Genomic DNA, 119,899 nt, shown 5'->3' with positions numbered 1-119,899 from the left:
GCGTTCCTGGAATCTGGAGTGTCTTTTCAATACTTTTTTGCACAGATTATCTGAGGATGTAAAGGATGAGCTAGCTGCTCAGGAATTTACGATGGATCTCGACTCCCTTGTCGCCCTTACCATTAAAATTGATGGATGCCTAAGGGAACGGAAGAGTGAGAGGAGGTCTGGTCTCGGGCACACTCGTGCACCCGCTATGGCGTGTTCACCTCCAAGGTCATCCGGAAGTTTCCGAAGGCAGCTCTTCCGAGAGGATTTAAAGTCACCCAATCCCTCTCGAGAATCTACAACGGGTGAGTTGGATACTCAAATATATATATATATATAAAAAATACTCCTGAGCCCATGCAGTTGGGAAGAACTAGGCTATCAGTTTGGGAGCGCTCTCGGAGGATGTATAACAACTGTTGTCAGAGCGCTCCACTGTGGAGGGGCAGGACATTTTATAGCTACCTGCCCTATTAGGGAACCCTTGTCTCTAGTGGGTACCAGTACTATGGTGAGTCAGAATGGGAGTTCCCTAATTCCCATCACCCACACACCCCTAATTCCCATCACCCACACACCCACACACCCCTTTTTGCTTTTGTGCTGTGGGGAGACCAATCTATGTCTCTCCGAGTGCTCATTGACTCTGGGGCTGATGAAAGTTTTGTGGATGCCACGATAGCTTCGAAGCTTGGTATTCCCATTCAGCCTCTCTCTGTGCCCATGGATGCTAGGGCACTGGATGGCCGCTTTATAGGGGAAGTCACCCATAGTGCCCGTTCAATTACGGGTTTCTGGCAACCACAGTGAGACAATAGAGTTCCTCCTCATTGCATCTCCCCATGTTCCGGTTGTTTTGAGATTTTCTTGGCTTCAGAAGCACAATCCAATGATAGATTGGACCACAAGCTCCATCCTGGATTGGAGCCCATTTTGCCATTCCCACTGCCTTCAAGCAGCCCAGGCTTCCTCAGGTCATCTTTCTCTGGATGTTAGCAAGCCTGTGGATGTCTCTGCTATCTCCAAAGAATACCATGACCTCATGGAAGTGTTCAGTAAGGCAGGTGTTACTTCCCTTCACCCGCACCATCCTTATGATTGTGCCATTAATCTTCTCCCAGGCATTACAACACCTCGGGGTCAATAGTATTCTCTGTCTGGACCAGAGACCACAGCTATGGAGGAGTACATAGAGGAGTCTCTGGTCACTGGGGCCGTCCGTCCATCTGCATCTCCTGCCGACACAGAGTTTTTCTTTGTGGAGAAGAAGGACAAGACCCTGCATCCATGCATTGACTTCCGGGGACTTAATGACGTTACTGTCAAGAATCGTTACCCCCTCTCTTCGGCGTTTGAACCTCTCCTGGGGGACACCATATTTTCAAAGTTGGACCTTCAAAATGCCTACCACCTGGTTCGGATACCCGAGGGGGATGAGTGGAAGACAGCCTTCAACACAGCCAGTGGAAATTATGAGTACCAGGTCATGCCATTTGGACTCACCAACACCCCCGCTGTTTTCCAGGTTTTGGTCAATAATGTGGGGACATGCATGTGTTCTTACATGTGTTCATGTACCTTGACGACATCCTGTTTTTCCCCCGATCTGCACAAGAACAGGTTCTTCATGTCAGACAGGTCCTTCAACTCCTCCTGGAGAACCAACTGTTCGAGAAGTGTGAGTTCCACTGCTCTACAATCACCTTTCTGGGGTATGTCATTGCTGAGGGCAATGTTCAGATGGATCCAGAAAAGTTGAAAGCAGTGGTGGATTGGCCTCAACCAACATCCAGGGTGTGGTTTCTTGGTTTTTCAAACTTCTACCGTCGTTTCATTCGGGACTACAGCACCCTGTCAGGCCCCCTCTCGGCACTCACCTCTCCCAAGGTACCGTTCAAATGGTCTCCAGCTGTTGACAAAGCCTTTGTGGACATGAATCATCGGTTTACAACAGCACCCATCCTCATCCATCCGGACCCCTCGTGTCAATTTGTGGTGGAAGTGGATTCTTCGGATGTTGGAGTGGGGGCCATCCTGTCCCAGCGATAAGCCCAGGACCAGACGCTTCATCCCTGTGCCTTCCTGTCCCATCGTCTCAATCCTTGTGAAAGGAACTACGATGTTGGCAACCGAGAACTCCTGGTGGCGAAGATGGCGTTGGAAGAGTGGAGGCACTGGCTGGAAGGAGCAGAATAGCCAATCCTGGTCTGGTCCGACTCTAAAAACCTGGAATATCTCCGTACAACCAAGCGCCTTAACTCCAGGCAGGCCTGGTGGGCCCTTCTGTTCACCAGATTTAAAACCTCTTAGGGATGCTGCGTAATTTAGTTCCTTTGCAGGAACCTAAATCCATGCAATTAAAGAGCGCCACCTGTAGTACTCGATAAAACTCAAACTTTCATTAAAACACACATGCAAGGTACTGAATTAAAGGTACACTCGTTGTGAATCTAGCCACCAAGTCAGATTTGTAAAATGCTTTTCGGTGAAAGAATGAGAAGCTATTATCTGATAGCATGCACCCCCCAAAATACCAGACCGTCACCTAAACAACAGATTTTGCGGTAGCCGGCGCTACACAAAACGCAGAAATAAAATATAAAACATTCATTACCTTTGATGAGCTTCTCTGTTGGCACTCCTATATGTCCCATAAACATCACAATTGGGTCTTTTTCCATCATTGTATACCCAAAATGTCATTTCATGAAGGCCTGTCTGATCCAGGAAAATTCCGCTTTACAAGACGAAACGTCACTTTTTAAAATTACAAAAGTTGCCTATAAACTTTTACAAATCACTCCAAACTACTTTTCTAAACCAACTTTAGGTATTAATAAACGTTAATAATCTATCAAATTGATCACGGGGCGATCTGTATTCGATAGCAGCAAGTCTTGAAATCATCGTCCATGTTTTCAATTTCACAACATCCTGTGGTGAGCCCCAAGAAAGGAAGTGCCTATACGTCATCTAACCAAGGATAAAGCAGCCAAAAAATGCCAGTACTGGCGACATCATGTGGAAGCTGTAGGCATTGTAATGGGGGCCTCGTTTTTTGCTTGTCGCCTTAGACAATACATTGACTGGCGGATGAATATCTTTTTGTGTTTTTGGAGAACAGTTTTCCCTGGGATTTTTACTCCTAAACACGTTCTGTTATAGCCACAGACACGATTTAACCAGTTTTAGAGACTTCAGAGTGTTTTCTATACACACATACTTATCATATGCATATACTATATTCCTGGCATGAGTAGCAGGACGTTGAAATTTTGCGCAATGTTTTACAAAAAGCTGCGAAAATTCGCATCATCCCTAACTTAACCATCTCCTACCGCTGAGGGTCAAAGACTGTGAAGCCTGATGCCCTCTCCCACCTATACAGTTCCTCTGCCACACCCTCAACCTCTGAAACCATTCTCCCTACCTCATGCCTTGCTGCCACTGTGGATTGGGTTATTGAGAACCTGGTCCGTGAGGCACAATGCTCTCAGCCTGGACCTGAAGGGGGCATGACAAAATGGCTGTTTGTCCCTAATCCAGTCCGGTCCCGGGTCCTGGAATGCGCTCATTCCTCCAGACCGACCTGTCATCCAGGGTCTCGTCGTACACTAGGCTTCCTCCAACAACATTTCTGGTGGCCCACAAAGGTCCCTGACGTCTCTGCCTTCGTTGTCGCATGCACAGTGTGTGCTCAGAATCAAGACTCCACGGCAAGCTCCTTCAGGCCTCCTTCAGTCACTACCGGTGCCTCATCGTCCCTGGTCTCATATATCTCTTTGTCACTGGGCTCCCTCTGTCTGATGGCAACAAGGTCATTCTGACGGTAGTCGATCGTTTCTCCAAGGCCTCCCATTTCATCCCTCTCCCCAAACTACCTTCTGCCAAGGAGACGGCCCAGCATGTCTTCCGGATACATGGACTCCCAGTAGACATGGACTCCAGTAGATATGGTCTCCGATCGGGGTTCTCATCTCAGTTCTGGAAGCCATTCTGAAAACTTATTGGGTCGTCGGCCAGTCGGTTATCCGGATTCCATCCCAAAACTAACGGTCAGTCGGAGCGAGCCAACCAAGACCTGGAGACCACGTTAAGGTGCCTGGTCTCAACCAACCCAACTACCTGGAGCCGTCAACTGGTCTGGGTGGAGTATGCCCGGAACACCCTTCCCAGTTCTGCCACGGGACTCTCCGCTTTCGAGTGCTCCATGGGGTATCAGCCTCCACTCTTCCCGGAACAAGAGCAGGAGGTCAGCGTACCCTTGGCCCAGATGTTTGTCTGCCGCTGTCGACGTACCTGTAAAAGATCCAGGGCTGCCATTCTCAAGACCAACTACAGGTATCGTCGACACGCGAACCATCGCCGGACCCCAGGTCCCTGCTACCTCATTGGGCAGAGGGTATGGCTTTCCACTCAGGATCTGCCCCTTCGGGTAGAGTCTTGCAAGCTGTCTCCCCGGTTCATTGGTCCTTTTCCCATCTCCAAAGTCCTGAGTTCCACTGCTGTCCGTCTTGTGTTACCCCCGTACAATCTGATTCACTCTACCTTCCATGTGTCTAGGATTAAGCCCATGTCTCACAGTCCTTTGTTTGAGGGGATTATCATAATTATTAGGTTTTGTTTTTGTAGTAAACGTTTGGGTTAAGGGGATTTCCATGTTCCCAGAGACATGATATCTTAAAGGGGTACACTCACATATTGAATATTAGGAGTTTTATTTTCTGAGTTTTAATTACACAAGTGAATTTTTTAAAGATAAAGGGTTCTTTAATATGTCTAATACGGTATGGAACACGAATGTATGGGGATGGTGTAACCTGCTTTCATGGCTCTCTCGGGTGGTCTGATCAGCCACAAGGGTCATGGGTAATACTGTTTTTAAAAAAAAAGTTTTTTAATTTAATTTATTTTTTAAGGTAAATTAATTATAGTGGAGTTTAATTAACCTATATAAGGACTTTAGAATTTGCCACCATAGACATGTTTTTCAAAAAAAAAAATCCATGAGTTTAGCCAAACAGTGAGACATTTAGTTCAAATTTGGAAACATGAGAAAAAGAGCTACAGACAGATAGGGGGAAAAGGCAGACAGAAGAGCCCTCCCCCCTGCACTGCAGAGACCTTAAAGGTTGGAGAGCAGAGAGGAGAAGTTTTAGAAGGGGAGCCAGGATGAGCAAAGAGAACAGAATGTGTAGATAACAGTTACTGAGTAGAGACAAAAGGGAGAATTGGACATGTGGAAAATAAAAGGGGCACTCATACATGATAATGTCAGAACAGAAGGATAATATACTAATCTTACCTAAGTCATTATTTAGAGTAGGTAAGGTTGTTACCTGGGCAGAGCCAGGTATCAAAAGGGGGATGGGTAAATTGTGGTCTAGGATAGGATGGGGTCTATTGGATAAGAAACTAATAATAAAAAGTAAAAACATTTTTAGCTAACAAATAGGCCTAGAAGTTAAAGGTATAATCAGATAAAACATATGATAAACTGTTTATAATATAATAATAATAATATATGCCATTTAGCAGACGCTTTTATCCAAAGCGACTTACAGTCATGTGTGCATACATTCTACGTATGGGTGGTCCCGGGAATCGAACCCACTACCCTGGCGTTACAAGTGCCATGCTCTACCAACTGAGCTAACCAAGCCTGTATGTCCAGGATTTTATGCATTACAGGTGAACTACAGGTGAAGTCACTCAATCCAGTCCCAGAGGCTTGTTGGGGGGACCATACCAAGGACTCCTGGTGACAGCTAGCTGAAAGAGCTACCCGGATTCATATCGCACGGCGGGAGGGTAAGACACCTATAACTCCGTCGAACAATAAACAGTGTTCGAGAGGAGAACTGGAATTAACAGAATTCCGGGGGCCATCTCTCGAATGAAGTAATCCTCCCTGTCCTATCACCCCTGTTTTTGTTCATAGAAGTGAAGGTGTGTCTGGCTCTTGCTAGTGATGTGTTCTCTGGGAGAGGGTGGGGCTTTACAGGAGTGTCAGTGTACCTGTGTAATGGGGGAGGGTGTCCGTATGGGGATTACATGATAACCAACTTGGGACAGTTCTAGGATTGGAGAAGAGGGTATCCTTATAGTATAGGGGATCCCACAAAGGTGGATAGGTTTTCCATCATATGGGAGAAACCTGGGAGCACTGTTGAACTTTGTAAAGGTGATGAAATCCTACTAACCATCAAAACTATTAAGCTCTCTGATGCAGGGACTTACACCCTCGGACTACAAAGGACCAGGACAGACACGATGGGTGTGTTTTCTATTAAGGTGCTGCCAAAACCATAGGTCCCAGACGAACCAGAGCCAGAGACACTCCTCTACCACCCCTGGACCGAACCTGCCACCTACCACCACTGTGTTAAAAATCCCATTCAGGTAATTAATGTTAGAGACTATTCAGCTTTTGATCAATTAGGCACTGAGACTGGTTTTGATGGTAGTGACAATTTGTGGCTGTCCTATATGAGGTATACAGCTAAAACCCTGAAAAGAAAGGACTGCATGAGTTACATGAAACATTGGTCATGCTAGACCTGTTCTGGCTACACCCATTTACTATAGGAGAAGGAGAGGGGTAGTTGTGTATTCTGAGAGGTTTTTACCAGGTTCAGCCCAACTCAACTCTCTGTTCCTCTTTGAGCCTTGTGTTTCCTACAGTACCTCCTCATCGGGCCCCTTGGGGTGTTAAGGCATATGGGGGCAATTACAGTTGTATCACGGGTACAGGTAATGGCATTGATTATGGGAGATTGCCTGAAGCTGATTGCAGTAGTAACATAACCATTAATTCCACTTGGCCAGTTACAGGCCTAAACCAAACTAGTGGTCTGGCTGATGTGTGGTGGATCTGTGGACCCAAAAGAGTGCTGAGAACCCATTCTTAGAGGAGACTGGCAAGGTATGTGTGCTTTGACCAGTTTGATAATTCCACTGACCATTGTTGATGTTACTGCTGAACAGCTGTTGGGTTCTGTATCCAGGGGACCTGAAAACATTCCAGAGGATGTAATTGACATACACACTAACCTGTTGGGAGTGCCAGTGGGGGTTCCTCATGAGTTTCAGGCCTTGGGTAGGAATGATGGACTCTGGCACTTACTACCTATTATAGGTCCAGCCATAGTGGATGCTAGACAGACTGCATGGATTAATTATATCTACTATAATCAACAGCGTTTTGTGAATTACTCCCGTGATGCACTCACTGGTCTGTCTGAACAGCTTGAGGCCACATCTAGGGTTGCCAGACAGAATAGACTTGCTTTGGATATGCTTCTTGCCAGTCAGGGGAGTGTCTGCAAGATGTTTGGTGAACATCTTAGTGGGCTTGATGCACTATCTGCTGAGATGAGGACCATGGCGGGGGTGGAGGAGTCTGGACTGTTCTCTTGGTTGGGAGCCTGGTTTGCTAAGTACACTGGTATGGTGGTTACAGGATTTCTGACCCTAATTCTTGTATTTTTGTTATTGGTGTGTTTTGCTGCTTACATCATAACGTGTTTTAAGAAGTCTGTTACAGATGTGGTGAAGGCTTCAGGCATGATGCCTTTGCTTGATGCTCCAGTTGGAGATGCTGATACTGAAGCATGCTTTCAGGGGAGGATGAGACTGACTGAGGATGACCCAGTATGTTTGTTCTCCCTGTTGTGAAGGTTTCGAGTCCCTGGGTGACATGGTGCCCACCTGGTTCAGGATAGGAGTAGCTGAGAGGACCAGATGGTTTATAATAATGCTTTGCTCTGCTTTAACCTGTTTTCCATGACCAAAGTTTTATCCTACATCTTACATGTCAATAAACAATAAAGTCTTATCCTGTTTTTGTCAAAAGGGGGAGATTTTCTTGGATGATTTTTCGTTGTTGTTGTTTCTAAAAAACAACAATAATAATAATAATAATAATAATGTTTTATTAATAATAAACGTTTTATTATTTTCATGAAATGCTATTAACATATTACTATGTTGGGACCGCTGAAATAAAGGATAATGAGTGACACCCTAGCGGGTGTCAAAAGGGGGATTGTTGGATCCTGTATTTTACATTATAGCCATTAGATATATATGATTAAATATTATCTGATGTTGGTTGTGTGAGGTGTCTGCATTTGTGCACTGGAGCATCATTATGAGATTAAACAACTGCTTGCTACTTGCCTGTTTGTGTGTGTCAAGAACTGAGTAACATGGTGTGACCTGCTTGTTGCAAAACTGTAGATAACAGCCCAGCAGATGCTTTGTCCTTGTGTTTGTATGTAACAATATTGAGCACATGGTGTGACTTGCTGTATCTTACAAAATTGTGATAGGGAGGGGTGGTCATCACGAGGTTTAACTGAGATGGAAAAATACTGAACAACAACAATAGCAGGAACTGAGCAACTGTTCTAACTAGGCTGCGATACCAGAACAGTAAGGATCTATACATCGACGGAGGGAGAACTCCAAGAAGCGCCAAGAGGCGGGGACCCTCCTGAGCGCCTGCAATAGGCGGGGCAAGTTTAAACCACGCCCAGCCTCTACTGTGATAGGCCAACAGACGGGTTGGAACTATGTCTATCACAGTATAAAGAATACTGTTTTACATACATCTTGTCAGTTCTCTGTTCTGCCCTGCGTGGTATTACAGTGAGCCTGTATATACGAAAGTTGCATTTGCCATTTATTACTTAGCTAATAAAAAATACATAGTATAATATCGGTGACTCATTGTTATATTTATCCTGATACCAGATTTTAATTTACGCAACTCTACCATTATATATGCAAAGTCACTTTAACTATACATTCATGTACATACTACCTCAATTGGCCCGACCAACCAGTGCTCCCTCATGTTGTCTAACCGGATTATTTTTCACTGTCTTTTTACTGTTGCTTTTATTTCTTTACTTACCTATGACCTTTTTTGCACTATTGGTTAGAGCCTGTAAGTAAGCATTTCACAAAGCAAACGTTGATTTGTTGACGATGCGCACTGATGATACTTTCAAGAGAACTGGGAACTCAGAAAAAAAGTCAAATCATGACATCAGTGATCTTCAGGTCAGAAAGTCGGAGCTCTTGAAAGATGCCACAGTTTCCAACTTCGAATTCCGAGTTGGATAACCGTTCAAACAGATTTTTCCCATTTGGAGCTTGTTTTTTACAGAGTTCAGAGTTTCGTTGAAAGCACTGGAGTCGGAGATTTCCGAGTTCCGAGTTCCAAGTGGTTTTGAATGCGGCATGACCTTCTAGACCCATTTGTCGTTATTTCAGATGCGTAGATCTTGACATAATGACTTAATTCTTGGTATAAATAAATAATTGCACCAATGTGTCCCATCCAAAAGTGAAAATGTTCCTCAACAGTGAAACCCTTGCAAGGTTACAAGATGAAATAAAAGTTGTCTTATGAACATTTTAAGAGCATTTACAAACCATTATTCAGCCAACCTTAATATGCTTTCAATTTGTCAAGCACGAATGACTATCTCACAATTTTAACCATAACTGTTTATTCATGTGTCTAAAAATGTTTGGTTAAAATAATTTACCGATTGTCAAATACACCATTAATTGACTTCACAATTGAAAGTAATGTGAACTTGTTTTATTCATTGGGCCTAAAGACTGCAGAGCCATTTATTGTGTCAGAGTTTTGTCAGTCAATGAAGTGGTTGATTTTAAATTAGCTAACTTATCACATGGTTTGTGCAGGCTGAAATATAGTGCTTTGGGATATTTGATTGGGATGCTATCGGAAACGTTAAGATTTGTAACAAGCATGGTAACAAGCGTTCATTGTTACACCTCTGTAATTACAGACAGTTTCACCTCCAGTTATATGTTGTTATTACAGTTTAACTATGTATTATTACAGTTAATGACAATACTTGTTACATACTTGTTACAAGGAAGTGTTACCAAATATAAATTCTAGAAGGGCCGAAGCCCCTCAGACCCCAACAATTTGACTGCAACTCTCATGTGTGCGTTTAATATGACTAACATGGTAGTGTGATGCGTCTGACCTCTGTTCACACAGATGAATCCCCATGCTGTTATAGTTTACTTACAGTGATTTCAGTTTGCTTTGTGCTTAATTTCTTCATTCGGAACTTCACCGCTTCTCTTTGCCTCTTCAGACATTCCTGGTGCTTCAACAGCATCTCCTGGAGAGAGAAGGTTTCAGAATAACAAAAAAAAAGAGCCAAGATGGATCCCACCAAATTCCCTCTTTTGTAGCAAAGTAGCACACACCTGAGCCTGGGTATTCATCTCCATGGTCTTACTCTAAGGGAGATGATCAGTTATACCAATGACGAAGAGCTCGGCTAATGATGCTGCCAAGTGAAGTTGTAATAAGCCAAAGACTTTTAGTCCTGTGTCAGTTAGTCTTAAATCAGTAGAGACTACTCTCATTCACGTCCAGCTCTTGTGTCTGTCTGCATGTGTCTCTCTTCCTCTGTTTATAGAATGGCCGGTCTCATACATACCATACCTCTGGAGCAGCAGAGTGATTTAAGACACAGGCACCTGGCCCTATTTAACAATCCCATGCCTCCCTAGTGTCACAAGGTTAGGTGCCAGAGCATAGTGGATAGTGTTGTGTCCGTATAAATAGAATCACTAGAACAGACATGGCCCATTCATTGAGCCAGATTGGGTGTATCCATGAGGGTGCTGTCAAATTGCTGTGGGGATGAGGGGATTATCCATTCTAGTCATTCTATTTCTATGGTTATGTCAGTGGGTCCCTTTTTCTCTGCCTTGGAAAGTATTCACCTTGAGCTGTCTGTCCAACTCACTCAAACACGCTATACTGTAAATTACTCCAGACAGACCATGCAGGTCATCAGGCATCTGTCTTCTAAGTTCCAGTGTCATTGTTGTAACCCTTTTCCATTATTCTAGTTTTGGATTGGTCAACCTTTGCCAATGGAAATCCCTAGATGACAATGTGACATCCATCCTGATGTCCCAGCTCTCCATTGACCATGCTATTTAGTCCAGGATTAGGGTTAATCTGTGTCCGGGAAACCAACCCTATACGTACTGTATAACATCGAATGTACTTGTGTAAATTGATCCCTGGCAAATGACTGTAAATAATATGTTTACATTCATGGTATGAGATGCTGTAAGCAGGCTATAAGCTAACAGAGATGTTCTATCCAGTTTGATACACAGATCATCTTTAGCAACACTGTGTTTTCTCCATTCATACTTTGATTCATACCATACTTCAAAACTATAGGCCTTCTATGAGCCTGGGTGTGTGTGTATCTGTATGTGTGTGTTTGAGAGAGAGACAGACAGACAGCTCCATGGGTGTCTGCCTCTTTATTGCCTCTTTAAGTCCAGCAAGTCCCCCGAGTACACTATGCCTGATTGGTCCCATAAAACTTGACAGGAGAGTCCTCATACTACCTCACACACTGTGTTTATTGTAGTTTAATAGCTGAGAGGAGATAAACTAATACAGGTGATACCTTTGGTGTATCATACACAGGGATTTAAAGCTTTATTTTTGCTTATATTTCAATACAACAAATGGCAGTGTGGGTTTCATTTATAAAACAGTCATTTTAAATACAGTTGTTATTTTTGTACATTTAATGTTGTCTTTTTTGGGATTGTGTTTGTTGAATATTTGTGAGTAAAATAGGAATTTCTTCTCCAATTTAACCAACGTAAAACTTAAATTGGGTCGTTTTCATGGGAGCCTGATAGGATAAACTGTTTTGTTGAAGAGGCTACCTGGGTCATATTTAATAGGCATCAAATGGAAGAAAACAAACTGAAATAGGAAGGGACTACTTGGACTTGTCCACGCTCATTTCAGTTTTCCATTACAGAACATTTTAAAATGTTGCATGCCCTGATGAATATAACCCGGATCTATATGAAAACCACATTATATTGTTTTGATTGATGGCTTTTCCAGACTGATGCCAGTGAGAGTAACATGGCGAGGTGCTCAGGCAAGCTGAGCAGTGTTTGAAGATTTGGACTCATATTATGTACTAGAGCCATAAAGAAATGGCAAGACCCAATATGTCCATGATGAAGACTGTGAGCCATTTGATTTGACATCAACACTGGTCTAAAATGTTTCAGCCAAAATGAGGGCAAGCTGACCATTGACTTATGAAGCTGACAGACAGACATTCCAGTTTCGCATGTGAAGAACATGTTCCATTTGGTGCCATGAGATTAAAGAAACGGGAAAGAAAGTAAAAGCAGCTCCATTCAAAGCAAAGCGAAAAACAAAACAAAAAAACAAGCGCAGCAGTAAAAAAAACAAAAAAACATGACCTAATTTATCATTCTTTCTTATTCTTTTTCATTTTTGAACACTCAAGAAATGGGTTTATTCTATTTCCTTGTAGCATCTATCGGTTCGTTAATTATGTATTCAGTCCGTAGAGGAAGCATAGAGTAAAAAGAGTCCATTTCGTTGCTTCCTTGAACATGTCAAAAAAGAGGGAAAGGGGGGAAACCAAAACAAATCCTACATCTATGTTACAGTGGTAGAGTAGATTGCTATCTTATGGGATGGGATGAGTGCATGCTGCTCTGACTGCTAGAAGAGCTTGGCCTTCTTTTTCATGTTGTTGCGTTTCCACAGTGGAAGCCTGTCAAATTCCTGGATCTCCATCCCAAAGATGTCAAAGAACGTTTCTGGGGCTAAGTGGCGCTAGAGTGAGAAGAGAGGTTGAGAAAAGAAGGAAGGGGGAGGGGTATGTTGTGGTTAGCATTTACGCTCCTATAAAGTCATTGAAAAACTCTCAAGAATCTACATGGAGCTATGGAGTCTGTACTTTCCTCACTAGGTTTTTGTGTAGCATTCATGCACACAAAGTAGACAATCGAGTATCTATCATCACATGCAGAAATCAAATGATACCTCCAGTCTTGTTCTGTCCACCTCCCTGGGCAGTTTAGCTCGCCCTCTACTGGTTATCGTGAGCATTTCATATGGTACGACCTTCAAAGGGAGACACTTGTCAGTAATGGAAAGGGTCTGTGCTATCTTGGCTCCTTGGAACGTCCCTACCCTATCCCCTTACCTTAGCCCCTACCCATAACCCTTATTTAACCTTAACCCTAACCCTTAACCTTTAAAAATGTCAACTTCAAAGGGGTAGGGAAGTCCCAAGGATCCCGGATAGCAAAGTTCGTAAAGGAAGGCAATACTGAATCAAGCTTCAAAAGGAAACTGTTGAAAGATCGACCAAGGGGCCATCACAACTGACTGAGGACCCCATTCAATCGAACGTGGGTACTAGGTTTTTGAGATAAAACCAAAATGTAAAATAAAGCATTTTATGCTGTAATTATTTTATTGAGTACATGATTCCACACATTAATTCCTGCAGACAGACATAGAGGTACCACAGAAACCGGGTATCCATGTTTGATTAGATAGGGCATCATTTTTACAGTTATAGCATGTTCAACACTGATAGTCTTGTCTGAGAAAGCGCTGAGTAGGGACAACAACTGTGACAGAAGATTGTGAGTGAGGGCTTTAAGAGGGCAGATGGGGCTGACTCAACTATATGGGTATCAGTTGATAGGAAGGTGCATGATGCCTGTATCGTTGTGTAGGTACATGCATTTGTGCTCTTATTATTAACAAAACATGAATACCACTGGTCATTCAAGGGTTTTCTTTACTTTTACTATTTTCTATATTTTTTAGAAAAATAGGGAAGACATCAAAACTATGAAATAACATTATGAATTATGTAGTAACCAAAAAAGTGTTAAACAAATCAAAATATATTTTATATTTGAGATTCTTCAAATAGCCACCCTTTGCCTTGATGACACCTTTGCACACTCTTGGCATTCTCTCTAACAGCTTCATGAGGTACTCACCTGGAATGCATTTCCATTAACAGGTGTGCCTTCTTAAAAGTACATTTGTGGAATTTCTTTCCTTCTTAAAGCGTTTGAGCCAATCAGTTGTGTTGTGACAAGACAGGGGTGGTATACAGAAGATAGCCCTATTTGATAAAAGACCAAGTCCATATAATGGCAAGAACAGCTCAAATAAGCAAAGAGAAATGACAGGCCATCATTACTTTACGACATGAAGGTCAGTCAATCAGGATCATTTCAAGAACTTTGAAAGTTTCCTCAAGTGCATTCGCAAAAACCATCAAGCGCTATGATTAAACTGGCTCTCATGAGGACCGTCACAGGAATGGAAGACCCAGAGTTACCAGCCTCAGAAATTGTAACCCAAATAAATGCTTCACAGAGTTCAAGTAACAGACACATCTCAACATCAGCTATGCAGAGGAGACTGTGTGAATCAGTCCTTCATGGTCAAATTGCTGTAAAGAAACCACTACTAAAGGACACCAATAATAAGAAGAGACTTGCTTGGGCCAAGGAACATGAGCAATGGATATTAGACCGGTGGAAATTTGTCCTTTGGTCTGGAGTCCAAATTGGAGATTTTTGGTTCCAACTGCAATGTCTTTGTGAGATGTGGTGTGGGTGAACGGATGATCTCTGCATGTGCATTTCCCACCGTAAAGCATGGAGGAGAAGGTGTTATGGTGTGGGGGTGCTTTGCTGGTGACACAGTCTGTGATTTATTTAGAATTAAAGGCACACTTAAAAAGCATGGCCACAGCATTCTGCAGCGATACGCCATCCCATCTAGTTTGGGCTTAGTGGGACTATCATTTGTATTTCAACAGGACAATGACCCAACACACCTTCAAGAAGGAGAGTGATGGAGTGCTGCATCAGATGACCTGGCCTCCACAATCCCCCGACCTCAACCAAATTGAGATGGTTTGGGGTGAGTTGGACCGCAGAGTAAAGGAAAAGCAGCCAAGAAGTATTCAGCATATGTGGGAACTCCTTCAAGACCTTTTGTGACGGCCCTGAATTTTTCTGAACCGTCTCAGTGCTTCTCCTTCCAATAGGGTGCTTTCCCTTAAATTCCCAATTAAATAGCCAGCATCAGCTGCGCAAAAGTGGGGTGGTGATGGAGACGTGAATGAGGATGTGTTCAACCCTCAGTTCCGAAGCTTCTCTATTCCGTTTGTTTTGTTGCCGTTAAACGTGTGTTTTGTAGGCTAATAGGGTTTACCCAGGATCGGATCCACTCTTTGCGTCCGTGGACTACACCTCTCCGTTCTTGGTGGCCTTACGGTATTTCATTTGTTTTGATGTGATGTATACGGTGATGATTTATGTAGTTAGTTGTAGTTGAGGACTTAGTAAGAGTTGATACGCTTTAAAGTTCTGTGATAAAATAATTCTTATATTGATTGTATGATTAATACTGGGTTTACGCTACACTTGAATGAATGGACAAACATTGCGTGACAAAGGTCACCTGAGTTCTCTGAACTCCTTTACCGGGCTGGACTCTTTTTAGGCCCGAGGTACAGGACATTGCTCGAAGAACCAGAACTCATTGTGATATTATTATATGTGTGTGTAATCATTGATGTTGCTAATACAACCCACGCAAAATAATATAGTTGTTTTTGAAGTTCTTTCCAATGTTTTAAGGGTTTATGAAAAGTTTATTTCCATCCTGACTTTTACATAAGTCCTTTGTATTGGTGTAGACTTGACGGACCAGATGGGACTCATTCCCTCCCAAACCAAAAGGAGAAACCAATGTTTTCTCTGGTAGGCACAACCTACCTGGTACCCCTATAAATAATAACCTCAAGTCAAAACCGTTACACTTTGGAAAAGCATTCCAGGTGAAGCTGGTTGAGAGAATGCCAAGAGTGTGCAAACCTGTCATCAATGCAAGGGTGGCTATTTGAAGAATCTCAAATATAAAATATGTTTCGATTTGTTTCACACTTTTTTGGTTACTACATGATTCCATATGTGTTATTTCATAGTTTTGATGTCTTCACTATTATTCTACAATGTAGAAAATAGTAAAAATGAAGAAAAACCCTTGAATGAGTAGGTGTTCTAAAACTTTTGACCGGTACTGCATATCAGTTAAAATGTGAATATGTTGGAATATCTGACTAGATAAATGGACAAGATTAGGCTACAAATTCACATTTTCAGAGAACTAACTGTGACCCTAACATTTTGTAAGTAAGTAACAAAATTGTACTGTAAGCTTTAAACAATTTTGTTCAATAAAATTCAAGACATAGATATCGAGTCCTGGAAAGCAGCTATACAGTGGGCTTTACAGCGAACTTATGCTAAGGTCTAGTACACAAACAGACATGGATGAGATCCATTTCAATTTAGAGTGAGAGTTTTGCAAGATCTTACTGAAATACTCTAATAAGCAACGAGAGGGGTGATTTGTTTTCTAATTTTTCCATCTGACAAACTCATAATAGCCACACCAATCATGAAAATCCAACAATGAAGCTGTCTCTTCTTCATAAAGTATACAGTGATCAGAGTCATTTCAAATATACATTTGGTGTTGGATTTTCCACTGTATGCTACATACAGTCTATATTGAAGCAATGTGTGAATGAACATGGAGAAGCTGGCATGCTAAAGCGAGAGGTGACTCATTTCACTAGCTCCTGTCTGGACTTCAGCACAGCCACAGCCTCATGGGAGATGTAGTACTGTCGAGGGGCTGCATTTGGTTCCAGGAACCCATGATGGAACTGACTACCAGCTGCATACTGTAGGTAAGTTAGTGGTGATATTATGAGACACGCCACCAGGCATATACCTCTGAGCTCACTCTCCACTGACTCAGTATTCCTTTCTGTTGCATACAGCATATTCATTTTTTTGTAGTGAAGTCTATTTTAAAAACGTGTCATGTCAGTGAAATATACAAAAACGCATAGGGCACATACAGCTCTAGCTCTACATACAGCTCAGAGATCATCAGGTAAATAAAAAAAAAATGATCAAGAAATAAGATACTTGCTTTTGGTTCCAACATATTAGGCATAGATACTCCCCTGTCCATTCTTGTTACTGCGGCACAGCCATCCCTTATGTGCTACAGGATAGAACATACACACACATGTAATATAGTGGTATGGAACTGAGATGTCTCTAGCATAGCTATCTACTATAGCTACCACTAGCCCAGCAACTGTATCGTATTACTATTATATAGAGCAATATACTTGTAACATATGGTCACTGCAGTACATTTGTCTGTCTCTTTGGGTAATGGGTTTCGGCTTTCAAAGATTGGCATTCTTTTAATACAATTCATCTCAATGGCCTCTACGCTTGTGACCCCTGCACCTCTCACAGTCTAGAGGACTGTTACGGTTTGCAATTGAATATGTAACTAAAGCAGTGTTGTTTGCGTTCCAAGGCAGGAGCATGCAGGATCACTGCAATGCAATCACTACAGTTTGGAATAGCAAACAGTGATGCAGGCATTTAGCAGGACTGGGTTGACATTCAGGACAACATTAGGTTTGCAATCTTAGGAATAATGAGTGAGCAAACACATGCAAAATTAAAGGTATAATGAAAGGCAGTTGTGGATAAGCAAATGAGAGACATACCTGAAACTCTGCAGGACAAAATGGGACAGACAATTAGACTCACAGTTAATGTTTTTTCTCTTCCATTTATCATTCATATCTGAATGAAGTACTACATTATTTCCAAATAATTGGGTGCCTTATTATAAAACATATTGATGAATTATTTATGTGTGTAATCGGTTAAAGGTACAATCTGGGATCTGGTAGGGGTTACATTTCCCAAGCCCCATTTCTCAGCTGTATACCAAAACAAGTGCGGGCCTGTCATTTTGCTGAACTGCTAATCCCAGATTGTAGCTTTAAGAGTATTTAAATTGTGCAAGTAGTTGTGAATATAACCAGAGCTTTATTTGGTGAGCAACACTCACCTCTTCCTCCCCCACACATGTCCCCATGGCTGTTGTACTGAGTGAAATCTGTGGACTGAGGCTGTAGAGGCAGAAACAGTATTTTAATAACAACAGTCACATATTTCTATGAACAATTTGAATAAAAACAGAACGTTTTACAGGAGCAATTGGGGTTAAGTGCCTTGTTCAAGGGCACATCAATAGGTTTTCACCTAGTCGGCTCAGAGATTCAAACCAGTGACCTTTTGATTACTGTCAAAACACTCTTAAGCTCCAGGCTATCTGCTGCTGTCATAGCGGAAAACATGGTGGTGGAAAACATCCACATTAAATCAAATATTGATTTGATTTATTTTGTTGGATTTAATCAAGTTGTGATATCTGATAGGTGTTTGATCTTACCCGGTGTAATCCATTCCGTCCATAACCAGGCAGCGAGGAAGTTTTGGAATCATCTGAAAAGTTGAAACTATGGTAAGTATCATCATTTCGCTGAAACATCTAAACTCAATTTGGCTGCCCTTTAGTTTGAATTGTTCAAGGACAGGACATTTGCAAGTGTTAAAAATCTCGGCGTTGAGGTAAAAAGTTTATAGTTTGTTTTAATATCTATGTTTCTACATGCACATTGATTGATTCATTGATTTTATACTATACACAGATAAGTAATTTCTGCTTTTCTAAACTAATCCAATCTGTAAGGGGTTGGATTTATTGCACCCGTTAATGAGATGGTTGTTCCAGTTTAAATGGTTTAGGCAGTCTTGTCTTTCAACATAGCAGTCATTCCTATAACAGATTGTGAGTCATAAAATGTTCTCATTTTTGGCCATCCTACCTCCGGCTGGAATTCATAATGACTTCACAAACCAACATATTGTGATTTGCAGGTCTGATATAACCCTGGCTTATCAGACCACAATGTCAAGGTAATTTATGCAATTATATATGGTAATAAAGGATTTCGTTTTAATTTAGACACTTAGGCAGTCATTTGGTGAAGGTTTCAGAACTAGAAGTTAATGAATGCAACAACCATGTGTCTGTAACTAACAGGCACAGTCATGGGTGGGTATCTCTCACATTCACAAGGCATGCTGTGAAAAATGTCAATAAGACTTTACACCCTACAGTGTTAAAACAAAACGGCCCAAAATACTGTAAAACTACACGTGTTATTCCTTAACACGAAAAAAAGTGTAACAGCAGAACAGCAGAATTTGCAGCACCCCCATAGTGTTTGGGAACCAACACTAGATTTGGTAGTTTGTCAACACTGAAAAGTGTACGTTTTCCATTAATTTGGATGATATTTGGATGAAACCAGATCAAAGTTGCTTCTACATTGATCAAGTTTGATCATAAAGTTACTTGTCCCCAACCTCGTGTTAAACAGTTGGATTCAGGAGGCTGGATTATTAAGAACTTTTGCGATATCACAAAAAGCCTCATTTGATTACACAGATGGTAACTTCTTATTCTCTTACACAATTGAAATAAGTACCACCTTGTATTCAATCAAAATGCAAATATATATATAAAAAAATATTTACATCAGACTCTTTACTCAGTACTTTGTTGTGAAGCACCTTTGGCAGCGATTACACCCTTGAGTCTTCTAGGGTATGATGACGCGACAAGCTTGGCACACCTGTATATGGGGTGTTTCTCCCATTCTAATCTGCAGATCCTCTCAAGCTCTGTCATGTTGGATGGGGAGCATCGATACACAGCTATTTGGCCAGCAGCATACCACTCTGCATACCACTGCTGGCTTGCTTCTGAAGCTAAGCAGGGTTGGTCCTGGTCAGTTCTTGGATGGGAGACTAGATGCTGCTGGAAGGGGTGTTGGAGGGCGAGTACGAAGCAATCTTTCCTCTGGTCTAAAAAAATATATATAACAATGCCCCAGGGCAGTGATTGGGGACACTGCCCTATGTAGGGTGCTGTCTTTTTCGGATGGGACATTAAATGGGTGTCCTGACTCTCTTAGGTCATTAAAGATCCCATGGCACTTATCGTAAGAGTATGGGTGTTAACCCTGGTGTCCTGGCTAAATTCCCAATCTGGCTCTCAAACCAATTCGGTCACCTAATAATCCCCAGTTTACAATTGGCTCATTAATCCCCCTCCTCTCCCCTGTAACTATTCCCCAGGTTGTTGCTGCAAATGAGAATGTGTTCTCAGTCAACTTACCTGGTAAAATAATAGATAAATAAATAAATATTTTCAGGTCTCTCCAGAGATGTTTGATCAGGTTCAAGTCCGGGCTCTGCCTAGGCCACTCAAGGACATTCAGAGACTTGTCCCGAAAGCCACTCCTGCACTGTATTTGTGTGTGCTTAGGGTTGTTGTCTTGTTGGAAGGTGAACCTTCACCCTAGACTTGAGTGGTCCTGATTGCTCTGGAGTAGGTTTCATTCAAGAATCGCTCTGTACCTTGCTCTGTTCATCTTTCCCTTGATCCTGACTAGTCTCCCAGTCCCTGAAATCATCCCCACAGCATGATGCTGCCACCACCATGCTTCCCCGTAGGGATGGTGCCAGGTTTCCTCCAGACGTGACGCTTGCCATTCAGGCCAACGAGTTCAATCTTGGTTTCATCAGACCAGAGAATCTTGTGTCTCATGATCTGAAAGTCCTTTAGGTGCCTTTTGGCAAACTGCAAGAAGGCTGTCATGTGAATATTACTATGGAGTGGCATCCGTCTGTTCACTCTACAATAAAGGCCTGATTGGTGGAGTGCTGCAGAGATGGTTGTCCTTTTGGAAGGTTCTCCCCCCTCCACAGAGGAACTCTGGAGCTCTGTCAGAGTGACCATAGGGTTCTTGGTCACTTCCCTAACCGAGGCTCTTCTCCCCCGATTGCTCAGTTTGGCCGTGCAGCTAACTCTAGAAAGGTCCTTGGTGGCCACTGTGTTCTTGAGGACCTTCAATTCTGCAGAAATGTTTTGGTACCCTTCCCCAGACATGTGCCTCAACACAATCCTGTCTCGGCGCTCTACGGACAATTCCTTTGACCTCATTGGCTGTTTTTTGCTCTGACATGCACTGTCAACTGTGGGACCTTATATAGACAGATGTGTGCCTTTCCAAATACTGCCCGATCAATTAATTTACCACAGGTGGACTCCAATCAAGTTGTAGAAACATCTCAACATCTCAAAAAGAATAGACCTGAGCTAAATTTCCAGTCTCATAGCAAAATTCCTAAATTAAATAAGGTATTTCTGTTTTTATTTTATTATGAAGAGACGGGCACATCGTGCACCACTCCCTAGCATTCTTCTCGCCAATGTCCAGTCTATTGACAACAAGGTTGATTAAATCCGAGCAAGGGTAGCATTCCAGAGGGACATCAGAGACTGTAACGTTCTTTGCTTCACGGAAACATGGCTCACTGGAGAGACGCTATCGGAGGCGGTGCAGCCAGCGGGTTTCTCCACGCATCGCGCCGACAGAAACAAACATCTTTCTGGTAAGAAGAGGGGCGGGGGTGTATGCCTTATGGCTAACGAGACGTGGTGTGATCAAAGAAACATACAGAAACTCAAATCCTTCTGTTCACCTGATTTAGAATTCCTCACAATCAAATGTCGACGGCATTATCTACAAAGAGAATTCTCTTCGATTATAATCACAGCCGTGTATACCCTCCCCAAGCAGACACATCGATGGCTCTGAACAAACTTTATTTGACTCTTTGCAAACTGGAATCCATACATCCTGAGGCTGCATTCATTGTAGCTGGGGATTTTAACAAGGCTAACCTGAAAACAAGACTCCCTAAATTGTATCAGCATATCGATTGCGCAACCAGGGCCAGAAAAACCTTGGATCATTGTTACTCTAACTTCCGCGACGCATATAAGGCCCTGCCCCGCCCTCCTTTCGGAAAAGCTGACCACGACTCCATTTTGTTGATCCCTGCCTACAGACAGAAACTAAAACGGGAGGCTCCCACACTGAGGTCTGTCCAACGCTGGTCCGACCAAGCTGATTCCACACTCCAAGACTGCTTCCATCATGTGGACTGGGATATGTTTCGTATTGAGTCAGATAACAACATTGACGAATACGCTGATTCGGTGTGCGAGTTCATTAGAACGTGCGTTGAAGATGTCGTTCCCATAGCAACGATTAAAACATTCCCTAACCAGAAACCGTGGATTGATGGCAGCATCTGCGTGAAACTGAAAGCGCGAACCACTGCTTTTAATCAGGTCAAGGTGACTGGTAACATAACCGAATACAAACAGTGCAGCTATTCCCTCCGCAAGGCTATCAAACAAGCTAAGTGTCAGTATAGAGACAAAGTAGAATCTCAATTCAACGGCTCAGACACAAGAGGTATGTGGCAGGGTCTACAGTCAATCACGGACTACAAGAAGAAAACCAGCCCAGTCACGGACCAGGATGTCTTGCTCCCAGGCAGACTAAATACCTTTTTTGCCCGCTTTAAGGACAATACAGTGCCACTGACACGGCCTGCAACGGAAACATGCGGACTCTCCTTCACTTCAGCCGAGGTGAGTAAAACATTTAAACGTGTTAACCCTCGCAAGGCTGCAGGCCCAGACGGCATCCCCAGCCGCGCCCTCAGAGCATGCGCAGACCAGCTGGCCGGTGTGTTTACGGACATATTCAATCAATCCCTATACCAGTCTGCTGTTCCCACATGCTTCAAGAGGGCCACCATTGTTCCTGTTCCCAAGAAAGCTAAGGTAACTGAGCTTAACGACTACCGCCCCGTAGCACTGACTTCCGTCATCGTGAAGTGCTGTGAGAGACTAGTCAAGGACCATATCACCTCCACCCTACCTGACACCCTAGACCCACTCCAATTTGCTTACCGCCCAAATAGGTCCACAGACGATGCAATCTCAACCACACTGCACACTGCCCTAACCCATCTGGACAAGAGGAATACCTATGTGAGAATACTCCACGATCCGGAGTCCCTGGCGAAGATCCAAGGTCCGGAGTCCCCGGCAATGATCCACGGTACGGAGTCTCCGGCAACGATCCACGGCCCGGAGTCTCCGGCGAGGATCCACAGATCTGAGGCCCCGGGGACATCCACGGTCCGGAGCTTCTGGTGATGATCCACGGTTCGGTCACTGTCACGCCCCAACCAACACAGAGAATAAACAGCTCTCTATGGTCAGGACGTGACAGTACCCCCAAAGGTGCGGACTCCGACCACAAAACCTGACTAGGGGAGAGTCCGGGTGGGCATCTACCGTCGGGGGTGGCTCCAGTGATAATCCATGGCCAGGAGCCTCCAGTGATGATCCATGGTCCGGAGCCTCCTGTAAGGGTACCCAGTTCGGAGCCTCCTGCGAGGGTTCACAGTCCGGAGACTCCTGCGAGGGTTTCCCATCCGGAGTCCCACGGTCCGGAGTCCCCGGCGACGATCCACGGTCTGGAGTCCCCGGTGACGATCCACGGTCCGGAGCCTCCGGAGGTGGTCCAGAGTCCCCAGCAACGATTCACGGTCCGGATTCCCCTGGTGACAATCCACGGTCCCTCCGGCGACAATCCACGGTCCGGTTCCTCCAGCGACGATCCACTGTCCGGGGTCCCCGGCGACGATCCACGGTCTGATTCCTCCGGAGACGATCCACAGTCCAGAGTCTCCGGCGACGATCCACGGTCTGGAGCTTCCGATGACGATCCACGGTCCTGTTCCTCCTGCAACGATCCATGGTCCGGAGCCTCCAGCGACGACCCACGGTCCGGTTCCACAGAAGCGGAGGGATGTACTGACCTCATGCACTGACCTTAGAGAGCCTTTTTATTCTCTATTTTGGTTTGGTCAGTGTGTGACTAGGGTGGGTACTCTAGTTTTTTTATTTCTATGTTGGCCTGATATGGTTCCCAATCAGAGGCAGCTCTCTATTGTTGTCTCTGATTGGGGATCATATTTAGGCAGCCTTTTCCCACCTGTTGTTTGTGGGATCTTGATTCTGTATTGTTGCTTTTGAGCCCTACAAAGCTGGACGTTTCATTTTGTTACTCTTTCTTGTTTTGTGCCGGTTATCATTAATAAACATTTATTACCCTATACCACGCTGCATCTTTGTCCAACCATCCTTCAAACAACGAGCGTTACAACAAAAAATGGTGTTTGTTGTATTGGACAAGTACAGATAGTAATTCTGTGTTTCAATCCATTTTGAATCGCTTTCTACAGTTTGGTACCTCATGAACCTGACCCTGATTTAGAGTTAATTTGATGTGGGTCTTCTAAATAATGTGCTTGTTACTATATGGTGAAGTTAGTCAGAACATACCTCCATCATAGTTATTCTGCTGAGGTTCATAGCGCTGAGCTGATTGGCTGCGTGCATGACCTTCCCTGATCTGCTCCTTTTCATTCTCCTCTTTCATTATCAGCTTCCCCAAACCAGACTGGATCTGGGGACACACAGAACATATGGTAAAATACTTAACTGAAAGCCTGCAGGTATAATGCATTGTAACACTTGTCATGAGCATGTATAATATCCTATAATGAATCTTATAATGATCCTGACTAAATACCAGCTATTCAGCTCCTGATTAAATACCAGTCAGTTGAAAAGTTGATACATACAGAGACAAAACATAGTGTAAACCTTATTATAATACAGTATAAAGGCTTGTACATGCTTATAACAAATTATAAGAGCTGCCTACGTGTGTGTGTTTGTGGGTGTGATTGTGGGGGTGAGTGTATGAATGTGGCTTCTCTAACCTTGTTGATTTGCTCCTCCTGGATCTGCTTTCTCTTCATAGCCTCCTCTTCCTCCTCTTCCCTAGACCGTCTCCTTCCTCCTTCTGAACCTTTGAGTGGCATAAACAACCCGCGAATAAGCCAACACACACACATGCACACACACACGCACACACAGGCACGCATGCACACACCCTTATAACTGTGTGTGTGAATTACAGGCGTCTTGACCGAGAAGTAGTGCTAAATACAGTCAAACAAGACTGTCAAAAACTATAACAGAAGGCATAATAGAATGCTCCCATCTGTGGACATCATGTTCACAAAAGTACTGTACAGGATTTTTAAAAGGATTGACAAAAGTACTGTAGGATTTATCTTTCCAGCAACAGGGGTGTGGGAGAACACAAATGTGAGAAAGAGTTCACTGGACATAAACACAGACAACACAAAAACAGTGAAACTACTCAGCTGCACAGAATGTTAACAAGGAGAGTACAAGTCTTCACAAGATGAGATATTTACTATGAGTTTGATACACAGAACAACACAGTGTAGGAAGACAGATCAGTTTGAAGCCAGTCTCAGTTAGCTCTGTCCAAGTCATTTGTGAACGGTCGATTGATTGATTTTATAGGTAGCTGTAAAGCAAGCTGTAAAGGAAGGTGCAACTGAAGCTGTAGCAAGCAAAAAGTGACATGATGCCAACAACAACAGTCTTTCAAGGATACGTTGTTCATCAGCATTGCACAAAATTCAGCAAAATAATTGTAAAATCTGTGTTCTAGAGAGTCAAATTGTGGTGAGAGCAGGGATGCAATAAAACCTAGTGGTGATGTTAAGCTTCAAGTGCATAAGAGTGAGATTATGACCGATCCATAAAGAACCCAAACCCTACATCCTAGACACTTGTGAAAATATGAGAGGTTCGGAAAAGCCATATGGCTGAAATTCCACCTAGCCTATCAGAGTTCACGGTGGTGCTATTGACATATTGCTGAAACCTATCAAATTCTCTCAGATCTCCATAAATGTCTAGAGGGTAGGGACTAGTGGTTGTTTCTGGACAGGGACAAGTTCAGGGTTTGGTTAGGGGTAGTGAGCCTCTAAGGTGAAGGAGGTGGGGCAGTGCAAGCATGCTCATAAGGAGCCTACTGTACCTAAGGCAGGCAGGGTCAGGGAGGGAGAGCAGGGGGGCCAGTGGTCATTTTCAGTCGGTGATGTGTCATCCAGAGGGGGGACATGGGCGGCAGGAAACGTGGCGGATCTGATGATGTCATCAGCAGACTTTCTTTTTGGTGCGGGTGAATCTAAATTGGTAACCAGAGGAACTGGACTATCAGTGTCTGAGTGAGTACCCTTAATCCCCTTAAACACAGCTGAACATTTCAACATGATCTGTCTGAAATGTTGTGTGATAATCTTTACACAGCAAATTTACAAGTGTTGAGGTGAAAAGTGTTGTGAGTGTTGATTCGAGTTGGGTTAACAAATTGACAGAGAATGAAGTGTTATTTAAATCACAGTGGAATCAACACTGCGTGGTGTTGTTGTTACTTGATTGTGTTGAGTTAATTTCTGTGATCTCTCTCAGATTAGAAAATATGTGGGAGGGGCCTCATTATCACATTTCCCAGCACAATTTGTTGAAGGTTGATTTTTAGAATAGTTTGTTTTTAATAACTATGCTTCTGCATGCACATTGATTGATTGATTGATCTTATGCTATACAAAGATAAATGACATACATTTTTCTAAACTAATCCAATCTAGTGTACCCATCACTGAGATGGTTGTTCCAGTTTAAATGATATGATCTCACTATTAAATCCTTCTCAATAACAGTTTTTGGCTGTTATTGGCTGGATTCTGATAGGAATTGCAGTACAAATAATAACTTCATAAACCAGAATATTGTGATTCGCAGGTCTGATGTGGCCAAGAACCAAGATTTTCAGACTGAAATGTCAAGAATAATTAGGCAATAACTAAATACATAACAAATGTGTTTTATATGGCTATAAATTCAAACACATTCACCTTTGCAGTTACTTGGTGAAGGCTTCAGGACTGAGCTGTTATGAATTCAACAAACATACCTCCGTCACTAACAAACACAGTCATGGGTGGGTATCTCTCATGCTCACTTGAAAGGCATGCTGGGAAATATGTAGATAAGGCTTTACATCTATAGTGTTATAACATCACCCCCCACCCAAAAAGACTAAAATACTGAAACACTACATGTGATTACTTAACAAAAATAAATTGTAACACCATCATCTCTAATAAGTGTTCTTTTAAGTTGGAATTTAACACTATTTCAGTGGGTCATATACAGTATACACACTAAGAAAGGGTTACATTTAACGCAGTGGATGTTAAAATTCTGATCTCAAATTTGCTGTGTACATGGTAAAGATAATACCCCACCCAACCTTACACTTACACTTAATTATTCAAAATTGTTCACAGATTATGTAAATAGTTGTAGTGTGATGGCGCTCTAATCAATATGTGTAATATTGTCTGCACCGCTGAAGGGGTGCTCAGTCCTAGGAATGTACAAATGTCATTTTAAAAGACGGTTCCAGATGGCAACTTATTTGCCTTCAATAGTATTTATTGATGTCAATAAGGCCACTAGGTCATTTGACAGAAAGAAAGGGCGACAGAACCATTAGTAGGAGAAGGACCACACTCCAAAACAGCGATAAATCATATTTAAGGGAATTAAGGTGACATCCCAAACCTTCTCTTTAGATTACGGGGGTACTGTAGGCTCGCATGCCTTGATCTTTTGCTTAGGTTTATAAATTCTCAGAAAGTGTTCAGAAAGTATTTGGTCAGAGAGAGAGACTTCAAACAATATTGACACATTGACATTGGAGGTGGACACAGTAAATGGTGTACAATTAGAGGTCAATGTGGTGATTACACAATTTCAATCCAAACGGAAAAAAAACATAATTGAAAGGACCCAGATATTGCTCATTGACATCTAGTCCACCAACCCTATACCATTACTAAAAGGTTAGGTGGTGCTTTGTATAGTTAAGCTTATCGGTCTTGTTTATAGCGAATGAGTTTCAAGACACTTTCTTTCTATAATCACGTTGTTTTACAGTAAACCAACTCCATATTACCTAGTCATGCTCTTGGAAAGCTCTGTCTCTATTTGCAATCCCTATAATTATTGCCGGGGCGGCAGGGTAGCCTCGTGGTTAGAGCGTTGGACTCGTAAACGAAAGGTTGCAAGTGTGTCATCCCTGAGCTGACAAGGTACAAATCTGCCGTTCTGCCACTGAACAAGGCAGTTACCCCACTGTTCCTAGGGCCGTCATTGAAAATAAGAATTTGTTCTTAACTGACTTGCCTAGTTAAAGGTAAAACACAACAAAAAAAACAAATGCTGTTGAAACCAGGTCGGGGAGAGTGAATTATACCGTGTTGTTTGTAGATGGGTGGTTTCCTGTAAATGTTGATCCCCTGATCTGATAGGGCAGAAGGAGAAAGACATAGTCAAAACCACTGGGCACACCATGTCATTTCAACGTGGATAATTGGGGAATATTTGGTTGAGATGTTGATCAATGGGATTACAAGATATATTCACCCACTCAAAAAGACAAACAAAAGTTAGTTGAATTTCCAATGTGTTATCACTATTGCTTTCAATGATCTTATAGCACAACCAAATTCCAAATGGAAAAACAACGTCTGATTGTTGGTTTAGTTGTCACCCAAATGTCTATCTCCGTGCTTTCAATCATTTAAAAGCAAAGCATTGTTCAAACGGGAATACAATGTCAGATATTTTGTTTATCTATACAACAGATTCATGTGTTATCGCTGTACTTCATCTAAAGGCTGAACCGAAATAACTGGTTTGCAGTAGAGATTACATTAAAAGCACATGGCGCAATTGATCAATGTTGTTCGAGATTGTGCACAGATTATTATAGCATAGCTATCTTGAATTAGAACACTTTATGTGAATACATAAGAAGAAATGTATAGTTACCATCACCTCAAAATGTGGCCATGGATGTGTTACCGATTTTAAAGTCGAATTTTACATTAGTTTGTAAGATAACATTATGTTTGTAAGATAAGCAATATGTCACTTTTTAGGCGACCCAACCAAATTCACATAGTTATAGATCTGTCATTCTCATTGAAAGCAAGTCTAAGAAGCGGTAGATCTGTTCTATGTGCGGTATGTCTATGCTTCCTGTCCTTTACTTTCAGTTTTGTACACCAGCTTCAAACAGCTGAAAATACAATATTTTGGGTTATTGAAAATATATTTCACAGCGGTTTAAATGGTATAATGTTTTCTTTACACATTATGTCGCCTGTTTTGTCACATAAACTGAAAGTCAGCGAACTATTAGAATTTTAGCAACCAGGAAACTTAACTTTAGGCTATTTACTGTATCACAAAAGTGATAGTGAATTGTTTTGGGTTGTCCACGCAACCAAATATCAACATTTGAAGGAGATCTATCTTCTGCTTGAATAGTTCCATCTGTGCCACTGACGAAAGCAAAAAAGTTACTAGAAGCGGGTGGGCGGAGCAAACAGACCGAAGAGGGTGGAAAGGATGGGACAGGCAGAACAGTGACTGTATGCTAGCAGGATAGTCCATATCTCCAATCATCTTTGCTGATAGCGGTGGGTGAATTGGTCTAATTTAGCATATATGGTAAAAATATATATATTTAGCTACTTCTTCCAATTCAAATGAGTAAAAAAAAAAAAGTGAATAATGACAACAAGAAATGTTTTGTGTGACTACAGTGGCAGCAATAAATCACAAAACTCGTGACAGGTTTTAAATGAGCGAGGCGTCATGGAGGACAACCTGCCCACCTGGCTTCGGGTTGGGTTATTATAATTCAAAACAATGCTTTTAAAAAGAAAATCATGCATGCCTCGCCTTTGGTGAATTTAGGCCACAAGTCTGGCTTTAATTCCAGTTTGTCTACAAATGAATCATTGGTACGTTGGATTCACGTCTCCATCTCAATCAAACATCAAAGTTAAAGGATAGGATTAAATCAAATCAAATCCAACGTTAAATGCACTTTAAATCATTTGATCTGATTGAGTCTTATTATTTAACTTAGATTTTTAGTTGAGATGGAGTTGAATCCAACATATCAATTATTATTTTGTAGACAAACTGAAATGAAAGCCAGACTAAGTCAGTGGCACAGATGCAACTATCCAATCAGAATATAGAGGCTTCATCTCCTTCAAATGTTGATATTTTGTTGTGTTGACAACCAAACAGTTTTCAATCACTAAAATCATTCAATTTGAAAATCAGCCAAAGCTTAAAACCCTAGGCCTATTGTATTGTCTATTTTATGTTGAATTCTGGGTTGAAATGAAACAATAGCTTTTGATGACTTTGCAAATGCAATATAAGCCTAAATTGTGTCATTCAAAAATCAAATCAAATTGTATTAGTCACATGGGCCGAATACAACACTGAAATGTTACTTTCAAGCCCCTTACCAACAATGTAGTTTAAAAAACATGAATAAGAATAAGACATAAAAGTATAAAATAAGTAAATAAATCAGTTACAAACAACGAACATAAAAATACAATTGATTAGGAGCACGTAAAATGTCAACCATCCACAGTCTTGATGTCTTGATGATATCATATATGATATATGAGCTCTGTTAAACCTACCCCTTGGAATGACTTTGATAGCAATAGTAAATCTATTTTGTTTATTCCTATATTTTTAAAATACTTTTACCCCTTTTTCATGATATCCAATTGGTAATTAGTCTTGTCCCTACAGACTAGGGAGAGGCAAAGGTTGAGAGCAATGCATCCTCTGAAACACAACCCTGCCAAGCCACACTGCTCACGTAACCCAGAAGCCAGCTGCACCAATGTGACTGAAGTCAGCTTGCGACTGAAGTCAGCTTGCGACTGAAGTCAGCTTGCAACCGAAGTCAGCTTGCAACCGAAGTCAGCTTGCAGGCACCCAACCCACCACCCATCCCGTCCGGCCAAATCCTCCCCCAACGCGGACAATTGTGCGCCAGCGCATGGGTCTCCTGGGTATGGCCAGTTGTGACACAGCCTAGGATCGAATCCGGGGCTGTAGTGAAGCCTCAAGCACTGCAATGAGGTGCCTTAGACCACTGCACCAGTCGGGAGGCCCTATCTATTTAGTTTTTAAGTGGGGATCTATCATCAATCATTCTCACAATAGCACATTGGTAATAGTCAATGACAAATATCATAGCTGGGCTTGGTTAAAACCTTGAATGGGAGACCAAAGACTATGTGTAGACTATGCCCAGCTTATTGTTTGTTTTTCTGATAGTGGATATAACGCTGAAGATCTGTGGTCCTTCTGTAGCTCAGTTGGTAGAGCATGGCGCTTGTAACGCCAGGGTAGTGGGTTCGATTCCCGGGACCACCCATACGTAGAATGTATGCACACATGACTGTAAGTCGCTTTGGATAAAAGCGTCTGCTAAATGGCATATATTATTATTATTATTATTATTATTATTATTATTATCTGGCATCATCTTAAAGGTACAAATTCAACATATTTTACACAACGTTTGTCTATGTCAACATTTTTCAAATGTATTTTCCATGTAGAGTCCGTGCCACAATACGTCGACAAATTACGTTGAAACAACGTTGATTCAATCAGTTTGTGCTCAGTGTTTTGCTTTTCATGTATACGTATCAAACACTTTTCCAGCGACACATGAGCCAAAAGCATTATTGAAATGGAAAAAGTGGTAGAGAGAAGTTGCGTGAGAGCAATAAAAAGTCTCAGGTGACCAGTAGCAGTAACAGTGACAGGGTGCGCTCCGTGTATCTCCTACCTGGGAGGTGGAAATGTTTAGGGGTCAGAGAGAGAGGCGGAGTGACCGGCCGGCTCTCTGGCCGTTGGGGTATAGGGGAGCTCCGCCCGCTGGGTGGATCAGTGCCTCCGATGAGAAGAACCAAGAACAAAATGTAAGCAGGGCAACCATAAGGAAATCATAAATTTGGAGGAAGCTAATCTTGCAGAGCCAGACGAGCGTGTCTCTGAGTATTGGATATAGCTGTAAGGTCTGGCATGTGAGATTAGGGTCAAGCATAAAAATGGACGCAAGTGGATGTTACTTTACTCTGAAAGAGTGACCCAGTTTTGAGAACTATTGAAGGATCCTGTATTACCAAATCAATGGATGGGAAAATCATGCAGAGTTAGTTAAAGCATAGTTAAAGCATACAGCAGACAAGAAGCATACCAGAGCATACGGTATGAACCATATGCAACTCTGAGTTTGGAACAGCTACAGATTCACTCTGTTTGTCCCTATCATAACACAGTAGATGAGGATGAGGACACATTTTAGCATACAACCAAACAGCATCAAAACACAAAAGACCGTAAGACTGATATCATATCTAATATCTAGTTTATCATTTAAAAAAACACGTTTTATCCAAAACAATTGGCAGATTAATGCTAACTAGATGGATGCTGAAAAATGTTTCTCATCAAACCCTAACCTGTCCCTAATCCTACTAATCTCAACCAACAATGTTAGTAACATACTGTAGCCATGAGGTAATATGAGACCTAACCAAAGGATGCAGGCCAACCTGGTCTCAGAGCATTTCGTATTATTCTGTATGAAATTCCATAAACTCCATTTAGTATGATATGTTACGTTTAGTATGGTATGTGTTAATTTGTGGATGGCGTAACGTAAGATAAATTGCGAATTACAATTTGTATTATACATTATAAATTCACTAAACATACAATATGTTAGGAATTTGCTAAATGTATGATATGTTACAAATTCTAGCTAGGTGGCTAGGTTGCTAACGTTAGCTCGGCTAGGGGTTAGGAGTTGAGTTAGGTTAAAGGGTTAGAGTTAGCTAATAGGGTTAAGGTTAGGGGAAGGGTTAGTTAACATGCTTAGTTGCAAAATAGCTAAAATGTAGTAAGTAAAAGTTGAAAAGTTGCTAATTTGCTAAAATGCTGAAGTTCTCCATGATGAGAGTTGAATTCGCAACCTCCGGGTTGCTAGATGTTCGCATTATACTCCCACCCATCCACCCTACTTTCATTTGTGCCTTAAGTAACCATATGTCTTATGTAACCATACCAAACGTAACATCTCATACTAATTTGAATGTCCAGGATTTATATTTACTATGTTACGTCTAGTCTAGGAGACCAGGCTGTGCAGGTAGACATAATGGACATGTATCATTAAACAGGCAAATTGTCAGTAATGTGACTTGGGTGGAACATTTCAAAGTTTCCCAATGCTGGAAGGGGAGCCTGAGTGAAAAAGTTTGGGAACCTCTGGTCTAAGTGAACTAGGCTGCATGTCTATATCATGACAGCAGAAGAGACGTCTCTAGCCTGGTCCCAGATCTGTTTGCCAGTCAGTTGGTAAAAAAAGGCACAAACAGATTTGGGACCAGGCTAGTCAGCTTCTGACATTCACTTCACATAAAATGTGCATGGCAACAGTATACAGTGCCTAGTGGAAGTCTTCATACCCCAAGTCAAATAAAAAAATATATAAATGTTTATTAACTAATTAATAAATTAACTAAAAGACAAAGATTTATTGATCGCATATGTCTTTACACCCCTGAGTTAATAGTTGGTGGAAATACCTTTGTCAGCAGTGAACCATTTTTAGTAAGATTCTACCAACTCTGCACAACTCTTATGGCAATATATATCCATTGTTTTTGTCTAAATTGCTAAATGCTCAGTAAATTTGGTTGGCAATCATTGATGGACAGAAATATAAAAACGTAGTCTGAATGTCAAGCAGGAAAAGTCAGGAAAACTCAACACTTTTTGGAAATCCATTCTGGTGTGTCTTTGGCATTACAATTTTGACAAAAACAATGGATGTACAGTATGTTGCCATAAGCGTTGTGCAGAGTTGGTAGAATCAAATTCAAAATCACTCACAGCTGTTAATTGCTGCCAAAGGTGTTTTCAGCAAGTTTTAACGCTGGGGTGTGAAGATATGTTTGTTATATATTTTAAATTAATTTAGAAAATGTTCTATAATGTTTCTTTCACTTTGAATGTAATCCCTGGGGTGTGTAGACTTTCACTAAGCAATGTATAGGGGCTGAAGAATGTGGTAGGGACATGAGTAGTTTAGCGATAGCGTATGAGGCATTAAGACTTGAATGAGGTGACACAGCTTGCCTTGGTAGTGGGGAGAGTGGAGGGACCATGGGGACTAGGGCCCTGTCTTACCTTGGCTATGGGGTAGGAAGTGGTGTCTGAAAGGGGAGGTGGGGCGGGAGTCACTATGGCTGTTACTGCACAGGTCAGAGCAGAGCTTCTGCATGCCTGTCAGAGTTTCTGCAGGGGAGGGGAGGTGAGAGAGGGGAGGGGGGACAGAGCCGGTGGGGAGACACCGCCACAGGTAGGGAGGGGAGAGAGATGTGGAGGGGAGATGTGAGAGAGACGTGGAGGGGAGGTGGAAAAGGAGGAGGGAGGTGTGGAGTCGAGGAAGAAGTAATACAGTCAGTAGACATACCATCACAGATAAAGACAGGGAGGGAGGCAGGGAGAGAGGAAAGATGTGGAAGAAAGGTGAGAGAGGAAACAGACCCAGTGGACACCACCACCACAGTTAGGAAGGGAGAGAGGGGGAGGTGAGAGAGGGTGAACGAAAAGAAGGGGGAGATAATCGAAATCATGTAAAAACTAGAAAACAACAAACTTGGAGGGGAAACTATTTGAAGGAGATGGGGATAAGGAATAAGGAAAAAGTGTATTACGAGATACACCTTCAAATGAAAAAACGGTGTGTATATGAATTGCATTAATAAACTATAAAATATATATACAGAGGCTTGCAAAAGTATTCTTCCCCCTTGGCATTTTTCCTATTTTGTTGCATTAATGGACATACACAAAAATAGTCCAAATTGGTGAAGTGAAATGAAAAAAATAAGTTGTTTAAAAAAATTCAAAGAAATAAAAAATGGAAAAGTGGTGCGCGTATATGTATTCACCCCCTTTGCTATGAAGCCCCTAAATAAGATCTGGTGCAACTAATTACCTTCAGAAGTCACATAATTAGTTCAAAATAGTCCACCTGTGTGCAATCTAAGTGTCATATGATCTCAGTATATTTTCATCTGTTCCGAAAGGCCCCAGAGTCAGCAACACCACTATGCTAGGGGCACCACCAAGCAAGTGGCACCATGAAGACCAAGGAGCTCTCCAAATAGGTCAGGGACAAAGTTGTGGAGAAGTACAGATCAGGAATGGGTAATAAAAAAATATCAGAAACTTTGAACGTCCCACTGAGCACCATTAAATCCATTGTAAAAATATTGAAAGAATATGGCACCACAGGAAACGTGCCAAGAGAGGGCCGCCCACCAAATCTCACGGACCAGGCAAGGAGGGCATTAATCAGAGAGGCAGCAAAGAGACCAAAGATAACCCTAAAGGAGCTGCAAACCACCACAGCAGAGATTGGAGTGGCCAGAAAAAGCCATTGTTTAAATAAATAAATAACCTGTTTTCAGTTTTTTTGTGTTATTTCTTGTTTGTTTGTCCATAGGACCACTTTAAGCCGTACACTCCACAGAGCTGGTCTTTACAGAAAAAGCCATTGTTTAAATAAATAAATCCACAAGATGGGGGGGGTAGAATACCAGTTTTTGTGTTATTTCTTGTTTGTTTGACAATAAAAAATTTTGCATCTTCCACTGTACATTTTAATAATAGGAAAAAATAAATATTTCATTAATAATAAATAAATATTTCATTATTCAATTATTTTACATTTAAAGTATTTATAAGGAATATTCATTCAAGTTTGTAGTGTTACCAGGGTGGTCAGTGAAGATGTGAAGAGTAAAGATAAAAGAGGACAGCAACAGAGGAGCTGCAGTGGGGAGTTCAGATTACGGTGGGGTTAAGAAAGAGTGACAGGCATGAATGTTACTCCTGTGAGTTGTGAACAAGTGGTATTGTGTTGTCAAAATCGCAAGGGAATAGTGGAGAGAGTCAGTGCCTACTGTATTTATCAGACTATTTTCAATTCTTTCTCCTGTGCAACCTGTAAAGAGTAACAATACAAAATCACACATGCTCGCACACACGCACACATACATACACACAACTACACAGACAAACACACACACACACACACACGCACACTCACCTGGTCTGTGAAAATGCTGCGGTGAGCGTGACAACGGGGTGTAACTATTGCGATTGTAGACGTGTGATCCGATAGAACCCTGACTGGTGGACCTCTGGAGGATGCGTTCCCTCATGTCATAGCAGCCCTAACAGGGACAACACAGTGACCTCACCTGCCAAACTATCAATCCAAGGAGCTTCTCTTCATTATCAGCCACAGAAGCTGTCTCTCTGCAACACAATTAAGTTATTCTATTCTATTCCTCCTGAACGCTAAACAAGAGTATTATGGTGTAATGCGGTACTGAGATACAGTGTTCTCTTTTTTACTTTCAAGTTTTGTTTTTGAAGCAGATGGAATTATATCGTAGCCACTGTCCCACTGTCAAGTAAAGATGAATATAAATCAAACCACTGACTGTCTTGACACAGGCACTCACCTCAGCAGACGGTGTAGGTGACATGTGTCTTGAGGACTGAAAAAGAAAAAATGTATTAATATCAACATCCAACATTACCACACTGTAAGAACAGACACACCAAAACCATGTACCACCAATGATAATAATTGGGTGCCTTACCTTGTCGTCTGGCATGGAGGAACGCTCCCTTCTCGCAGTATGGAGCTGTGGACACAGAAGGTGACTCAGCAAACTGAATGTGAAAGGATTTACACTAGACTAAACATGACATGCACTAAAAGTGTCAGCCTTCCACCCTGCAACAACAGACATACTTTCCAGGGTGGAAAGATGGAAGAAAGATGACTTAAGATTGCATGATTTATGCATCACAGACGTTTTCTTTCAAACAAATACTTACCCAGCACCGATTGTAACTTCAGAATGCAGGCTCATTAATTTTTACATGATACGTCACACACACACACACACGCATGCAAACACACACAGACGTTCATGCATGGTTGGATTCTAATTACCTCTCCCACACTCTCCCTCCTCTCCTCCCTCTCATCCAGGGACATGGTGTACAAAGGCTCATAGGTAATCAGATCAGGGTGCTCTATGTCATAAATGGCTTTGACTTTGGGAATGGCGGCTAGGTCCCTGTAATCAAGGATCTCATTGTCTACTTTTGCCTAGGGAGACAGACAGACAGACAGACAGACAGACAGACAGACAGACAGACAGACAGACAGACAGACAGACAGACAGACAGACAGACAGACAGACAGACAGACAGACAGACAGACAGACAGACAGACAGACAGACAGACAGACAGACAGACAGACAGATACATAGAGACAGATACATAGAGACAGAGCGAGAGAGGTTATACACAACTAAAAGCCCACATCTACTGAGACAGGTTACCACTAATTCCCCAAATTCTCAGGTTTTCCAGTAATCCCATTTGGAGGATTTACAGATTTGCTACCTATTCCCTCTTGACTGGATATTCCAACCAGGATTTGTGGAATACCTGGGAGTTTTGGGAAAGTTACAATCAATTTGCAACGGTCTATAGAATAACTATTAGGGAGTCTGATAAGTCTAGGGCCCCTTCTGTTTTACATGAAGTAAGGATTGGCAGTAAGGGTACAGAAACATGAACAATGTAAGGGGAAACAGAAAATCTATGTACCGGTATGAAAAAGGAGTAAGACAAAGTTTACACAGGGAGTCACAATTTATTTTAAGCTTCGTTAGGGGAGAAGTGGCCTAAATTCTAAAAATAGAAGCAGCACATCCAGCCCAGTACGTGTGTGAAGGTAGATGTATGTTTTCCTGGCTCCCCAGACTCCCTGCTCCGGCCAAACGCTATGCCACGCCCATAAACGTTAGTTTATTCTCCGCAATGAGTCTGGATTTTAGTACCTCCCCGAACCTTCACCGAATGCGAAGCACACTCTGGTGTAAAGGGACCCATTTTAAAATTCATCATTTGCTTTAATACTCTGATTGGTTAGAGACTATCCAATCGCGGATTACTTTGTTTTGTAAAACACCCCTCGTGCCCCTCCTCACCACAAACTACTTCAATGATAGTAGTCTCATACTAAAGATTGCAGCAGAGCAGTGGAAAAATTTAATGTGAGTCGCCAGGCAAGATATACGGTAGATAGAACTCACATATATGGTATGACCCGGTGAGCCAGGTATGCTTGAACCAGGTCTGGAACAGATACTCTCGGACGACGACCTCGAAGGCTGCAAGAGGAGAACTGTTGGTTACATTATTGAACAGAAATGGTATATGTCAAGACAACATCTCTCGGTGCAAGTTTAAGGGCATCTCTGGGCTAGCTTTTAGTTATCTTTCAGTTGGCTCATGTCATCTCATCCTTTTTCAATCGGCATTGCAGGAAATTCAAGGGACAGCCCCAACCAGGACTCAAACACGGGTCCAGTGACACCTGTTTGTATCTCTTACTGTTACACCAAGAGATCCTAACCTCTTGACGAGGTTGCTAGGTGTTGGGTTCAAGTTGCTACAGCATTATGTTTGCCCCCATTGCAAATGATGAGTGAAATACACTACATGACCAATAGTATGTGGACACCTGCTGGTCGAACATCTCATTCCAAAATCATGGGCGTTAAGATGGAGTCGGTCCCCGCTTTGGTGCTATAACAGCCTCCACTCTTCTGAGAAGGCTTTCCACTAGATGTTGGAACATTGAGGCGTGGACTTGCTTCCAATCAGTGATAAGAGCATTAGTGAGATAGGTCACTGAAGTTGGGCGATTAGGCCTAGCTCGCAGTCAGCGTTCCAATTCATCCCAAAGTTGTTAGATGGGGTTGAGGTCAGGGCTCTGTGCAGACCAGTCAAGTTCTTCCACATCAATCTCGACAAATAATTTATGTATGGACCTCGCTTGTGCATGGGGGCATTGTTGTGCTGAAACAGGAAAGGGCCTTCCCCAAACTGATGCCACAAAGTTGGAAGCACAGAATTGTCTAGAATGTCATTGGATGCTGTAACGTTCAGATTTCCCTTCACCGGAATTAAGGGGCCTAGCTCGAACCATGAAAAACAGCCCCAGACTATTCCTCCTCCATCAAACTTTACAGTTGGCACTATGCATTCGGGCAGGTGACGTTTTCCTGGCATCCGCCAAACCCAGGTTCTTCCATCAGACTGCCAGATGGTGTAGCGGGATTCATCACTCCAGAGAATGCATTTCCACTGCTCCAAAGTCCAGTGGTGGCGAGCTTCACACCAGTCCAGCCGTTGTTTGGCATTGTGATCTTACTCTTGTGTGCAGCTGCTCGGCCATGGAAACCCATTTCATGAAGCTCCCGAAAAACAGTTCTTACATTGCTTCCAGAGGACGTTTGGAACTCGGTAGTGAGTGTTGCAACTGAGGAGAGACGATTTTTACACACTACACGCTTCAGCAATCGCCGGTCACGTTCTGTGAGCTTGTCTGGCCTACCAGTCACTGAGCTCTTCAGTAAGGCCATTCTACTGCCAATGTTTGTCTATGGAGAGGCAGGGCTGTTTGCTTGATTTTGTGGTCCTTCTGTAGCTCAGTTGGTAGAGCACGGCGCTTGTAACGCCAGGGTAGTGGGTTCGATTCCTGGGACCACCCATACGTAGAATGTATGCACACATGACTGTAAGTCGCTTTGGATAAAAGCGTCTGCTAAATGGCATATATATTATACCTGTCAACAACTGGTGTGGCTGAAATAGCCGAATCCACTAATTGGAATGGGTGTCCACATATTTTTGTATATATAGTGTATGTCAACTCAATCACTGCGTCATCAACAGGAGGGGAAAAGACACCTAGTTCAACACCTAACTTTGTTTTAGAAATTCCATGAGAAGATGCTTTATTGTCACATACAATAGATACTACGTGCAGTGAAATGTGTTGTTTTACAGGGTCAGCCATAGTAGTACGGCACTCCTGTAGCGAATTAGGATTAAGTATCTTGCTCAAGTGCACATTGACAGATTGTTTACCTTGTTGGCTTGGGAATTCGAACCAATGACCTTTCTGGTACTGGCCCAGCGTTATATATGCCCCACATTGTCACACCTCATATGACAAGTAGATTAAATCTTTAAATAAGATACAAACACATAATCTCGCAATGTCATCAATAATTTGCCTCTTGCAAAGTGAATGAGAGCATTAGTAATGGCCTTAATACTGTAAATACCACATGCCTTCTAATGGGAAATGCAGAATTCAGATGGAAACAACAGTCCTGAATTCATGTATTGATTGAATGCAGCCATTGACATGAATCATGTTTTCACAACCACATGGTTACTATAAATGGGGTCTTTTTACCCCTTTTTCTCCCCAATTGGTAGTTACAGTCTTGTCCCATCGCTGCAACTCCCATACGGACTTGGGAGAGGAGAAGGTCGAGAGCCATTACGTCCTCCGAAACACGACCCCACTGCTTCTTGACACACTGCTCGCTTAACCCATAAGCTAGCTGCACCAATGTGTCGGAGGAAACACTTTGTCGGCGTGCATGCGCCCGGCCCGCCACAGGAGTCGCTAGAGCATGATGGGACAAGGACATCCTGGCCGGTGAAACCCTCCCTTAACCCAGACGATGCCTGGCCAATTGTGCGCCGCCTCATGCAGTGCATTAGGCCGTTGCGCCACTCGGGAGGCCTTAAATGGGGTATTTTTAAAGAGTAGTTTGGGTGAAAACAACCATTAATTTATTGTTTGATATTTATTTGCATGGTCCGAATTACAAGTGGACTGGGCACCCCCACAACAAATTGGATGCCCGCAAGAGCCATTGGGTATCCACAAGAGTCAATGTATAATTTGAACACTGTTCATGTCTACTCCTCAAATATGTCTGTGTCTTTAGCCCATGCTCCTTCTACATGAGGGCGATACAGGTGTATGAGATGTAATGTGCAAATGTGTGTAGCATTTTAACACTGCAGGCTGGCTCCAGCAGGGGGCAGCACACAGTGCATCATGTCCTATGACCTATGCAACATCGTGGTGAAAGGAACACAGGATGATGCCATCGCATAGTCAATAGCGAATACAGTACCTGCCTTTCTGTTTTGTGGAGGAGTAATAGTGACGGAGGCAACAGCTGTGGAGGAAGAGGGAAGGGAGAGGGGGGATTCACAGGAAGTCACACACACATGGGCTCTCCAACCTGACTTAGATGGAGCCCATTCAGCTGGCCAGATCACAGTTCACCAAGGTTGGGGTCAATCCCATTTCAATTCAGTAAATTCTGGAAGTAAACTGTACATTTTTTCTCAATGCTTTCCAATGAGAACATGTATGTTTTTTTTATCAACTCTTTCCAATGAGAAAATGTCTGCTTACTTTCTGAATTGACTGAATTGAAGTGGAATTGACCCAAAACCTGCAGGTCACACGCACACAACCACCACAGAGCAAAGGACACTCACACACTACATACACCGGTAGACATAGGATTAAAGGGGGCATACCGTAGGTGTCTGTGTGATCACTGAATGATCACTCCCTATCCCTTCTCTTTGGCTCTAACCCTTTGATGTTTTCAGATCTGTGGTGTCTGGGTAGGTATAAGCAGTGTAGTGGTGGATTTTACACCTTATTATTTACACCTTACAAATCTGCAAACAGGTTTAGGGCCAAGGGGACAGGATATAGGGGGCAAATTAGGAGTGGCTGACAGAAGAGACACTTGCACAGTGCAAAAAAGGTCAAGGTACAAGAGGTAGTTAATGGGTTAATGGGCAGATGTATTTCCTACCCGTTCCCTATGTCTTTCCTCTGTTCTGGTTGTGTTCTTACAGCCAGGGTGCCACACTGTTGATCCTGTGGAAGAGAACAGAGACAGATGGTATTAGAGAACAAAGACGACCAAACGTAACCTGGTTCCAGATCTGTTTGTGCTCTCTTGCCAACATTTATGATCAAACCTAAGAGTTGGCAATACAGCAGATCAGGGACCATGCTAAACCAACCCAGCTATACCGTAATAACCCGTAAAATGCTCCACGTATAACTTCAGCCCATCTAGCTCACCTTGCAGGTACATCTCTTCTCCTTCTGTGAACATCTGGTTGCACCTGCTGCATCGTGCACAGCTGGGGTGGTAGTGTTTGTCCCCTGCCTGGAAACACACAGAGATGTAATTGACATTTTAGTCCTTTAGCAGACACTATTATCCAGAGCTACTGACAGAAGAAATTAGAGTTAAGTGCCTTATTCAAGGGCACATCAGCAGATGTTTCACCAAGTCGACCCGGCGATTCAAACTAGTGACCTTGCTAGCCCAACTCTCTTAACCGCTAGGCTACCTTCCGCCTTCAGGAGAATCCAGTTGAGTTTAACACAATATGCTTTCTTACATAACGAGTAGCATGCCACGGCTCAAATCAAATCAAATGTTATTGGTCACATACACATGGTAGCAGATGTTAATGCGAGTGAAGCCAAATGCTTGTTCTTATATGTATGAGCGATGGCCGAGTTGGCCGAGTTGCAATAGATGGTATAAAATACAATACATATGAGATGAGTAATGTAAGATATGTAAACATTATTAAAGTGGCATTATTTAAAGTGACTAGTGATCTATTTATTAAAGTGGCCAATGATTTGAGTCTGTAAGTAGGCAGCAGCCTCTCTTTGTTAGTGGTGGCTGTTTAACAGTGATGGCCTTGAGATAGAAGCTGTTTTTCAGTTTCTCGGTCACAGCTTTGATGCACCTGTACTGACCTCGCCTTCGGGATGGTAGCGGTGTGAACAGGCAGCGGCTCAGGTCGTTTTATTTGATGTTTTAAATGTATTTCAGCTTTATTTAACCAGGTAGGCCAGTTAAGAACAAGTTCTCATTTACAACTGCGACCTGGCCAAGATAAAGCAACAAACAACAACACAGAGTTACCCATAAACAAACGTACAGTCAAAAACATAACAGAAAAATCAAAGTACAGTGTGTGTAAATGCAGAAGATTAGGGAGGTAAAGCAATAAATAGACCATAGACGCAAAATAATTACAATTTAAATCAAATCAAAAATCAAATCAAATCAAATGTTATTTGTCACATACACATGGTTAGCAGATGTTAGTGCGAGCGTAGCGAAATGCTTGTGCTTCTAGTCCCGACAATGCAGTAATAACCAACAAGTAATCTAGCTAACAGTTCAAAAACTACTACCTTATAGACACAAGTGTAAGGGGATAAAGAATATGTACATAAAGATATGTGAATGAGTGATGGTACAGAGCGGCATAGGCAAGATACAGTAGATGGTATTGAGTGCAGTATATACATATGAGATGAGTATGTAAACAAAGTGGCATAGTTAAAGTGGCTAGTGATACATGTATTACATAAGGATGCAGTAGATTATATAGAGTACAGTATATACGTATACATATGAGATAAATAATGTAGGGTATGTAAACATTATATTGGGTAGCATTGTTTAAAGTGGCTAGTGATATATTTGACATCATTTCCCATCAATTCCCATTATTAAAGTGGCTGGAGTTGAGTCAGTGTGTTGGCAGCAGCCACTCAATGTTAGTGGTGAATGTTTAACAGTCTGATGGCCTTGAGATAGAAGCTGTTTTTCAGTCTCTCGGTCCCAACTTTGATGCACCTGTACTGACCTCGCCTTCTGGATGCTAGCGGGGTGAACAGGCAGTGGCTTGGGTGGTTGTTGTCCTTGATGATCTTTATGGCCTTCCTGTGACATCGGGTGGTGTAGGTGTCCTGGAGGGCAGGTAGTTTGCCCCCGGTGATGCGTTGTGCAGACCTCACTACCCTCTGGAGAGCCTTACGGTTGTGGGAGGAGCAGTTGCCGTACCAGGCGGTGATACAGCCCGCCAGGATGCTCTCGATTGTGCATCTGTAGAAGTTTGTGAGCGCTTTTGGTGACAAGCCAAATTTCTTCAGCCTCCTGAGGTTGAAGACGCGCTGCTGCGCCTTCTTCACGATGCTGTCTGTGTGGGTGGACCAATTCAGTTTGTCTGTGATGTGTATGCCGAGGAACTTAAAACTTACTACCCTCTCCACTACTGTTCCATCGATGTGGATAGGGGGGTGTTCCCTCTGCTGTTTCCTGAAGTCCACAATCATCTCCTTAGTTTTGTTGACGTTGAGTGTGAGGTTATTTTCCTGACACCACACTCCGAGGGCCCTCACCTCCTCCCTGTAGGCTGTCTCGTCGATGTTGGTAATCAAGCGTACCACTGTTGTGTCGTCCGCAAACTTGATGATAGAGTTGGAGGCTTGCGTGGCCACGCAGTCCTGGGTGAACAGGGAGTACAGGAGAGGGCTCAGAACGCACCCTTGTGGGGCCCCAGTGTTGAGGATCAGCGGGGTGGAGATGTTGTTGCCTACCCTCACCACCTAGGGGCGGCCCGTCAGGAAGTCCAGTACCCAGTTGCACAGGGCGGGGTCGAGACCCAGGGTCTCGAGCTTGATGACGAGTTTGGAGGGTACTATGGTTGTTGAATGCCGAGCTGTAGTCGATGAACAGCATTCTCACATAGGTATTCCTCTTGTCCAGATGGGTTAGGGCAGTGTGCAGTGTGGTTGAGATTGCATCGTCTATGGACCTATTTGGGCGGTAAGAAAATTGGAGTGGGTCTAGGGTGTCAGGTAGGGTGGAGGTGATATGGTCCTTGACCAGTCTCTCAAAGCACTTCATGATGACGGAAGTGAGTGCTACGGGGCGGTAGTCGTTTAGCTCAGTTACCTTAGCTTTCTTGGGAACAGGAACAATGGTGGCCCTCTTGAAGCATGTGGGAACAACAGACTGGGATAGGGATTGATTGAATATGTCCGTAAACACACCAGCCAGCTGGTCTGCGCATGCTCTGAGGGCACGGCTGGGGATGCCGTTTGGGCCAGCAGCCCTGCGAGGGTTAACACGTTTAGATGTCTTACACATGTTGACCACGGAGAAGGAGTCCTTGGTCGCGGGTCGCGTTGGTAGCACTGTATTATCCTCAAAGCAGGCAAAGAAGGTGTTTAGTTTGTCTGGAAGCAAGATGTCGGTGTCTGTGAGGTGGCTCGTTTTCTCTTTGTATTCCGTAATTGCCTGTAGACCCTGTCACACATGTCTGGTGTCTGAGCCGTTGAATTGCGGTTCCATTTAGTCCTTATACCAACATTTCGCTTGTTTGATAGCCTTGCAGAGGGAATAACTACACGGTTTAAATTCAGTGATATTTCCCGACATCTTTCCATTGTTTAATGCGGTGGCTCACTCTTTCAGTTATCCATCTATCCACGGTTTCTGGTTAGGGTCGGTTTTATTGGTCACATTGGGTACAACATCTCCAAGGGACTTCCTTATAAACTCATTCTCTGGGTCAGCGCATAAATCCATGTTATTCTCTGAGGCTTCCTGGAACATTTCCCAGACCGCGTGATCAAAACAATCTTGAAGCGTGGATTCCGATTGGTCAGACCAGTGTTGAATAGTTCTCGTCACAGGTGCATCCTGTTTGAGTTTCTACCTATAGGACGGTAGGCGCAAAATGGAGTCGTGGTTGGATTTGCCGAAGGGAGGGCAGGGGAGTGCTTTGCATGCATCTCGGAAGTTAGAGTAGCAGTGGTCCAGTGTATTGCCAGTATCTACCAGTCAATGTGCTGGTAGAATTTAGGGAGCCTGGTTCTCAAATTAGCTTTGTTTAAAATCCCCAGCTGCAATAAAGGCAGCCTCAGGATATATGTTTTCCAGTTTACATATAGTCTAGTGAAGTTCCTTGATGGCCATCGAGGTATCTCCTTAGGGGTGGATCTACACGGTTGTGACTATAATTGAAGATAATTATCTTTGGAGATAATGTGGTCGGCATTTGATTGTAAGGAATTCCAGTTCAGGTGAACAAAATGACTTGAGTTCCTGTATGTTGTTATGATTACACCATGAATCGTTAATCATGAAGCATACACCCCCACCCCTTTTTCTTACCAGAGAGATGTTTGTTTCTGTCGGTGCGACGCAGGAAGAAACCCGGTGGCTGTACCGACTCCAACAACATATCCCGAGAGAGCCATGTTTCCATGAAACAGAGAATGTTACAATCTCTGATGTCTCTCTGGAAGGCAACCCTTGCCCTAATTTTATCAAACTTGTTGTCTAGAGACTGGACATTGGTGAGTAATATGCTCTGAAGCGATGGGTTGTGTGCACACCTTCGAAGTCTGACCAGGAGGTCGCTCCGTCTACCTCTCCTGCGGCAACGTTGTTTTGGCTCGGCCTCTGGGAGTAGATCCAATGTCCTGGGTGGTGGTCCGAACGAAGGAAAGTCGTATTCCTGGTCGTAATGTTGGTAAGTTGATGTCGCTCTTATATCTGTACGTAATAACATTGTTAGAAACAATACATAAAAAAAAATACTGCATAGTTTCCTAAGGACTCGAAGTGAGGCGACCATCTCTGTCAGCGCCATGTTACACATAGGCTAGAACCCTGTTTCAGAGCACTCAGTGTGTGGTTGGTGTGGTTTGGTGTGGTGTGGTGTGGTGTGGTGTGTGTGTGTGTGTAGCTCTCTCGTGTCTCTCATTCCCATGTCGTTCCTTCACACCGACACTGCTCCACTGATGGCCGTCTTTACTTGTTCATCACGTCAACAACAACAGCCCAACAGAGAGAAGGAACATAGTCATGTTATGTCATCATTTGATGTGCACTAAGTAATCAACCCACATGCAGTTTTCTTAAGAACTGGAACATGCTGTTTAGTGTAATCTCCAGTGTATGTGCATTTCTTCACAGGAGCAGTTAATTAAGAGGCATTTACATGACATTAATCTTGTCCACCAGACACCTCTCTCTCTGTCGAACTGTCTGGTTTCACAGCGTCTCAGAATGGATCTTGAATGGTAGACTATGGGAGGAGTGGCAAAAACAGCCACCGGTTTGAATTGGCTGATCTCTCAGTCCATCGCCATCTAGCACAACCCATACCATCTAGCGCCACCATCCCCTACATTGTGGACTTCAAAGCACAAGTAGCACAAATAGTTTTCACGTATACACTTTTTTAATTTGTGCTTCCCCAATATAATATTTATTTTGATTGACGATCTAATATAACTGTCACAGGCTAGCTCATCCTCGGTTTCCACTAGCTTCCATTGCCACAAAGTCAGATTCAAAGTCAAAATTGGCTACAAAAATTTGCTTTTTGGTCTTAATTTAAGGTTACGGTTAGGCATAAGGTTAGCAGTGTGGTTAAGGTTAGGGTTAAGGTTAAGGTTAGATTTAAAACAGATTTTAAGAAGATACATTTTAGTAGGTTTTAATATGCAGTTGTGTGATTCGGTCAGAATTTGAATTGAGTAGCATGTCACTCATTAAATCCACACCCCCTAAGTTCCAAACATTCCCACACTATTGAAAGGCTCTATGCGCCAACAATTTGAGCCTGGAGACGAGGTTAAAATGATATACATATACAGTCAACTGATTAAATCTACCTTTGATTTACCCATTCATCCAGGCATACCACAAAGGGTTCACTGTCAGTCAACATGCCTTCAAATATAGGAGCTATCCTCCCTTTGTGGAAAAGTAAAGTTAACAGTATCCTCCCCTGATATTGCATAGGGGGCTACAGTACTTTGAAACTGTATAATGAGGTGCTTAGCATGCACAGCAACATGTCACACAAAAGCTATTAGGAACAGGACACTGAACAGAAGAACGGAGAAGCAAACAGCCCCTGACCAACCACCCTTCCCACTCACCAGTAAGCTAATAGACAAGTGCCAATTCACAGATATGTGGCTGTGGCCTTGAAAATGTGGATTTTCATAGTTCATTTTCAGGCTTGGCTATAGCTGTAAGGGTTGGCTGGATCACACGCACATCTGAATAAGCTACAGTATAAAAAAATGTCATTAGATACAATGCCGGTGACTTTAACCATCCCTGTTGGTCCAGAACCACCCTCCAGTCCAGACACACACACAAACTGCGCTAAAGAAAACCATAGTGTCGATATGTGTCTACACAAAAACGATCTTTAGCAGAACTGTGAAATGCTCTTAGGTAATCCATTGCTACATCTTCTGAATACAGGACTGCGCCAAATAGTCACTAACACAAATTTGTTATGCTAAAGGTTAATTATTTTTGTGAACACACACTCACAGACATTGGCCACAGGCAATGGCCAAATCCATTGGGAATGAAACAGAGTAGCGATGGCTAGATGACTGTCAGTGCATCCAGAGTAGAACAAAGCAGCAAATCTGTCTGCCTCATTGTGTGACACAACTCATTCTGTTTGCCCCTCTCCTATCTGCTTCTGTCATTCCACCCTGCATTTCTCTGATGTTCTCTCTCCCCAGCTATATGTCCTTTCTCTCTCCCTGCCATAGTAGTGGCCAGCCTGTCTGCAGACAGAGATGCAATCGGACTATGAGTTATGGCAGGGGTTCGCACATTTTTTCACTCAGGCCCCCCTTCCAGCATTGGGAAACATCCCGCGCCCCCCATCTATGCGCACCGGCCACGCCTATTTCTATAGGCACAAGCACTGTACATGACACAAACTGTTCACACCCCTCTTGTTGGGGGAGTGAACATTTTGCAATTTTAAAGCGTATTTCCTGGAATTCTACACATTTTATCATGGGGTGCAGAGAAAATGTTGAAGTTTTAAAGCTAATTTGTGACTCAAATATTACAACAAAATCGATGGGATAAAAAAAACCTAACTCAAAAACATTAGCTGACATGGGCTAGTTGATCTGGACATTTCTGACAAGCTATAAATAGCTCTCTAAGGTATGCAATGACTGACATGACAAGATGAAAACTGATGATGCACTACCCGATGCACTACCCACCTTGTGCATTCTACTATTACAACTTTCAAGAGTAAGTTGAACGCCGGACAGAGTTCGGCTCTCCCTATGTGTTAAACCAATCAGCCAATTGGTGACAGTCAGGGGGAGGAATGAAAGTTAGGTGATTGGCTTACCTCCAGCACTTTGCCTGTGATAAACTGCTGGCAGGCTTCGCATTGGACCCCAAAATGGACCTGGTAGTCCTTCTCACAATAGGGTGTGCCATCCCTGTGCAGAGAGAGAGGATAACACAGACTTCATTAGAATAGGATAGAATAGAATTGTCTCTTTCACTGTGTCTGCAAGTATACTGTGTGTTTCACTATGTGTGTAATAGAACAGAATAGAATCGAACAATGTCTTTCACTGTGTCTGCAAGTTTACTGTGTGTATGTTGTGTGCATTAGAATAGATTAGTTTAAAAATAAATAGAGTAGAATAGAATAGTGTGTTTTCCTTTGTCTGCAAGTATAATATGTGTGTATTTCACTATGTGTGTAAGCATGTCATGTGTATAATAGTTGTTTTTTTAGACTTACTTGCTGATGTACTCCCCAGTGAGGACTTTTTGACATGCCTTACACTTGAAGCAGCCCAGGTGCCACTGTCTCTCCAGAGCTAATAGAGCCTGACCATTCTTAATGTCTCTACCACAGCCCGCACAGCCTGTAAAACACACACACACACACACAGTAATGGGGTGCGTGCTGGTGGCAGGGAAGTCCGACGCAAGAGAACGAAATTGGTATAAACAGAGATATTTAATAAATGCTTACAAACTCCGAAATCCAACATACAAAATAAAGAAAGTGGGTAAAAACCCATCACACACCATAACATACTTGGCCCCATTACATACAACAAACAATTCCCGACGAGGACATGGGTGAAAACAGAGGGAAAATATACAACATGTAATTTAGAGAATTGAAACCGGGTGAGTGTGAAAACAAGACAAAACAAATGGAACATGAAAATGGATCGGCGATGGCTAGAAGACCGGTGACGTCGACCGTCGAACACCGCCCGAACAAGGAGAGGAACCGACTTCGGGAGAAGTCGTGACAGTACCCCCCCTTGACCAGCGGGTCCAGCAGTGCGCTGACACTGGCCTCGGGGACGCCCCGGAGCGCGAGGCTCAAGGCGATCCGGGCGGAGACGGTGGAAATCCCTTCAGCATAGAAGGGTCCAACACGTCCTCCTCCGAAACCCAGCATCTCTCCCCCGGACCGTACCCCTCCCAGTCCATGAGGTACTGAAGGCCCCTCGCCCGACGTCTCGAATCCAGGATGGATTGAACGGAGTACGCCGGGGCCCCCTCGATGTCCAGAGGAGGTGGAGGAACCTCCCGCACCTCAGCTTCCTGGAGCGGACCAGCCACCACCGGCCTGAGGAGAGACACATGGAACGAGGGGTTAATGCGGTAATCGGGGGGAAGCTGTAACCTATAACATACCTCGTTCACTCTCCTCAGGACTTTAAATGGCCCCACAAACTGCGGACCCAGCTTCCGACAGGGCATGCAGAGGGGCAGGTTCGGGGTCGAGAGCCAGACCCAGTGCGAACACCGGGCCTCACTGCGGTGATGGTCTGCGCCAACTTTCTGGCGCAGCACGGCGCGCTGAAGATGGACATGGGCGGCATCCCGTGTCTCCTCCTCGCGAACGGAACCAGTCATCCACCGCAGGAGCTTCGGTCTGGCCAAGGAGTCAGCACTGGCTGATACCCAAACATACACTGGAAGGGAGAGAGGTTAGTGGAGGAGTGGCGGAGCGAGTTCTGGGCCATCTCTGCTCACTTCCACGGCCGGTTCTGGCAATACGACCTCAGAAATCTACCCACATCCTGGTTAACTCTCTCCACCTGCCTGTTACTCTCTGGGTGAAGGCTGACTGAGACCCCCAAAAGTTCCATGAACACCCTCCAGACCCTCGAAGTGAACTGGGGACCCCGATCAGACACTATATCCTCAGGTACCCCATAGTGCCGGAAGACGTGAGTAAACAGGGCCTCCACAGTCTGTAGGGCCGTAGGGAGACCGGGCAAAGGGAGGAGACGAGGATTGTGGTTTTTCCCTGTGAAGGTGGAAGATCGGTTATTAAATCCACCGACAGGTGCGACCACGGCCGTTGTGGAACGGGCAGGTGTTGTAACTTACCTTTGGGCAGGTGCCTAGGAGCCTTACACTGGGCGCACACCAAGCAGGAGGGAACATAAACCCTCACATCCTTAGCCTAAGTGGGCCACCAGTACTTCCCACTAAGACAGCTCACTGTCCGACCGATCCCAGGACGACATGTGGGCCCTAAAGATCAGCCGGTTGCGGACAGCAGACGGAAGGTACAGACACCTAGCTGGACACCAAGGGGGAGGGGGCTCTGCACGTAATGCCCGCTCAATCTCCGCATTCAGCTCCCACACTACCGGTTCCACCAAGCAAGAGGTGGGGAGTATGGGAGTGGGATCCATGGAACGCTCCTCTGTGTCATACTGCCGGGACAGTGCGTCTGACTTAACGTTTTGGGAACCTGGTCTGTACGAAAGGGTGAAAACAAAACGGTTGAAAAACATGGCCCACCTTGCCTGGTGAGGGTTGTCTCCTCGCTGCCCGGATGTACTCCAGATTGCTGTGGTCAGTCCAAATGAGAAAAGGGTGTTTATCCCCCTCAAGCCAATGTCTCCACGCCTTCAAGGCCTTGACTACAGCCAACAGCTCCCAGTCCCCCACGTCATAGTTTTGCTCCGCCCGGCTGAGCTTCTTCGAGAAGAAGGCACAGGGGCGGGGCTTCGGTGGCGTATTTGAGCGTTGAGAGAGCACTGCTCCTATCCCAGCCTCGGACGCGTCCACCTCCACTGTGAATGCCAAAGAGGGATCCGGATGGGCCAGCACGGGTGCCGAGGTAAACAGAGCCCTTAGTTGCCCAAAAGCCCTGCCCACCTCAACTGACCACTGCAGTACAGGACCCCCCTTCAGCAGTGAGGTAATGGGAGCAGCCACCTGACCAAAACCCTGGATAAATCTCCAGGAGTAATTGGCAAATCCTAAAAATCGCTACACCTCCTTTACCGTGGAGGGAGTCGGCCAATTACTTACGGCTGAAATGCGGTCGCTCTCCGTCTCCACACTTGATGTGGAAATGTGATACCCTAGGAAGGAGATGGCTTGATGAAAGAACAGGCATTTATCAGCCTTGACATACAGGTCATGCTCCAACAGGCGACCAAGTACTCTGCGACCAAGTCCCCCCCTTGGGTTGTGCCGTGGCGGAGATCTTTGTGGGCTATACTCAGCCTTTTCTCAGGTTGGTAAGTTGGTGGTTGAAGATATCCCTCTAGTGGTGTGGGGGCTGTGCTTTGGCAAAGTGGGTGGGGTTATATCCTTCCTGTTTGGCCCTGTCCGGGGGTGTCCTTGGATGGCTCCACAGTGTCTCCTGACCCCTCCTGTCTCAGCCTCCAGTATTTATGCTGCAGTAGTTTATGTGTCGGGGAGCTAGGGTCAGTTTGTTATATCTGGAGTACTTCTCCTGTCATATTCGGTGTCCTGTGTGAATTTAAGTGTGCTCTCTCTAATTCTCCCTTTCTCTCTTTCTTTCTCTCTCTCGGAGGACCTGGGACCATGCCTCAGGATGACTCCTTGCTGTCCCCAGTCCACCTGGTCGTGCTGCTGCTCCATTTTCAACTGTTCTGCCTTATTATTATTGGACCATGCTGGTCATTTATGAACATTTGAACATCTTGGCCATGTTCTGTTATAATCTCCACCCGGCACAGCCAGAAGAGGACTGGCCACCCCACATAGCCGGGTTCCTCTCTAGGTTTCTTCCTAGGTTTTGGCCTTTCTAGTGAGTTTTTCCTAGCCACCTTGCTTCTACACCTGCATTGCTTGCTGTTTGGGGTTTTAGGCTGGGTTTCTGTACAGCACTTTGAGATATCAGCTGATGTATGAAGTATGAATATATCAGCTGATGTATGAATATACATTTAATTTGATTTGATTTGTCTTCCACTCATCTCCCTCTCAGATACGTACCAGGTTGTAAGAGATCTAGTTTGGTGAAGAAGCGCGCCCCGTGCATTGGTAGCGGGTAACTTTACCTCACTATACCTACCTCATCTGATTCAGACCCAGATAGTCAATGCACGGGTGCAGATCCCCATCCTTCTTCTTCACAAAAAAGGAACTCGAAGGGTGGGTGAAGTGGAGGACCGAATGTACCCCTGACGCAGGGATTCTGAAACATATGTTTCCATAGCCTCCGTCTCCGCCTGTGAGAGGGGATACACGTGACTCCTGGGAAGTGCAGAATCTACCAGGCGGTCTTTCGCACAATCGCCCCATCGATGAGGTGGTAATTGAGAGAGCCAAATCGGCATATTCAGGGAGAATGCGCACGGTGGAGACCTGGTCTGGACTCTCCACCGTTATAGCACCAACACCTACCTGAGCACTCTCGCGACCACCCCATGAGAGCCCTCTGTTGCCAAGAAACAGTGGGGTTATGAAAAGCTAACCAGGGTAGGCCCAGCACCACGGGAAACACAGGAGAGTCAATGAGGAAGAGACTAATTCTCTCTGTATCACCCCCCTGCATCACCATACCCAACGGCGTGGTGACCTCCCTAATTATCCCTGACCCTAATGGTGAACGGGGAAGAGCACATCCACAGGAAAAATGGGGGTCCCTAAACTATGAGCTAATGCTCTATCAATGAAATTCCCAGCCGCGCCTGAATCGACGAGCGCCTTATGCTGGGAATATGGAGAAAACTCAGGAAAAGTAATAGACACAAACATATGTGCAACAGAGGGCTCAGAGAGAATTGTGCCAGCTCACCTGGTGTGATGCCCGAGTGCCCTGCCTGCTGCCTCGATTCCCAGAGGAACCAATCCGGCACCGACCGGCAGTGTGACCTCTGAGGCCACAGATGCTGCACAAGCGGGAACCCCCTCCGGTCTCCATAGGTATCGGAGAGGGGGTGCGTGGGGATTGAACCACCAGTTCCTGATCTAGACATCCACGAGTAGCCAGCAGGTTGTCCAGCCGGATAGACAGGTCCACCAGCTGGTCGAACGTGAGGGTGGTGTCTCTTCAGGCCAGCTCCCGATGGACGTCCTCGCGCAGACTGCAACGATAATGGTCGATCAGGGCCCTGTCGCTCCATCACGTGCCGGCAGCCGGGGTCCTAAACTCCAGGGTGAACTCCTGGGTGCTCCTCGTCTCCTGCCTCAGATGGTAGAGGCGCTCAACCGCCGCTCTACCCTCGGGCAGATGGTCGAAGACTGCCCGGAAACGGCGGGAGAACTCCTCAAACTTGTCCAACGCCGCATCTTCCTCTCTCCATATGGCGTTGGCCCACTCCAGGGCTCTCCCGGTGAGGCACGAGACGAGGGAGGACCCTCTCACGATCCAATGGAGCCAGGTGGACAGTGGCCACATAAAGGTTTAATTGCAGTAAAAACCCCTGGTAGTTCGAAGCCCTCCCGTCATACTCCTGGGTCAAGGAGAGACGGATCCCACTGGGTTCAGGCGGGAAAGATGCGCACAAAAGAGAACCTGGTTGTGCTGGTGGAGGCGCTGGAAGAACTCCCTGTCTCTCCCAGCGGTCCATCGTCTGGACAACGCGATCCATGGCAACGCCAGGATGGTGAAGCATAACTGCATGCTCCTGGATGCGCTCCTCCACCTCAATGGCCGGGGTACCCTCTCCTGCTGACTCCATAGCAAGGTCGAAGATTCTGTAATGTGGTGCGTGCTGATGGCAGGGAAGTCAGGCGCAGGAGAATGAACTTGGTAAATCAGAGCTGTTTAATAAACATCAAAACTTCCGAAAACCAAAGTATACAAAATAACAAATAGAGGGTGCAAAACCCGTCGCTCAACAGAAATAACAATAAACACCTACATACAACAAACAATCTCCGACAAGGACATGAGGGGAAACAGAGGGTTAAATACACAACATGTAATTGAAGGGATTGGAACCAGGTGTGTAGGAAGACAAAACCAATGGAAAAAGTAAAAATGGATCAATGATGGCTAGAAGGTCGGTGACGTCGACCGCCGAACACCGCCCGAACAAGAGGGGACCTAGAGAGGGACCTACTTCGACGGAAGTCGTGACAGTAGTTTACAGAGTTCTGGTGTTTATCACTAACAATGGGTTACACACATATGAACTCAAATACATTTGTTAGACATTTTTGTTTGAGTGTTAGTTCAATGTAACTAAGCTATTCACAGTACTGTAAGGATAGTGGAGACAGGCTACTCACAGTTGGAGTCAATGATGTCTTTGCCGGGTCCTGGGGATGTGGGCTGGACACAGTACTGACACAGACAGTCTTTGCCATTGAAGGTGACCCTATCCCCAGCAGGAAACGGTCGTCTGTGGGAGAGACAGACAGATACATGGACTAATGGTCAGACACCAAACAGATACAGATGGATAATGTAGCACAGGTCACATTAGGGTATGTCTGGCTGAGAATATCCCATGTATTGAGTAACAGTGTATAATTGTATTTGTTTAACTAGGCAAGTCAGTTAGGAACAAATTCTAATTTTCAATGATGGCTTAGGAATAGTGGGTTAACTGCCTTGTTCAGGGACAGAATGACAGATTTTTACCTTATCATCTCGGGGATTCGATCTATCAGCCTTTCGGTTACTAGTCCAACGCTCTAACCACTAGGTTACCTACCACCCCGTATGATGACGTGAACGTGTTTCAGCATTGTTGGAGTGACCCTTTTCAAGACCAAAGAAATCGATGTAGATAAGAAGATGCAGTCAGGTTGATAAGAAGAGTACAATAAGGTGAACAATAAGAGTAATGAGATAGATAATGAGTAATGCTTCTAGCTCTTGACCAGGGCTCCTTTGAAAAATAGATTCTCAATAGTACTCTCCTGAATAACTAACATGCTGACTAGACCGAGTATGCACGTGCGTCCTCGTGCGCCATCGCACGCATGTTGATTTTGTCCATCCATACCAGACGATACCAACGAACTCTGAACCAACTTTATTAATTTGGGGACAGTTCGAGACGCATGAAACAATCATGGCCATTTAGCTAGCTAGTTTGCTGTTGCTAGCTAGTTTGTCCTGCTATATAAACATTGGGTTGTTATTTTACCTGAAATGCACAAGGTCCTCTACTCCGACAATTAATCCACAGATAAATGGGTAAACCTAGTTTCCAAGTAATCTCTCCTCCTTCATTCTTCCGCTTCTTCTTCTTCTTCTTTGGACTTTAAGGTGCATTACCACCACCAACTGGACTGGAGTGTGAACCTCAGTTCATCTTTCAATCACCCACATGGGAATATGCTCCTAAAAACCAATGAGGAGATGGGGGAGGCGGGACTTGCAGCTCTTCAAGCGTCAAAAATATTACAAAGTTCTGTTTTAGCGCCTGGCTACGCAGGCGCTCGTTGACGCACTTTAGCAGTTTGGATTAAATGATTGAATAACATGTGTAAATTTATTCTGCAACGCTCACACACATAACGCAAGCAGTATGGTCAGCATGTAAGGGATACATACAGTTCCAAAATAGGAGTATGCACTTCAAAATAAGTGTCTGTAGGTTTCGGGTGAGGGTTCTTACTTGCAGATGGTGCAGACGAAGCAGGCAGGGTGGTAGGTCTTGCCCAGAGCAGTGACGACCTCTCCCTCCACAAAGTCCCCACAGCCATTGCAGCGCGTCCCGTGCATTCGCTGGTAGTCCAGGGTACACAGGTAGTCTCCATTCTTCATGAAGAAGCCTCCCTGAGCCAGGTCACAGCCACACACTGCAGGGACACAAAAGCAGTCAGTAAGTCATGCTATTCTCTACCCTCCTTCCATGCATCCATCCATCCAACCATCCATCCATCAACCTATCCATTCATCGACCCATCCATCCATGTGTGGATTTTCCATGTGGATGTGTAGAAATGTGTGTATGTATGTCCATTAGGCTACTGAATGTCACTCTGACAAAAAGTACAATAAAATAAAGTCAAATGCCAATGCCTCTGTGGATATGTAAGGTGAATTATTTATTGTGTTTCCAGAGACAAGAACAATATCTTCCACCTTCAATTATAGAGATATGGAATATAAATAAATGATAAAGAAGGCCGCTCCTTGGGTCTTCCCATATGGGATTGCTACCAATGCTGTATTTTGCACTTGTAAATAATGAACAGCGAGCTACAAATGTATTGGGAAAGTGACAAATGTGTTGTTGTATTGGCTCTGTACTCCAACACTTTGGATTTAAAAGGATAAAATGACTACGAGGTTAAAGTGCAGACTGTCAGCTTTAATTTAGGGGTATTTTTATCAATATAGGGTGAACTGTTAGGAAATTACAGCACCTTTTGTTCGTCGTCCCCCCATTTTCGGGGACCAAAAGTATTGGGACAAATTCACTTACAGTGGCAAGAAAAAGTATGTGAACCCTTTGGAATTACCTGGACGTCTGCATAACTTGGTCATACAGTTTGATCTGATCTTCATCTAAGTCACAACAATAGACAAACAGAGTCTGATTAAACTAATAACACACAACAATTATACGTTTTCATGTCTTTATCGTACACACCACAACATTCACAGTGCGGGGTGGGAAAAGTATGTAAACCTTTGGTATGAATAACTGGTTGACCCTACTTTGGCAGCAATAACCTTAACCAAACATTTTCTGTAGATGCGGATCAGACCTGCACAATGGTCAAGAGGAGTTTTCCTCTTTACAAAACTGTTTCAGTTCAGAAATATTCTTGGGATGCCTGGTGTGAATCGTCTCTCTTAAGGTCATGCCACAGCATCTCAATCGGGACTTTCTGGGCCATTCCAGAAGGCATATTTTCAGCACCTTTTGCGCGCAATGATTACATCAAGCTTGATTACATTAACAAGCTACAAACTTGTTGGATGCTTTTGATGTTTGTTTTGGTTGTTTGGTGTTTCAGATTATTTTTTGCCCATTAGAAATGAATTGTATATAATGTACTGGGACATTATGGAGCCACTTTAATTGTAAATAATAATATAATATGTTTCTTAACACTTCTACATTAAGGTGGACGCTACGATGATTATGGACAGTCCTGAATGAATCTTGAATAGTGATGAGTGAGAAATATTATACCCTCCAAAAATGCTAACCTCCCCTGTTATTGTAATGGTGAGAGGTTAGCATGTCTTGGGGGTATGATGTGTGTGTCTGTGACTTTCTCACTCATCATTATTCACGATCAGGCGTACCGTGTCTGCATAGGTTTGATTCCAGCCCATGCCAATCTGGCACAAATTACTTGATTGACTTGATTTAGTTACACATTTCTAATATGGTCAGTCTAGGGATTTTTACCCTCGACCTTTACAAGAAATTACCAAATTAGACACTTTTGCATTACATAAATAGGGGTAAAAATAACAGTAGGCTGCACCAAAATTTGTTTCCATTCACACAAAATGTTGGGTAAATTGCCACAGTAGATTTGCCATGATAAACTAGGAAATACTTTATTTCTATTGTACAGATGTCAAGTAGATAAATTGCTCTTAGTCTGTTCAAAAAGGACTAAGTTGTTCCAATGACAATACCAACCAGAGGGTGAAACTACAGTGCATTTAGAAATAATTCAGACCCCTTGACTTTAGACATTTTGTTACGTTACAGCCCTATTCCAAAATTGATTAAATAAACAATGTCTCATCATTCTACACACAATACCCCATAATGACAAAACAACAAGGTTTTTTAAATGTATTGCAAATTTATATAGAGAAATCAAAAGCGTATTTACATTTACAAGTATTCAGACCTTTTGCTTTGAGACTTGAAATTGAGCTCAGGTGCATCCTGTTTCCATTGATCATCCTTGAGATGTTTTACACCTTTATTGGAGTCCACCTGTGGTAATTTCAGTTGATTGGACATGATTTGGAAAAGCACACACCTGTCTATATAAGGTCCTACAGTTAACAGTGCATGTCAGAGCAAAAAAATCAAGCAATGAGGTCGAAGGAATTGTCCGTAAAGCTCAGAGACAGGATTGTGTCAAAGCACATATCTGGGGAAGGGTCCAAAACATTTCTGCAGCAGGGAAGGTCCCCAAGACCACAGTGGAAGAAGTTAGGAAACACCAAGACTTAGAGCTGGCCTCCCTGGCCAAACTGAGCAATCAGGAGAAGTGCCTTGGTCAGGGAGGTGACCAAGAACCCGATGGTCACTCTGACAGAGATCTAGTTTGCCAAAATGTACCTATAGACTCTCAGACTATGAGAAACAATATTCTCTGGTCTGATGAAACCAAGATTGAACACTTTTACTTGAATGCCACTCGTCATGTCTGGTGGAAACCTGGCACCATCCCTATGGTGAAGCTGTGGGGATGTTTTTCAGCAGCAGTGACTGGGAGACTAGTCAGGATTGAAGGAAAGATGAAAGAAGCAAAGTACAGAGAAATCTTTGATGAAAACCTGCTCCAGTGCTCAGGACCACAGATTGGGGCGAAGGTTCACCTTCCAACAGTACAACGACCTGAAGCACACAGCCAAGACGACACTTTCAGACAATTCTCTGAATGTCCTTGAGTGGCCCAGCCAGAGCCCGGACTTGAACCCGATCAAACATCTCAGGAGACTTGAAAATAGCTGCACAGCGACGCTCCCCATCCAACCTGACATAACTGCAGAGCAGAATGGGAGAAACTCCCCAAATTCAGGTGTGCCAAGCTTGTAGGGTCATACCAAGAAGACTTGAGGCTGTAATCGCTGCCAAAGGTGCTTCAATAAAGTACTGTGTAAAGGGTCTGAATACTTACGTATGTAAATGTGATATTTCGGCTCTCTTTTTCAATACATTTGCAAACAGTTCTAAAAAACTATTTTTGCTTTGTCATTACTGGTTATTGTGTGTAGTTTGAGGGAATATAAACTATGTAATACATTTTAGAATTAGCCTGTAACGCAACAAAATTCTGTATCAGAAACCGTTCACTCCAAAGAGAAAATGCAAATAAGAGTTTCCATGGGAAACAGGTAGGTACCTCCAGCAAAAACGGGTCTGGGACTTGCGTGTCAGGACCGTGAGATGCGCTGCCACCGCATCAAAGTTGCGTATTAAACCCCCCCCCCAAAAAAAATTGGCAAACCTGAGGAACCACTGGACTTGCTTGAGTGAGGTGGGACGGGGCCAGTCGGTGACCTCCTCAACCTTTACGGGGTCCATTTGGATGCCTGCGGTGGAGATAATGTGACCCAGGAAGGAAACTTGGTATACGCGATACTCACACTTATCTATCTTGACATTGTTGACTCTGCAGGAGGCCTCTCAGGACATCCGCAGTAGACCGCAGTAGAGGCAGCAACCTTTGCGCATTGGCCTTTCACGCACCTGTGGGCTCCGACGTGTGCGTCCCAGCTGCATGGGAACCTGAATGCTGGGTTCGGGGGGCTTGGGGTGCTCAGAAAACCGGGATACTGGGGTGGTGTCAAAAATGCGCTGTCTCACGCGTTCTTGGAGACGGTTGTCGATCCTGATTGCCAGCGTTATCAGGGACTTGAGGTCCTCTCCCAGTTCCCTTTGAGGCCAGTTCATCATTGATTGAGGTAGACAAACCCTGGTGGAAAGCGATGACCAGGGCCTCGGTATTCCACCCACTCTCGGCGGCGAGGGTGCGGAACTCAATGGCGAAGTCAACAACTGGTCTGGCCCCTTGGTGGATATTGAACAGTCGACTGTCCTCTTCTTGTCCGCCGTCAGGGTGGTCAAAGACTCATCGCTGCTCGGCAATGAAGGCTAATATGGAACTGCAGGATGGTGACTGCAGTTCCCACATCGCCGTTGCCCACGCCAGGGCCTTGCCCGAGAGTAGAGAGATGATGTAGGTGATCATGGCCCGATCGGTGTGGAACGAGAAGGACTGTAGCTCGAACACCAGAGAACACTCAGTGAGGAACCCTTGCATCTTTCCAGGTGGCCAGCACACCACTTGGGGGCTGGGATCTTGGGTTCCTGGTTCAAGTTTCTTTGAGGAACTACGGCGATGCCTGTAGCGCTGAGCGATAAGACTTGGACATTGGCTCCTCCTGGGTTGAGGCTGAACTGTGGTTGGAGGGAGTCGATAAGTGTCCGCAGGGTTTCTGATATTTGGGAGAGTTATTGCTTCTGCCCCAGCAGTGCTCCTTGTTGGGTTACAACATTATTTATCTGGGTGAAGCTTGCTGTGACATGGTAAGGTTGGACCCAGGTGCAGAGAAGAAACCAGATGAGGAATCAGTGGTTAAGGATAAACATAATACTTTACTGAGCAAATTGGACACACTTGAGTGCACACTTGAGTGCCGTTAATGTCTCGAGGATGGTCTCTGCTGTCCTCTGGTTACAGGTGGAACCATGACATACTGTATGCAACAAGCCGCATTCACTCCCAAGGATGAATTGACCCAGAGAGAGAGAGAGAGAGAATAACATTTATTTGGATTAAGGCTCAGAGATGAGTTAGATTAGATTAGTTCTTAAACTAATCGAATTGAGCGAGAACCATCAGTCAGAGGTAATGTCTAGCAGTGTCCCAAATGCACCCTATTCTCTAGTGCACTACTTTTGATCAGGACCCATAGGTCTCTGGTCTAAAGTAGTGCACTACATACAGTATGTTGGGAATATGGTGCCATTTGGGAAACAGTCCATTTGATTGGTTCTCAGCCAATCAGCCCACCTTGTCTAAAGCAGGTTTAGGCCACACAAGTCAGGCTGGTTTGCATGCAAGGTAACAGTGTTCTCTGTTGTAAAGGGCTTGTGTATGTCTCCCTGTGTGAGTGGCGAGCTATAACAAAGCAATTTGTAATTGAAAGTGAAATGCATGGACAGTGCTAAAATGAGTTTTTCTCTAAGCGTAGCATGCAGTGGGTTCCTCTAGACACACACATATACCACCTTGTGTGTGTGTGTGTGTGTGTGTGTGTGTGTGTGTGTGTGTGTGTGTGTGTGTGTGTGTGTGTGTGTGTGTGTGTGTGTTTGTACATGTGCATGTGTACAGTATTTGTGTATGTGGAGGATATGGACTGTGGGAGTATGTTTCAAACAAACTGACTAAAGACCTGGTATTAAACAAGTCATGTGTGTTGATGATTCAACCATATACGCATCAACAACCACAGATAATGAAGTCACTGAAACCCTTAAAAAAAAGAGTTGTTTGGAATGGGTCGCCAGTAATAAACTGGTCCTGAACATCTCTAAAACTAAGAGCATTGTATTTAGTACAAATCATTCCTTAATTTCTAGACCTCAGCTGAATCTGGTAATGAATAGGTGTGGCTGTTGAACAAGTTGAGGAGACTAAATTACTTGGCGTTACCTTGGATTGTAACTGTCATGGTCAAAACATATAGATTCAATGGTTGTAATGATGGGGAGAGGTATGTCCTTTAAAGAGATGCTCTGCTTTTTTGACACCACACTGCAAAAAGCAAGTTCTGCAGCCTCTAGTTTTGTCTAATCTTGATTATTGTCCAGTCGTGTGGTCCAGTGCTGCAAGGAAATATCTAAGATGCAGCTGGCCCAGAACATAGCTGCACGTTTTTCATTGTAATCAGAGGCCTAATATTAATACTATGCATGCCAGTCTCTCTTGGATAAGAGTTGAGGACTGACTGCATCACTTCTTCTTTTTATATAAGAAAGATTCATGTGTTGAAAATCCCAAATAGTTTCACAGTCCACTTACACAGAGTTCTGACACACACTCTTACCCCAACAGACGTGCCACCAGGGGTCTTTTCACAGTCCCCAAATCCAGAACAATTTCAAGAAAGTATTATATAGAGCCCTTATTGCATGGAACTTCCTTCCATCTCATATTGCTCAAATTAACAGCAAACCTGGTTTCAAAAAACAGATGAAGCAACACCTCACGAACAACGGCTCTCCCCTATCTGACCTAGATACAGTAGTTTATGTGCATTCATTGATGTGTAGGTTACGTGTGCTTTTTAAAAAATGTATGTATTTCTGTCCTTGAGTTGTTCTTGTCTATTAATGTTCTGTATTATGTCATGTTTCAGGTTTCGTGTGGACCCCAGGAAGAGTAGCTGCTGCTTTTGCAACAGCTAAATGGGGATCCTAGTAAAATACCAAATACCACATACCAAAACACAGGGAATATCACAGAGGATACAGTAAAACCACGCACACATTTTTAGCATAATACATTTTTCTGACTAATGTACATGTAGGAGCAAGCATGTTGCAATAACAATGCAGAGCATAGGGCTCTGATCAACAGTAGTGCACTGTATAGGGAATACGGTACCATTTGGGATGCAGCTAAAGACAACAGAATCAACAATTTGACAGTTGCTTTTACACTTTTTAAGAGGATAGCTCTAATGTATGCTTTGACAACTGCCAGCCACACACACACCACACACACACACACACACACACACACACACACACACACACACACACACACACACACACACACACACACACACACACACACACACAACACAGTGCCTGTAAGGACAGCGGCACCAACAACACTTGACATAGACAGATTTAGGGCTTTATCTCGGTGTGTGAGGCAACTGTACTTTGATTTGAGGAGGGGGTGAGCAACGCCAAATCACAAACACTCACCCCGTCAGAGATTAGCTATAACATCCTCAACATTTGAGGTTCAGCCAACACAGAATATCTGAAATAAGATACACTATATATACAAAATATGTTGACACCCCTTCAAATTAGTCGTTTCGGCTATTTCAGCCACACCTGACAGATGTATAAAATTGAGCACACAGCCATGTACATTTCACTGGCCTGCACAGATTCCTGACCTTAGCCTAATCGAACACTTTTGGGATGAATTGGAACGCCGACTGCCAGCTAGGCCTAATTGCCCAACATCAGTGCCCAACCTCACTAATGCTCTCGTGGCTTAGTGGAAGCAAGACGACGCAGCAAAGTTTTTGTCTACCACGAAAGTGGAGAGGTGGGCATTTCTCTCTGTATTTCTCTTTTTATTATAGAAGAGTGTCATTTCCGGTAACAACTTGCAGACTTGTTTACGTGCTGCTGTGCGTTTTTTTGCTAACCTTACTTTGCTACCTGACAACTTTACGTTTTTTACTTTTAATTACCGTTTATATTTTTTAGTTTTTCCCCTCACTCAACTTTTTTCCATTCAACTTTTTCACTCCGGGCGCTTTATCTGGACGTGGTTCGTCAGGACCTCCACCAGCCGAAGCTAAGTAGTAACATTAAAATGATGCCTTCTAATTGCAGTCGCTGTACTCGTAATATAAAGGAGAACGATCGCCTTGCGGCGAGGATAGCTGTGCTACAAGCCCAGCTTCAGATGCAATCGTTAGGCAAGGGTAATTTCAGTGTAGGAAAGGATGAAACAGCGTCTGTGCCACTAGTAAGTACAGATAGTAGTATAAATCCCCATCGCACGGTCTCTGCAGCCAGACAACTTTCTCATGACTTCTTGAGGGAAATGCTGTAGGAATGCTCAACCGATGTCGCTCATTCAGCCGACAAAAACTTTCAACCGGTTCTCCCCATTAAGCAGCGAGTCGGAGTCAGAGGCCGAGCCTTCTCTGGTCTCTACTCCTCCCGTTATGGGGTCTGAAATGCCGAAACCTCCCACCATTAGCTCTGACAAATTGAAAACCCTGGTCATTGGCGACTCCATTACCCACAGTATTAGACTTAAAACGAATCATCCAGCGATCACACACTGTTTACCAGGGGGCAGGGCTGCTGACGTTAAGGCTAATCTGAAGATGGTGCTGGCTAAAGCTATAACTGGTGAGTGTAGAGAGTATAGAGATATTGTTATCCACGTCGGCACCAACAATGTTAGGATCAAAGAAGAGGTCACCAAGCGCAACATAGCTTCAGCGTGTAAATCAGCTAGAAAGATGTGTCGGCATCGAGTAATTGTCTCTGGCCCCTTCCCAGTTAGGGGGAGTGATGAGCTCTACAGCAGAGTCTCACAACTCAATCGCTGGTTGAAAACTGTTTACTGCCCCTCCCAAAAGATAGAATTTGTAGATCATTGGTGGGACTGAGGAACTCACCTTTCGCACAAACAGGACCAAGCATGGCCTGTTGAGCTTACAGTGAACGGACTCCATCTTAGCTGCAGATCGAAGAGCCCTCACTGTGCTCTCATCTTATCTACAAACATAGACAAGAGAGGATGGGTAATAAATTCATGAACTTCTTTGAGGAAAAGATCATGATCTAGAAAGCAAATTACCCTAAAGCTCCAAACAAGTCTGAACTAGGGGTGTAAAGTGTTTTAATACTATATCTTGACACCGTGATGAAAATAATCATTGCCTCTAAAGCTTCAGCTGCATGCTGACCCTATTCCAACTAAACTAATGAAATAAGCCTGCAGTCAGTACCAAACTCACTCAGTAATAAAGCCTTTCTATCCCCATTGAGACCAAAAGTTTTAGAAAAAGGTGTCTGTGCCTCTGAAGACCTAGGTCTGTTTTAGGCAAAACTAAACATGGCGGTCCTCCTGCTTAGACCTTAGTGCTGCATTTGATATCAGATCACCATATTCTTTTGAGAGATTGGAAACCCAAATCTCACTAGAATAAAGATGGTTTGTCCTCCTCCATTCAAGGTTCTGTTTTAGGACCATTATTGAAATGGGGAGATTTGAAAACATAATGATACCTGCACATCTCAAAACAGTGAAGCTACTTTAAGCCTTTGTTAGATCTCTCTACTTTTAAACTCAGAGGCAGTTATATGGTTGTCAGTCTCTCGAATAAAACTGTGAAGGACCTAGGCATTACTCTGGATGCTGGATCTCTCTTTTGACGAACATATCAAGACTGTTTCAAGGACAGCTTTTTTTTCAATTAACTATTCACTGATAAGGCAAAAAGGTTTTACTGCTAACCTACAAAAAATGCTTGCTCCTATAATCTTGATGTGATTGGCCTGACTGAAGCTTGGCTTAAGCCTGATGAATTTACTAGGAATAAAGGACTAAATAACCTTTAGTTAGTGTGTTAAATGAGGCCTCACCTCCTGGTTACACTAGTGACCATATACACCCCAGTCACAAGGGGATCCTTCCAAACAGCTCTTCCACACTCTCTGCCTACCCAAGGACATCAGAGGACTGGAAAAACCAGTTCCAATTTTCTGCCCTAACCCTATTAAGGGGCTGAGGAACTCAATTCAACTGTTCTGCCTGTGCCTGATCTTTTCACTCGGCTTTGTCTCAGGATGGTACGTTGTTGGTTGAAGATATCCCTCTCGTGGTGTGGGGGCTGTGCTTGGGCAAAGTGGGTGGGGTTATATCCTGCCTGTTTGTCCTTTCCAGGGGTATCAGAGGGGCCCAGTGTCTCCTGAACCCTCCTGTCTCAGCCACCTGCTCTGGAGACAGCAGGAGTATTTCTCCTGTCTTATCAGAGATACGTCTCTCTTTCTCTCTTTCTTTCTTTCTCTCTCTCAATGATCAGGACTACCTGAAAAGCCAACTGACATTTACCTGTTCACCCTGAGGTGCTGACCTGTTGCATGATCCTGAAAAGCCAACTGACAACTAATGTGATTATTATTATTTGACCATGCTGGTTATTTATGAACATTTGAACATCTTGGCCATGTTCTGTTATAATCTCCACCCGGCACAGCCAGAAGAGGACTGGTCACCCCTCATAGCCTGGTCCCTCTCTAGGTTTCTTCCTAAGTTTTTCCTAGCCACTGTGCTTCTAGACCTGCATTGCTTGCTGTTTGGGGTTTTAGGCTGGGTTTCTGTACAGCACTTTGTGATATCAGCTGATGTAAGAAGTGCTATATAAATACATTTGATTTGATTAGATTCCAACATCTAGTGGAAAGCCTTCACACAAGAGTGGAGTCTGTTATATTTGAGTGACCAACTATTGGGGGACCAACTCCATGTTATTGCCCATGATTTTGGAATGAGATGTACAAGCAGGTGTCCAAATACTTTGGTAATGTAGTGTAACTCCAAATGAGTGGATTTACTGTAACCACTGCCTGTTCATACTGTTGAAATGATATTATGGCTATGTGACTCTCAATGCCACAGTACTTGCCTTAAGTAGGATTTGATGACCTGGCTAGCTAACGAGCTAACTGACTAATTTGTTGTTCTCGCTTGCTGGACTCAGTGTACAGCAGCTGTGGGAAAATATTAACTAATTGGCTGTTCAATCTGTTTATTTTAATATTGACAAGGCACTTGTAACTTTGACACAACAGGAGATAAACAGGCCACACATTGTAGTCCTCTGGGCCTTGGGTGAATAAACAAGCAGAGACTGTGATTCATTGGGACCAGGCTTTACTTGATGTGCATTAGTTTGGCTCAAACTTGGGGCTATAATCAGTGACCTAGTTACCAGCGACAAGCCATTTTCAATGGAAGGAGGAAACATGAGGAAACAGCAACTTAAGTTGGTGATGAGAGAGCTAGCAATAAGAATTGAAAATCAAAGCAAATCAAAGCAAATTCTATTGGTCACATGCTCTCAATTGTGCATCTGTCAAAGTTTGAGAGTGTTTTCGGTGACAAGCCAAATATCTTCAGCCTCCTGAAGTTGAAGAGGCGCTGTTGCGCCTTCTTCACCATGCTGTCTGTGTGGGGGGATCATTTCAGTTTGTCCGTGATGGAACTTAAAAATGTCCCACTTTACATGCGTGGGTGCTCCCTCTGCTGTTTTCAGTTGCACAGGGTGGGGTCGAGACCCTGGGTCTCGAGCTAAGTGACGAGTTTGGAATGTACTATGGTGTTAATTGCTGAGATGTAATCAATGAAATGTACATACACTTTGGTTGTAGTAATTAAAACTCATTTTTCAACCACTCCACAACCACTCTTTTTAACAAACTATAGCTTACGGGCCTCCTGGGTGGCGCAGTGGTTAAGGGCGCTGTACTGCAGCCCCAGATGTGCCACCAGAGACTCTGGGTTCGCGCCCAGGCTCTGTCGCGACCGGGAGGTCCATTGGGCGACACACAATTGGCCTAGCGTCGTCTGGGTTAGGGAGGGTTTGGCCGGTAGGGAAATCCTTGTCTAATCGCGCACCAGCGACTCCTGTGGCGGGCCGGGCGCAGTGCGAGCTAACCAAGGTTGCCAGGTGCACTGTGTTTCCTCTGACACATTGGTGCGGCTGGCTTCCGGGTTGGATGGCGCTGTGTTAAGAAGCAGTGCGGCTTGGTTGGGTTGTGTATCGGAGGACGCATGACTTTCAACCTTCGTTTCTCCCGAGCCCGTACAGAAGTTGTAGCGATGAGACAAGATAGTAGCTACTAAAACAATTGGATACCATGAAATTGGGGAGAAAAAGGGGTCAAATTCAAAAAGACAAAAAATAAACTGTAGCTTTGGCAAGTCAGTCTACTTTGCGCTTGACACAAATAATTTTTCCAACAATTGTTTGCAGACAGATTATTTCATTGTATCACAATTGTATCATAATTCCAGTGTGTCAGAAGTGCCTTTAAACGGTGCCTTTAAAATTCCAGAAAATTATGTCATGGCTTTAGAAGCTTCTGATAGGCTAAATTACATAATTTGAGTCAATTGGAGGTGTACCTGTGGATGTATTTCAAGGCCTACCTTCAAACTCACTGCCTCTTTGCTTGACATTATTGGAAAATCAAAAGAAATCAGCCAAGACCTCAGAAAAAAATGGTAGACCTCCACATATAGAGTCCAATGAAGTTCTTTCAGGGCCGTCGAGGTGTCTGCTTGTGGGGGTATACACGGCTGTGATTATAATCAAAGAGAATTCTCTTGGTATATAATGCGGTCGGCATTTTATTGTAAGGAATTCTAGGTCAGGTGAATAAAAGGACTTGAGTTCCTGTATGTTGTTATGATTACACCATGAATCGTTAATCATGAAGCATACACCCCCACCCTTCTTCTTACCAGAGAGCTGTTTGTTTCTGTCAGCGCAGAAACAAGAAACCGGGTGGCTGTACCGACTCTGATAAGGTATTCTGAGTGAGCCATTTCCGTAAAACCGAGAATATTACAATCTGTGTTGTCTCTCTGGAAGGCAACCCTTGCTCGAATTTCATCTACCTTGTTGTCAAGAGACTGGACATTGGTGAGTAGTATTCTCGGGAGCGGTGCGCGATGTGCCCGTCTACGGAGCCTGACCAGAAGTCCGCTCCATCTGCCCCTTCTGCGGTGCCATTGTTTTGGGTCGCCTACTGGGATAAGATCCATTGTCCTGGGTGGTGGTCCAAACAGAGGACCCACTTCGGGAAAGTCGACGTTGCCCTTATGTCCAATAGTTCTTCCCGGCTGAATGTAATAATACTTCAGATTTCCTGGGGTAACAGTGTAAGAAGTAATACATAAAAAAAACGAAATACTGCGTAGTTTCATAAGAACGCGAAGCAAGGCGACCATCTCTGTCGGCGCCATCCTAATGCTCTCATATTATGCAACTTTCAGCGACATGCCACGCAATAGCTAATCGGGAGATGGAAGCTTGTGCTAGCTAGCTTTGACATTGGTTAACAACAAAACAGCCGTCAAGCATGCTGCTTGAATGCTATACCCACCATGGGAGAGTTCAACAATTTGATTGCTGATTATTAGTCTGAATCCTCCGTTACAGTACAACATTTTACTTTGAAAACTACAAATTATGTTAACTTATAGCCAAATAATGTTGTTGTGTTGTCCTGTACTCGTATTGGTTGCCAATACATATGAGAGAGAAAACAACAACTCCACCTCAAACAGACGGTCTGAAATGCTTGCTATTTCCTCAAATAACATGACGTCACTGACCAATCAGCTGTTTATTTGTCATTCACATATTTTTTATGACCATTTTTTTTTTTACGACCCATACCATTCAAACACAGAAAAGCTCCTTTTCAATATACTTTATTAACATTTTTGGAAGGAAAACTACTTTAATCACATTGTCATATCATAGGACATATTTACAGGACAACCTGTATATTAACTGGACAGTTGCTTTAAACCCTTTTACCTCACGAGGAGCATACCACCATCAACAAATGATCTTCAGGGTTTGGTACTGTACTTACCTTTACAGGTGAAGCACTTCAGGTGGAAGTGCTTGGACTGGACCCTCAGCACCTCACCCTTACATGGCTCCCCGCACTTGTAGCACTGGATCAGAGGCTTCTCATTGGAATTGTGTGCGTCCTGAGCATGTGCCACTAGAATAGAACAGAACAGAACACAAATAGACATGAGTATGAAACACTGTAATCACATGCACTACACTGTTAAAATAGAAAGACTCAAAACACCATAATTGTGTTCTGAAACCATGAAAAGTATATCATGTAAATATTGATTGATGATGATTTTCAGACCAGACTTGAATTAACATTTTAAATAAGACACTGAGAATTTAATATTTTTCCTATGGTAGAACATTTGACTAATTATATGCTTCAGTTGCTATTGTGAGATTATAAATTATGTTAAAATCAAAATGTTTAAGGGTATGTAAGTTATAGCGCAATTAACATGTATAGAGTGGGCCTTCATCACTGGTCTGTTTGTGAAAACTGCCTTAGTCCATTCAGCCAGTCTTCAGGAATAAACTGTTGTGCTGAACCACCCTTGTTACACTGAGAACATGGGACCTGATTCAGACATGTCGACTTACCATATACTCAAGTCAAAAAGTCCATGTTAAATCAATTTATCTCACATCTGAATAGGAATTATAATTTTTTTGTCTGCTTTGTTTAGACAGATTAGAAGCAGGAGGAGATGGAGAAGGAGTGAAAGTAGAACAGGCAGAAGTGGGAATAGAACCCCCGACTTTTGGGGCAGTAAAATGGCACATTTAATTAGAATTTTACCCACTAAACCACACAGACACATACCATGTGAAATCAAATCAAATCATATATAGCCCTTCATACATCAGCTGATATCTCAAAGTGCTGTACAGAAACCCAGCCTAAAACCCCAAACAGCAAGCAATGCAGGTGTAGAAGCACGGTGGCTAGGAAAAACTCGCTAGAAAGGCCAAAACCTAGGAAGAAACCTAGAGAGGAACCAGGCTATGTGGGGTGGCCAGTCCTCTTCTGGCTGTGCCGGGTGGAGAACTTGGGCCCCCATATCAGAATACAAATGATAGATTAAAGACAAATTGTGAACTTCAAACATTGTGCTGCCGTACTGTTCAGAATTCCCCTAATTTCTGGGGCATGGAGGTGGTTAGAGAGCATTCGTGTTTGGTGTGTCCTCTAGCAAACTCTGTGGTCTTGTATTAAAACAGGCATGTTTGTGTGCGCCCCTGCTGTATTCAGGCCCTTCACAAACTCAGACAGGAAAGCTATATCTCGCTATACACCAAGTCACTTGGCTCTGTCATAACCTCACATGGTCTCTCCTATCATTGCTATGCAGACGACACACAATTAATCTTCTCCTTTCCCCCTTCTGATGACCAGGTGGCGAATCGCATCTCTGCATGTCTGGCAGACATATCAGTGTGGATGACGGATCACCACCTCAAGCTGAACCTCGGCAAGACGGAGCTGCTCTTCCTCCCGGGGAAGGACTGCCCGTTCCATGATCTCGCCATCACGGTTGACAACTCCATTGTGTCCTCCTCCCAGAGCGCTAAGAACCTTGGCGTGATCCTGGACAACACCCTGTCGTTCTCAACTAACATCAAGGCGGTGTCCCGTTCCTGTAGGTTCATGCTCTACAACATCCGCAGAGTACGACCCTGCCTCACACAGGAAGCGGCGCAGGTCCTAATCCAGGCACTTGTCATCTCCCGTCTGGATTACTGCAACTCGCTGTTGGCTGGGCTCCCTGCCTGTGCCATTAAACCCCTACAACTCATCCAGAACGCCGCAGCCCGTCTGGTGTTCAACCTTCCCAAGTTCTCTCACGTCACCCCGCTCCTCCGCTCTCTCCACTGGCTTCCAGTTGAAGCTTGCATCCACTACAAGACCATGGTGCTTGCCTACGGAGCTGTGAGGGGAACGGCACCTCAGTACCTCCAGGCTCTGATCAGGCCCTACACCCAAACAATGGCACTGCGTTCATCCACCTCTGGCCTGCTCGCCTCCCTACCACTGAGGAAGTACAGTTCCCGCTCAGCCCAGTCAAAACTGTTCGCTGCTCTGGCCCCCCAATGGTGGAACAAACTCCCTCACGACGCCAGGACAGCGGAGTCAATCACCACCTTCCGGAGGCACCTGAAACCCCACCTCTTTAAGGAATACCTAGGATAGGATAAGTAATCCTTCTCACCCCCCTAAAAGATTTAGATGCACTATTGTAAAGTGGCTGTTCCACTGGATGTCATAAGGTGAATGCACCAATTTGTAAGTCGCTCTGGATAAGAGCGTCTGCTAAATGACTTAAATGTAAATGTAAATGAAAGAGCACACCAAACGCTCTGGTGAAAATCTCCAAAACAATCCAAGAAAGTATGCGTTTAGTAAAACTAAATAGATATAATAGGTTATACAGCGCATTCGGAAAGTATTCAGACACCTTGACTTTTTCCAGAATTTGTTTACGTTACAGTCTTATTCTAAAATGGATTCATTTGTTTTTTTTCCCCTCACCAATCTACAAACAATACACCATAATGACAAAGCAAAAACAGGTTTAAAAAAAAAAAGCTGAAATATAACATTTACATAAGTTTTCAGACCCTTTACTCAGTACTTTGTTGAAGCACCTTGATGGAGACCACTGTTTTCTTGGGTACCTTAAAAGCTGCAGACATTGTTTTGGTATCCTTCCCCAGATCTGTGACTTGACACAATCCTATCTCAGAGCGTTACGGACAATTCCTTCGACCTCATGGCTTGGATTTTGCTCTGACATGTACTGTCAACTGTGGGACCTTATATAGACAGGTGTGTGCCTTTCCAAATCATGTCCAATCAATTGAATTTAATACAGGAGGAATCCAATCAAGTTGTAGAAACATCTCAAGGATGATCAATGGAAACAGGATGCACCTGACCTCAATTTAGAGTCTAATAGCAAAGGTTCTGAAAACGAATGTAAGTAAATAATTATATTTTCTATTTTTAATACATTTGCAAAAATGTCTAAAAACCTGTTTTCGCTTTGTCGTTATGAGGTATTGTGTGTAGATTGATGAGGGGGAAAACAATATTTAATCAATTTTAGAATAAGGCTGTAACGTAACAAAATGTGGGATCTTAGACTTGTGTGTGGCTGCTTGCCCATAAAAACCCATGTCATGTCATGAAGCCCCCAAAGAACAGTTCTGGTGCTGAGGTTGCCTCCAGAGGCAGTTTGGAACTCAGTAGTGAGTGTTGCAACCGAGGACAGACAATTTTTACAAGCTACACACTTCAGCATTCAGCGGTCCAGTACTGTGAGCTTGTGTGGCCTAACACTTCGCGGCTGAGCCGTTGTTGTTCCTCCAGTTCACAATAACAGGACTTACAGTCGACCGGGGCAGCTCCAGCATAGCAGAAATGTGATGAACTGACTTGTTGGAAAGGTGGCATCCTATGACGATGTCACGTTGAAAGTCACTGAGCGGTTCAGTAAGGCCATTCTACTGCCCATATTTGTCTATAGAGATTGTATGGCTGTCTGCTCAATTTTATACACGTCAGCAACAGTTGTGGATGAAATAGCCAAATCCACACATTTGAAGAGGTGTCCACATACTTTTGTATAGTATATGTAATAGTCGACATAGGTTATCCAAGGATACATTTTTTTTTTTAACAAACCCGCTTTAGTAGGACCAATTTTGGTTAGTAAGTCTCGAGATGGGAAGACAACATTTTGGAAAACAGTTTAAAATCTGTGTCCATCAAAGACAGGGGTCAATAGTGAGAACACTGCGTTCCTTATCTTTTTTTAGTAAAAGCATAATCAGTGCTGAATGCACATCTCCCCCACATTGACCCTTTGTGAACGTGTGTTACTCATTTTGATAGCGGATATAATTGCTTCCCACATTGGGTACTTTTCCCACCACTGACACCATGATAGTATTTTCAACTTTTTCCGGGTTCGTTTCGTCACCTTAACGTTGGTGGCAGCACTAATTTGTGTGTGTTATAAAACACTTCATTTGAACAGTGTATAGGTCTAGTTTCCCATTTCACAGGCTAAGCCTAGTCATAGATTTAGACTAGGGTAATCTAGGATTGGCACCTCCATGTTTGCACTTTTAAATATATCCTTTATACCCATTTGTTATTGATGGATTTCATTTAAAAATGCCTCGTGAGCTTAGTTCAGCTTTTGAACCTCGTCAGAACCCTAAATTTGGCTGGATTTACGCCATTGTTTGTAAACAGTGAAATTGTAAACAAAAACTGTATTGCCTCGAAACATGGTTAAAACTATAGTCCTTCCTATAGTCCGAGTATCGCAGTGTTAGCTGTGCCACTAGAGATCCTGGTTCGAGTCCAGGCTCTGTCACAGCCGGCTGCGACCGGAAGACCCATGGGGCGACACACAATTGGACCAGCGTCATCCAGGTTAGGGGAGGGTTTGGCCGACCGGAATGTCCTTGTCCCATTGCGCTCTAGCGACTCCTGTGGCGGGCAGGGCGTACGCAAGCTGACGCGGTCACCAGGTGTACAGTGTTTCCTCTGACACGTTGGTGCAGCTGGCTTCCGGGTTAAGCGGGCAATGTGTCAAGAAGCTGTGCAGCTTGGCTGGGTTGTGTCTCGGAGGACACACGGCTCTTGACCTTCGCCCTCTGCCGAGTCCGTACAGGAGGTGCAGCGATGGGACAAGACTGTAACTACCAACTTGGGAGAAACATTTAAATAAAACTATCGTCCTTGGATCCATAGCCCTGTTTATGCACAGCTGTTTAGGATAACAGTGGCAGGGTGAGCACTTTGTTGTTGTTTGGCCCCTTTTATCAATGTCCAAGAAACATACCCTATAAAATATAATATACAGTAGGTTATACATTAGTAAACTGTAGCTTTGCCCTCCAATGGCTATTGATGCGGGTATATGGGCAGGCAGAGGCTCTGTATCTGTGTTCCCACATGGAGCAGTGTATAAGGACCAACTGCTCAGAAACCATGACAGTGAAAGAACAACACACACACACATTCACACCACTATACTGTATACACATACTGTTCCATTGCGGCAATGCAGCTTATTTTGAAACTGCAGATTATTTCACTTTCAAGAGCATCAACTCAGAAACACACACCCTAGAAATAGCATTCGTGACCTCGTGGGGACAAACAAAATGTCCCCAGTTGGTCAAATTTCTGTTTGTTTACTCTTCTTGTGGAGACTTCTGGTCCCCACAAGAAGAGTTAAACATGTCCACACAAACACACACACACACACACACACACACACACACACACACACACACACACACACACACACACACACACACACACACACACACACACACACACACACACACACACACACACACACACACACACACACACACACACACACACACATACAATTCTGCTCAGATTAAAGTTGTTTTAACATGAACAACATACCTTTTACCAAAACATTCAGTCACACTTTACAGCATGCAGGTTTAATGTACTATGATGCCGTTATAATGCATTGTAACACCAGTCCTAAGTATGTACACCCCCCCCCCACATAGAGGGGCATAACATATTATAACCCTTATTATCAGATATTGTAAAGGTTCATACATGCTTATACCCAGTTAAAAAGTGTTATACCTGAGGATAAAGTACCAGGCATTTTCTCTGTGTAATAAGCCAGGGGACGACCACAACAGATAGTAGTAGTTATAAAAACAGATCGCACTTCCACCCTTCACATTCAATTGTTTCTGACAAGGGAACACCTTCAGAAAACATTCAGCAAACATATTCACTTCACATTTTTCCATTTTAGTCAGACACTCTTATCCATTCATCTTTCCGTCATTGTATGATTTTTTTTGATGTGCAAATGAACTCAAACTTACCGACAATGTCAAATGTGATATAGCGAAGCACCTGAGTGAGTTGGGTCTGCAATTACGCAGGCACTTTCCCGAAACTGATGACACTAACAACTGGATTCGTTATCCCTTTCATGCCCTGCCTCCAGTCCACTTACCGATATCTGAACAACAGAGCCTCATCGACATTGCAACAAGCTGTTCTGTGATAATTTGATTTAATCAGAAGCCACTGCCAGATTTCTGGATTGTGCCCTAGTCCTATAAGAGCTCTTTGCCACTTCCCACGACCCGGGTTGTGACAAAAACTCACACTCATTCTTATGTTTAATAAATGTATCGAATAATATGTGTGTGGCAGGCTTACAATGATGGGGAAAACAACATTTGAGAGTGCGCTGACCCTGGTGCTAGATGGGGGTAAGCAGCTGGAGGTTGAATGTTTGAAGGGGTACGGGACTATAAAAAGTTTGGGAACCACTGTTGTAGAGCATGAACCAGCAGGAGAGAATCACTGCTTTGATGTTTGCAGAGAGCGACAGGGTGTTGTATAGGGTCACACCAAGGTTCTTTGCACTCTGGGAGGGAGACACCGTGGAGTTGTCACCATGATGGAGAGTTCTTTCCCCTTAGTTTTTGATGAAGGAACACTTTCAGAAAACTTTGTCGGATCCATCCCCAAGGCCTGGTCACAAAGCCACTGTAAGCCTTCGTTTCGTTTGATACTGTACACAAGGTTGGTCCAGATCTGAATTGAAAGTGGTGGGGAAGACATTGCAAGAGCACACCCACTCATGGTATAGGGCAGGGGTCCCCAATAATATTCAGCCGTGGGACGGTTTTTCCTTGATCGGATGGTCGGGGGGCGTGAACATAGTTATAAATAACCCTGTACACGGCCTCCCGGGTGGCGCCGTGGTTAAGGGGGCTGTACTGCAGCGCCAGCTAGTGCCAGCTATGCCACCAGAGACTCTGGGTCCGCGACCGGGAGGTTGCGACCGGGAGGTCGTCAGGGTTAGGGAGGGTTTGGCACAGTGCACAAGCGACTCCTGTGGCGGGCCGAGCGCCAGGTTGCCAGGTGCATGGTGTTTCCTCCGACACATTGGTGCGGCTGGCTTCCGGGTTGGATGCGCGCTGTGTTAAGAAGCAGTGCGGCTTGGTTGGGTTGTGTATCGGAGGACACATGACTTTCAACCTTCATCTCTCATGAGCCCTTATGGGAGTTGTATCGATGAGACAAGATAGTAGCGACTAAACATTTGGATACCACGAAATTGGGGAGAAAAAGGGGTCAAATTTAAATAAATAAATAAATAAAATAAATAATAATAATAATTTGTACACCGCAATTTGACCGCAAGAATCCCAAAAATATATAATATTTGACAAAAAAAAGAATAAATTCCAACCTCGATGACATTGGGATCCGATCACATATGCCTCTCTCTTTATGCATGGGAGTACTTGGGAACAGATTTCCTCAATTAAAATAACTTTGAGCTAATTTCCACGTAATTTATTTCATGTCCCAAAATGAAAATGATTTATACAAGAAATTGTTATTATTTATATTTTTGCCCAGAAAGTTTAAGGGGTTGCAAATGAAATCACCTGAGGGAGGAATTTGGCTCACGGGCCGCCTATTGGGGAACCCTGGTTTATAGGATGAGATGGACGGATGGAGGGAGTTAAAAGAGAGAAAAAGAGGGGTGAGAGCAAGAGAGAGAGCAAGAGAGAGAGAGAGAGTAAGGAGGGAGGGAGTCTGTCTCCCTCGTGTGCTCAATGTGATTTTCCACAGAGCTGTGAGTCATTCTTCAATAACAAAGGTCTTAGACCAGAGTGGCAGTGAACTTAGACAGCAGTGGTGAGGGCTCAGTACTCAGCACTCACAATGTGATATGGCGCCTCGGCACTGGTATGTAACTATACAGCAACTTACTGGAACTAAAGAGTTATGAATACTCCAAACCAACTGTAGTTTCTTGCAAGATTTGGTTCTGGGTTCCGAGAATAAACCAACTGTGACAATATTACCTCAGTAATAGGGAATACACAGGGCTAGCCCAGTACGGTGACTGTGCTATCACCATAGCTGTAAGTAAGTAGAACTGTTTATCCCCAGAGAGATCACTTGATCACAGGTCGCCAGGACGTTGGGAGACCCTGTCGAAACCATCCACCGTGGGAGAAAATGTAATACTCAAAACAAGTGCCCGGATCTAGCATTAAGCCCAAAGTCTATGGAGCAGGAGGTCACTGCTTAGACCACTGCACCATCCATCCACAATGAGTTAGCAAGGCCAATCTTAATTAATGGCTAAACTTAACCGTGTTTTTCAGTTTTTACCCTATTCCAAACCTTAATCCTTAATTTACACGATCGGAATTAATGCCTGAATTGAATTAACTCTATCACAAACCTTAATCTTTAACTTGACCAATCAGTATGAATTCCTGAACTGTTAACCAATTGGAATGAATGTTTGAACTTAAACCTAAAGTTGTTTCTGTGTATTTTTTATTTCACCTTTATTTAACTAGACAAGTCAGTTAAGAGCTAATTCTTATTTTTACAATGAAGGTCGTACCCCGGCCAAACCTGGACAACGCTGGGCCAATTGTGCACCCCCCTATGGGACTCCCAATCATGTCCGGATGTGATACAAACCTTAACTCTTAACTTAAGCCAGTCGGAATTAATGTCTTAACCGTAATTGTTTCTGTGTGCCTAAATCGTCTGGATCTCATGCAGTTTACTAGTAGAAAATATACGTTTGTACAAGGATGTCAAAAAACTACGTGAGACTGTGATATCTTCGCTATACCATGCTCTTACCGAGTGATTAATCAGTAACTATGGTCACACAATGTCAGATTCCACCTTCGACTATACTACTGCATTGATGTCTCAGTCTACAGAGGATGAGGATGGAACTGTAATATCTGCTGACAGAGAGATCTATACTGCCTCTGCCTCATCACTGGAAGATCACAGGCAAAACCATGTACACTGGGATACATTCAACAGGGTACAACATTGTGAAATGTTCAGATAGAAATATGTTATGTAGAAAAAGGAGTAGTGTCCACTGTATTTATGACATTTCTGTGTGAAAATTTCCACAACGTTTGTCCTACCGAACATGGCCCTAATCATCACCCAGGCCTCCTCTCACTCACACTTACAGCCCATAGCCTGCATTGCTTTAGGACTGATACAAGGCAACAGACAGACAGGCGTAGCCCCCAAATCCATGGATGTAGGTGTAAAGTTACCAAAAGAGCTTCCCCAGGCTCAGCACACTTCAACGGGTGGTGCTTTCAACCCATCTACTACAACCCCAACCCCCATCTCATTAAAGGAAGCCTCTGCTTAAGCAATAATAAAGATTTCCGATGAAACTGGAGAAGGACAGATTGAATCCCCCATGGACATATTTTCCTGTTACGCATGCACAGGCCTTGCTGGTAAATAACCATAGATTGTGTGTAATTTATGGATGGAGAGGGGAAATAACTGATGAAGCCTCCTCTCTCATCTTCACTCTCAGGCTCAAGCTTTAACTTCCTATTTTCTAGACTACCTAGAACCATTAAAGGGTTCTTCAGCTGTCCTTCAGATAACCCTTTTTCTGGGTCTCCCATTTTCGTCCTAGACTATTCTATCTAAAATGCACAAAACAGTAGTAGTGTTTTGAAAATGGATTGGGAATAAAAAAATCAAAGGAAAAGTTCTAATAGCGTATTTTCACACCACTATTTGTTTTCTGTAAGTCATTTAAGTATGAGACTGAAATGACTGCTTCCTGTGGAGCCGAGCAGAAAAACAGGACCCCTGTGGCGTGTCTGGGACACTCCACTGATAAGATATAGAAGATACAGAACACACAAGCCAGATGCAATGAGTGTCACACACACTACTCTATTTACACACACACACACCAACTCCCCACCAAACCATGCCCCTCCCACACACACACACACACACACACACACACACACACACACACACACCAAACCATGCCCCTCCCACACACACATGTGTATGGCTCTGGGTCTCCCATCCAACCAACCCCTCTGGGATGAGCAGTTCTGGAGTGGCATGGCCTACAACGAATATCAAATTCTAAATATCCCCACTGTGGTAAAAGTGTGTGTGTGTGAGTGCCTGTGTGCGTGCGTGCGTGCGTGCTTGCATGTGTGTGTGCATGTGTGTTTTGGTGAGGGCGTGCGGTACTCTTTATCACACAGACATAATAAGGCATCCTATAACCTCCCTCCTATGAATATGTATGATTTGATTCACAACCCCTACCCCCCGACCAACCGCCAGCCCCTGCACCAGTGTCCCAGACAAAGCACTTCAAACATGGGCACAAATTGGGGGGAACGTATCTCCCTCTACCAGCCCCCCAGCCCTGAATAACTAATCCCTGGGGACCTAACACAGAATAATCATTGTTTCTAAATGGCTGGCTGTCATAGACCAGAGGGTTGTTGTTGTTGGGATGTTCTAACTAACACAGTTACCTGTAATGTATGAACGGAGAAGGACTTTCAATTCACCCGCCCAGCTCTTGGTACATACTGTGTGTGTAGAGACATGTGTATGTACTTTTGTGTATCTGTCAAGTGTGTAATATATAGTGTTTATTTTTATACAGGATTACTGTGTATCTAAGACTCTTTGCCCCCTCTTATCCTTTCCTAAACAATAAAAACCCTATCAAAAAACCCTACCCTATCAAAATAATTGTTACCTCCCTGTGAAAGATAGTACATTTAAATACATTACAGGATCCAAAATCAGGCCCAAATCTAGACTCTATCTTCTCTGTTTAGCATCATGTGTCAAATTTCCTATGACAATCCGATGAGGGGTTCAGTTGTAGCACAGAGCAAATGGCAAAGGGATGTTTGTCACATATAATGAGTATTTCTAAGGTTTGTCATACACAACCTGGATGTCCCCCTCTATTTCCTTCTCTAAACTAATTATATCTCAAGGGGGGTGCAGGTTTCAGAGCTCTGTGTATTGATTTTAGGCCGCAACACTGGTGCTCGCTGTGTCTAACTCACGATCTGCGTCCCAAAGTGGACCATATAGGCCTTGGTCAAAAGTAGTGCACTATGTAGGGAATACGGTGCCATTTGGGATGTATCCACTCCGCTTTACCTCTATAAGTGCTGATCCTTTGCTACAATTGTATTACAGTTTTTCTCAATTGCTAAAAGACTAAAACCCATTGGCTGAACAAGGTTCTCAGTTGCCTGGACTCATTTAGCTAGTTATGCAGTCTGTTGTCAATACCTTAAACTATTTCACATGGAAAAACACAATTTGCAGATCTCACTTAGACTTTTCAGCTAAACTCTAAACACATTCTCATTCTCAAAACACATTCTGCACTCAAATGCACATGTCATCCATACTGGTAAACACAAGTGGCAACAATCAAATACAAATAGAGAAAACATGTCATTGATTGAACACAACCACTCGAAATGGATTTAACCTGTTTCAAATGATGCGACACAACCAATATAAACCAGTTCAGAGAGCAAATAGGTTGTTGAAGGTGGAAAGGAGAAAGTGTGAGAATGGATAGAAGAAACAGTGTGAGAGGACGAGTGCGTATGCGAGGTGGGCGACGAGGAGGAAGAGGAGGACGAAGAGGAAGAGGAAGACAAAGAGTGGAAATATCTGATGAAATACGAGCAACAGTTATAGACCATGTTCTTGTCCATGGACTGACAATGAGGGAAGCAGGACTTAGAGTGCAACCCAATTTGAGACGATTTTCTGTGTCCACCATAGTAAGGACATTCAGAGAAGAGAACAGGTACAGGATACTACTGTATTTTTGTAATTGCAAATTTACTGTACTACACTATATACAGCTGTTTCAATATACATTTGTAAAGTTAATCTCTGTATGTATTGTACTGCATGAATATGTTTTGTAACTGCACAGCTACTTTTTGTAGAATTGCAAGGCTGCCACATGCAGGTGGAAGGACAGCTATATTCACTCGGGAGCAAGAGGCCGTTGTAGTTGGCATGGTCCTTCAAGATAATGCAATACGACTCAGAGAAATCCAAAAACGAGTGATTCAAGACAACACACACTTCCAGGGAATCGACAGTGTGAGCATTTCCACAATTGACTGTGTCCTCCATCGTAACAGGATGCGAATGAAACAAGTATACAGAGTACCTTTTGAGCGCAACTCACCAAGGGGGAAAGAACAGCGAGCTCAGTATGTGCAAGTGTACATTCAGAAACATTACCTGTAATCCAGATTGTCTACAGTACTAACACATACTATGTGAATGACATTACTCTTCAGCACATACAATGTATGTGAATCAGAAGCCTAATTGTACTCTACAGTATAGCACTGTCTCTGTACAACATACAAAATCCTACATACAGTATATTGTATTTCTACTCAGACAATATTTGACTTGGAATCCTTGGACAGACCCCATGAGTTCATCTTTGTCGATGAAGCAGGCTTCAATCTAACAAAGAGGAGACGGAGAGGCCGACACATGATTGGACAGCGGGCCATTGTTGAAGTCCCTGGTCAACGAGGTGGCAATGTCACAATCTGTGCTGCTATCAGCAACCATGGTGTTCTACATTACCATGTTACACTCAGGCCATATAACACCCAGCACCTTCTAAGTTGTATTGCCAATCTAAGATATATTTTATTTGGGCAGCAGGTTCAAGAGCAGCAGGGTCAAGAGCTAAATGAGAATCCCATTCCTACCTATGTGATAGTGTGGGACAATGTCAGTTTCCACCGAGCTGATCAGGTATGGGAATGGTTTAACATCAATGGGCAGTTTATGAACTTGTACCTCCCTCCATACTCGCCTTTCCTGAATCCGATTGAGGAGTTTTTCTCCTCTTGGAGATGAAAAGTGTATGATAGACAACCCTACACCAGAGTAAATCTGCTGCAAGCCATGGATTTAGCCTGTGTTGATATAGGTGAGGAATCATGTCAGGGCTGGATACGGCACACAAGAGGCTTCTTCCCCCGTTGCCTCAGGAGGGACAATATTGCTTGTGATGTCGACGAAGTGCTCTGGCCTGACCCAGCCCAAAGACAAGAAGAAGCACATTGATCACGTTTACTCCTTTGATTTTTGTCCCTTTTAGTATTGTATACTGTAGTACAGTGCATTGTAGGCTGTATACTGTACAATGGACAAATTGTATGGCCCTGAACATTGTGCTTTACATTTATTAACAGTACTGACTGCTCAATAGATTTTGACTGGTTGCAAGTTCATATAAACAAAGAACAAGAATTTCAGTATCACAGAGACAAAGGACGAGTTTGTGAGATGCAGGGTACAGCACTGTAAAAATAAGGGTACAAGGAGGAGGAAGGACAAAAAACTCAATTGCAAAGAGCAAAGCAGAATAGTAATTTCTGATCAATTTTGAACTACTATGATAGAACATGTTTTCGTTCATCAAAAGAAAATGGCGGCAAAATGTGAATTTTTTTTAGATTAAAAATGTACTTCTCCCTGAGAATTGTATGTTTTGAACAATGTGTTTTCTATTTTTCGGTGTATTGTTTGCTGACTGCTTGTGAGTGTATATCATGTTGATCGCTTTGTTTATGATTTGAGAGCAGCGTTTGATTTTGAACACAGGTAAAACTGTTTTGAGGCGAATGTTTCATTTTGCGAGAGGAGTCAAAGGTTATGTAAATAGTGCCTGAAGATGAGGTTTTGTGTTTAATGTTTTCAGGAAATGGAGCAAGGTTTCAGAAATTGTGTTTTAGCAATTGAGAACAACTGTAACAGAGAGGATGTTCTGCTACTCTTTCAGGGAGGAGAGAGAGAGAGAGAGAGAGAGCGAGAGAGCCACGCTTCAAAGAGGAGGCACTACTGCAGTGTCTGCAGTACTCTGCAAAACCTGGGTGAGTCACAAAAATATAAAAGTGATTGTGATGATAAATTAGGGGATTCTGTGTATCGTTGTTTCTGTGGCATGAGGTAGAAATGCTCTTGATGATTATCTGTGTTTACAGGCGGGCTGGAGTCAGCATAGGATTAGACAAAGAGAATGTACAAGTACACACCCAACACACACACTCACACCCAACACACACACACACACACACACACACACACACACACACACACACACACACACACACACACACACACACACACACACACACACACACACACACACACACACACACACACACACACACACACACTGTAATGAGAAACACAACTGAAGCAAATACTAAAGATGTGATGGCGTAAAGAGCACATGTAACTCAAGGTAAGTAGGTCTGTCTCCTCGGGTGTACTTCGCAGACCCTGTAAATTGCCAAGTGCGCCTAGAGTATTATTAGCTTAATAGGGAAATCCACCCACAAGCACAATCTCTCTGAGTGTAGTCATTGTTTAGTTCAGTTTTCCATGTGTCACACATTCAGCTTAGATGCCAAAGCTCAGTGGGTCTCAGATAGGCCATATCATGTGATCTGTCTGTCTGCCTTTCTGCCTGCCTGCCTGTCTGACACACACACAAGCGTGCACACACACACACACACACACACACACACACACACACACACACACACACACACACACACACACACACACACACACACACACACACACACACACACACACACACACACACACACACACACACAGTCACCCTCTACATTTAGACACACACACACACAGATATTTCACACTCGAACCATATTATGGTAGGACATGGACTGATTTCAGTAAGAAAAACCTCACTATGAATGAGGCCACGGCAGACAATAATGGAGTGTACCTTTTAGTCGGTTACCATGGTTATGGCTGCAGACTGAGTATGTGTGCGTGTCTGACTGGGGCGGCTGTGCGCCGTGTGGATCCCTACACTAGTGCTCCACTTTCCCTCTGTACACAAATGTACATTACCTTACCTCAAACTCACCACTGTAACGAGCCATCAAGCCATATTCGTATATTTACATGTAGTGAAACGCAGTCAGTTCCAAATGTCAACGTAATATTTCAGCATAAGGAACTGTATGTTTGCATGTGTGTCTTTATCAGCGGAGCGATACACTGCAGATATCTCCTTGACAGCAAAAAGGGATCTTCTATCCTGTGTGAATTGGTTATGCTTTAGTATGCTCCCTCAAAGAACAATCCTCACAAAAATGTGTTCGCTTGATCACTAATACTGGTCTGCAGCTTACATCAGCATACAGGACAGATCCACAAAAACACACACTGCACATCAGACTGCGGGCAAATCAAAACAAATCTCACAGACACACACACAATTCAGTTACCTTTTTCCTTGACCATGACCATTGGTATTGAGGTAAAACTGACCAGAAAATGAGGGTTGATATGTATAAAATACGTCCAGGCAGATGGTGTATCCTTAGAGTGAAAAAACGAGCTATGCAAGCCAGAGAGTGAGAGATGCAGGAGAAAAGCTCTTCTCCCGAAACCAATACGGCAGCATGGGGTATGCCTCCTGCCAGGCTATTTTCTTCCACTCCCTCTCCTCTCCACCTCCCCTCCCCCTCACACTCCATTTTCCCCACCTCCCCTTGGTCATCCCCTCTGCTGTCAGCCCTCACCTCATTGCAGTGCCTAGGAGATGGCAGCTGCTACCGTGTTACAAACATATCTAGACCCCCGAAACATCCCCCAATATGTTAAATTATACACACACACACACACACACACACACACACACACACACACACACACACACACACACACACACACACACACACACACACACACACACACACACACACACACACACACACACACACACACGCACACAGAGCTGTTATGCACATACAGAAACCCAACGTGTACACAAATACAAAAATACAGACACACACACACACACTCTACTGTGTCTGTTTTCAAGTCCCAGTACCTCTATCGTGCTGCCATACTGTCTCTCAAATAATCTCTTGGCCTGTCTCTTTTTTATCTCTCTTGTTGTGTTCTAAGCTTTACGTAGACAACAATAGTAAAACCACAAGCTATTGATTTCAGTCTCAAACTAGACAACATAGGACTAAGGACTCCTGGGGGAGACATGAGTCTTGTTTGGTTGTCAGCCTATGAAAGACAGCCAACACCCTAACCAGTTGACATAACACACAATTCCCCATGCAGTTGTGCTGTACTTCTAGCGACACCCATGTTCAGATGTGAGATGTTAATTTGATCCACTCTTTTGTTGCTGAAAATGTTCTTGAAGGGTATTCAAGTTTTTAAAAGGCTTCTAAAGTTCGTAATTTCCACTTGGTCATTTCAAACTTGATTTGCCCTAATGAAAAATGTATCAACCCCTACAAAAAAGTCCATTAATTATAATTCACAAAAAATGCACAGTTTCTGTTGTTGCCCCGTTATTTTACTGCTGTAGAAAACTGGCTGAAATTAAGATCCTTCATCTGTATTACTGCTAGGGAACACAAAAGGACTGATGTTTGTCTGAAGGGGGACAGAGACCGACAGCGAAGAGTAATACACAAGAGGTTATAGTCAATGAATAATATATTGTACAAAAACATGATGCATGGAAAAGAATGATGAGAGTTTCTGAGCAGTGAGTATATATATTTTCACATATACAGTAAATCCCTCTTACGTAACCACTCAACAATGTAACAAAGAAATATCAAGCTCTGGGGCTGTATGTATCAAGCATCTCAGAATAGGAGTGCTGATCTACACTGTAACGGAAAACTGTCAATAACATGGTAATTTGGGGTATTATCAACAGTAAAATAGTCTAAAACAGTTTACTTCAGCCTAATGTAAATGATGATGCATTTTGGGAAAATGTTCAAAATCAATAGGGGACAGATTTTATGCTGCGAAAAGTCTTCAACTTTTAATGTATGGCACTGTGTTTCATTACACAGTACTTGCCTTGATACCGTGTTTACATTACAATAGGTGTAATGTAATATGAAATACAGAAATTTACTTGCCACCAAGCTGCCTGTAAATTACTGTCAAATTCACAGTAGCCGCTTTACAGTGTGTACACAGTCCATAAAACCTTATTCATTGGAATCTAAAAGGCAAAACTGATCCTGAATCAGCACTCGTACTTTGAGACGCTTGATCGATACACCCCTTCCAGCCGCAGGTTAATTAAGGTTTAGTGTCATGAATCTTGCCCTGGAGGCAGAATTGTGCAATTTCCACTATTTGGGCCAGCTGCGAAGTCAAAATTGGCTATATTGTGAAAATTCCTGAAAACCAAAATGTGCTTTTTCATCTTCCATTCATGATGAAAAACACTAACCTGAGTCCTGTCCAGATGATTCATTTGTACCCCATCACAATTGTGTTACCCAGTCACAGATTATGCTTTCACACAACCAACAGGAAGTTGATTTGTGGTTCTCAGATTTATTCCCGAAGCCTCACGGAGTGATAAATCTCAGAGATGCCGACGGGTTGAGTCGACAAGTCCGTGAGGCAAAATAATCGTTCACCATGAAACAAGAGTTAGACATTACTTTGAAGAGCAGTGAGGATGAAGGAGATGATCTGGTCCAGATAGTTTTCCTATTATGGTGAAATTATATTTGTCACATGCTTTGTAAACAACAGGTGTAGACTAACAGTGAAATGCTTGCTTATGGGTCCTTTCCCAAAAACGCAGAGTTAAAGTTAAATATTTTTTTAAACTAAATATATATATATAGAAATAGTGACACAAGTAATAAATACACAGTGAATAATGAATAACAATAACGACTAAAAAATAACATGGCTATATACAGGGAGTACCAGTACCGAGTCAATGTGCAGGGGTACAAGGTAATTGAGGTAGCTACAGTGGCTTGCAAAAGTATTCACCCCCCTTGGCATTTTTCCTATTTTGTTGCCTTACAACCTGGAATTAAAAATAGAATTTTGGGGGGTTTGTATCATTTGATTTACACAACATGCCTACCACTTTGAATATGCAACATTGTTTTTATTGGTAGATATACAAGAAATAAGACCAAAAAAAAATAACTTGAGCGTGCATAACTATTCACCCGACAAAGTCAATACTTTGTAGAGCCACCTTTTTCAGCAATTACAGCTGCAAGTCTCTTGGGGTATGTCACTATAAGCTTGGCACATCGCGCCACTGGGATCTTTGCCCATTATTCAAGGCAAAACTGCTCCAGCTCCTTCAAGTTGGATGGGTTCCGCTGGTGTACAACAATCTTTAAGTCATACCACAGATTCTCAATTGAATTGAGGCTTTGATTAGGCCATTCCAAGACATTTAAATGTTTCCCCTTACACCACTCAAGTGTTACTTTATCAGTATGCTTAGGTTCATGGTCCTGTTGGAAGGTGAACCTCTGTCCTAGTCTCAAATCTCTGGAAGACTAAAACAGGTTTCCCTCAAGAATTTCCCTGTATTTAGCGCCATCCATCATTCCTTCAATTCTGACCAGTTTCCCAGTCCCTGCCGATGAAAAACATCCTCAGAGCATGATGGTGCCACCCCCATGCTTCACTATGGGGATAGGGTTCTCGGGGTGACGAGGGTGTTGGGATTGCGACCAGACATGGCGTTTTTCTTTATGGCCAAAAAGCTACATTTTAGTCTCATCTGACAAGGATAGCTTCTTCCATGTGTTTGGGGAGTCTCCCACTTGCCTTTTGGTGAACACCAAGTGTTCGCTTGTTTTTTTCTTTTCTGGACACTCTTCTGTAAAGGCCAGCTCTGTGGAGCATTCGGCTTAAAGTGGTCCTATGGACAGATACTCCAATCTCCGCTGTGGAGGTTTGCAGCTCCTTCAGAGTTATCTTTAGTCTCTTTGTTGCCTCTCTGATTAATGCACTCCTTGCCTGGTCTGTGAGTTTTGGTGGTCGGCCCTGTCTTTGCAGGTTTGTTGTGGTGCCATGGATTTAATGTTGCACCGTGGGATGTTTTTCCTGATCTGTACTAATTTGGCGAGCTCCTTGGTCTTTATGGTGCTGCTTGCTTGGTGGTGCCCCTTGCATAGGGTTGTTCCAGACTCTGGGGCCTTTCAGAACAGGTGTATATATACTGAGATCATGTGACACTTAAATAAAGTCCACCTGTGTGCAATCTAACTAATTATGTGACTTCTGAAGGTAATTGGTTGCACAATATATTTTTTTATGGTCTTCATAGCAAAGAGGGTGAATACATATGAATGCACCACTTTTGCATATATCTATATATATTTTTTGAAACAAGTTATTTCTTTCATTTCACTTCGACAATTTGGACTATTTTGTGTATATCCATTACATGAAATCCAAATAAAAATCTATTTAAATTACAGTTTGTAATGCAACAAAATACAAAAAATACCAAGGGTGATGAATACTTTTGTAAGGCACTGTATGTACATATACAGTATGTAGGGGTAAAGTGACTAGGCAAATGGACTGATAATAGTCGGTAGCAGCAGCGTATATGGTGAGCGTGAAAGGGTGTGAATGTGTGTGTGTGACGTCAGTATGCATGTGTGAGCATGTTGTGTGTGTGGGCATATGTAGTGTGAGTTGAGATGTCAGTGTAAGTATGTGTGAGTGTGTGGGTAGAGTCCAATGTGTGTGCATAGTGTGAGTGTTAGTGCAAAAAAAGTTAGTGCAAAAAAATGGGTAAATGCAAGTAGTCCGGAGTTAGTGCAAAAAAATGGGTAAATGCAAGTAGTCCGGGTAGCCATTTGATGAGCTATTTAGCATTCTTGTTTAGCAGTCTAATGGCTTGGGGGTAGAAGCTGTTCAGGGTCCTTTTGGTTCCAGACTTGGTGCACTGGTACCGTTACTATGGCTTGGGTGTCTGGAACCTTTGAAACATTTTGGGGTTTTTCTCTGACACCGCCTGGTATACAGATCCTGGATGGCTGGTAGTTCATTCCCAGTGATGTACTAGGCCGTACTCACCACCCTCTGTAGCACCTTGCGGTCTGGTGCCTTGTGTTTGCTGTGCCAAGCAGTTAAGCAGCCAATCAAGATTCTTTCAATTGTGCAGCTGTAGAACTTTTTGAGGATCTAAGGGCCCATGCCAAATCTTTTCAGCCTCCTTAGGGGGACGAGGCATTGTCTTACCCTTTATCACAACTGTGTGGGTGTGTGTCGATAATGTTCATTCTTTAGTGATGTGGATAATTAGGAACTTGACCCGTTCCACTACAGCCTATATATATATATAGCCCCATCGACGTGGATGGGGACAAGCTCGCCCCTCCATTTCCTGTAATCCACAATCAGTTATTTTGTCTTGCTATAATTGACAGAGAGGTTTTTGTCTTGCCACCACACTGGCTGGTATCTGACCTCCTCCCTATAGACTGCGTGATCAGTCCTACCACCGCTGTGTCATCAGCAAACTTGATGATGCAGCCACGCAGTTGTGGGTGAACAGGGAGTATGGGAAGGGACTAAACACATACCCCAGAGGGGCCCCCTTGTTGATGGTCAGCGTAGCGGATGTGTTTTTCCCAACCCTAACCAACTGGGGGCGGGCTGTCAGGAAGTACAGTATCCAGTTGCAGAGGGAGGTATTCAGTCCCAGGGTCCTGAGCTTGGAGGGGACTATAGTGTTGAATGCTGAGCTGTAATCAATGAACAGCATTATTTTATAGGTATTACTTTTATCCAGGTGGGTGAGGGCAGTGTGAAGTGCAATAGAGATTGCGTCATCTGTGGATCTGTTGGGGCAGTATGGGAATTAGAGTGGGTCCAGGGTGTCTGGGATGAAGGTGTTGATTCGAGCCATGACCAGCTTTTCAAAGCACTTCATGGCTATAGATGTGAGTGCTAAGGGGCGATAGTCATTTAGGCAGGTTACCTTGTCGTTCTTGGGCACAAGAACTATGGTGGTCTGCTTGAAACAAGTTTGTATTTCAGACCGGGTCAGGGATAGGTTGAAAATGTCAGTGAAGACACTTGCCAGCTGGCCAGCACATCCTCTGATTATGCATCCAATCTTAGTCCTGTATTGACAATTTCTCTGTTTGATGGCTTGCCTGAGGTCGTAGGGCGATTTCTTATGAGCGTTTGGATTAGTGGCAGGTCTTTATCTCAATGCAGATGTTGCCTTTACTCCATGGCTTCTAGTTGGGATATGTATGTACGTGCGGTCACAAAGTCACCAATGCACTTAATGAAGCCGGTGACTGATTTGGTATACTCCTCAATGTTATCGGATGAATCCCAGAACATGTTCAAGTCTGTGCTAGCGAAAGAGTCCTGTAGTTCGGACTACTACCATATTTAGCGTGTCACTGGTACTTTCTGTTAGAATTTTTGCTTGTTAACAGAAAGCGGGAGGATAGAGTTATGGTCTGTTTTGCCGAAGAGAGTGCGAGGGAGAGCCTTGCGTTTCCATGTGAGGAATGAAGGTGATCTAGAGTTTTGCTGCCTCTAGTTGCAAAAAAAAAGTTTTCTGCATTAAAATCACCGGCCACAAAGAAACACTTTCCCTGAATGTGCATTTTCTTGTTTGTTTTTGGGCCTATACAGTTCATTGAGCGCGGTCTTAGTGTCAGCTATGGTTTGTGGTGGTAAATAAACAGATGAGAAAAATACAGATGAAAACACTCTTGGTAAAACTCAGGTGAGCAAAAACTCAAGACTTCCTTCATTCTACTGCAGTGGGCTAAATCAGGGTCACATCGAGTGATTCTTGGTAGTCTTAAACAAATCTACTTTGAAACAAAAGTATACGCATCACACACATGGTTACAGTGCATTCTGAATGTATTCAGACCCCTTGACTTTTTCCACATTTTGTTACGTTACAGCTTTATTCTTTAATCGATCAATTTTTCCCCCTCATCAAACTCATCAAACTACACAAAAACATGTTTTTTGAAAAATGTACCAATGTATTAAGAATTTTAAAAAGAAATATCAAATTTTCATAAGTATTCAGACAATTTACATGGTTGAAGCACCTTTGACAGCGATTACAGCCTAGAGTCTTCTTGGGTATAATGCTACAAGCTTGGCACACCTGTATTTGGGGAGTTTATCCCATTCTTCTCAAGCGCTGTCATGTTGGATGGGGAGCATCGCTGCATAGCCATTTTCAGGTCTCTCTAGAGATGTTTGATGAAGTTCAAGTCCGGGCTCTGGCTGGGACACTCGAGGACATTCAAAGACTTGTCCCGAAGCCACATCTGCATTGTCTTGGCTGTGTGCTTAGGGTCATAGTCCTGTTGGAAGGTGAACCTTTGCCTCAGTCTGCGGTCTTGAGTGCTCTGGAGACGGTTTTCATCAATAATCTCTCTGTACTTTGCTCTGTTCATCTTTGCCTCAATCCTGACTAGTCTCCCAGTCCCTGCAGCTGAAAAACACCCCCACAGCATGATGCTGCCACCACCATGCTTCACCATAGGGATGGTGCCAGAGGTACTCCAGATGTGACACTTTGCATTTAGGCCAAATAGTTAAACCATGGACTCATCACACCAGAGAATCGTGTTTCTCATGGTCTGAGACTCTTTAGGTGACTTATGGCAAAATCCAAGCGGGCTGTCATGTGCCTTTTACTGAGGGATGGCTTCCATCTGACCACTCTACCACAAAGGCCTGATTGGTGAAGTGCTACAGAGATGGTTGTCCTTCTGCAAGAGAAACAGAGAAACACTAGAACTCTGTCAGGGGGACCATTGGGTTCTTGGTCACCTCTCTGACCAAGGCCCTTCTCCCCCCGATTGCTCATTTTGGCAGTTCCAAACTTCATCCATTTAAGAAAGATGGGGGCCACTGTGTTTTTGGGGACCTTCAATGCTGCAGAAATGTTTTGGTACCTTTCCCCAGATCTGTGCTTCAACACAATCCTGTCTTGGGAACTCTACGGACAATTCCTTCGATCTCATGGCTTGGTTTTTGCTCTGACATGTACTGTCAACTGTGGGACCTTATTTAGACAGGTGTGTACCTTCCAAATCATATCCAATCAATTGAATTTCCCACAAGTTGATTCTAATCAAGTTGTAGAAACATCTCAAGGATGATCAATGGAAACTGGATGCACCTGAGTTCAATTTTGTGTCTCATAGCAAAGGGTCTGAATACTTATGTAAATAAAGCATTTCTGTTTTACATTTTTTAAATGAGCAAAACTGTCTAAAAATCTGTTTTTGATTTGTCATTACGGGGTATTGTGTGTAGATTGCCAAGGATTATACATTTTTCCATCTATTTTACAATAAGGCTGTAACGTAAAAATGTTGGGAAAAAGTCAAGGGGTCTGAATACTTTCCGAAAGTACTGTTAGTGCCTTGTTGTAAAAAGGACGCATGTTTAGGAATATTTTTATGCTCAACACAATTCCTTCTTTTCATTATTCTGTACACGTTTCCATCTTTTCACTCTGTCATTTAGGATAGCATTGTGGAGTAACTACAATGTTGTTGTACCATCCTGCGTTTTCTCATATCACAACCATTAAACCCTGTTACTGTTTTAAAGTCACCATTGCCCTCATGGTGAAATCCCTGAGCGGATTCCTTCCTCTACGACTGTGATCACCAAACGGTTGATCATGATCGACTGGTAAATCTCCAAGACATTTCTAGTCGATCACCAAAAATGTCTGTTAAAAACCCAACGATAAAGGCTTGCGTTCCTATTTTGTATTTATTTCGCGCTCTTGACGGTAAGTAAGTGCACTTGATTCATCAGCCCTAGAGCCAGGAAGGCAAAGTATTCCCATTTTGAACCATTTCCTGTGTCTGAAGGTACGTGGCATATCAAGAAGCTGATTAAACAGCATTGTCATTACACAGGTGCACCTTGTACTGGGGAAAATAAAAAGCCACTCTAAAATGTGCAATTTTGTCACACGACACAATGTCACAGATGTCTCACGTTTTGAGGGAGCGTTCAATTGTTATGCTGACTGCAGGAACGTCCACCAGAACTGTTGCCAGATAATTGAATGTTCATTTCTCAACCATAAGCCGTATTCAACGTCGTTTTAGAGAATTTGTCCAACAGGCCTCACAACCGCAGACCACGTGTATGACATGGTGTGGGCGAGCGGTTTACTGATGTCAATGTTTTGAACATTTGTGGCGGTAGGTTTATGGTATGGGCAGGCATAAGCTACTGACAACAAACACAATTGCATTTTGTCGATGGCAATTTAATTGCACAAAATTACCATGAGGAGATCCTGAGGTCCATTTGTTTACGGTACAGTATATGTGACCAACAGATGCATGTCTGTATTCCCAGTCATGTGAAATCCAAAGATTAGGGTCTGATAAACTTATTTAAATTGTCTGATTTCCTCTTATGAACTGTGTCATGACGTGAATATCATGTGATGATGATTATTCTATCAAATCAATTAAATACTTTGAATTGATTATGTGATTAAATTAATCTCGTAACAATTGTTGTTGCAATTAGTATCTAACCCATCACCGGCCTTGACGAGGCTCATATTGGGTCTGGGCTAGTATTCCCCCCCTTTGTGTCTTGGACACAATGAATGGGGTGGGGAAAGAAAGAGCGGGAGAAGGAGAGACAAAGTAATTAAACAATCGTACATACAGTTCAATAATACGCTCATCGTAAATATGGATATTTTGCACCCTAACAACCGCTCATTCGGATTTAGAAACGCAACACATATTTACGCTTGTACGTCTTTGTCGTATCTCTGTTGAAATCGCCTGGTCCGTCTATGGGGAGTATTCCACAGAAAGTCTCTGGTTGTCCATTTGACTGGATCCTTCTGACGTTCTAATGGTCATTTGAAGGGATCTCCCTCGTGTCTTTGGTTAAAGTTCTAGACGAGTTTACATTACAGCTGCAGACTGTGAATGTCTAGTCTTCACCTTCACACTGTTAGTCATGCTGGTCTTCACGTTCTCTGGTCTGATAGAGTCTAACCATTTCCACGTGTATCCACCGCTCCACGCTTTCTGGTCTAGTGGTTGATTGTTCAGGGTACAGCTAAGACCCCTTTCCACACTGGCAGCAACCCGTCATGTTTTGGTCTGTATTTAAATTGCAACCATTTCAATGTGTAGCCATAGCGCCACGTTTTCTGGTCTCATGTACATTTCGTTCGGAGTCCTTTTATAAGCACTCTGGAAAAAGGGGCGTTCCTTTTGGCATAATGTCTGTGCTCACGTGGGCGTGGTTACTGACTGGGTAAAGCTTTACATGAAAAACAATTTATCTCATTTAGAAGGCTAAAATCACAAATAGTTTTGTATTTAATCATATACGTTTTACAACTCTGACATACATTGTGAAAGCTCTTAAAGTTACAATGTTTCTGATTTAACGTCTTTAATGATATCACCAAATAATAAATGATCTGACATGATTGTTCTTTAACCTTTTGTGACTAGGGGGCAGTATTTTCATTTTTGGAAGAAAAAAAAACGTTCCCGTAGTAAACTGGACAAGATGCTAGAATATGCATATAATTGACAGCTTAGGATAGAAAACACTCTAAAATTTCCAAAACTGTAAAAATATTGTCTGTGAGTATAACAGAACTGATGTTGAAGGCGAAAGCCTGAGAAAAAATCCAATCCTGAGGTGCCTCATGTTTTGAAATCGTTGCGTTCCAATGTGTCCCTATTGAGCAGTGAATGGGCTATCAACCAGATTCTTTCTCCGTATTCCCAAAGGTGTCTACATTGCGCAAGTGGTCACCTGATGCTCCCAGAGAGATTCTCGCGTAAAATACAGAGGTAGCCATTACTCCAATCGGTCCTACTGAAAAACCAATTGTCCCCATGGATATATTATCGAATAGACCATTGAAAAACACCTTGAGGATTGTTTATAAACAATGTGCCATGTTTCTGTCGATATTATGGAGCTAATTTTGAATATTTTTCGCCGTTTTTGTGACTGCAATTTCCGGGCGATTTCTCAGCCAAACGTGAAGAACAAGCGGAGCTATTTTTGCCTACAAAAAAAATATTTGGGGAAAAAGGACCATTTGCTATCTAACTGGGAGACTCGTGAGTGAAAACATCCGAAGCTCACCAAAGGTAAACAATTTAATTTGATTGCTTTTCTGATTTCCATGACCAAGTTACCTGCTGCTAGCTGGACAAAATGCTATGCTAGTCTATCGATAAACTTACACAAATGCTTGTCTAGCTTTGGCTGTAAAGCATATTTTGAAAATCTGAGATGACAGGGTGATTAACAAAAGGCTAAGCTGTCTCAATATATTTCAATTGTGATTTTCATGAATAGGAATATTTTCTAGTAATATTTTGTCCGTTGCGTTATGCTAATTAGTGTCAGATGATGACAACGGTCCCGTTCACAGGATGGGGTGTCACTAGAGGTTAAGTCCCTCCTGACCATTTCCCACATTCTTTGTGTTAGGAATATTGTTTCATTATCCACGTTTGGATGTTATAGTTTCGGCGGGAAGAATCTCCTTGTAACAAAATGGTTCTTTCCCCTCAATAGTGCCTGGCGAGGGAGAGACAGTACCTGCAAGGTATTTACGGGGGTCTTGAAACCTTTGGTTAGGCGATACCTTTGATCTTCATGCAGGAGGGCAAGTCATGACAACTATAATTCAGTAATTTCAATGAAATTGTTGCATGTTGCGTTTATATTTTTGTTCAGTATAATACAATAAATAAATTACCAGTGTGATCATATACCTCAAATTTTGAAATATAATTTCCAAATGGTCTGAGAAGAAAACTGGCAAGGCAATTCAAGCATAGCCAATATGCAATGTATTGGGCCAAAACCTACTGCACAAACCTCAGTGCTGTAAAACTGTTTTTAATTGGTTAAAAAAACGATAGCTTATACAGCATTAAGTCATGTTTTAAAAAGAAATCTGAGCGGCCGATCTCGGCTTGCATTTTAATTTAGAAAGTGATCTTGACTCAGAAAAAGTTGGTGACCACCGCTCTACGGCAAATTAGTTAAAACCTCTCTAGGGTACGTGGGACGGTATAGCATCCCACCTGGCCAACATCCGGTGAAATTGCACAGCGCCCAATTCAAAATACAGTATTATAAATCTTTAACTTTCATAAAATCCAAAGTGCAATACATCAAAATAAAGCTTAACTTCTTGTTAATCCAGCCAAGGTTTCAGCTTTCAAAAAGGCTTTATGGCCAAAGCAAAAATATAAAGTCCTTCTTTATATCCATAAAAACTCAGTTTAGCTGGCGCGCTTCAGTCAATAATCCACCGATTTCCCTCCTTAAAAATGCACACAAAATGAATCCCAAACGTTACTAATAAACCAAACAAGTCAATCAACGTTTATAATAAAACCTTAGGTACCCTAATACGCAAATAAACGATCAAATTTAAGATGGAGAATCGTTGCTGTCTTTAAATAAATCACCAAGAACGCGCTTTCATCCACGCGCTTGGAAACACTACAGCCAAAAGGGGAGCCACTTAGAAAAACTACAACTTTTCCCAAATTTTTCAAGAAACCAGCCTGAAACTCTTTCTCAAGACTGTTGACATCTGGTGGAAGCCTTTGGAACTGCAATCAGGGAGGATTTCGTCGTATAATAAAAGTGCCAGCCATTGAAATCAGTGTGATGCTGTGGTTTGTCCTCGGGGTTTCGCCTGCCATTTCAGTTCTGTTATACTCACAGACATTATTTTAACAGTTTTAGAAACTTTAGAATGTTTTCTATCCAATACTACATATTATATGCATATCCTAGCTTCTGGGCTTTTTATCCGGACGTCAAAATACCGCCCCCTAGCCCAAAGAGGTTTTAAGAAGGACGCCTGTATTTTTGTAGCCTAATTAATAACTTCACTATGCTCAAATTAATATCCAGTGTCTGTTTCCTTTCACAGTTGGTGACCTTCTTGTGGTTGAACTCTGCGCTTGAAATTTAATTGAGGGACCTTACAGATAATTGTTTTTTGGGGTACAGCGATGGGGTAGTCATTGAAAATCATGTTAAAACCTCTTGCAGCTCCCCCCCTACTTTGTGCAATTTCTGCCGGAAGACATACCCAAATCTAACAGCCTGTAGCTCAGGCACAGAACCAAGGATATGCATATTCTTGGTACCATTTGAAAGAAAACACTCTGAAGTTTGTGTAAATGTGAATTGAATGTAGGAGAATAACACACAATAGATCTGGTTTAAATAAAACAATGAAAAAAAACATACGTTTTTTATTTTTATATCATCATCTTTAAAATTAACAAGATAAACATTCAGATAGGATGATGGGGACAATTTCAGTGGAAGATATAAGAGGGCAACAGTACTTGTGCAAAGTTTCAGAATGATAACTTCCAAAATGAGTGTGCTTACATGACATTTATCATGAAGTCACCCAGGTGGCCCACACAAGTCGCCCAAATGTACCCAAGTGGCCAAATTGGTGAAGGTATACATTTTGAAACAAATAACTATATACAAAATACCAAAATGGTATTCTAACACCCCCCCAAAAAAAAAAAAATTGAGAAAAATAAAATAATTAATTAGAGGGAGCATACTTAAATTCACACAGGACACCGGATAAGACTCCCATTCGGAGGCAGTGTCACTGTGAAAGAAAATATTCAGTTAGAATAGTTTCACATGTGAGCCCTGTATCAACAGGTATAATAAACAGATATATATAGAGAGTTGAAGGTTGAATATATTATTATATTATTATTACCTGCTAGATCTACTGTCTCTTTTATATTATGACATTTCAGCAAGATATACTGTCTTTATTATATTACAACAGACCAGCTGTATCTACTGTCTCCATTTCACTTTGGCCATTGATGTGGTCCTGCCCTCTCCTCAACAGCCTCAAATGGGCTATTTCATGTGGGTTGGGGTGGGGCGGCAGACACACGCATCTCACATTTCATGACATTAAATGTTTATATATTGCTTATAAAATAAATAAAAAATCACAAATAATATTTTATATTATTAATTTCAAACAAGGGCATTAGCATGATAAGAACTTACCAGTCCAAAACGATGTCCTCTCCCGTTCAAAAAATATTCCTCCACAATCGCTAAATGAAGCGTCCTACAACAATCTCTGTCTAACCTTCCCAATCAATTTATTCTAAAATTGTTTGTACATCTGTATATCTAGACTTGACTTAGTCGCCATAATGATTGATATATAAACAGGTGAATCTGCGCGTTTACCAAACAATGCAATGCGTAATGTGTTTCTCCTTCCGGTATGAAAATTCAATAGCGCATGACTCTCTTTACACTGGAGCTCAGCTCATTGGCTATCTACCCAGCTAGATTTCAAGACGATCAGTGGTCATTGGGTTAAAAGACAGTCAATCAACAAAACAGCGGGCAAATCATTGGTGCACAATGATGTCATTACTTGTTGTCTTCAAATCGGTTTCTTTCAGTCAATACGTCTAGCGAAATGGCCCATCAGGTTTGATTGTGTTACAAACAAACCAGTTGATTGCAGTGAAACCAAACTTGACTGGAAAAGTCACATTCTGTGTGGGTGATTTACCTGGAATGTGTCGTCGAAAATGGAATGAGACGGAATTCACTACACAAGCGGTTCACAAAATGTTTCGTGTATAAAAACAGATTTTATCAAACAAAAGATCATTCATTGTGTAACAATGAGCATTGGAATTGCAAACAGAAGAAGATCGTCAAAGGTAAACGATTTATATTATTGCAGTTTGTGATTTTGTTGCGTCTGTGCTGGTTGAAAGTTGTTTTTTATGGGGCTCTGTGCTCAGGTAATCGCAATGTATTCTTTCGCAGTAAATCCTTTTTTGAATCTGACAACGCAGTTAGATTAGCAAGATTCTAGGCTTCCAATACATGTGAGACACTTGTATTTTCATGAATGTTTAATATGACTATTTATGTAGCGATCACCTTATGTTGTGGAATTTCAGCCCGCTACCGGGTTCCGTGCGCAGAGAGGTTAACGACTATTATGGAACACAGAATGAATCCATGCAACTTATATGATTTGTTAAGCACATTTCTACCCCTAAACGATTTAGGTTTTCCATAACAAAGGGGTTGATTACTTTTTGACTCAAAACATTTAAACTTATCACTTTCAATTAATTTGTTTAAAAACTTCTCAAAACTAAATTCCACTTTGACATTAGGGGCAGATCAGTGACACAACTTATCAATCCAATTTAAATTCAGGCTGTAACAAGACAACATGTGGAAAAGGGGTGTGAATACTTTCTGAAGTAAACAGTATGTAAAGATCATAAAACGTGACCAGTGTTCAATGACTCTATGTACTCTATGTAACATGATTTTCAATGACTAACCCATCTATGTACATAGAGTCATTGAACACTGGTCACGTTTTATGATCTCTACATACTGTTTACTTCAGAAAGTATTCACACCCCATCTCTAAGGTGCAGGGCAGAGCACCGGGTGGTATCCGGCTACTAACAGTGACTAAAGCTAGTGGTGACTATTCATCAGTCTGATGGCCTGGAGATACAGTATAAGTTGTTTCTCAGTCTCTCGGTCCCAGCTTTGATGCACCTTTACTGTCTCCTCCCTCTAGATGGTAGTGGGGTGAACAGGCTGTGGCTTAGCTGGCTGAGGTCCTTGATGATCTTCTTGGCCTTCCTGTGACACTGGGTGCTATAGATGTTCTGGAGGGAAGGCATTGTGCACCCGGGGATGCATTGGGCTGACTGCACTACCCTCTGGACAGGCCTGCGGTTGCGTATGGTGCAATTGCCATACCAGGTGGAGATACAGCCATACAGGATGTTCTTAATGGTGCATCTGTAGAAGTTCTTTGGGGCCAAGAGGAATTTCTTCAGCCTCCTGACATTGAAGAGACGCTGTTGCGCCGGTCTTCACTACACTATCTGTGTAAAGGGACCATTTCAGGTTGTTAGTGATGTGCATCACGAGGACCATGAAGCTTTTGACCCTCTCCACTCTGGCCCTGTCGAGGTGAATGGGGCGATGCTCTCTCTGCTCTCCTCTGCCCCTTTGGTTTGTTGATGTTGAGGGGGAGGTTATTTTCCTGGCACCACTCCGACAGGGCCTCCCTTTAGGCTGTCTCATCATTGTTGGTAATCAGGCCTACCGCTGAGCTTGTAGGATACTATGGTGTTGAATGCTTAGCTGTTGTTGATGAAAAGCATTCTTACATAGGTATTCTAGGTGGGAGAGGGCAGTGTGCAGTGGAGGAGTGATCTGATTTGCTGAAGGGAGGGTGGGGGAGGGCCTTGTTGTCACCCCAGGCTAGTAGCAATGATCCAGGGTTCATGTTGCAAGTGTAGCACAGGAGATGTGTTGATAGAATAGCGGTAGCATTTTCCTTAGATTTCCTTTATTAAAGTAACCAGCTACAATAAATGCAGCCTCAGGGTATGCAGTTTCCAGTTTGCAAATAGTGTAGTTCCTTGAAAGCAGTTGTGGTGTCTGCTTGTGGGGGGAATCTATGGCAGTGACGATGACCGAAGAACATTTTCTCATGAGGTAATGTAGTCGGCATTTGATGGTAAGGTACTCCAGATTGGTAGAACAAAAGGCAGTTGATAATCATGAAACAAACCCCTCCATCTTTCTTTTTCCCATAGAGTTCTTTCTTCCAGTCCACGCGACAGACATAGAACCCCGCTGGCTGAATGGAGGGGGACAATGTATCCGGAGAGAGCCATGATTCCGTAAAACAGAGTATGTTACAATCCCTGATTTCTCTCTGGAAGGAGATCCTCGCTCTGAGCTTGTGTTTTTCATTGTCTAGGGACTGAACATTTGTAAGAAATTGTATGCAAGCCACCTGAGTCTGTCTAGGGCCCCACTCCTGCTACATATTCTCCTGTGTATGCATTTTGGTGCATCCCCCGGGATGAATAGAGCTGCCTCTGGAAGATCAGACAAAGGATCCAGGCCAAGGAAGTCAAATTTCTGCTTGAATGTCTGGAGATTTACTGTCCATCCAATTCCCAAAAGGTATTTCTGGTTGTAGGTAATAATACATGAAACGTTCTGAGCAAATAATGATAAGAAATAACACAAAAAAAAAATATATTTTTTTTTTTTAAATTTTACCTTCATTTAACCAGGCAAGTCAGTTAAGAACACATTCTTATTTTCAATGACAGCCTGGGAACAGTGGGTTAACTGCCTGTTCAGGGGCAGAATGACAGATTTGTACCTTGTCAGCTCGGGGGTTTGAACTCGCAACCTTCCGGTTGCTCGTCCAACGCTCTTACCACTAGGCTACGCTACTGCAAAGCTGGCTAGGATGTAGAAACAAGGTGGCCGTGTCTGTAGACACCATCTTGTTCAGTCTACAGTGACTGCACGTTTGCCAATAGAATAGAAAGCAATGGCGATCTATTTGCTCACCGGCATATTCTTGTAAGGATGCTGCCTTGCCTGCCTCTCTTTGGCCCCTGCTTCTTCTTTCTCCGGGATTAAGGCCTGGTCCGCAGTAAGGAGAACGTCCAAAGCTGCCAACTCGTAGAGGTAGAAATGGTCATCCAAATTGAGGTTAGTGAATGATGTTCTGATGTCCAGAAGCTGTTTCCGGTCACAGGAAATGATGGCGCCGACATTATGTACAAAAAAAAGTTAAGATCAGGGTAACCCCCCTACATCATGACCCGCTACAGCACAGAACATAAAAATGTAGTCTAGTAGGCTTACTGTATGATACATTTTCACAGCGCAGAACTTCACCCAACCACCTACCACACTCCAACAAAACAATAGCACCTATAACCTTCTCCCCCTTCGCACCTCCACCTCCACTGAGCTAAATGTGGAAGGATAGTTCATTTTGTGAAAGAAATAGTATGAATGTTGGTATTTAAGGATCTTCTGCTTTTCAAACGTGGCAACAAAAAAAAGACTATGTACAACTAAATCCTAATTTATATTTTTTATTTAAGTCAAGAAGATACGATGAGCCAGACCAACCAACCAACTCACTGAGGTGGATCAGAGATGGTAACCTCCTCTTTACCATGTGGATGGACACTACAGTACTACTCTGTGCACCACAAGACTAAGAGATGGTACAGGACCCTGTTTTTCCATTTCATTGACATTGCTGTGACCAACTGCTACATCACATGAAGGCCAGTAGATGGAGATCTAATCCCACTAATGAGTGTGGGGTCAAGGGTGACCTCTTCACCTGTGGCATAACGTGAGGGACAGACACGGCAATTCTGTCTGATTGGGCTTTTTGTTCTGTTGAAAAACAGACGTGGAGAGTAGTCCAAAAAATGTATATAGCTATTTGTTTGATTAATATTTTTGCCCCCTAAAATGTATAGAGGTACCCAAGACCGATGGGAAAATCTGATTCTATTGGTCAAAACCTACTTCCTCAGTGTGTGCAATGCTTTATCTTACAAAATTAAGCAATGAGTTTTTTGCTTTTTTGCCTTTATCACACATAATCACTCATAAGTGTCTCAAAAGTCTGTTTTGATAGTCTATTATTTGTAGCTGAGAGTGTGTTGAATCCAAAGCCATAAAGCACTTGATTCTCCTATACAGGAGGAGCACTGTAGAAGCCAATGTGTCACGGTAGTGAAAAACGGCCCAAAATGCCTTAGACTTTTGGGGGGAAAGCAACCACCATTGTCAGATCCAGCAGATGAGCATTAGAAATCCAATCCAATGTCTTTAGACCTATAAATACATTGGCTCGAGAAGAGGGGATTGGAGAGGTGATCTACCACTGGCCCACTAATCCCAATTAACAATCACATGATCACTGAACTTCTCAGTGCTTCTTATGGCAGGCAGGCAGGAAGAGATAGGCCTAGGCCATATTTCTCCTTTCCACGGAAATGTTTTTATTGCAATATACAGGGTCTCTGTCTGACTGATAGAGCCCTGCACAGGGATGAATTTTAAGCATGAGTCATACCCATGCCTGCGACTTAAAGACCCTACACTACCCAGGCTGATTGCTTCTGACAGATTTCAGGCCCGGCCCTACCCGAAATCAGAAATAACTTCCTCCATTAGTAAATCCATTAGCTGCTTTTCTCTGTCTATTACTCGCTTCCTGCATGCAGCTCGCTCTGCATACACTCTGCTCATGGCATCGCTGAGTCTGTGAGTATCCATAGCAACAGCTCCCCTTGGGCTGCACTGCTCAATGAAGAGACATAAGAGAACTGTTAGCTGTTAGCTACTTTTCGTCACTCTAAACTCCGACAAAACTCAAAAAACATCATTATTTTCCGTGGAATAATCTCTGCTGTTGTATATTTGATGAGGTTGAAGCACTCCTGACACCAGATATGACTGTACTGCACAGCAGAGCACAAGCAAATGTCTCAGCTTCAACATGTTAGTGCTCAATTTAGTGATACACGAGCCCTGCCCATACTTATTGATGAAAAAACAGGCCCTACCTGGCCCTAACCAAATGTATAATATCGGTGCCCGTCGGGCTCAGGTCGGGTACCAGAGCTCTACTGACTGAATGTGTTTTCACATTAAATGTAGTGTCAACTGTGTCATCTGCTGGATGACAAAACCTACAGTTATGACACATTTCATATTTATTTGCTCTGTATTCTGAAGGGAAAAAATGCTTCATCATTTTATTTTGCTAGCAGCTTAGGTGAACAGAGGTGGATCCTGCCTCTAAAGCAGATTTTTGTCAGGAATTGTTATGTCATTTTAACATAGCAGCTTCCTTGCACCCCTTCCAAATGCTTGTCAATAGCTTTCTATGTGCGTTGGATGGAAAAGACAGATGACAGATCTTAATATTAACCCTTTCATCGCAGAAGGTAAATAATCCTGCAGCAGAAGGATTTGAATATATATTGAACTATATTGACAAATTACACATAGCCTTACAGTGGCGATTTTATCATGTAAATCTCGGTGGGGCAAAAACTTCAACATGTTTTTTTTAAGAGGCATGCCAGCAAAGCCACAGTACAACTCAACACTAAACAATACATTAATTGCAAAATAAGAGTGACAAACAGGGCCCAAAAACTGTTAAGGCCTAAATACATCTGTCCCAACAGCAGAGCTTTCTTTGCAGCACCATGGAGTGAATCCTTACTACTGCTACACCTGACTATCAGCGGAGCCTTGTCTGGCAGCGAAACAGTTAATTCAGCCTAAATTTACTGCAATTTTAACAAACCTAGCTGATATGGTTGACTTGCTTCAATAAATGTGGTTTCGACTGACAATTGAGATGTACATCCGTGGCCAAAAGTTTTGAGAATGACAAATATTAATTTTCACAATGTCTGCTGCCTCACATTGTATGATGGCAATTTGCATATACTCCAGAATGTTATGAAGAGTTTGCAGATGAATTTTAATTATTTGCAAAGTCCCTCTTTGCCATGCAAATGAACTGAATCCCCCAAAAACATTTCCACTACATTTCAGCCCTGCCACAAAAGGACCACCTGACATTCAAGGAGAGCGGTTCAATTGTTGTGAAGAATGCTTCAGGGCACCAAAGAAAGTCCAGCAAGCGCCAGGACCGTCTCCTAAAGTTGATTCAGCTGCGGGATTGGGGCACCACCAGTAGAGAGCTTGCTCAGGAATGGTAGCAGGCAGGTGTGAGTGCATCTGCACGCACAGTGAAGCGAAGAATTTTGGAGGATGACCTGGTGTCAAGAAGGGCAGCAAAGATGCCACTTCTCTCCAGGAAAAACATCAGGGACAGACTGGTATTCTGCAAAGGGTACTGGGATTGGACTGCTGAGGACTGGGGTAAAGTAATTTTCTCTGATGAATCCCCTTTCCCGATTGTTTGGGGCATCTGGAAAAAAGCTTGTCCGGAGAAGACACGGTGAGTGCTACCATCAGTCCTGTGTCATGCCAACAGTAAAGCATCCTGAGACCATTCATGTGTGGGGTTGCTTCTCAGCCAATGGAGTGGGCTCACTCACAATTTTGCCTAAGAACACAGTCATTAATAAAGAATGGTACCAACACATCCTCAGAGAGCAACTTCTCCCAACCATCCAGGAACAGGTTGGTGGCGAACAATGCCTTTTCCAGCATGCATGATGGAGCACCTTGCCATAAGGCAACAGTGATAACTAAGTGGCTCAGGAACAAAACATTTATATTTTGGGTCCATGGCCAGGAAACTCCCCAGACCTTAATCCCATTGAGAACTTGTGGTCAATCCTCAAGAGGCGGGTGGACAAACAAAACCCCACAAATTCTGACAAACTCCAAGCATTTATTATGCAAGAATGGGCTGCCATCAGTCAGGCTTTGGCCCAGATGTCAATTGACAGCATGCCAGGGCGGATTGCAGAGGTCTTGAAAAAGAAGGGTCAACACTGCAAATATTGACTCTTTGCATCAACTTCATGTAATTGTCAATGAAATCCTTTGAAATGCTTGTAATTATACTTCAGTATTCCATAGTAACATCTGACAGAAAATATCTAGACACTGAAGCAGCAAACTTTGAAAATTTATATTTGTGTCATTCTCAAAACTTTTGGCCATGACTGTACTATGGCATAAGGGAATGATGAGTGGATAAGAGGCACTCTTTAATTTCAATTAAGCGAGCTAAGACGTACGTAGTCAATAACTATTTGTTCAGCACTTTCCAAATGTACAGCGGTGGAATTCAGAACATGGGCCGTTCTTACATTATTCTCCCTGTACACCAAGTCAGAACGTTACATCCTTATTCTAAAACATATTAAATATTTTTTCCCCATAATAACAAAGCAAAACAAGTTTTTAGAACTTTCTGTGAATTTATTACAAATTAAAAGTTTTTAGACCCTTTAATCAGTACTTTGTTGAAGCACATTTGGCAGCGATTACAAGCTTCAAGTCTTCTTGGGTATGTTTCTACAAGCTTGGAAAACATGTATTTGGGGAGTTTCTCCCATTCATCTTAAGCTCTGTCAGGTTGGATGGGGAGTTTCGCTGCACAGCATTTTAAGGTATTTTCAGAGATGTTCAATCCAATTTCAAGCCGAACTCTGGCTGGGCGACTCTAGGACATTCAGAGACTTGTCCCGAAGCCACTCCTGCGTTGTCTTGGCTGTGTGCTTAGGGTCGTTGTCCTGTTGAAAGGTGAACATTTACCCCCAGTCTGAGATCCTGAGTGCTCTGGAGCAGGTTTTCATTAAAGATCTCTCTATACTTTGCTCCATTCATCTTTCCCTCAAACTTGACTAGTCTCCCAGTCCCTGCCGCTGAAAAACATCCCCACAGTATGATTCTGCCACGACCATGCTTCACTGTAGGGATGGTATTGGCCAGGTGATGAGCGGTGCCTGGTTTCCACCAGACATGACGCTTGGCATTCAGGCCAAAGAGTTCAAACTTTGTTATATCAGACCAGATAATCTTGTTTTTCATGATCTGAGAGTCCTATAGGTGCCTTTTGGCGAACTCCAGGTGGGCTGTAATGTGCCTTTTACTGAGGAGTGGCTCCCGTCTGGCCACTCCAACATAAAGGCCTGACTTGTGGAGGACTGCAGAGATCATTGTCCTTCTGGAAGGTCCTCCCATCTCCAAATAGGAACTCTGATGCTCTGTCAGGGTGGCCAGATCGGGGAAGAGAGTTGGAACGGAACATGGTGCCGACAGAGACTGTCACCTCACTTCGCGTTCTTAGGAAACTATGCAGTATTTTGTTTTTTATATATTATTTCTTACACTGTTGCCCCAGGAAATCTTAAGTCTTATTACATACAGCAGGGAAGAACTATTGGCTATAAGAGCATCGTCAAATTACCAACATTATGACCAGGATCGCGACTTTCCCGAAACAACTTTCTGTTTGGACCACCACCCAGGACAATGGATAGATCCCTATAGGCAACGCAAAACAACGGTGGGGCGCTCTTCTGGTCAGGCTCCATAGAGGGGCACATCGCTCACCGCTCCCGAGAATACTACTCGCCAATGTCCAGTCTCTTGACAACAAGGTAGACAAAATTCGAGCAAGGATTGCCTTCCAGAGAGACATCAGAGATTGTAACATGCTCTGTTTTACGGAAACATGGCTCACTCGGGATACCTTATCAGAGTCGGTACAGCCAAACATCTCTCTAGTAAGAAGAAGAGTGGGGGTGTATGCCTTGTGATTAACAAGCCGTGGTGTGATCATAATAACATACAGGAACTCAAGTCCTATTGTTCACCTGACCTAGAATTCCTTACAATCAAATGCTGACCAAATTATCTACAAGAGAATTCTCTTTGATTATAATCACAGCCGTGTACCCCCCAAGCAAACACCTTGATGGCCTTGAAAGAACTTCATTGGACTATGTAAACTGGTAACCACGTATCCTGAGGCTGCATTAATTGAAGCTGAGGATGTTAACAAAGCTCATCTGAAAACTAGGCTCCCTAAATATTAAATATTATCAGGGCTGGCAGTATTCTGGATCATTGCTACTTTACCTTCCGCAATGCATACAAAGCCCTCCCTCACCCTCCTTTCGGCAAATCTGACCACGACTCCATTTTGTTGTTCCCAGCCTATAGACAGAAACTAAAACATGACACACCCGTGCTTAGGTCTGTTCAACGCTGGTCCGACCAATCTGATTCAACGCTTCAAGATTGCTTCGATCATGTGGACTGGGATATGTTCCGGATAGCCTCAGACAACAACGTTGATGTATACGCTGATTTGGTGAGCGAGTTTATTAGCAATGCATCGGTGATGTTGTAGCCACGGTGACTATTAAAACCTTCCACAATCAGAAACTGTGGATTGATGGCAGCATTCATGCAAAACTGAAAGCGCGAACCACTGCTTTTAATCATGGCAAGGCGACCAGAAACATGCCCGAATACAAACAGTGTAGCTACTCGCTCCGCAAGGCAATCAATTAAGCTAAGCATCAGTATAGAGACAAAGTAGAGTCGCAATTCAACGGCTCAGACATGAGACATATGTGGCAGGGTCTACAGTCAATCATGGATTACAAAAAGAAAACCAGCCCCGTCGTGGACACCAATGTCTTGCTCCCAGACAAACTTAATAAACGTCTTTGCTCGCTTTGAGGACAATACAGTGCCACTGACACGGCCCCCTACCAAAACCTGCGGGCTCTCCTTCACTGCAGCCAACATGAGTAAAACATTTAAACGTGTTAACCCTTGCAAGGCTGCCGGCCCAGATGGCATCCCGAGCCGCGTCCTCAGAGCATGCGCAGACCAGCTGGCTGGTGTGTTTATGGACAATTTCAATCAATCCCTATCCCAGTTCTGTTCCCACATGCTTCAAGAGGGCCACCATTGTTCCTGTTCCCAAGAAAGCCAAGGTAACTGAGCTAAATGACTATCGCCCTGTAGCACTCACTTCCGTCATCATCAACTCCTGTGAGAGACAAGTCAAGGATCATATCATCTCCACCCTACCTGACACACTAGACCCACTCCAATTTTCTTTCCACCCCAATAGGTTCACAGACAACGCAATTGCAATCACACGGCACACTGCCCTAACTCATCTGGACAAGAGGAATACATATGGAAGAATGCTGTTTGTCGATTACAGCTCAGTATTTAACACCATAGTACCCTCCAAACTCGTCATTAAGCTCGAGACTCTGGGTCTCGACCCCGCCCTGTGCAACTGGGTCCTGGACTTTCTGACGGGCCGCCCCCAAGTGGTGAGGGTAGGAAACAACACCTCCACCCCGCTGATCCTCAACACTGGAGCCCCACAAAGGTGCGTTCTAAGCCCTCTCCTGTACTCCCTGTTCACCCAGGACTGCGTGGCCATGCACGCCTCCAACTCAATCATCAAGTTTGCAGACGACACTACAGTGGTAGGCTTGATTACCAACAATGACGAGACGGCCTACAGGGAGGAGGTGAGGGCCCTGTGATGTCAGGAAAATAACCTCACACTTAACGTTAGCAAAACAAAGGAGATGATCGTGGAGAAGGTCAAAAGTTTTAAGTTCCTCGGCGTACACATCACGGACAAACTGAAATGCTCCACCCACACAGACAACGTGGTGAAGAAGGCGCAACAGCTCCTCTTCAACCTCAGGAGGCTGAAGAAATTTGGCTTGTCACCAAAATCACTCACAAACCTTTAAAGATAAACAATCGAGGGCATCCTGTCGGACTGTATTACTGCCTGCTACGACAACTGCTCCGCCCACAACCGTAAGGCTCTCCCGAGGGTAGTGAGTTCTGCACAACTCATCACCGGGGGCAAACTTCCTGCCCTCCAGGACATCTACATCATCTGATGTCACAGGAAGATCAAAAAGTTCATCAAGGACAACAACCACCCGAGCCACTGCCTGTTCACCCCACTATCATCCAGATGGCGAGGTCAGTACAGGTGCATCAAAGCTGGGACCGAGAAGCTGTTTTTCAGTCTCCATCTCAAGGCCATCAGACTGTTAAACAGCCACCACTAACATTGAGTGGCTGCTGACAACATACTGACTCAAATCTCTAGCCACTTTAATAATTAATAATTGGATGTAATAAACGTAATAATTGTATCACTAATCACTTTAAACAATGCCACTTTATATAATGTTTACATACCCTACATTACTCATCTCATATGTATATACTGTACTCTATACCATCTACTGCTTCTTGCCTATGCCACACGGCCATTGCTCATCCATATATTTATATGTACATATTCTCATTCATTCCTTTACACTTGTGTGTATAAGGTAGTTGTTCTGAAATTGTTAGATTACTTGTTAGATATTACTGCATGGTCGGAACTAGAAGCACAAGCATTTTGCTACACTCACATTAACATCTGCTAACCATGTGTATGTGACCATTAAGATTTGATTTGATTTGGTGGTTCCAAACTTCTTCTATTTAAGATTGATGGAGGACTGTGTTCTTGGAGACCTTCAATGCTGCAGAAATGTTTTGGTACCCTTCCCCAGATCTGTGCCTCGATACAATCCTGTCTCGGAGCTCTACGGACAATTCCTTCGACGTTATGGCTTGGTTTTTGCTCTGACATGCACTGTCAACTGTGGGACCTTATAGAGACAAGTGTGTCTTTCCAAATCATGTCCAATCAATGTAATTTACAATAAGTGGACTCCAATCAAGTTGTAGAAACATCTCAAGGATGATAAATGGAAACAGGATGCATCTGAGCTCAATTTCGCGTCTCATAGCAAAGGGTCTGAAAACGTGTTTCCAGAGTGAGCTGTTTTCTCATTTGTGACTGGAAGTGCAGTAGCTAGCAAAGTTAGCCAGTTAGTTTGGGTGCTTGACTGCTGTTGTTAGGTCAGAACGCTTGGATCAACCCTACTTTTCATCCAGAGCATTGAGTGTGCGCTTCGGGACTTCAGAGTGCGAAACGCTCTGAATTTACGAACGGCCAATCTGACAATGCTCTGAGTTTACCAACGCCCAGAGCACAATCTGGCATTCCAGATTAAATTCATTAACACACCCGTAGTATAAACCGGCCTTTAAGCTTCAAATCTTTGGTTGTTTAGTACATAGCCTCACAAAGCTTAAGAGGGTGTGAATGATTCTGAATGGGTGTCGACAAAGAATAGCTCTCCAGTAGGTACCAAAAAAATTCAAGGGCCATTTTCTCAAAGTTGATTAACTTTCAAAGCAGAATTACTTTCCCATTGTTGCTCAACTGTAGTGTATGATATACCATTTTCTATCTGTGAGTCTACTTTTATCCAATGCAAAAAACAACATTTCAAATTTTGTAACATAAGACTGAATCTATGGCAAACAAGAGGATGGTCAAACATACCATTCCACTACTGGAGTATCCCCAGCATCATTCAGGCTGAGATAACATTCCAATTAGTCAATGGGTCTCGTTGGCATGCAAGCCACATCTCCTGAATGTCTGCACCCAACTGTTGTAGAATTTGATACTGATCACCACACATTGAATAGCTGACATAATTACAAGAGTAGGGGCTAAAGAAAAAAAATCCTTCAAGGAACCTTGAACCCCAAAATATCTAATTCCGATGTCTGAGCCCACTTGTTTTTCTTAGAGCACATTACACTAGCCACAAAAATATGTTTACACACACATCCATTTCATATATGGGAGACATTAGGGATATGAGAAAACATGGTTGTATTATGTTCTACCTTGGGTAGGGGTACCAACAACAACCAAAAGAAGACGATGGCAGTATTGTCAGCAGCTTGAAAATAAAAGAGAGCCGCACACTCTTGGAGCTCAGATGCAAAAATGTAATACCAACGTTTCGACAGCCAAGCTGTCTTCATCAGGGTATAATCACAAACACTGCGGGATGACTCGTTTATATAGTGTCAAAAGACACAGGTGTCTGTAATCATGGCCAGGAGTGGCCTAATATCATTGGTTAATAATCAAATATTAAAATGTCATACAAAGAACAGCATACAAACAAATGGATAGCATACGATCATAGATTAATTTGACTATACAAGTTTACACACAATTACAATGGCAAAGTCACAATAATCACAAGAATGGCTTCAGATCAAAGTCTACGTTGAGACCGAAGGGCGCAAGGGTCTTTAAATTAAAGATCCAGGCAGCCTCTCGTTTTAACAATAAATTATCAAGGTCACCCCCTCTCCTAGGGAGGGTGACATGTTCGATGCCAATATAACGCAGAGACGAAATCGAGTGGCCTGCCTCCAAGAAGTGGGCCGCAACTGGATAAGTAAAGTTTTTACACCTAATGGTGCTACGATGCTCTGAGATACGTACTTTTAATTTGCGCTTTGTTTTACCTACACAATTTTTACCACAAGGACAAGTTATAAGATAAATAACTGCCTTAGTGGAGCACGTAATAACACCTTTTATTGGGATCGATTTCCCTGTTTGTGGGTGTTTGAAGGATCTACATTTATAAGTGCCATTGCATTGAGCACAGCCATTACATTTGTAATTTCCATCCAATAGGGGCGCAAATAGACGTTGTTCAGGAATATCTTGGGGTGGTAAATCAGAGTTTACCAATTGGTCTCTGAGATTTCTGACCCGCGAGAATACGACCAAGGGAAGGTCCGAAAACACATTACCGAGACTATCATCGGAATTTTAGGATGTGCCAATGTTTGTGAACAATTCCCTTAATTTGTTTAGAGCACTTTGAATAGCGGGTAGTGAGAACGCAAGAATGCATCTTTTTGCGAGACTGACATTGAAAAAGGTCATGTCTCGTTTTGTTTTGAATTTTCTCAATGGCAATATTAATCTGATCATTCTTGTAGCCCCTCTCCTTGAACTTTCTTTGCGTCTCAGCCATATTTCTGTCGAAATCGGACTGTTTTTTGCAAATTATTTTTATTCGACAGAATTAGCTGTAGGGGCAAACTATTTTTTAAGGGAAGTGGGTGACAACTATCAGCCCTCAACAAACTGTTACGATCAGTAGGTTTCCTGTAAAGATCAGTGTATAGAACATTATCTTCACACAAGATCAGAAGATCAAGGAAACTGATTAGACGTGTATCAGATCGCATAGTAAATCTCAGATGCTCAGCACAGGAGTTAAGAAATGCATGGAAAGCCTGGAGCTGTTTTGCATCACCCCTCCATAGAACAAAAATATCATCAATATACCGTTTCCAAATAATGATGTGAGGCAAGAAAACATTTTTGAGAGGATTGAAAATAGACTGTTTCTCCATGTAATCCACATACAAATTAGCATAGTTAGGAGCCATGGGGGATCCCATAGCATTCCCTTTAGTCTGAATAAAGAAATCATTTAGAAACATGAAATAGTTATGCGGGAGTACTATTTCAGCCAATGTTACAATACATGCACTGGAAGGTAGTTCATTAGGGTCACGTTGCAGAAGAAAATGTTCCATGGCTTCAATACCGCCCTCGTGTGGAATATTAGTGTATAATGACTCAACATCAAAAGTAACTAACAAGGTATTCTCAGGGAGAGGATCAAGAGATTCAATGATAGAGATCATAGTGCTGGTGTCCTTTACAAAGGAGGGTAGCTGTTCTGCGAGTGGTCGAATAAAAAAGTCAACAAAAGTAGATAGAGGAGCCGTTACTGCATCAATGCCCGCTACAATAGGGCGCCCTGGAGGTTGTGTAACATTCTTGTGTAATTTCGGCAAAGTATAGAAAGTGGCAATTTTAGGTTGTTGAATAGCCAAAAAAGCATGTTCTTTTTTGGTTATCTGACCAGAACTTAAAGACCCATCTAGGACAGACAAGATAGTATTCTGAAATTGGGAAGTGGGGTCACTTCTGAGTTGCTTGTAAAAGGTGTTGTCAAGCAGCTGTCTATGACACTCATGTACATAAGCTGTCCTATCCATGAGTACAACCGACCAACCCTTATCAGCAGGACGGATAAGGACTGACGTATCAGATTGTAAATCAAGCAAAGCTTGTTTTTCATTCTTGGGTAAATTATGGAAAGATTTGGATCCGTGTTTATTCTTAAGGAGAAGTCCAACATAATTTTCCACAAGTCTGCAATATGTCTCGATAGAGTGATTGCGATTGGCTGGAGGTATAAAATAACTCTTGCTTCTAAAAGGAGTCGGAGTATGTGCAGGAGAGCAACCTACTGGTTCAATAGAAGTGTCAGAATTAGGGGAGCTAAAGTATTCCCTTAAACGGATGTTTCTGAAAAACTTGAACATGTCTACCTTAACATCAAAATCGTTGCACTGAGTTGTAGGCACAAAAGATTAACCCTTTATTAAGCAAAGAGACATGGGCAGGGCTCAATATCTTGCTTGATAAATTAAAGACACTCAGTCCCGTGGGTTCTGGGACCTCTGATATTCGTTTCTTCTTACCCCGTCGGGTGCGACATCTCGTCGATGCGCGTGCCTGCGGCCTCCTCCGCCCTTCCGTCCGTCCGTCCAGTCTCTCGTTGAGTAAAAAACTACCGCTGGAAGCCGATGAGGCGCTGGTTGTAGAGCGTTGATCAGGCAATGGTGGATAGAAGTAAGCGGCATCCCTCCTGCGTCTGTCATGGAGAGGGGGAGCAGGACCCCTTTTGTCAGGGTTTCTCCAGAAGTAGACTTTAACCATCGGCCTTGTCTTTTTTGTCTTGGTTGAATTTCTTGATTTTAAGTTCCTTTATTTCTGTAGACAACTTGTCCTGGAGCGCTTGGTTAGTTTTCATCAGCTCATTGAATATGCCAGTATTGTCAGCAGCACCTGTCTTATTACTAAATAAATGCGTTAACTTAGGTAATTTGTCTGTTCAAATTAAATGTTCACCGCTCTGAAAGCTTATTATTGCTGCAGGTTAATTTCAATGAAAGTCACGTTTGCAATCATATCACGTGAAACAATGCACTGGAACTCTGTCAGGGTGGAATAGTCCATTATTATTAACCAGTCTGTGGGTGATTAATGACACCTGTTTCTACCATTATGAGAAAACCTATATAATATATGTATAGAAATACATTATTGATCTATTAGGAATTATTATTTGGCTCTATAGAGTAATTTCCTTTTTTTGGTCCTTTTTTGTCAACAATGTGGCCTCATTAACCTGGGCACAGTGGCCAGGCACTGTTCGGATGCTGGACATATTTTGCAGTAGACGAACGTGCACAGGTAATCTACTTAACCTACTTTTTGAAGTTATTTGTTTGACAATCAGATGAAAACTTCATGACTGGTTGTGATCAAGACACATTTAAAAAGTAATGCATTTTTACAGTTACATTACATCTTTACTTGGTCCATTTAAAAATCTAGAGACCCACGAGTGTCAAGGTACGATTCACACGCTGGCTGGCTCTTTTAAGTGAATTTACTGATGTATGCTAATACCCTCATGTAAATCCTGACCTTGAATGCAAACACAAACAAAACTTTTGGAATTGATTTGGGATTTATTTGAACAGGGAAATGTACCATGCCTAAACTGGAGCATTTCATGTGTTGAACTATCATAACTATATTCAATTAATCCACCTTGCATCGATTAAGGTTCAAAATGGTATGGCCCCCCCTAAACTGGGTCTGTGCCCCACCTTGGCCACTGCATTCAAAATGTTCTGGACACGCCATTGGTTGGGGAGCCTCGAGCTGAGAATCATTTTCTTTTTTAAATGCCCAGCTCATGAGGCCTCTTGATGATGGGATGTGAGGTCTGAAGCAATTGCCTCTTCCACCACCGAAGTATTAAAATAACCCAACACAAATTAGGATTAATTCTAATCCTGCTCTTAATTAAAGTGCAGCTATTGGATCTCTATCTATCTCTGGACATTGATGGGGGGTTAGCTTCTGATAGTATAATGTATTATAAAACAGAGATGATAGTCATGTGATAAGAGCGAGTTTAGTTATCGTGCACATCTTACAATCTAAGGTACATCCCAAATGGCATCCAAACTGCACTACATACCTATTGACTCTGGTCAAAAATAGTGAACTATATAGAGAATAGGCTTCCATTTGGGGCATCCATCTTTAAACAACCAGTTTACAACCTGACCATGACATAAAATAAGTCATAATGAAGTCATTGCAACTTTTCCAACCCCCACTGTGGCTAGATGTTCATACTAAGTATAAGAAAACGCTGTCCACCATGGAGGATGGACCAACGATCGATCATTTTCAACTGATCAACTTCAAGTAGTGCACTATATAGGGAATAGGTTTCCATTTGGGATATAGCCCATATCTCACAGCCTGACGTGCAGTCGATGGACGAATAAGGTCTGGAAAGTCCTCATCCACACTGTAATCCTGATGTAAACCACCATGTTGGTTCCATACTTGGCAGACTGTGGCCCCTTTCCCTGCACAAGTTTTATATTACATAAATTCCGAGAAGACGGCAATACATTTTGGACTTTGCAATAACACTTTTTTGGAGTAAATAAGATATGATTGCGTAACACACCACAAACATGGACGTACCCACACACACACACACACACACACACACACACACACACACACACACACACACACACACACACACACACACACACACACACACACACACACACACACACACACACACACACACACACACACACACACACAGGCCAGTGCTGCAGTGCCTGAAGTGCTATAATTACTCACTTTCAATACAATTAACATGAAGTAATCTCAATCTCTGTGCAAAGCCTTATCAATCCACTTTCATAATCTGCTTCATCCGCCTACTCACAAACAGCACGCTGAGCTTTGACTGATGCTGCACTTGGACCACAGCACTTAATGCTAATATCAAACCGTACTGAAAAAGTATGTAGAGCTAGTTGTATAACTCTGAAAAACAATGGCGAGTTCAAAGTGACTAATGAAGAGTAAAGAGATTAATAGATACATGCAGGCAAGCAGGCTGGCAGGCAGACACAAAGACAGACAGACCAGTAGACAGACAGACAGACAGACAGACACCAACAGACAGACAGATTTTCCCTGCCAGGACCTCCTACCCCATACCATAGTCCTACCTGGTGCCAGATCGATAAGTCTCTCGCTCAGGTAATAGTCGTTAGGGTTGAGGTACGGCAGCTGCTGCATGTACACTTTGGGAATGAGGTAGAGCACCTCAGCCACTTGACCGTCCTCAATGATGGACATGCGCTTGACTGAGTTTTTATGTTTGATGCGGGTGAGGCGGTCCACTGTGTGGCTACGGTTGGAGCTACACAGCTTGCTCAGGCTGTTGAGGGTGGGCATGTTGCCCGGTTCCCCCTCAGCCTTCCCACAGAGCAGGGTACAACACTCTAAATACAACTCAGCCAGAATCCTAGGATGGCTTTCAGCTCTACCAGGCCACTTCAATCCTGCAGCGCAGAGGACTTCTGCAAAAATGTGGGGACAGGCCTCTAAAATCTCAGAGCTGTGAACATGTCAGACATCCACCATCACGGGTCATGTAAAGATCCAAAGAGAGAGCGTGATGCAGATTTCCAAAGGAATCTCCTCCTGTAGATCTCCTTCAAGTGGACATCCCAGACCTCCAGAGCAGAGGTGACTCTTCAAGAATGGAACCTGTATCAAAGGCTTCAGGGTCGAGGTCAAGACAGCAAACAGCACAGAGCACTGACCACATAGCATAGCCTAAAGGTATACAGCAGAACAGTGTAGGGGTAAAGAGGCTTACACTGTGTCTTCCACCCAGACAGATCAGCCAGCTTCTTCCCCCTCTTCACTAAGCAGCTTAGGGCTGACGTAGACTCCATGATTATCTTCAGGGTGGGGTTAGGTGACCTGGGTACACTGTAAAGGGTTGCAGTGAATTTGACAGTAATTTATACCTGCTGTCATCTACAACACAGTACAATACAGTAAACTGGACTGTATTATATTGTACTAAAGTAAATGCTACGGTACTCGTAGTGAATTAACAAATTAACTGATTAAATTCATTGACTGGAGATGGGGTTTGTGTTTCACAGTATTTTACTGTAATAACATTGGATTGGTGCAAGCAGGTTGGCTGCTACACTGTAAAACAAATCTAGTTGTTTTTAGAGTACTTTATTCTTATTGTAATCTTTGGTACCGTTTTTTTGCGGTAACTGCGCTGTTAAAACGTTTCTGTAAGTTTACGTTACACTACCGGCTACTGGTTACCGTGAAAATACTTTTTTTTTTTTTTACTGCTGAGTGCTAATTAATTGGGACTATACATCACATAGGATTTGAACTCACAAGCTATTGGTTGGTAACTACTTGAATGTCCTGCTGCACCACCAGGTCAGTGACAATACAATAGGAAAATACACGGTTTTGAATTACCCTTCCCCCGCTATCTGAGATACCTACTGCAGCCTCATCCTCCACCTACAACAACCCTTCTTCCAGTCACATTTTGTTAAAGGTCCCCAAAGCACACACATCCCTGGGTCGCTCCACTGCAGCTAGCGACTGGAACGAGCTGCAAAAAACACTCAAAGTGGAATGTTTTATCTCCATCTCTTCATTCAAAGACTCAATCAAGGACACTCTTCCTGACAGTTGTGTTGCTGCTTCACGTGATGTAGTGTTGTCTCTACCTTCTTGCCCTTTGTTCTGTTGTCTGTGCCCAATAATGTTTGTACCATGTGTTGTGTTGGGGAGCGGACCAGAAACTTTATGATCACACTTTATCAATGTACAAGCAAACAGTCATTTTTCATACTTTGATCTGATTTCATTCAAATACAGTATCATCCAATTTCATGAAAAACACAATTTTGACTGTTCATGACCTTTAAGTCCTACCCATGCCCACAACGTTCAGGCCCTATCATACCTAGGCCCTACCTAGATTCCTTCTGACAAATTCAAGGCCCGGCCTTGCCCGAAATCAGAAATAACTTCCTCCATTAGTAAATCCATTAGTTGCTCCTCTCTGTCTGTCACTCACACCCTGCATGCAGCTCGCTCTGCATGCACTCTGCTCATGGTGTCTCTGAGTCTGTGAGTGTCTATAGCAATGGTTCCGTTTGGGCTGCTATGCTCAATGAAGAGTAAAAGGAGTAAAAGGTAAAAGTAAAAGGTTTCACACCATTTGTAACGGCGTTCGTTTGTTGAAGGAGAGTCGGACCAAAATGCAGCGTGGTGGTTACTCATGTTCTTTAATGAATACATGAAATAACTATACAAATACAAAACAACAAACGGAACGTGAAAACCTATACAGCCTGTCTGGTGAACAACTACACAGAGACAGGAACAATCACCCACGAAATACACAGTGAAACCCCGGCTACCTAAATATGGTTCCCAATCAGAGACAACGAAAATCACCTGACTCTGATTGAGAACCGCCTCAGGCAGCCAAGCCTATGCTAGACACACCCCTAATCAACCACAATCCCAATGCCTACAAAAAAAACAATACGACAACACAATAAACCCATAATGAGTTATGTCACATTTGACATGAACCAGTGACATAAGCACCGCTTAATAAAGGCGTTATGAATCATATTACGTTGATGCTATAACCTTGTCGTGTCATACTCTAGAAATGTTCTAGGATCTCCCGAGTGGCGTGTCAGGAGTTCACCTTGGGGTCATGATTGGAGCTGTTCCAAATAATTGATGTATTAGAATAATTGATTATGCTTATGTTGTATTAATAGAATGGGAGGTGTTATAAGTGAAATAATCTGTCTGTAACAATTGTTGGAAAAATGACTTGTGTCATGAACACAGTAGATGTCCTAACCGACTTGCAAAAACTATAGTTTGTTAACGAGACATTTGTGGAGTGATTGATAAACTAGTTTTACCGACTCCAACCGAAGTGTATGTAAACTTCCGACTTCAACTCTACATATGGTGCATAGACGCACATGGAGTGGTGTGGGTATGAATACCTAAGTATAGTTCTATAGAAAAATAATGAATACCCCAACCAGTTCTGTGAGCTGAGTTTTTAGATCTATAATGTTATCTAGGGGTTCTGTCCACCAACGCGCATCGATCTACAGGTAGTGA

At 43.1% G+C, this 119,899-nt stretch overlaps 1 protein-coding gene across 1 annotated transcript; it reads right to left on the bottom strand.

The window, feature by feature from the left end:
* Positions 1–11,432: 11,432 nt before the first annotated feature.
* Positions 11,433–117,656, bottom strand: LOC118369430 (actin-binding LIM protein 1). The gene is made up of 24 exons (XM_052498270.1): positions 116,917–117,656; positions 69,628–69,762; positions 56,149–56,332; positions 54,809–54,921; positions 49,074–49,200; positions 48,669–48,762; positions 41,734–41,821; positions 41,459–41,523; positions 37,844–37,921; positions 36,690–36,848; positions 36,331–36,375; positions 36,190–36,225; positions 35,769–35,895; positions 33,839–33,946; positions 31,431–31,535; positions 27,999–28,046; positions 24,574–24,662; positions 24,131–24,254; positions 18,239–18,291; positions 17,855–17,915; positions 17,505–17,512; positions 16,907–16,981; positions 12,905–12,985; positions 11,433–12,694 (listed from the first exon to the last, which is right to left on the bottom strand). Exons 1-24 carry the CDS (start codon positions 117,143–117,145, stop codon positions 12,581–12,583), a joined length of 2,346 nt encoding a protein of 781 aa, XP_052354230.1. The 5' UTR covers positions 117,146–117,656; the 3' UTR covers positions 11,433–12,580.
* Positions 117,657–119,899: the final 2,243 nt, after the last annotated feature.

Source organism: Oncorhynchus keta, chromosome 36, assembly GCF_023373465.1.
Source record: "Oncorhynchus keta strain PuntledgeMale-10-30-2019 chromosome 36, Oket_V2, whole genome shotgun sequence".
NCBI lineage: Eukaryota > Metazoa > Chordata > Actinopteri > Salmoniformes > Salmonidae > Oncorhynchus > Oncorhynchus keta.
This window is presented reverse-complemented; position numbering and strand designations above follow the sequence as displayed.

Bases quoted from the DNA above. Each gene is read 5' to 3' on its own strand.
- LOC118369430 (XM_052498270.1), bottom strand. From the start codon at position 117,145: ATGCCCACCCTCAACAGCCTGAGCAAGCTGTGTAGCTCCAACCGTAGC. The intron at 41,524-41,733 runs GTGAGCTAGATG...TCTCTTCCACAG, and splicing joins AGAAGAGATGTACCTGCAAG to GATCAACAGTGTGGCACCCT. The intron at 31,536-33,838 runs GTAAGACAGGGC...TTCTCATCGGAG, and splicing joins CTTCCTACCCCATAGCCAAG to GCACTGATCCACCCAGCGGG.